This window comes from Bos taurus, chromosome 11 (genome assembly GCF_002263795.3).
Source record: "Bos taurus isolate L1 Dominette 01449 registration number 42190680 breed Hereford chromosome 11, ARS-UCD2.0, whole genome shotgun sequence".
Taxonomy (NCBI): Eukaryota; Metazoa; Chordata; class Mammalia; order Artiodactyla; family Bovidae; genus Bos; species Bos taurus.
Window position 1 is genome coordinate 20,646,889 of NC_037338.1, and position 144,179 is coordinate 20,791,067.

General features: G+C 40.9%; 1 protein-coding gene across 10 annotated transcripts; it reads right to left on the reverse strand.

Moving 5' to 3' along the window:
* Positions 1-25,296: 25,296 nt before the first annotated feature.
* On the reverse strand, positions 25,297-93,214 carry ATL2 (atlastin GTPase 2). Of its 10 annotated transcripts, none has more exons than XM_015473416.3 (14): positions 93,067-93,197; positions 64,405-64,649; positions 42,733-42,867; positions 42,381-42,485; positions 38,106-38,156; positions 37,751-37,807; positions 36,229-36,321; positions 33,456-33,594; positions 32,500-32,627; positions 31,308-31,364; positions 30,319-30,390; positions 29,250-29,681; positions 27,718-27,732; positions 25,297-27,617 (listed from the first exon to the last, which is right to left on the reverse strand). In XM_015473416.3, exons 1-14 carry the CDS (start codon positions 93,182-93,184, stop codon positions 27,510-27,512), a joined length of 1,755 nt encoding a protein of 584 aa, XP_015328902.1. In that variant the 5' UTR covers positions 93,185-93,197; the 3' UTR covers positions 25,297-27,509.
* Positions 93,215-144,179: the final 50,965 nt, after the last annotated feature.

The following is a 144,179-nucleotide window of genomic DNA, read 5'->3' on the forward strand; positions in this document are numbered from 1 at the left end:
GAGTTTGTCAAGGCTGTATATTGTCACCCTGTTTGTTTAACTTATATGCAGAGTACATCATGAGAAACGCTGGACTGGAAGAAACACAAGCTGGAATCAAGATTGCCGGGAGAAATATCAATAACCTCAGATATGCAGATGACACCACCCTTATGGCAGAAAGTGAAGAGGAACTCAAAAGCCTCTTGATGACAGTGAGAGAGGAGAGTGAAAAAGTTGGCTTAAAGCTCAACATTCAGAAAACAAAGATCATGGCATCCAGTCCCACCACTTTATGGGAAATAGATGGGGAAACAGTGGAAACAGTGGAAACAGTGTCAGACTTTATTTTTCTGGGCTCCAAAGTCACTGCAGATGGTGACTGCAGCCATGAAATTAAAAGACGCTTACTCCTTGGAAGGAAAGTTATGACCAACCTAGATAGCATATTCAAAAGCAGAGACATTACTTTGCCAACAAAGGTTCGTCTAGTCAAGGCTATGGTTTTTCCTGTGGTCATGTATGGACGTGAGAGTTGGACTATGAAGAAGGCTGAGCGCCGAAGAATTGATGCTTTTGAACTGTGGTGTTGGAGAAGACTCTTGAGAGTCCCTTGGACTGCAAGGAGATCCAACCAGTCCATTCTGAAGGAGATCAGCCCTGGGATTTCTTTGGAAGGAATGATGCTAAAGCTGAAACTCCAGTCCTTTGGCCACCTCATGAGAAGAGCTGACTCATTGGAAAAGACTCTGATGCTGGGAGGGATTGGGGGCAGGAGGAGAAGGGGACGACAGAGGATGAGATGGCTGGATGGCATCACTGACTCGATGGACGTGAGTCTGGGTGAACTCTGGGAGTTGGTGATGGACAGGGAGGCCTGGCGTGCTGCGATTCATGGGGTCGCAAAGAGTCAGACACGACTGAGTGACTGATCTGATCTGATCTGAATTGCTCTACATACAGTAAAAACTTTTGATAAATAAAATAGATACTTTAAAAGAAGTTCAGGAAATTAATTGTTCAAGGTGCAGTTTAGGGGACAACAGGGAGTTGTCCTGAATCAGGATGCAGTATCCTGAATCTTCCTCCCTTGGACAAATCTGTTCTTTGAAGAAAAAGCAGTAGGGAAAAGAAGAGAGCAGTAGGAGGGCTGAAGTAGGAAAGACCTGACGTCTTTCCCTGTTGTTCTCATAAAATCCTTGCTGGGAAGCTTGATAATGCTGATTCTGAAAATTTTAACAATTTCTTTCAGAGGCAACTGATTGAATAATATATATAACATGAGTCGTTTATCAGATGTCATGTCATCTGATATTCCAGCCAGCACCACACACACACACACACACACATTCTGCTTTCACTTCTACAGGGAATAAAAAAAAAAAATAGACAGTTTTTCTCAAATTACAGTGAGATAATTTTACCCTCCCCTACATCCCTAGAGCCCAAGCCATTCTTGAAACACAGCACCGTTTGAAAGGACACCATGCACCATTTCATTCCTTTGGGTGAAAATGTGATTTTCACCCTCCACCCTCCCTTCACTCCACCTTCATTAAAACTTCAGAAGGACATTTTCTTCAAGTGATGTTTTCTGGGATTTCTTGGTTTTCCCTGAAAAGTATTTATTGAATCAAAACATTTTGGCCTAGGCCATGGCTACGTGCAGGGGCAAAGCAGATTGGGGCTGGGATTGCAGAAAAGGAGGAAGAAGGACCTATCTCCCACCCCACTCCACACCCCCGAGGCCAGGCGCCCAGGGACCACCACACCCTCCCCCAGCTTTCAGGCTGCTCACAGCTTTTTTGCAGAAAAAATGAGATGGATAACGTCTTATCCAGCCACCACCAGCCACAGGGTTTACAAACAAGCCCACAGCCTCTGTGTTGAGCCGGCAGCTTCAGGCTCCACGCACCCCTCACCCCCAGCCCTCCCATCAGCCCCTTCCCTTTGGTCGGGTTCTTTCTGTGCACCAGCTTCTGTGCGCTGGACTTCGGGATTCTCAGGTGATTCCTAGAGCTTCTTTGACAGGACCCAAAGCTCAGTCCTCCTGACCAGTTTCCCTCCTGCTCCAGCGAGAACCGGCTCAAAGGTAACAGCCCCTCCAGGCCTTCCTCATGATACGAGGCCCGTTCTAGCCCATCCGAACAAAACCAGGATCCCAGCATTTTATCTCCCCCTCGTCTTTGCTTCCTCCACTCAGGAACAAGGACATATTTTTCTCCGCCCCGCCCCCTACCCCAGTCCCTAGCGCAGGATGGGTGTATAGGCACACAGTAGGTGTTCAGTGAAGATGAGCTGTACAGATGAACAGTTCTCCACTGCAAGCACAAGGTTCTTTGTTTACTGAGCTCTGTTGCACAGAAACTCGGTTAACATACGCCATAAAACTTCGATTTCAGTTCGATAAATGTGTCTCAGCTGTGTTCTCAGACCCCCGCCCCCATCACGGCAAAGGCCAGAAGAGAGGTGGGACACCCCTGAGATCTGAAAAGTCACGTGGGCTGCTCTGGCCAGCTGTAGGGCAGTCGGGGCTGTTGTTGAGCTTTGAACAAATCCAGGGATTATTTATAATTGAAAATCAGGCTCGGCAAGCCTTCAGAGCCATGAAGGAGTTTATTATTCTCCACCCCACGTGCTCTGCCTCCCCCTCCGCTTCACATCCGGCCTCACTCACAGCAGGCTCTCTGGCTCGCGCGGGCCTCGGAGCACCTGGGCTGGGCGGGCGGCCGCCTTCCCAGGAGTCGGGAATCGCAGACCACCCTGCACACCCACACGTACCCTTTTGACTGGGACGGAGCATCCAAGGATGGGAATGGCCAGCTGAGGCGGAAACTCCATGAGACTGACATACTCCAGGCTTATCTCAGCGGGGGCCTACAGAGGCTGGCAGAAACGGAGGCCCCGCGGGGAAGGCCCAGATGGGAGCTCAGGCCTGTCTCCACCCAGGTGACAACCTCCTGCCCCATCCCCTGGGCTGCCCGGCCTGTGAACACAGCAATCTCTTAGGTCTCTAATCATGCCCAGGCCAGGTGATTAAGAAAGGGAAACCATAAAGAACATTAGCCTTGGAGAGGCCAGTAAAGATCTTCTCAGCTGGTAAACATAAAACAATTCTAGCTACAGAGCCCTTTCTTCAAAAGAAACTTCCAGAAAATCCAGTAAGCAAAAAGGAGAAAACGCCAGGAAGAACAGGCCACACTTGGGCCCTCCACTTTCACAGCTGTCCAGTCAAAATGTTTTTATTCCTGACCAGAAGAGGCCCCTGGTAGTTGGGAGCCCACCTAGGGTGTGCACTCAGGGACTCTAACCCCAACAAAATCAGGCCAGCAAGCAGCCTTTTCTTGTCCATGCAGGATTGGTATTTATGGAAAGCCCTAGAAGTCAGGCACATTGATGAGAGTGTTAGAATATTCTTTCTTGAGAGTGATGGAAGCCAGTATAAACATGCTTAGTTAAAATGGGGCTTCGTTGTAAAGAACCTGGAGCATCCAAACACATGTCTGTGCTCTCAAGGCCTAGAATTGGGTCTCAATGCCATGAAAACTCCTTTTTCCTTACCCCATACTTGGCTTTATTCCCTTCATTCTGTGTGGCTGAAAACATAGCCTCCGGAATCTAGATTCCCATCCATCCCTCCAGCCTCCCCAAGTTAAGATGACTCTCACCACTAGCTCTTCTTAGATCAGTCTGAAGAAAGGCCTCTGATCACCCCAGAATCTGTCATGTGCCCATCCCTCAACCAATCACTGTGGTCTGAGAGAAGGATACCCATCTAAGCCCTGGACAAGGGCATGGAGTTCTGGGCTTGCCAGGCCCTCAGAACCACAGGGAAGGGAGACTGGGAGAAATAATTCCCCAAAGAAACATGGGTCCCTGGTAAGTTAATGGTGATGAACAGCCCCGACTTTTAGCATTTTGACCAAGACACTCGGAAAGAGTGCCCTAACCAAAAGGAATGATCCCCACAAGTTCACTGGGGCAAAGAGGGCCTTGCAGAGCCCCGCAGACCACCCACAGAGGGCACCATCTACTCTTTCTTCCTACACAACCAGAGCTAAACCCAAGCATTAGCTGGGAACATGTGTGTTGCTTTTCCTTTTAAACTTAATTCAACTTGAAAGGACTCTTCATCTTATCTTGTGCAAGTGAGTAAGGGAGAGTGTGTTGGTTCACTGGTGCAATAAATAACCTCTCCTTATGAGAAACATGATGCCTCAGCCCCTAAGCCATTTGGTAACTATAATCTGACATTACAGAAGCTTTTCTGGTGAGACCAGAGATATCTGAGCCACTTCCCTTTTCAAACAACTTCAGCTAATGGCTTTCAATGCTATTAGTGGAATGAGTCCAAGCTATCTTTGATTTGTGGTCGCTTGATTGGATCCTGAAAGGGGAGGCTCAGCTTTGCAAGGAGAAATAATTGCCTGGGAACACTGCAGAGTGATACAATTCCTGTGGAGTCAGAGGAACCACAAATTTGGAGAAGCTTGACTCCTCTGGAGAGATGAAAATACTTGTCAAGGTTTCTAACTCTCCTGCGGGCCCCTTCCTCACTCTGACAGCTCACTTCAGCCCCCTCTGCTTCCCCAGTGTTCCTGATGCTGGTTTTGTTTTCTTTAGAGAGAAGGGGGGTCCTTCTTGGATCCTGCTACACAATGCCAGAAGCCATTTAGAAAATGACCCAGCCACACAACCTGGCTGACAGGTCCAAGTGTCCTTAGGCAAATGTCAATCCTGGGAGTGCATCTGAAACTCTAGTGATGAGTTTCAAACCGACTCCAGTCACTGTAGGGCAGTTGGAGTAGGGACAGGGCTGTGTGTGTGGTCATTAAACAGAGCTTCTCTTTCTAGTAGAAAGAGAGGCACCATTTTGTAACATTGCCTGACCCCCTGTGTGTTTCTGGGCTCGCTTACAGGCACATCTTAGGGGTCCCTGGTCCCATTTGAGCTAAAAGAAAATGACAGTTATTTGACACTGTACTATGCACACATCACTGAGTGGAAGAGAGACCACCAGTGGGTCAGCATTTGTTGTAACATTGGAAACCTGGCTTCATTTTCTGAACCATAACAACCAGAGGTTATCTCAGGCTTAGAAGGGACTTTTTCTTTTTAGTAAACTTTTGATTTTGAAATAAATTTATATTTACAGAAGAGTTATAAATGTAGTTCTGAGGGTTCCCATGTATCCTGTGCCCAGTGTCTGCTAATGGTAACATCTTTTCTGACCATGCCGCTTTTGTCAAAATTATTAATAAGAAATTAACGTTGGGATCATGCCATAAGCTACACTCCAGATATGATTCGGATTTCACCCACTTCTCCATTAACGTTCCAGGATCCTACGTTGAGTTTAGTCATCGTGTCTCCTCTGTCTCCTCCAATCTGTGACCATTTTTCTGTCTTTCCTTGTTTATCACGACTTTGACCATTGTGAAGATTCCTGGTCATACACTGTCCCTCCCTCCGAGTTGTCTGATGTTTTCTTTGAATTGATTAGAAGTATGGGTTTTGAGAAAGAAGATCCAGAAGTGAAGTAACTCAAAGATTACTTCACACAGATGAGCAGAGAAGGCTGAGCCATAAATGTTCTAAAAAAATGTTCCAGAGACCACTTCCCTGGTGGTCCAGTAGATAAGAACCCACCTGCCAATGCAGGGGACATGGTTTCGATCCTTGGTCCAGGAAGATTCCCACAGGCCCCAGAGCATCAAGCCCGTGAGCTGCAGCTACTGAAGCTCACGCGCTCTAGAGCCTGTGGTTCGCAACGAGAGCAGCCCCCACTCACCACAAGTAAAGAGAGCCCACACAGCCACAAAGACTCAGAACAGCCAAAAATAAATAAATAAATCAATCCTATTTTTAAATGTTCCAGAGGAGTAAACCTTCAGCCTGACATGTTATTGCTGGAGCTGAGGCCCAATAGTCTGCGGCCAAAGCAGGAGCCCTCCCAGGCCTCTCCATGAAGAAGGGCTGGCTGGTTCTGCAGGGCTGGGAACCCACCAAGCCAGGAAATGGCCAAGCTCACAGAAGGTGGAAGTGCAGACAAATCACATGAGCAAAGTGGCAAAACCAAGGGAGGGAGGCACAGCCGACTCTGGGCCTGACCAGTGGGATCCTGGTAAGAAAAGATTCCTCCTGCAGGAACTCAGATGGGGTTTGTCATAAGATTATGACATTTCATAAGATTATGAAACATTGTGGAACTTGTGGTTCCTATAATTTGTCTGCCAAGGAGGCACTAATGTTTATTGATTTTCTTCTGGAAGAGGCAGAATCATCAATTTGGGTTGCAAGTATTGAAAGTTCTCAGGTTTCTGGAAGAAGCTTGAACGAAAAAAAAAATTAGGGCATCTCTATATTGGTGTCATTCTTAATCACAGAAATTGTTATAGTGACATTATAGGCTTCACATATAGTGATATATAGGCTTCACAAACATCCAGAATCTTACTGTTTTTCAAATTCTCAGAGGTTGAAAGTGTTGGAAGGAATGAGCAGTTGAACCGAGTGTGTGTCAGGCCACTGAGCTGGGCCCTTTGACAAGAGTGGAGGGAATTTAATATGTGCAGAATCTCCAAAATGATTATTATATCCGTTTCACTGAAAACTGAACTGTAAAAAAATTAAATAGCTTACCCAAAGTTCCACAGATGAAATGGATACAAAGTGAGATTTCGATCCATGTCTGTGCATTTCAAGTTCCGAATCTTTCCGTGGCTCATCCTGACTCTCTGTGACTGGTTTTTCTCTAACATTCTACATATTTTATTGTCCTATTGAATTATTTGAAACTTCCAAAACAACAGTAACAATAAAAGTGGTCAATGCTATTTGTTCCTGATTTTAAAGTGGCTTCTCTATTTCATAATTCAATACAGCCATCAGCATGTTTTAAAAGCCTTATTTTATTTTTAATTTACATGGGATTTCTATTAGTAATTGTTGCTAGATTTTATCAATGCCTTTACTTTCTACTGCTGTAATAATGCAGGTTTTTTTCTCTTTTCATCTGAACACAGAAATTTTTTGCTGAATTTTCAACTTTTAGACTATCTTTACAAATCTGAAATAAATGTGAGCTTAATTTCCTTTCATTCTTTGTATAACTTTCTACTGGATTGTGCTTACTAATTTTTGTTTAGTAGTTTAGCTTCTACATTCATAAGTGAAATTGTCTAGTTTTCTTCTTTTTCTATCCTTCTCAAGTTTTAATATTAATATTACTTGGGAGCTATTTCCACCTGTTTTCTCTGGCCTAGGACAGTTTAAATAGTAATGTGCCACAGTTTCCCAGTCTTAGGCCAGAAACAAAAGGCAGATTGTTACTCGCAGCCATAGCAGTAGTGAGAAATCAGCATTTAGTAGCTCCAGTGCAAGACAAACTCTGTCTTCCAAGATTTTAAGAAATCTGCCCTTTATTCTGAAGGCAACCACTATCTCTACCTTCCACACTTATTGACCATCCAAACGTCCTTGAAAAGATGGCCCAGTAGTTCACTCCTATACGTGCAAAAAGGTGAGCGATCCATGGAGAATTATTCCCCAGTGATGGATGACTGAGGTCAAACAACAAAACATTAGTACTTGTTCATTCTAGGCTTTTTCTATATTTTTTAAACATCCTCCTGCCAAAAAGAAGGAAAGAAAGAAGAAGGAAGGAAAGCTTTGTAGTACTGGAAGAACTGTCTCAAGATTTGGTAAGTGTTTCAGCAGATTATGGTGACTTCCTTTGGAGACACTGTAGAATTCCTGACTTGGATGGGTGGCAGGGTAAGGCCCTTCTAATTCAAAGAGTCTACAATATTGGATAGGGCTTCCCTGATAGTTCAGTTGGTAAAGAATCCGCCTGCAATGCAGGAGACCTGGGTTCGATCCCTGTGTTGGAAAGATCCCCTGGAAAAGGGAAAGGCTACCCACTCCAGTATTCTAGCCTGGAGAATTCCATGGACTGTATAGTCCATAAGAGTCGGACATGGCTGAGCGACTCTCACTTCACTTTCATTTCACAATATTAGATGGTCAACAAAAATTTATTTGGCTGGCGTCGGATCTTAGCTGCGGCTTGCTGGATCTTCATTGCCTCATGTAGGATCTCTCCTTGCAGCTCATGGATTCTCTAGTTGCAGCATGTGGGCTTAGTTGCTCTGTGACATGTGGGATCTTAGTTTCCTGACCAGGGGGTCAAACTTGCATTGCAAGGTGGATTCTTAACTACTAGACCTCCAGGGAAGTCTCGTAGATGGTCAACTTTGAAGACATTTCAGGACTCCTTGTATTGTGTGTGTGTGTTTAGTTACTAAGTCATGTCTGACTCTTTGTGACCCCATAGAGTGTAGCCCACCAGGCCCCTCTGTCCATGGGATTCTCCAGGCAAGAATATGGGACTGGGTTGCCATTTCCTTCTTCAAGGAATCTTCCTGACCCAGGGATTGAACCCAGGTCTCCCTCATCTCCTTCCTTACAGATGGATTCTTTACCATTGAGCCTATTCAGAATTCCTTAGCTATTCCTGCTCATTACCTCTCTATTTCATCATACTCATAGGTGAACCAGTGACAGGTGATTGGAAATCAGTCACATACATGCACACATACAATTCCAAATAACTCATGGCTGGGATTATCCACATTTTTTAATCTCTTTAGGCTTTTCTTAATGAGGTCAGTGGGAGGGCTGTTATTTATGCTCCTAAACACTGGTGTGTGAAAAATGTATAGGCACAGCAAAGTCAGTGGTGAGCAAGACAAACACGACCCTGGTCCACAGAACTTACTATCTATTGGGGAAGAGAAATAATTCAACGGAATAAGAAGATGTGATTGACTCTCAGATTCACTAGAGATTGATTTAGCTCCCTCCCTTTCCACTCACCCACTTGCTGCCTAGGAAGTCATTGCCAAAGAGAGTTGGTGCACTTTGACCCATGGAGAGTAACAGAACAGGAGGGCCAGGGATGCCGTAGATTAAAGAACGAGCCCAGCAAGGTGCTGGTTGATAAAAGGCATCTGCTCAGGTATTTCTCCTCTCTAGCTCAGATTTTCCTTTGCGTAGAAAAGCCCAATGCCTAGCCTCATAGCTCAATTGAATACTTACTGTTTTAGAGTACCCAGCAAACCTAATGTACCATTAAAAAGTCCAAAATTAGAATAGTCTCTCAAGGTCTTTGGCCAAAATGCAACACCCCACATCCCTGGTCCTTTCCTCTCTTCTGCTCCTCTGATGCATTCTCATGGCCATAACACTATGTCACACACACACACACACATACACATACACGCATGTGCAGTTTCTTTCTCTACATTTCTAACGTTTCCTCTCATTCACTCTGAAGGGATGTGGGAGTGGCTACTATTTCTGAAATGGGAATAAGGTTAGCTAATGAAAACAATGGCCTCTTTACTCATCCTCTCATCAAAAATCAAAGCGTGGCTACAACTCAGGTTAAGCAAACATCTAAATTAAAAAATCAGATTTGTAGACAATATTATATGTTAATATTAAATCTACTTAATAGTTGTTATTTTTTAAAGCATTGAGAATAAAATCCCTTATTTAGCAAGCATCCCTCACAACTATTCCCCAAAAATACTTACTCTGAAGTCTGAATTCAGATGTTCATTGAATATGAAGAGAAAATGTTCCTGTAGTTTGACTTTTTCCCAGATTTGATACCAGAGATACCTAAAGTCAGGTAAGCCCTGAGCAAAATGCAAAACTAGATTCCAGCTTCTTTCAAAAACTGAAGTAACAATTCTAATCTGCTGTCATCTAAAATGCTGGGTTGCCCCCTGCTGTTTTCTAGGTAAATGACAGGACATCCTAACCAGCAGGAGATAGAGCTGCTTTTGGTGTGTACTAGCATCCCTTGTTAGAATGGAAAGGCTATGGCAAAAAGACTGTGCCTGAGGCTCAGCAGTGTGTCCCCAGCATGAAATTAGCTGGAATGTAGCAGGCACTCGATTAATGTGCCGAATGCATACACAAACAGAAAAGAAAATAGGCTTACATACTCTGTTTGCAGAGGCATAACACAGAGAGTATACAGGCCCAAGGAAAGAAATGCTTTGCAATTCTCTGTTCGTAACTGTTTGAAATAAATTGGTGGCAATTAGACATGCCTGATGTCCTCTAATAATTCCACTGGGTTAAACAAATTAATAAACTGGAATATTTAGACTTAACAATAAAGATATATTTTCTGAATGTTGCTTACTGCCAAAAAATAAATATTTGAGAGCTTAGGATCTAAAAGCTGCAAGGTTAAAAAAAAAAAAAAATGATGGTTTCCAAGATGGCAGAGCTGGTTAAGATATAAAGTTCTCAGTGTTATCTTTCATCTGTTCTCCGAGATCCCTGCTGCTAGTGCTAAGGTCACAATCAGTCACAATCCGTGTATCTCTCAAGCATCAATGAATGCAAGGATAGAAATAGATCCTTTGAAACAGAAGGGCTTTACCCTGACCCACCCATCCAACTCAAGAATTCTACAGTGTCCTGGGATTCCTAGTGGCCCACTGACTCTTTCATCCCAATGCAGGGGGGCAGGTTCAATCCCTGATCAGGGAACTAGATCCCACATGTTGCAACTGAGACCCAGTACAACCAAAAAATAAATAAAATAATAAATATTTTGTAAAGTTTAAAATAAAAGAATTCTATAATGTCCCCAAAGGGAAGTCACCATATTCTTCTGGAACACTCATCACATCTTGAGACAGCTCTTCCATTAGCTCATCTTTAGTTGGGGGTGGATTTATTGAATATGAAAAGAGTCACGTTAGGAAAAAGATTTTGACATTTGATATACCTCTGTACCCACCTGGAAGCTTAGGTTTCTCTGATGAGTCAATCAGTGTAGGCAGAACAATTCTGAAGGGAATATAAATATGTGCCAGTGCATGTGATACAGAAAATGTCCAGAAGAGAAATGTTTCCACCGGGGGTATCTACCAGTGGAGACTGGCGCTTGGTCGTTTCAGGTTCTGTACACCACATGACTAAATAAGCAAATAAAATGGGGTGGAAGGGGGAGGGTTGACCATTTCAGCTGGGGTCACTGATCCTGGCTGTTAGGGAAATAGCTCTGCTTCCTGAGACAGGCTGGAGGAATGTTCAAAACTAAAGTGCCCTCCTTGTACTTCCCCATCAAATGGTGAAAATTAACACAACTAAAGCAACCCCAGAGAAACAGAAGGTCACCCCAGACTCACATCCTCAGGAATAAAAATCCTCCACCAGGTAAAGGATGCTAGCAAAGTAATGCTCAAAATTCTCCAAGCTAGGCTTCAACAGTATGTGAACCAAGAACTTTCAGATGTTCAAGCTGGATTTAGAAAAGGCAGAGGAACCAGAGATTAAGTTGCCAACACCCATTGTATCATAGAAAAAGCAAAAGAATTCCAGAAAAACATCTACTTCTGCTTCATTGACTACACTAAAGCCTTTTACTGTGTGGATCACAACAAACTGTGGAAAATTCTTAGAGATGGGAATACCAGACCACCTTACCTGCCTCCTGAGAAATATGTATGCAGGTCAAGAAGCAACAGTTAGAATGGGACATGGAACAACAGACTGGTTCCAAATTGGGAAAGGAGTACATCAAGGCTGTATATTGTCACCTTGCCTTTTTAACTTATATGCAGAGTACATCATGCGAAATGCCGAACCGAATGAAGCACAAGCTGGAATCAAGACTGTCTGGAGAAATATCAATAACCTCAGATATGCAGATGACACCACCCTTATGGCAGAAAGTGAAGAGGAACTCAAAAGCCTCTTGATGACAGTGAGAGAGGAGAGTGAAAAAGTCAGCTTAAAACTCAACATTCAAAAAACTAAGATCATGGCATCTGGTCCCATCACTTCATAGCAAATAGATGGAGAAACAATGGAAACAATGAGAGACTTTATTTTGGGGGGCTCCAAAATCACTACAGATGGTGACTGCAGCCATGAAATTAAAAGACGCTTGGTCCTTAGAAGAAAAGTTATGACCAACCTAGACAGCATATTAAAAAGCAGAGACATTACTTTACCAACAAAGGTCCATTTAGTCAAAGTTATGGTTTTTCCAGTAGTCATGTATGGATATGAGAGTTGGCCCATAAAGAAAACTGAGCACCAGAGAATTGATGCTTTTGAACTATGGTGTTGGAGAAGACTCTTGAGAGTCCCTTGGACAGCAACAAGATCAAACCAGTCAGTCCTAAAGGAAATCAGTTCTGAATATTCATTGGAAGGACTGATGCTGAAGCTGAAACTCCAATACTTCGGCCATGTGGTGCAAAGAACTGACTCTTTGGAAAAGACACTGATGCTGGGAAAGATTGAAGGCAAGAGGAAAAGGGGCTGACAGAGGATGAGATGGTTGGATGGCATCAGCGACTCAAAGGACATGAGTCTGAGCAAGCTCTGGGAGTTGGTGATGGACAGGGAAGCCTGGCATGATGCAGTCCATGGGGCTGCAAAAGGTAGGATATAACTAAGTGACTGAACTGAACCAGGTAAAGGCAAACCAAGTTATGGCTGAGGGCAAAGCAACATGGAGTAATAAATATTAACTGTATTCTTATATTTCCCCTTGTTGGTGAGTTATGTTATATAAATGTATTGCTAAATCTTTCTCCTCTCCCTTTCCCAATATATATTGTATATAGTCTCTGTTGATATATTTTATAATTTATCCAGGGTAGGGATTCCCTGATGGCTCAGACGTAAAGAGTCTGCCTGCAATGCGGGAGACCCGGCTTCATTCACTGGGTCAGGAAGATCCCCTGGAGAAGGAAATGGCAACCCACTCCAGTATTCTTACCTGGAAAATCCCATGGATGGAGGAGCCTGGTAGGCTATAGTCATGGGGTTGCAAAGAGTGAGACACGACTGAGAGACTTCACTTTCACTTTCCAAGGCATTAAGAAAAGAATGTGTTTAAATTAGAATGAACAGCAAACCAAAATCCTGACTATAGAGCTGAATGCAATCCACTGAAACTAGGGGCTTCCCCTTTTGAGGAGCGAGGCTGTGTTCTGCAGGCTGGGGGTTTAAGGATGGAGGAAGGGTGTACACTGATGTAGGGCATCCACAGAGTGACTGCGGCGAACATTTATCCTTTCCTGGATCTCTCAAACAGCTTCTTCTCACTTGGATAATTCCCCCCATATAAATCTTACCTCCCTCATCGGAAACAGATTTTTTAAATGCATTGAAATTTTTAATCCATTTCAAAATGCATTTTGAATTCATTTCAAAGATACATTTGAAATTTTGAAATTAATGTAAGTGTATTAAAGTCTACCAATCAGAAATACACATGCAAGACTTTGTTTTGAAAGCAAGTTTTCCGGAAAAAAAAAAAAACAAACAAAGAACGTCCAGGGAAGCAAAGGTAGCTGGTTCTGAAGTCAGTGGTGATGGAACCGTCTCCTCTGTCCACAGCAGAGTCCCTGTGTTTTGCCTGCGGCTCCACTACCGGTCGAATCTGATCTGTGGTTCTGTGATCTGTTGTTCCTAGCAGCTCAGCCTAGCTTCTCCAAAAATTCTGCAAATTTTGAAGAGCCTTTGTGAATCCCTTCCCATGTAAACTAGCTAGAGAGGATTCTATTGTGAGAACTAAGACATCTGATTAGTATAGAAAAATTCAGTAGCCATGTGCCTAAGGCAATTTGTTTTGCCTCTCTCAGACTCAGTTTTATCATCCTTGAAAAATTTCAAGCACTGTTGTAAAGACTAGAAATAATACAAAATGTCTTATATTTTTTTAAAAAAACATTATATTATGGCTTATTATTTCATCAAACTATCAATTCAGTTAGCTGTTCACTCATGTCTAACTCTTTGTGACCCCATGGACTGCAGCATGCCAGGCTTCCCTGTCCATCACCAACTCCCAGAGCTTGCTCCGGGATGAACCCAAGTCCATTGAGTCAGTGATACCATCCAACCATCTTATCCTCTGTCATCCCCTTCTCCTCCCGCCCTCAATCTTTCCCAGCATCAGGGTCTTTTCCAATGGGTCAGTTTTTCACATCACATGGCCAACGTATTGGAATTTCAGCTTCAGCATCAGTCCTTCCAATGAATATTGGGACTGATTTCCTTTAGGATAGACTGGTTGGATCTCCTTGCAGTCCAAGGGACTCTCAAGAGTCTTCTCCAATGCCACAGTTCAAAAGCATCAATTCTTCGGTGCTCAGCTTTCTTTATGATCCACTCTCACATCCACACATGACCACAGGAAAATCCATAGCTTTGACTAGACAGACCTTTGTTTGTCCTTTGACGTTTTTCAAAGTATATCCCTAATCTATTTCTTACCATCTGATCCACAATCATCATCATCTCTCATCTGGACTATTTCCATCACTTCCTAATTGATCTTTCTTTTTCTGCCCCCCCAACCCCCTACAATCTAGTCTCATTCCAACAACCAAAATGACCCAGTCACAATCAGTTCCTATCACTCTTCTGCTCAAAATGCCCTAATAGTTTCCAGTTTGCCTTCTACTAAAAATTTCTTTTAACTGTGTAGAAGCCCTACATGACCTGACCCCTAAGAGCCTGACTGATCCCTTTCACAGGATATGCACCCTCATTCCTCAGGCCCCAGTACTTTCTTTTTTCTGGCATACTCTTCCCTGAAACATCTGCATGGTTCATTGCCTCACCTCCTCCAAGTCTTGGTTCAAATGTCACCTTGACGATGAATCGTACCGCCACCATCCCACTTAAAACAGTAAACCTCTACAACATCATTAAAGTACAGATTTTGTTAAAATTTCACAAAATTTTATGCTTGTGTCCATTATTTGTTTTCATACCTTATTCAAGATCCCCCTTGTATTTAATTGCATTGAGCAACTTCAGCTACATGCAGCAAATTCTGGTAAATACTCTTTTTATTTTTATTCTATTACAAACGTTTTCTCATTTTCCTTGTTATGGCTTCTTAGATGCAACCATCATTTAAAAGTGGACATTTAACTTCCACATACATGGGATTTTGTTTAAAGTATCATTAATATTATCATCTTGATACTAATTTCTCGTTTAAACACTTCTTCTGTGCAGTCACCCAAGGTGTTTTTTTCAGTCTAACTTTGAGGCTTTTGATGCCTAAGTCGAAGATCTCTCTTGGTAAATGTCACACCACACTTGAAACCATGTGGGTTGTTTTCGAATATCTTTAGATATTGATTTCTAGTATAATTCCACAGTGATAAGAGAACAGACTTTATATGATTTTAGTACCTTTAGACCATGACAATTTTGCACTTTTTATATCCCTGGATGTGTTCCAGTGTCTCCTAGTTTACAGTCTATGGGAACTTGAATAGAATTTGTATCCTACTGTTGTGTGAAAATTTTATAAATATTAATTATATTGAATTGGTTCACAGTGCTTTTCAGGTCTACTATATCCTTCTACTTCTCTGTATATTCATTCTATTAATTTTTGAGAGTTTGACATTGAACTCTCCAACTAAAAATCTTTTTGTAATTATTTGTTTATTGGCTGTGCTGGGTCTTTGTTGCTATGTGGGCTTTTTCTCTAGTTGCGGTGCTCAGGCTGCTCATTACAGTGGATTCTCTTGTTGCAGGGCAGGGGCTCTAGAGCACAGGTTCAATAGCTGTGGCACACAGGCTCAGTGAAGAGCCCACGTGCATTGGCAAGCCGATCCCTTACCGCCGAGCCACCAGGAAAGTCCTCCAACGAAAAATCTTAATATACAGTGGAATTATATGTAACCTTGTTCTGTATTTTCCAAGTCTCCTGAAAATGTGTTATTGTACTTTCATAATTTAAGGCAAATCTTTAAAAAAGAGAGAGAGAGAGAAAGAAAGAAAGTACTCTAGGTTATGCCTCAGGCCCCTGGGCAAAGAGGTGAACAGGACCTTCCTTGGTCAACCCTTCAACTAGGCAGTTCCTCTCCTACAACCCACCCAAGAGACATGCACGGGAATGTCACAGCAACCCAAACTGGAATCCGTTCAAATGTCATCCATGGACATATACATACATATCTACCAGTGGGATGCAATAGAGCCTACTAAAGCGTGAATCCTGGCAACTCAGCGCTACAAACGTTCAGTGTTGGCTGAAGCTGAAGGAAAGCAGACCCAAGCATACATATGCATGAATTCATGCAGATAATGTTCAAAATCAGGCAAAACAGAGTAACAGAATATAGGTCAGTTCCCCACCCCCCAATAACAGGAGGGTTGACATGGAACTACCTATGGAAAGGGAGCATATGGGAACTTTCTGGAACAGTGGGAAGCTTCTATATTTTTACCTAGGTGGTAGTTATGTAGGTGTGTACATTTGTGAAAACTGAGCTGTACAAGATGTGTGCATCTTATGTAAATTATGCCATAATTTTTAAATTAATTAATTAAACCTCCCCACCCCTAGCACTCCTCATCCTGATCCTTTTTTTTTTTTTTCTGTAGCACTTACCACATTCTTGTGGCTTCTCAGGTGACTTAAGTGGCAAATGCAGGAGACACAAGAGACACAGGTTTGACCCCTGGGTTAGGAAGATCCCCTGGAGAAGGAAATGGGAACCCACTCCAGAATTCTTGCCTGGAAAATGCCACGGACAGAAGAGCCTGGTGGGCTACAGTCCATGGGGTCACAAAGAGTCAGACACGACTGAGCGACTAACACGCATACACACCACAAAGAGACTAAGAATATACGTACAAGAATAACTGGGACTTCCCTGGAGGTCCAGTGGTTAAGACTCTGCACTTCCAATGCCAGGGCCACGAGTTCCATCCCTGGTGGGGAAACTAAGATCCCACATGGCATGGCCAAATTTTTTACAAAAGAGAAGAATGGTTGTCTTGCTGGACCACTGCATCTAAGCTGAGTAAGAAAGGAAGTGAGATGGGTGTGATATGTATGAATAAGTGGTAAGGCCAGAGAATAAGGTTTTGGTGAGATCAGAGGATTGCTTGAAAGGAAATACAGGAGTAAATGAGTTGAAAGGTTAGGAGTGATAACTGTCAAAAATTTAGATTTGGGAGGCAGTATGGATATAGTAGGACAGTGTGACTGAAGACTAGTCCTACTTAGGACTAGGTGGAAATGGAGTGGAAAAAAAGATATCATGGGAGCTGAAAAAAAGTTCAGGTATGTGATGGGTCATTTCTGTGGTGTTACAGTTGCCAAGAATGACCACAGAAGGAGCAGAGAAGAAGCACTGCAAGCCAAGTGCTGTAGTTATTAGTGAAGGAGAGAGGTGTGGCAAATGCCAGTAGCAAGTTGGGGTGAGGAGTGGAAAAGTCTGACAGCTCTGAAGAAGCTGGTTTGTTTGTGGTCAGTTAATGGAAAAAAAGATTTGAATCAGCAATAGAGCACAATTAATCTAACCCTACTTCAGGACTTGAAGAACACAGGTATGGAGAAAACCAGCCTCGAAGACATATAGGGAGACATTCTACTGAGGGAGTGCAAGAGGAAACCCAGTTTCAGTTAAGGCAAGACATGAAGAGAGAACACAGAGGGACTGAGCTGTAGACAGCACAGAGGAAGGGGCAGGAGGGCAGGGGAGGGTCTTCAGTCCTAAGTGCACAACAGAATCACCTGGGGAACTTTTAGAAAATGAAGCCTGTGCCGCAGACCCCCTGAAACACAATCTTGAGGGTTGGCTGCGTGTGGTGATCCTGTTATACGGACAAGAATGAGAACTACTGGATTCAATGATTAATGAAACAGTAAGAAGATAAATGACTTCATTTTCTGATGGTAGATGGATGTCAGGAACATGATGGGGTTGGTCCTAAAAGCACTGGTGATGGGTCAGTATTCTCAAACACTGCTAAAGGAGGTGTGGACTGGTACAAGACTTCTATAGGTCGGTAATTCTATTTCTAGGATTTGTCCCAGTCTCCACATTATTAGCAGAGATGTCCACAAAGAGATAGGTACAGAGTTATTCACTGCTGTGTTATGAACACACCAAGAATGAAGATGTCAAGCATACATTATGAAACTAAGTAAATAGATTATAACAAAATAAAATAGCTGTTAAAAAACTTAGGACATGATTTACTGTCATGAAAAAGGCTTGTGATATGTTAAATTTTTAAATATATTAAATTTTTTTTAAAAAACATGGTCTCAAATTCAAACATATGCTTACTTTTATACACCTACACTGCCTGCAATGCAGGAGACCCTCATTCGATTCCTGGGTCGGGAAGATCCCCTGGAGAAGGGATAGACTACCTACTCCAGTATTCTTGGGCTCCCCTGGTGGTTCAGCTGGTAAAGAATCCTCCTGCAATGCAGGAGACCTGGGTTTGATCCCTGGATTGGGAAGATCCCCTGAAGAAGGGAAAGGCTACCTACTCCAGTATTATGACCTGGAGAATTCCACCAGGGGGTCGCAAAGAGTCGGACATGGCTGAGCAACTTTCACTTTCATTCTATATACCAACACAGATGACAGACTGAAGGAAATTAAAAAAAGAAGGTATCAGTGTTTACCTCCAGTAAGTTCAAAGTACTAGAGATAATTGTCTTTTATATTTTCTGAATTTTGTGCATTTTACACTGAGAGGGAAAAAAGACATTTTTGCTTGGGGGGATTGTTTAAAGAAATGTGTTTACAATGTAGTCCCAATTCTCACTGTTCACAAATGGAATTTGGTCTGTCTGACCCAATCTGTTTCTGGTGATAGGAGTATAACATAGGCTTTGAAATATAAATAAGAAAAATCATCCAAACCTTGGAAATAAGCAAAAGACAGTACAGCATGTACTTTCAAAGTTCTACTGGGGCATTGTTTAACATGCCTGCCAAGGGTATTTTTTAATAGAGGGTAGTGGTTCTCAAAGTGTAATCTAAGGACCCCTGAGATTTCCCAAGACATTTTGGGACTCTGTAAGGTCCTCCCTTTCCAACTACATAAGTGTGAGGTCAGATTTTCCTCATATACTTCAACCAAAACAACATACTGCAACATGTGAATGAAGAAATTGATATAAGAATTCAGCTGTCTTCTGATAAGCCAGTTTAGTGTTCTTTTTGCCAAAGTGTAAAAATGCCTTTTTTCTGAAAACATATCTCAAGTTATTTTTCATTTAAAAATGTTAATAGGCTTGTTCTTCTTATTTTTAAAATATGGTTGACCTTTGGGACTTCTCTGGTAGTCTAGCAGTTAAGACTTCACCTTCCAATGCAATGGGATCCTTTGTCAGGGAACTGAGATCCTACATGCCTCATAGCGAAAAAAAAAAAAAAAACAGAAAACAAAAAATATTGCAACAAATAAAGACTTTTTAAAAAATAATGGTCCACATAAAAGAAAAAAATCTTTTAAGAAAATACAGCTGACCCTTGAAAAACATAGATTTGGACGTCACAGGTCTGTTATACAAAGATATTTTTCTGTAGGGTCTTCCCTGGTGTCTGAATGGTAAAGAATCCATTCTGCCAAGCAGAAGCAGCGGGTTCAATCCCTGGGTTGGGAAGATCCCCTAGAGAAGGAAATGGCTAACAACAACAAATTTTTCCGTAGATACCAGCTGCTGTGCTACATAATCTGTGGCTGGTTGAATCCAGAGAAGCAGAACCCAGGATGAAGGGTGGACTCTAAAGTGATTCCTGGAGTTTTGACTGTGGGGAGGGTGGGTAACCCTAACCCCCACCTTGTTCAAGAGCCTACTATAATATTTAAACATTTTTGTTTTAGTGTCAAATAAGGTTAATACTGATAGATCACTTGGGATCCTCAGTTTTTAAGAATATAAGGAGTCCTAAGAATAAAAGTCCTTGAGACTCACTAACCTAGAGGTTTGACTTTGCTATTCACTTTAGAAGGCTTAGATCACTCAGCACACTCATTTCAAAACACCCTTTCTGGTAGACTACGTAACTCCTGTTCCTCCAATTCTGCTTCCAACCAGCTTTGCCACCTTATCAGCTTCCTCATTCGGAGAAGGCAATGGCACCCCACTCCAGTACTCTTGCCTGGAAAATCCCATGGACGGAGGAGCCTGGTGGGCTGCAGTCCATGGGGTCGCTAAGAGTCAGACACGACTGAGCGACTTCACTTTCACTTTTCACTTTCATGCATTGGAGAAGCAAATGGCAACCCACTCCAGTGTTCTTGCCTGGAGAATCCCAGGGACGGGGGAGCCTGGTGGGCTGCCGTCTATGGGGTCGCACAGAGTCGGACACGACTGAAGCGACTTAGCAGCAGCAGCAGCAGCAGAGGGATCAGAAGCACAAATTCCTATCCCAGAATGGGCTCTGGTGTCCCCCCATCCTCCCTACTGCCTCAAGCCCTGTGCTCTTTTAGTTGTACATTTTATTTCAAAGGAAAAAATATTTTCAATTGCCAAAGGGGAAAAAAACACCAGAAGTTGATCACCCTACTACGCATTAGGAAACACTTCTCAAAATACTAAAATATTAAGCTCCAGTACACATCAGAATGATCTGAGAGGCCTATCAGAAACAGATTTGAGTTCATTAGTGTGGGGCAGGGCAACAATGTGCATTTAAAACAAGCACTTCCAGGTGACTGATTTAAAAATAAAACCATACTTTGAGAAACCAAGACAATTAAAACCACTGCTAACTGACTGCCTCTGTTTTTCTAAGAATCACCCATGTATCCTTAACATCTACATGCCAAGTCCTTCTACATGGTCTGTAAAAGGACTTCACAATCTGACCAGGGTCTTCACAACTTTCTCTCCCACCACTCCATCCTTCTCCACCCTACAACCACCTCCTACACTGGAACCCACTGCTGCACTCCTCCTTATTGTTGACCTCTTTCCTTCTCCCTTGCCCTGCCTATGCAGGACTGCTTATTCTTTACAACGGTGCAATAGAGAGGGTTCGGTTCAGTTCAGTCGCTCAGTCGTGTCCGACTCTTTGCGACCCCATGAATCTCAGCATACCAGGCCTCCCTGTCCATCAACAACTCCCAGAGTTCACTCAGACTCACGGCCATCGAGTCGGTGATGCCATCCAGCCATCTCATCCTCTGTCATCCCCTTCTCCTCCCGCCCCCAATCCCTCCCAGCATCAGAGTCTTTTCCAATGAGTCAACTCTTCGCATGAGGTGGCCAAAGTACTGGAGTTTCAGCTTTAGCATCATTCCTTCCAAAGAAATCCCAGGGCTGATCTCCTTCAGAATGGACTGGTTGGATCTCCTTGCAGTCCAAGGGACTCTCAAGAGTCTTCTCCAACACCACAGTTCAAAAGCATCAATTCTTCAATGCTCAGCCTTCTTCACAGTCCAACTCTCACATCCATATATGACCACTGGAAAAACCATAGCCTGGACTAGACGGACCTTAGTTGGCTAAGTAATGTCTCTGCTTTTGAATATGCTATCTAGGTTGGTCCTAACTTTTCTTCCAAGGAGTAAGCGTCTTTTCATTTCATGGCTGCAGTCACCATCTGCAGTGATTTTGGAACCCCAAAAAATAAAGTCTGACAGTTTCCACTGTTTCCCCATCTATTTCCCATGAAGTGGTGGGACCAGATGCCATGATCTTCGTTTTCTGAATGTCGAGCTTTAAGCCAACTTTTCCACTCTTCACTTTCACTTTCATCGCTATCTAGACTCTAAAGCCAGTACACCTGGCTTCCAATCCCAGAACTGTTTGGTAAAAGTGGCCAACCTCTGAGTCTCAGATAACTCCTCTATCAAAGACTGTTTAAATAGCCACCCCAAGGTTATTAGTACGTCAGCACCAGCGGTATTTCGTTTAGAGGCTAAATGTATTAATTTGGTTTTCTTACCTCCTGTAAAACCTTCAACACTAATAGAACTAACAGCTCTCCCCTCTGTTTTAAGCAGTGTTAGCATTCCTAGAGACACAATGAATATAAGAACTCTAAACTCCTTACTGTGCAGGTCTATAAATCCAGTTCTGTAAGAACTTAAAAGAGTAGACACTTAATTTGAAATGACTTTTTACAACTGGAGTTTCAGAAATAAAATTCGTGTCAGTTTAAGTAATCACGCACTCATTTTCCATAAATACTTTATAAATTTATACATTCACACACACACACAGAGCAGATACTTAAGAAGCTGCATTAAATCAGTATAAGTTCTAAAGATAATCCAAATCCCTAAGGGTAGCCTACCCTCACTTCCTCAGTTACGATTTTTTTAGTTAATAATCATGTTCCTTATTTTGAGGTCAAGGTGGAATAATACAACTACTGATACTTAGGGTCCATAGCTGCCACATGACCCCCTTGCCCATCTACAGCAGATGGTATAGCTCATCTATAGTGGATGTTTAAGTACAGAAGGTGGGTGAAGGGATGCAGTTGCCCAGTCCAGCCCATGTTCAAATATTCTGAGCATTTACCATGTATAAAAAAATACTAGACAATATGAAAGGCTAAAAGATGCATGAAGTATAGTTTCTTCTTTCCAAGGAACTTAGTCCTATTGAGGAAAGGAACTCCTGATACTGCTTTTCTCCACAATGACTATCACCCTCCAAGAGTCATCATGGTTTTTCTCTTCAGAAAGCAGAGGGTGTAAGATTAAGAGTAGGTATGATTTGTAAGACAGATGCACATTTACAAATATCATCCCCCATAAAAGGGATTCAAAAGAATGTCTATGAGGATTTTATGTTCTCATCCTATTCTCCTAACAACCCTGAGAGGTAGGTATTATCTCTATTTAATAGATGAAAGTGAGGCTCAACTGTTACTAAGTGTTGGCCCAAGTTCACAAAGCTTGGAAGTGGTGGTGCTAGGAGCAAAGCTGTTTTAACCCCAAGGTTCATCTCCTTTTCCCCCCCGAGTTTAAATTCAAGTATTCTTCCAGCTCCAGGTCACCCAAGCATTTACAGAGTCTTCACATTTTTTGATTGGAAAGTCTAAACTATGACATTTTAGATGACCTTTCTTGCTCTGTCAGTAGCTACAGAACCATTTTACTCAATGACCACATTCTTTGACATACAAACTTTCAGAAAGTTTAAAATTGTTATTTAAAATAAGAGCCCAGGTGGTACAGTGTAAAAAATCTGCCTGTCAATGCAGGAAAATTTGGGTTCAATCCCTGGGTTGGGAAGTTCCCCTGGAGAAGTAAATGGCAACCCACTCCAGTATTCTTGCCTGGAAATTCCATGGACAAAGGAGCCTGGTGGCCTACAGTCCATGGGGTTACACAGAGTCAGACACAATTGAGCACACACACAAATCACAGTCCAGATAACCCCCACACCCTATCAAAGTATAGACAAGCTTCAGGAAGTAGTCATTAGTCAACTGGCCAAATAGAGCCAGCAGACAGACAAACAAAACGGAGTACAAATTTCCTACAGTACCTGCTTCCCAAGCACCCTCCACGTATCTGATTCTCTCACCAATCCTGTGGTAGGGGGGAGAACAGCACAAAAAGTAAGATCCAAGGTCTGGGCTCTCCCCACAAAACCCCATCGACCCTCAGAAGGGTCAAAGCCACTGCATGAGCATTGAAGAATTACTTAACAGCCCAAGAAAATGTCAGTGTTGTATGGGGAAAATGTATAATGTACAGGGTAATTCTATTTTTGTGTACAACAAAAACCATGTTTTATACATACATAAAGATGTGTCAATAAGCACAGGGCAAGTTTTCCATAGCACACACACCAAATATATGGTTACCTCTGGCACATACAATCAAAAGGACAAGAAGACTTTCACTACTTAATTAATACCACTTTTTAAACGTGGTATTATGGGTCATTTTCACCTTGCTTCAGTATTAACAAATTCTTCTCCAGCTTTAGTAATTTTAAAATGCAGGTAAGACAGTTTTGAGTTATGAATATCACTGTCTGTCTGAAACTTTCCACGGACTCAAACCCCTGGTGTGGAGTGGCAGAATCCTGGTTCGCAAGCCTGAGACACCCGAGACAGCTTTTTTTAAGTGGTTTCCTACCACACGACGGTTGAACAGAAAGTACTAATGTATGTGCAAGTGCTTGACTGACTACACGAAGGCTGTGATGCCCCCCTTTCTCCTAAGCTTGTTTTACACTCCTCTTCAGGCACTTTTGACCCGGTCAGCTCCTAGCTTTCACTGAAGAATGTTAACAGGAGCTGTATTGCCCTCAAGTATGTCAAGGGTAGATCAATTCCTCATCCTAAATTACAGCAAACTGCAAATCTGGAGAGGAGAAATTCCTAAAATCTGATAAAAGACTTAGGTAGAGAAGGTGGCATTTCTCTGTCCTGCATGAGAAAGCCCTCATGTAGCTTTGTTTGCCCCAAAGCCAAGAATTCCCCAAAGTTAAGTTCCCTTTCTGACAGAGGCTCCAGACTGAATCCAAGAGTCATTTGATGAGTACATTCTGGCCAAGTAGATGGCTGCCAGGAACAGCTGCCAGCTCTCCAAGCCGACGTTCGCCATCACCTCACAACTAGGACACAAATGGAAAAATATTTAGGTGCACAGAGCAATCCTGGTCAAAGTAGGAAAAAAAACCCTAATGCCAAGAATGAAACTGCTGAAACCTAAAAATGTGTGCAACAGACCCAGGCAACCCACAGTGGCAAAGAAACAGCTAATCGGAAAGCCAAAAGACTAAGCAACTGCTTAAAAACTTTCTATAAGCCCATTTTGACCTTAGGGAACCATTAACAGTAACATTATAGTGCTTTCTGCAATTTTATGATATATTTATTCCCAATAGGTTCTTAACCAAGCTAAGTCCACCCAAAAAATGTTTAACCCTGCAATAATCAAACAATGTAACAAACTCCAGCAGTAGTCACACCTACACCAAGAGTAACTGCTCAAGCCGCCCAGTTCTGGAATAAAATGACTAATTAAAGTTCACCAAATAATATAAATTCTCAAAAATCACTGCTACTCCATTTCACAAGCAGAATATACTTAGTCAAGCAAGGATGACTATTTTCATGAGGAATATATAAGGCATACTCAATAGTAGGGTCACAAATTTTATCTCTTCCATAGAAGTAAGTTATTTATATCTCAATGGGGAAGACAGTTTGCTTTAAAAAAAAAAAAAAAAAACAAAAAACCCTTGTAATATAAATTACTAAAAAATTTTACCACAGAAAATATACTAACACCAAAATTATTTCAGGGAACAGTTTGAATTTGTCTTTAATCCCTTTTACTGCTTCTTAACAATATTCAGTCTTCCAGCTGAAACCAAAGTACTTTCTTGGAATCCTTAATAGAATTGTTATCTTTGGGAAAAATACTCTTTCCAACAAGAAATATTAAGAAATCCAATGGTCTAGATTTCACAACTCTTTTGTTAAAAAAACAAAAAACAAAAAAACAAAACAGTTACCTGTGTCTCTTTAATTTCAGAAGAATTGCTATTATACAACAAACTTTTTATTTTTTCCATTCATAAAAACAGTCCACAACATTCATAAAACATAGTAAAATGAGACACTTTTCAGGTGGATTCTCTTAAAGAACAGATGAGTTGGTAGCAGTTTAATAATAGATGGAAACAAACACAATCCATATAAAAACAGGATTTGAAGCGGGAGGGGGGAGATATATACCAAAGTAAATTTTGAGCTTTCGGCCATGCAACTCAACATCTGAGTTCTCCATTTAAAAACCAAACTAGGTGCTTTAAACAGGTGTTCACAGAAAAGGCTACAAAAGTACTGCAAAATGTTAGCCTTACATACACCAGAAAAAAGAGAGAGAAATGAAAATTAATAAATCCCCTAGCTAATCACAAGTTTTCCCTGACAGAGACAGACAGAAAAATAACTGTTTACAAGCTTAGCTTCGAGGTACAATGGCTTACAGCTCTCACATGGGTGTTCCTCACTCATGCTCTTTTTAGTATAAACAAATAGGTTTACGTAATGGAATACATATTTGAAGAATTCCTTAAAAAAAAAAATCACAAGTTCCATTTTATATATGCAACAAATTTTTAATTATGTACTGAAAATAAATTACAGAAAATAACTTTAAAATGCAACAGAGGACAAAGTCACAATAAACATTCCCATTGAATTCCCTCGAGGGTGGGGGGTGGGGTGGGGAGTGAGACTGCAGTGCTCAAGAAGATAAATATCACAAATATATCAAAAACTTCAAATTGTCTATGCATTCATACACTGACATGAGCCACAAACACTCCTTCACAGGGACTGTACTCATTAGCCTACCACAGAACCAGATTTTGCCATAAACTACAAAACTTTTAATACAAAATCGTATTTATATATTTATAATTCATATACATGCCCTATCTGTGATTTTAGAAAATAAAAGCTACACACTGTACAGACACTCTTAACTCATAGCTGTAGGCAACATTTTTGGATGGAATTTCTCCCCCAATAAAATTAATGGCATATTTTATGTACATGAAGGCTAAACTGCATAAAGACAGTTTAGTTTCCCAGATATGCATCTCGTTTTAGGGCAGGTTTATAAATTTAAAAAGGCAAGACAAATGTACACTTCAGAATCACTTTCTTAGCTACAAGAGTTGTCGTGTAATTTCTGTGAAATTTCTGATACATGCATTTATGTAATACTGGTATTGAAGGCAGTAAAGCAATATATACTTTTAATGTCGTGGCTCAATAAAGGCTTCATTGTCATTCCAATCTGAATCTTGCTACAGTGATTCATTAACTTCTCTAAAAATTAAAATTTCAATGGGACACTGTGTTAAAAAGACTCTAAATAGATTTCTTAAAATATTTCCCTGAAATATCCTTTTACATAAGACAAATTTCACTAACATCAAAGAAGGGAAAAAGAAAAAAAAGAATTAAACATGGCACCAGTGTGCATGATAAACTAATGCTCCTCAGCCAATCATCATGTCTCAGGAGCCATGAACAGAATGCTTAAAACCAACAAACAATTTCACACTCTGTGGCAGCCATCTGTGAAGCCAGTTATACTAAACTACTTCTACAGTTGATTGTAAACTTTGGTTTATTTTTATTTGAGTTCTCATTGTACAGCAAGCATGAAAAAAAGGGAGAGTGGAGTCCATGAGGAGATGAAGTGTCAGTCTGTCTTTAATCTGGCATGATGAGACACCTGGTCAGTCAGGCCTGCTTTGATAGAGTTTGTTACAGACTGCCTTATGTTTTCCTCCATCAAATTATCACCCAGGGGCTTCAATACCTGTGGTATGAGAAATGTGCAAAACAAATAAAAACATGAGGTAAAAAAAGAGTTACATATAAAAATAGATATAAAAAATTCAATTCAAAGCAATGAAGAAAATAACCAGGAATGTGGGAAATAAAAAGATGCTTCTCCCAAAAAAAAAGTTATGATGCTACAAATAATGCAGTTAGACATTTTATAATGTAACAAAAATTACTTTCCTCCTATTCAAACCATTACAATTCCTATGAGATGGATGTGCAATTCCATACCCTATATGCAGCATCAAATCTGGTATGTATACAGCATTTATGCAGACCGGCCCAGACGGTCCTGCTTATTGTCCTACATGTATAAGTGTGAACACTTCAGATAGGGAAAAAAGTTAAAAATACTGTCTAATTTTTCTTCTTGTTATTGTTGGATGACAGTCTCTGTCGCTGTGCTGACGAAAGAACACGATGAACCATTCGACGTCTAGTAACTTCGAACAGTTTGGAAAACACCTAAAACATGGAGTGATTCGTTAGAAGAATGATTCAGAGGGCCTTGAACTTAAAGAGTTTAATTAAGACTATAAAAATTTGAGACTTCATAGTTTCTCACCTTCCTGGGACTCCTCTGAAGCAAAAGAAAAGAGAAATGCAAAAAAATTTAGACAAGGTTTGTTGACACTGCACAGACCTTCCGCCTAGTGATCATCTTACCTCAACTGTACTAAAAATACTTGTACACGCTTTAGATTCTTCCACTGACTTGTTTTGTGATAGTGGCACCTCTAAAATCCTAGAATCAGCGCTGTACTGGAGATGACTGATTTTCAGAAGACTCTGTACAATTATCAAAATTCCATGTGGCAGAAAATTAATAATGATTCAACACTTTTAAAGTAGATACTATTTTAAGTGATGCTGTGATAGCTTTTTTTTTTTAGGTTGTGATAGCTTTTAATCCATCTTCTGTCAGAACATATCAGAGGAATATAAAGAATGAACTTTTTAAAGATATAAAAATTTAATAAATATCCAGACATAAGGTTCCAAATCAGATCTGAATAGAGCATTTCTCTAAAGAAATATAAAATGGAAATTAATATAGCAGGTCACTGTATAAAATAGTAACGACATTATTAGTAGAAAAATCAGCATCAATCAACTTCTTCAGTCTTTGACTTTAAAACCAAAACCAGCATGGACCTGCATTATCTTAAATCTTCAAAATAAGCCCAATACTTCATCGGCCCAGAAATGGTATCTGAAAACGCCTTTCATATTGTCCATCAGTAATAACTGTAGCTTTCATTCTTGATATGATGCTCAGGTATTTCACGATGACCATTTTAATGACAATATCCTTAAGTGGAATTTTCTGAACACAGGCAATTCCAGACAACAGTTGGCTGATACACAAGGCTTTCCTTAGTAGATACTTGTCAGGCCCAACTTTGAATTCTGGTTTAAGGTAAAAAATCATGATTTGAATTCTGGTTGCGGCAACAGATTATGATTAAGAAAAGCTGGCTCCCTGTGGTACTTTGCTTTGCTCATTAGCATTTCCATAGTACAGAAGTAAAAGATTATTTGCTGTAAGAATTCCCTATAAGATTGTTCTTTGTAGTAAGTACATCAGTAAACCACTACTATCTTCATGGAAGGCAATGAAGACCTGAATATCACCCATTTTTCCTGGAATATAAGCATGCATTGCTTCTTATCAACCCTAGTAAGAAACTTCAAGGGAACTGCACTTCCGAACTTACTTCCTTACCTTCATTACTCTTGCACTGATATTTTCTTTTCTCAAAAAAACAAAAAAAAAGGGGAAAATCCTTAAAGACTCTGGTCCTGCCCACTTGTCTGGTATAATCAGGCCTATAACTAAGAAACTATCCAGAGTATTACAGATATAAGTTAACCAAAGCACACTAAAACTTTCAAGGAAAAAAAACTTCAGTTTATACTTTATATTTGGATTATGCATCTAAACAAAACAGAAAATATCCTTTTGCCATTCTCCATATAAAGAAAAAGTAGGTGTGGAAATATTGGGGGTGAGGGTGGGGAATGGGGGACTGGAGGAGGGGTGGGGAGCCACAAGGATAAGATTAGTCACTGAAAAACCAAAAGAGAGATACCAACCTGTTCCCATAGTGTTTCAGCAATCTGATCGATCATTGTTCCAATTTCTCTGAACTCCCCAGAGTATTTAACATATGCCCAAGTACAAAGAGACGTCAGTGCTAACCCCATGACAAGGTTACACAAGACGGCTATAGAGTTTAGGCCAACGAAGCCAGTCAGTCCTGAGATTATATACATAGCAAACATGACCGCAAACAGTGTGGCAGGGGTACGAGCAGCATAGAAGATGTTTTTGCCATCATTGTGCTTTATAAAATTTGCATAGGTTTCTTCAATTTCAGCCTCAAGCTGGTCCTGATAACGACGGCAGAATTCATCTCCACCCATTTTTTTCACTGAACGAAACTGTTTAATCGCCACTTCCTTAAGATCCAGGTGTTTTCGCTCCAGATCTGAAGGTGCAATGTAAGGCTTGTCCCCACCACATACCTGTGCAGACAGCAGGACAGATTACATGCTGGAAATAAGTCACACTTGAAAGAAATTCCCCATCAGTAAAGTTAAACCACCTACATGATTTAGTTTTAAATTTGTTTGTAATACTCCACACTTCATCATAATCTATGCATTTCTTATATATTTAACTGACTCAGGCAAAATAAATTTTCCCAATTAACTATATACCAATAAAGACAAAAAGAATTACACTACAATCTGTATTGATGTCAGCTGACCCAGCAATACACCACAAAAGACTGCTGGCAAGAAAGTGTGTTAAGAGCTGTAACACATAAAAAAGGTACTTGAATATTTGAATTAGCAAGCTTAGCAAAGCAATTGCTATTGGTCTTAGGACAATGTTACTAACATCAGAAGCTACTGATAATAGCACTCTGAATCATGTGTCAAAAAATATTTTATTGTGGTCTATGTAAATAACTTACTACTCTCATCCTGCACTCTAACGATGGAAATTATAATCTTAAGTTTATTTTCAGTAGAGATGATAAAAGAAGATTTGGGAATGATGTAACATGACAATGTATAAGGAGTATGAATTGGTTCAATGATTTTAAATATAAAAATCTTCTCACTCTAGTGTCTAATATAAATGTTAGTCACAAACCTGCTCCATACTTTTGCAATAGATCTCTCTTGCTCCTGCTACTGCAGCAAGATTATTAGCTTCAGCTGTTGCCTAAAAAATAAAATAAAATGTGCCAACTTTATGTGAAATAACTGATGACTATAAATGCTTAAGACAATAAATTATGTACAGTGACCAAGTCTGAAAATGAAACAGAAAAATATTATCAACTTCCAGTTTTCCTTTCTAATGGAGGAAACACTAGTAAAAATGATATAACAACTGCTTCTAATAGGACTACCTGATTAATTTTGTTTTGCTTAGATTTGTTAAAGTGGGTTTGTAGAATAGAACACATATGCCCAGGAAATTATAAGAGAATTAAATAAATACAGCCCTAAAATATGTCCCGTCTCCAGGTGCAAAGAATCAAGGGTTACTCATATGGTCCTCTCTCTCATAATCAGTATGACACAGGATACATTTTTAAATCCACAAAACTGTTTACTACATGTATTTTATGAAAAAAGTTTAATCCACTATAAAACTGGGAAATTGCCCAAAGTAGCAAATTTTTAAAAAATGAAACAGGTTAAAATAACATTGTCCCTAAAGAATACCTTTTTTTTTAAAGAAAGAAAAAAAAGAAAACTATAGTCACTAGAAGTAGCTGTCATTCATTAAAGAGAAAATAAGCCTATTTCAAACAACATTCATTGTCAAAGACCCAGAGAACAGAAGCAGCTTGGTTCAGCATGGCCCACACCAAGCTATCTTCTGAAACAGAAATTTTCCTACACTTCTTGAGCAACTGAAGAGAAAGCACCAAGGACCTTCATTTCTATGAACTGTGTGTGTACAAGGTCTGCAATCTGTAGTTACAAAAACTCAAAAACTTCAGGACCCATGCCTTGAGTATCTAAAATGTATTTGCATGCAAAGAAGCACCACCCCATTTCCAGCATTTCTCTCTAAAGCAAATTTTTTTTCTACCTCATAAATAAATGTATGTACAATGCACACACTACCTGAAGCATGGACTTTGGATGTGGAAGTTCCTCTCCTTGATAAATTTTAATGTAAGCCTAAAAATACAGAAGACTCATTATACTGATAGGTTATGCAATTTGGCTCCATATCGCCAAAGAAAAATCATTAGATAGAAAAATGATTCACACTATTAAAAGGAAAGTCTAAGCTTTAAAAATCATATACTCTCATTCCAACGAAGTTAACCCTATTCTCAACATTATTAAAAACGTGTGTTGCTAAGTAATATCCTAGAGAAATATCTCTAAATGTAACTCCAACTTGGCAGAAAAGTTGTTTCATATTTAAAGTTATATATAAAATGCTATCTACCCTATGAAAAGAAATCCACAATTCTCTCCTACTGCCAAACTGCCAATGTTTCAAATAAATATGTAACAAAACATTTTAACTCAGTATTTTACTTTGATCAGATTAAAGTATATTTCAGTTCAAGAGCAAAAAAAATTACCGAATTTGTGGTTTAAGAGTAAGAAAGATGAAAATTTTTAGGTAAGTTCCATATAGGAATCTTTCATCTCAACTTTCATCTGACTCTTAAATTATTTCATAACTAAACAAAGACAGTATGAAAGTGATCAAGTGTCCATTAAATAACACAAAAATACACTCTTTCATTAACTGTGTTTTCCCATCCATCTACAACTACTACAAATAATTACAACCCTCAACAGTGGCCTTCCTCTGGCAAGTAAGCTATAAAGACTAGAGAGCAGAGGGGGGGGAAATAATCTATGAATAATTTACTTGAGCTCAGAACCCAGTTTTGGTAACTTTCAAAGGCTCTCATCAAGTACTCAGACTCTGAGACAAGGTTTTTTATGAGAACTCAAGATGCAGAATTATGCTCCCAATATCTATTATTATTTTCAAATGATAAGAGTGGTATTATAATATTATGAATGGTTCTTCTCTGCATATCAGAGCTGGAGAAAAAGTAAGATAACTGTATAAACAAATAAAATTACTGTGTAGAAGATACGTGTTACAATCTGCTATAATCTTCAATATTCTAAAATATTGATACATCCAATTCAAGGCAAAAAAATACATTATAAATTTTACTTCATTGTTTTAAAATACAGATAAATTTTTATACCATACAGATGAGTTTTAAGTCAACTATATTTCTAACTTACACAAAGTCATTTAATATAAGTATTTTCCTACCTTAAAGTATTCTACAAGATCTCTACAAGTGACTTTAGATCCACTTATCTCTTTTTCTACCAAATTTTCTGGGGCAAGGAGCAATGGAACCAGATTTCGAAGCTCTCGTTTAAACTCTTCATCAATATCTGATGGGCATGAAATTAGTCAACATATTAGTAAAATAAAAAAAAAAGAAGAAGAAGAAGTAAAGTCACCATTGGTAAGAGTTAATGAGATTCTGTTTTATAGAACAAGAGTATGATACTTAAGTATAGATTCATTTCAAAAAACTCATCCAAATCTGTCATACTGACACATCTCCTAGGAAAAAATATAATGCCCCCACCCAACTCTGTACCCCATTTTCTTCATCTTCCAATAATTCTGTCAGCTTAAATAATAAAAAACTGTGAACTATCAAAACAAATTCCACATCAAGTATTTTAAGTCAACTATCCTTTCCAAATGGCAGGCAATTCATGAAACTGTATTAAATATTAAAACTAAATTTTGTTTTTCTAGCCATACTGTTAAAGTTTTGTTAGTCCCCAAGTCTTCTGCTATCATGCTCAAAATAATCCTAAAACATACACAGAAAATTATACCATCACCCCGAAACAGACTTAAATCTAATTATATCAATACAATACATTGGTAATGCTTTTTAGCAGACTGCAATCAGATGAAATACTGAAATGTTCTTAGTCTTCAGTGTTTTTAGGACATCAGTGCTGAGCAACAGACATTAAAAAATATGTTAATCAATATGCTAGGTGTTTGCAACAAACCAATGAAATGGAAAGCTACAAAGACCACACAGAGCACTACAATCACTTCATTAACAATGCACTGAAATATCCTCCAGTATAAGAGAGAAATTTTAAGGAACCATATATATATATATATATTATTTTTTTTTAACTTTCAGTCTCTAAAACTTCAGTTCTGATTTTAGCAAGAATGGGAATTCCCACCTTTCAATCTCCCATCAAAACTAGGATTAGTTGCAACTTTAAGACCAGGATGTGGCAAAAGGAAGCAACCAAGATTTGAGAAACAATTGTGAATGTGCTTCCTTACATTCTGCAGCTCTTCATGTTGATTCTGTTTTACCTGGAGGTAGGAGGAGACAGGGTAAAGGAGCAAACAAGAGAAAAACAAATTTTTTTTAAAAAAGTACACACACATACTCACAAGCATGCACAGTAATTCAAATGCTACTCCACATGGGTGTTTTTTGACAATATAAAATTTTATTAAAGACCCATTTCTAACCATTGGGTAAGACCCACCTCCTCTCCTAAACCAAGAGATTTTTTTTCCCCGTTAGCTACCAGAGAGAAAGTGAAATTCCGAATCTGACTCTTTGCAACCCCATGCATTATACAGTCCATGGAATTCTCTAGACAGAATATTGAAGTGGGTAGCCTTTCCCTTCTCCAGCGGATCTTCCCAACCCAGGAATCACCCATGTCTCCCACACTGCAGGCGGATTCTTCACCAGTTGAGTCACAAGGGAAGCCCATTAGCTACCAAGGATATGAATAAATACAAATAATAATCAATCATAATATCTAACACCAGAACAACAGGTGTGACTGTGATTTATAAACCCGTCTTTAAAGTACTTATAATGGCAAAGAGAAAAACAAAGTACTAATCTGCCTACAAATAAAAAGGTCAGCCCTCGGGCAAAACAACAGATAAGGTGAAAACTACCAGTACAGTCTAAAGAACTGTAAGATTTCAGCACTCATCCCAAGTGATTACTTATGACATATGCTAGTCATCAGTTTTCTGCAGAAGAGAAACTGCTATGTGTTTTCTGGAAGAATATACTATAGTTAGATTTTTAATAACTACTTATCCCAATATAATTCACATATTCCCTCCTAAACTCTTCTCAAAAACCATTCTAAAATACATGTACTGTTAGTAATCAACAAAACCTGGAAACTACCCAAATCTCCATTGAGAGTAGAATGGAAAAATTATTGTTATTCTTACAATGGAATACTGAATATCAATGAGAATAAGGGAACTAAACTACAGGCAACAATCTGAACTAATCTCAGAAACGTAATACTGGGCAAAAGAAACTGGACACAAGAGAATACATATCATGTGTGATTCCTTTCATAAAAAGTCCAAAAACAAAGCCTCATGAAGGTCTGAACAGCAATGAAGGGTTTGGGGACCAGGGGGAGTTAGCAGACAGAGGTGGGTGCTTCTGGGTCATTATATGGCTATGTTCAATTTGCACAAATTCACCAAGGTGCATACTTATGGTCTGTGTACTTTTCTGTATCACTTTAATAATGTATTTAAAAACCCCTTTGTCTTTGAAGTCCATAATTCTGAATTTAGTTAGTATGCCTAATGTACTTCGTGTTAATTTCTTCTGAACAAACCAAAGAAAATGCTGATGAATGAAAATCTTTGACAGTCTAGAAACGCCTTTCATATAATCTAAGAATAAGGATTTGGTTTTAATCTCAGTTTAGGATCAAGAAAAATTATATTATACCCTCAGTCTTTGAATATGGTTGCAAAACTAAATTCATCCTTCCACAGGGAAAAAACAAAAGTTTATTACCCCAAAGAAAGAAATCTCCTATTTATGAATAAAGGGATTTTTATACATCTTTTATTGATGTCAGTAGGCGGGTAGTATTTGACCTGAGGGTTTCCACAGGAGGATACCTCTAGGAATAAAGGATCATGGTGGTGAGTTTATTTTCCAGGACTGCCTTGGTATGGCATTTTGCATGGGTCAGAACAAGAGTCTGGATATTTGAGTCCTATTATAGTTACTGATAATGTGTTAAATAAACAAAGGCAAGTCACTTTTCTGGATTCCAGTTTTGAGGTGTGTGTGGAACTGTGGTTTTGGAGAAGACTCTTGAGAGTCTCTTGGACTGCAAGGAGATCAAACCAATCCCTCCTAGAGATCAGTCCTGGGTGTTCACTGGAAGGACTGATGTTGAAGCTGAAACTCCAATACTTTGGCCACCTCATGCGAAGAGCTGACTCATTTGAAAAGACCCAGATGCTGGGAAAGATTGAGGGCAGGAGGAGAAGGGGACGATGGAGGATGAGATGCTTGGATGGCATCATTGACTTAATGGACATGGGTTTGGGTGGACTCCGGGAGTTGGTCATAGACAGGGAGGCCTGGCGTGCTGCAGTTCATGGGGTCGCAAAGAGTTAGACACGACTGAGCGACTGAACTGAACTGTGTATAAATGCTAAGCTAGATAAAATGTTTAAGATCCCTTTTCTAGCTCTCTATATGCTGCCACTCTATGAGGCAATATTCCTTGGAAAGAAAGTCTCACATCATTTGCGTTCAATGCATGCACACTAGATTATCCATCCTGTCTCAAATGTTCAGAAGCTCAGCTGGGCCAGAAAGAGACATGCATGCAATCTGAACAGATCAAAAGGTTAGTCTACCTCAAACTCTTATCCTGTGAATATTGATTTATTGAAATGTCCCTTCAATATGTCTCTGGAGAAATATCTGTTCCTTAATTTCTATTCAAGGGCATTTCTACTGTTCTCTTTCTCAGGAGTGCTACCAATTTATACCTCATCAATTATGTATGGGGTTACCTAGGTTAACCAGGGATACTCTATTTGTCCCGATCATACTTAGACATTGGTGGTCTAAGCAGCAGTCCAGGCAGCCCACTCCTTTGCCTGACTCGGTGCTTATGCTCTCCTCTCTCAGAAATAGGGACTTACCTGCAATCTCTTTTCAAGGAATTGTTTGCCACCTTCCAAACCATATGAATGTTCATAAGGATAACTCCAGTCTCGAATCAAAAACATTAATGTCTACAGAAAAAAGGAAAAACATAGAATCATTTCTTATAAAATTTTACCAAAAATTACTACCTTAACAACTGAAGCATCCCTTACTCCCCAGAAACAATCCTTATCAAAAGTTACAGCAACCAAATGGTTTACTACTAATCATAGTTATATCAAGAGCCTACTACATAAACCAGTAACACTCCCAACTCCTATCCAAGAATCTACATCCACTTGAGAAACTTACTCTATATATTGTCACCACAAGTAATAACACAGGGATTTTTAAGAAGAAACAAAAGACGTATCAGGGTATACAGATCATAATTTTAAGCCAAGATTGTATAATTAAAAGACCAAATAATTCACAGAATTTTGTATTCTTACATGCTTAGGTTTCTCAATTCAGCATTATTGATGCTTTGGGTCAGATAATTCTTAGCTGTACACACTTGTCCTATGTATTACAGGATGTTGAACAGCATGTCTGGTCTCTAAAAACTAAATACCAATGGTATTAACTTCCTCCCCAAAACTGTGATAACCTAAAATGTCTCCAAATATCAGCAAATGCCATTTGGGTGGCAAAATTACCCCAGTTCAGAAAAACAGATATAGGCAAAATAGAGTACATTTTATCATATACAAAAAATGACACCATAACCTGTCTAAATATTTCATGAAAGTAATCACTTGAGCCAGGCAAGACTGAGGCTGAATCAGTGTAAACCCACTGACAGTAAGAAGCACCAGTGATGCTTTCATGTAAGGGAAGACTTCACACACGGATGAGCAAACAGGGTGGAGTCATTCTTACCTACTGTAACACAACTAACCAAGTAACACTATGTCAACTTATAAACCACTTATTTCAAAAAAGAAACTATCTAAAATTAGCTTTTTTCTTTTAAATCTCTGTAATGTTAAGACTCCAAAGAAGCAATATCAAATTATGCTTCTCAAATAACTCCACCCAGATTAATTTCTGACTTAATATTCTGCATCTAGCATTTAAAGGTAATGAAAAAACATGAGGGAGAGACATAATAAATTCTGAAACTTTTCTATGAATCAAAAATGAACAATAACAGGTCTAACTTCAACTTGTAATATACTCCCCCCACACACAAAACCAACAACATGGCAGTAGTTTATGATGTATACAAGAAGTTCACATGACTATCTCAACTCTGGGAATTAACACCTAATTAAGAGAAATGTTATTAACTTCTTTAAGTAAAAATTCTAAGAATCAATCTATAATCATTTGTTCTATTTCCTATCTTGTAAATTGCTACTGTTAAGTTGGTAACGACTCTACCATAAATTAGTTTCAATTCCACTGGATCTGTTGCTAAAAATGAGTTTGGCATAATGTCCTTATGTCTTCAGAAATACAAGATGACAGCTTTTCACAGATAAATTTCTTTTAATGATAAAATACTTAATTTACCTGAAATGGTTTCTGGTAGATTTCTTCCATTGCAAGTCTGCCGTATTCTGTAAATAACTATTAAATCAAATTATTTAAAATAATGCCCCCAAAGACGTTGAAAGAAGACATCTGTAAAGCTGTTCTATATCAGAGCACTAGATGTCAGGGCCTTTAAAATCATTTGAAAGCCAAGCATTTAATTTTTAAGACCAAGTATACATCAAAATTTCTTTTAGTTAAGAAATCATGTATCTGTTTAAAATCATATAATAGTCAATCTTCTTACAATATTATAGATTCTTGGTGTAAAGTAACAATAATGTAGGAATTAAATTTTCAATACTTTGGCATACATTCTTTGAGACATACATACTTGTAAGTGTTGAAGATCATCTTCCTGAATATTTTGAGACAAATTATATACCTGTTAAAACAGAATATGGTTTTCATTAGTGCTTTACTTTGAATACCCATCTGTGTGTAACTTTACTTGTGGTAATGAAGGCTATTTTATACCTGAACACATATGAATGACTCGATCATTATCTTAACTGGTGATGAAAAGGATTTCTTTTTCCCTAACTATAAAACATTAAGGGGGGAGCAGTGGTGGTAAACTATGTAAAAATCATGAATACATGCATATGGGGCCAAGAGAGCAGCAGACCTTTTTTTAAAGTATATGTAGTATATTTATATTGTACGTTTACATACTTACACTTAGGTAGTAAGTTTCTTTAATGTTACACCATGTTTTTTTTTTTTCTTAAGTATAGGATTTCCCCAATTATTTTTCTAAGTGAATGTATGTGAAGGGCATAGTTCTACAAAGATCAAATTCCTCCTTGGAGCATTCACAATATATATGGGTGAATATATATATCACCCATATATCATGGGTGCCTCAACTACCATTGACTCTATCTTTTTACTTAAGCAAACTCAGTCTAAATAACACGAAAATTTTACCAGACTGTAGTAGCTGTTTTAAAAAAAAAACACACAACAGTAGGTGGCACTCTTGCCCTTTCCACAAATTTTTAGGAGGCTTTCCAAGCCACACAGACCAGAGCTGATAATGGTAAGTTCAGTAAGTATAAATATCAAATAGGCTAAGTTTTCAAACTGAGTACAATGACATATAATCTTGTATGCTAAGTCACTTCAGTCATGTCCGATTCTGTGTGATCCTATGGACTATAGCCCGCCCGGCTCTTCTGTCCATGGGACTCTCCAGGCAAGAATACTGGAGTGGACATCCCTCTCCATGGGATCTTCCTAACCCAGGGATTGAATCCGGTCTCCTGCATTGCAGGCAGATTCTTTACCATATGAGCCACCAGGGAAGGTCTTATAATTTATTAAGTGATTTCTTAAGTGCCTTTGGTTGGGTTTTTTTTGCCTGTTGGAAAGAACCCCCATTATACCGAAAAAAAAAAAACTTAAAAATTGCTAATTTAAATACTGATTATATTTGAAAAGTAGCTTTTCAAAGAATTATGATATATTATACATTTTATAGCTTCTTTATTTGAAAATTACTGTTTTTGCACATATTTTTGAAGGAATGTGAAAAATGCACAGTTATCAAAAACAGAATTTTAGAACTAGAAGGAGCATTGAAGGAGCATCTGACCCTAACTTTGTATTGTCCATGGGTAAAACTGAGACCCTTTGGGTCCAGTTTGGGTCCAGAATCCTGTTTGCTGAAAAACATGGAGAACTCATGGCTCCTGACCCCTTTTCTCTCTTCAGTCCCCAAGTCTGGGGAAGGAGTGTTCAGTTCATTGGGAGATGGACCAATGTGACCTGGCATTCTGGAAATGGAATGGTTTGGGTGGGGGCAGGGGAAAGGTAAGAAGAACTGGGTTTGAGACCTAATATCTGTGGAGCATCAGGGTACCTTCTGAAACCATTATACCCTAGAATGGAACCGCAAATACCTCATCCATGCAGAATTTTAGAGGCTTTGCGAAAAATCTGGAAAGTGCCACTGGCCAGTGGGAATTAAAGGGATGTGTCTTGGGACTGGAGCTGTGCTTAGGGAGGATAATGAACAGTCAGACTTGACTACCTATCTACCCACCATGCAGGTTTCTGAGTGGATGCAGGCAGCACCCCAGTGCCCCAAAATTCCACCATGAGGGATTGCTCCTTTTTGTGAGAGGGGCATGAAGGTCATTTGGAAAAGGAAATGGCAACCCTTTCCAGTATTCTTGCCTGGAGAATTCCATGGACAGAGGAGCCTGGCAGGCTACAGTCCATGGGGTCGCAAAGAGTTGAACACAACTGAGTGACTATCACTCACTCAAGTACTCGCAAGAAAGAGAAACTGGAGAGAACATTCACTAGGTACAGTCCTTCTGAATCAAATCTTTTAAGAGGTCAACTAGGCCACCAAAGGAGAAAAGTAGTAGGTGTCCATAGTTGCAGCCTCTGCTAAGAAATAACGTATCTAAGAAAACTGGGTTACTCCAAATATAGAACAAGCTATTCTAACCACAAAAAAATGCCGATCAAACTTAATCACTTGGAGGTCAAGAAAATAAACAGCCACTATAAGCCAGCAAACTTAAAATTATTTTCTCAGCTAATTTCAAACAGGTACTTACAAAGAAATTAATGATTGAGGTGGTTAAACTCTATTTAAACTTAAAATCTGAGAGCATGACCAACCTATTCTCACTGATATGGGCCTTAGCGTTTAGAAAATAGGCCCAGATCCTTTCATTGTCAGGGCCAGGTTATAAACAGCAAAGAGAAAAGATTTGTTTACTGTAGACCATTAGTACTTAGTATACCACACTGTATTTAACAAGATGCTCAACAATTATTTTTTGAAAAAATAAATGACAAAGGGATCAATCTGTCATTAGCCTATCAATCATATAACTTATATAATAAGGAAGGACAGAAATCTGGCCTCAAGAATCAGGAAAGACGCAATAATAAAAAATAATTTCAGGGACTTCCCTACAAGTTCAGTGATTAAGACTCTGTGCTCCCAAGACAGGGGGAATGGGTTCGATCCCTGGTTAGGGAACTAAGATCCCAAATGCCAGTCAGTTCAGCCTTAAAAAAAAAAAAAAAAAAAAATCAATCTTTTTGATTATTTAGTTTACAAAGCACTTTTTTATGCATTATCGCATTTGGATTTCATTTCTGACTGCACATAAAACCACATTATGAGACAGTCAAGCAAAGCAAGAATTTTCATTTTACAGTAAGAAAGTGGCTTTAAGTTTCCAAAATTAGGCCTCTCACTATCATAAAGTTAAACAAACAACAGAACACCACGGTATATAAGTTTTAGGACAGAGAGCTTATAATTTAAAGCAAGTCAGAGAGTCAGCTAATCTGAAGGGCTATAATGTGATAATACAAACACAAAGATGCATTTTCTGGTTGCCTCAGGAAAATGGCAGTTGTGCCACCCTGTAAGATTGGAGGAAAAAAAGTAGAACATATTGGAAAAGAGAGATTCTGAGGGTCCCCAATAATATCATTTAGTTTATAGAGACAGATATTTCCATCCCTATAATAAAAAGAAGCCCCTTCTCTTTTATCTCATAATAATATCCAAAAGTTGTTTCCACTGACAGCTAAATACTTCGAATTGAGGAAGGAGATGGGAACTTTAATCGAGACAAGTCATACATTCCAGATACTAATAGAAAGCACAAAAACCAAGACACTGTGACGGTATCATCTATAATCTCTCATCAGTAAGAAATATTTCTTACCTCAGAAGAGGCACATACTTTTTAAAATATTTGCAAATACGTATCTCGAAACATCACCACCAGCTGGACCTAACCACCATACTTCAATAATTCTTTTTTCAGCCAGAGAAGTATCAACCACAAATGAGCTCATAAAAGGGAAAGTAAAAAAATACAAAATGACCTGTGGTGGTTTAATTCAGTCCAATCAGTCTAAATTATACAGAAAAAAGATGGCCTAGCTCAAAGAGACTAGAACTTGACAAAACACCAAACACACCTAGGGTACAGCATAAGTGAAAGAGAAAAGAATTTTACTTCTTTCTAAGTGAAACAGGTGCTATCCTAGATTATATAAACATCACTCAGGTTTCCTAAGTTACATAGGACCCTAGTTTATTATATAAACATACCTCCATTCATTCAAATAATCAAGTACTAGTTGCCACGCACATCAAGTAGAAAACTAAATTTAATTACTTGATTTTGCTGTTTGGTTGATTTAGCCAAAAAATAAAAATATACTCTACATTTTACTGTATCTGGCAGCCACAGTATCAACTGAATATCCTAGAATTCAATTAAGGATAATATACAATATATACTCCTTAAAGAAAAAGAGCATTGATGCTACAACAAAATACCAAAGGCATTGGCTGTTGGTTCACTGCTTCCCTGGTAAGCACTTAAAAGTACGAAATTTCACACTGTAAGCCAGGACAGCAGGCACAGAAATGTAAGTGAGCGTTAAGAAATGTAAATAGTTTCTCTAATTTTAATCCGTCTTTTCTTCAATCAAATGGCATTCTGAGGAAGAGCAAAGGTACTAGAGTTCTGTGAACTGATCATGCTGGAGCATCCCTGCGTCTCACCTGAACAGAGCTAGTCATGAGAACTGATCATGCTAGAGCATCCCTGCGTCTCACCTGAACAGAGCTAGTCATGGTGCTCAGAGCAAACACTGTAGCACAATCCTTGATCGTCGACTGGCTGTCAAAGGCACCCTGGGTATCCATTAGCAGCACAGCCACCTAGGAATTTAAAAGTTAGAAATACTACGTAAAAACTCACCGACAGTGATTTATAAAAGTCAAATATAAAATGGTTACTATAAAAACCACTAATTAAGTCAAGAAAAGTACATATCTCACACATTTTGACTTAATAGTCCACATGTTTAAGTTATTGGATAATAAGATAAGAGTTCTGCATTGTTTTGCTCAAGAAATAAGGAAGAAAAAATAGTTAAAAAAAAAAAAACTCTAAAAAGAATTTTACTTTTGTTCCATTAGGTCTCTCGATCACAAACACTTCATTCCAGACTTGTATGCCTGTTGTTTCTCTTTCGCAACCACCTCGCCATGTAAAGCCAGTCAATGGTTCATTGTTTCCACCAATCCAACTCTGAGAATCCTGTTGAAATCAAGCATAAATATAAAATAAAACACACAAAAATAAGAACTCAAAAGGAATGTAGGAAATCACCCACTCTTTACAACATTGTAAATCAACTACACTTCAATAAAAATTTTAGGAAAAAAAGAAAGAAATCATCCACTCCTTATTTTATATATAAGGACGGTATATCCAGGGAGATAAAATATACTGTAACATTACACAAGTAGTTACAAAAACAAATCCCACATCCTTCACAGAGGGACCTGAACCTTCTCACATCTGCTCCCATTTTCACACCCTAGGCTTCTAGATAAGTGGGGTCACACCCACTTTTCCCACTTTGGAAAGACTTCCTATGTTCAAAATCATAAAAATAAGATACCAGCTATTTTGACACCTCCTTCTACAAAACCAAGTTCCAGACAGAATGACTGTCAAAACAGCACTGCTCTCTTAGAATAGCTTATATACTAAAATGTTTTCACACTGCCTTAATCTTCTCTTTAAAAAACATCAACTTTAAAAATAACCACAAGATTTGTATAAAATCCGATTCAAACAATCCAACTGTAAGTCTTTTTCAAAACCAAAAGGGAAATCTGAATCCAGACTGGGTATGGTATTATATGGTGCTAAGTTGGGGTAAAGATGATTGTGTGAGGTAATAATGGCTTTGAAGTTGTACTACTAATAATAAAGTCTTATCTAGTTAAAATAAATAAGTAAAAGGGCAGAGAGGAAAACAGATGAAATAAGACCAGGAAAATGTTGGCGGGTACACTGGAGTTCATTATATTCTACTATTTTGGGGTATATTTAAATTTTTCTATAATAAAATGTTTTAGCACATACATTATGGGACTAAACTGTTGTAATATTATAAAATTATATGAAATTTAATATACCATAGGCTAATTTATCTAGAAAATTAAATCTAGAATATGATAAATGAGTTAACTGTGACATATATTAAGAGCCCTCTACTTTAAGTATATTTAAAGCCCATATATCCTTTTCTCAAAGTACCTTCCCTCACAGGAAAAATTCCTTTGTTTCAGAAATACTTCTAATAAGCTTTACTACATAGTCCAAAATAGATAACAAAGGTCCAATTAGGGGTGGAGAAAGATGTATAAGGTAGACTTAATGAGGAAAAGGCGGGAGACAAAAGTGTTGCCCAAATTATCACTACTTTATATAAAGATCAGTCTTAAACATCAGTGGGCTTCCCTGGTGGCTCAGATGGTAAAACACAAACCATCTATAATTATTATTCCACAGAACTCCATCCCCAGTTGTTACCAATCCTATCACTTACAAAATTCTCTTGGACTCTCTTCACTTTCAGTACCTTCAACTTAAGACCCTCATCCTCTGCTGGTCACAAGGCTGACACATGGTACAGCTCTATTTATACTATATACTACAGACTTGTGCTTCAAGAAGCACCCTTCACAGGGATCAGGGGATTAACAGTACACCCTAGATAAGCCCAGTTACGGTCTTGCACTGACTATACTTTTTAGATGCTCCAAATCACCTTGAACCTCCCTGTTGTACCCTCCAACCCATCCTTCCCAACTGTCACTTAATGTTCTCAACAAGAAATCTAAAATCATGCCATGGTCCCACTAAAAAGCCATCTGTGGCTCCCCATTTCTTTACAGGACCATCTGGAGACGTGCTGTATACAATCCACCTTTAATTTACATTTCCTATCTCTGCTCCTTATGTCCCCCCAACACACACACCTCTTCCAGTTTGTCCCACAACAAAAAAGGTCAATATTCCCAAATACATAGGTTGCTTAGCATCTCTATACCTTTGCTCAATCTGCTCTCAGCCTGGACTGAGTGGGTGGTCAGGAAAAGAAACTCCAACTTTTCTGAACTCTTAAAGCCTATTATTGACAGTTCAGGTGGCTCCCTTTAAATGGCTTTGCACTGCAGTTCTTGTGTAAGTATTGTGAGCACTGGCTATAAACCCATCTGATTTACAAAACTGTTTCTACCAAAATGCCTTCCATATTCTAGGTCCTCACACATAGCACCTCATTCCCCAAAAGTGTCAAAGTGATATTTAATGAACTGATTCAACCTACACAAGTAACTTAAAAGAATTTATCCTATTAGAGAAATCTACTTTTATTCTACATATTACTTTTTACTTAATTACTTAATTTTACTTATTTTTTTCCCTATCTCTTCTATGAGAATTTAAGTTCCATGAAGAAAAAAAGTCTTGTCATTTTTTCCCTCTCAAAACACAGGATAGTATCCCCAGAACATAGAATAGTGCCTGGCTTGCAGTAGGTACTCAAAATATTTGCTCAATAAATACGTCAAATTTTTTAAATTAGTAAGCTTCAACATGTTCCTTTTTGCACATGGGTAAGAGAGATGGAAGAAATAAAATCCTTTCAATCACTGCTAGAAATAATACAATAAGAGTAAAACTGAATTTTAAAAAGTACAGATGACTGAAATCATAAGCTAAGTAAGATGCTTGTTAACCTTACTATCTCCAAAAGAACTTTAAAAAGAATTGGTGTCTCATTAAAAAAGATGTACTAACTATATATTATCTCTTCTTGGTTTACCCTGTAATGGAAATGTTTACTAAATTGCTATTGTTCAGTCACTAAGTCGCCCAACTCTTTGTGACTCCATCCACTACAGCACATCAGGTTTTCTTGTCCTTCACTATCTCCTGGACGTTGCTCAAACTCATGTCATTGGGCTGGTGATGCCATTCAACCATCTCATCCTCTGTTGCCCGCTTCTCCTCTTGCCCTCAGTCTTTCCCAGCATCAGTCTTTTCCAATGAGTCGCCTCTTCACATCAGATGGCCAAAGTACTGAAGCTCCAGCTTCACCATGAGTCCTTCAGTGAACGTTCAGGGTTGATTTCCTTTAGGATTGACTGGTTTGACTCCTTGATCTTCAAGGGACTCTCAAGAGTCTTCTCCATCACCACAGTTCGAAAGCATCAATTCTTCAGCAATCAACTGTAGCCTGCCAGGCTCCTCTGTCCATGTAATTCTCCAGGCAAGAATACTGTAGTGGGTTACCATTTCCCCTCTAGGGTATCTTCCCAACCCAGGGATCAAACCTGGGTCTCCTGCACTGCCGGCAGGTCCTTTACCACTTGAGCCACCACAGCTTTCACTATACAGACCTTGGTTGACAAAGTGATGTCTCTGTTTTTTAATGCGCTGTCTAGGTTTGTCACAGCTTTCCTTCCAAAGAGCAAGCATCTTTTAATTTCATGGCTGCAATTACCATCTGCAGTGATTTTGGAGCCTGAGAAAATAAAGTCTGTCAATATTTCCACTTTTTTTCCATTTATTTGCCATGAAGTGATGGGACTGGATGCCATGATTTACTTTTTTGAATGTTGAGTTTTAAGCCAGCTTTTTAACTCTTCTCTTTCACCCTCATCAAGACACTCTTTAGTTCCTCTTAGCTTTCTGCCATTAGAGTGATATCATCTGCATATCTGAAGTTGTTGATATTTCTCCTGGCAATCTTGATTCCAGCTTGTGTGCTTCCTTCAGCCAGGCGTTTCGCATGATGCACTCTGAATAGAAGTTAAATAAGCAGGGTGACAATATACAGCCTTGACATATTTCTTCCCTAATTTTGAACTGGTCCATAACTCCACATCCAGTTCTAACTGTTGTTTCTTGACCGGTACACAGGTTTCTCAGGAGGCAGGTAAAGTGGTCTGGTATTCCCATCCTGTTAAGAATTTTCCAGAGTTTGTTGTGATCCATACAGTCAAAGGCTTTAGCGTAGTCAATGAAGCAGAAGTACTAAATTGATCAGTCAATAAAAGAATGAGAGAAAAGGTAAATCAGAGAACCTAATTAAAACCAGTTAAGTTTTGACATTTCAAAACATGAAATTAAGAAGTCTTGTTATTTCTCTAACATACTGAACACTGGTAAATTTAATAGTCATTCAACAAATATTTATTGAACCCCTACTGTGTGCCAGCCACTGTTCTAGATTCAAGGGACAGAGCAGTGAAAAAGAACAAACATCTCTGCCCTCAGGAGGATGCTAATGAATTCGAGAAGGAGCCTCGCTCATAACAGATACCGTCTGCTGTCATGAGTAGAAGCAAACTTAAGAACTTGAAAAACAGTACCTGATACCATTTATTAATACAGGGACAAAAACTAAAAATTTAAAAAATTATCTTAATCCTCCAGTTCAAAAAAAAAAAAAGCTTACTGAGTAAGTCCCAGTTGCAAAAGGCATCTCAGCTGAAAAGACTTGAACTTTGAATGTAGTCAAATATTACAGTGAATAAACAGAAATCCTTGCCAAAAAGACTCAGCAATATAATTATCAACAATAAAGAACCCCTACCTGCTCTAAACAATAAGAAACAAATTCTTATTTCACCATAGGAAAGATAACATTCTCTAGCAATGGAGATCGGAGAAGGCAATGGCACCCCACTCCAGTACTCCTGCCTGGAAAATCCCATGGATGGAGGAGCCTGGTGGGCTGCAGTCCATGGGGTCGCTAAGAGTCAGGCACGACTGAGCAACTTCACTTTCACTTTGCACTTTCATGCATTGAAGGAGGAAATGGCAACCCACTCCAGTGTTCTTGCCTGGAGAATCCCAGGGGCCAGGGAGCCTAGTGGGCTGCCATCTCTGGGGTCGCACAGAGTTGGACACGACTGAAGCAACTTAGCAGCAGCAATGGAAAGGGCAATGGCACCCCACTCCAGTACTCTTGCCTGGAAAACCCCATGAATGGAGAAGCCTGGTAGGCTGCAGTCCATGGGGTCACTAAGAGTCAGGCACGACTGAGCGATTTCACTTTCACTTTTCACTTTCTTGCACTGGAGAAGGAAATGGCAACCCACTCCAGTGTCCTTGCCTGGAGAATCCCAGGGACTGTGGAGCCTGGTGGGCTGCCGTCTATGGAATCACACAGAGTCAGACACGACTGAATCGACTCAGCAGCAGCAGCAACAAAGTGAAACAAAAGCTAGGTAAATTTGCACACTGAGTTGGTAGTCCAGCCAGGTCTCCTAACTTCAACAATGGGCATGCCAGAAGATAAAGGTGCATTGAGAAGCCGTAACAACTCAACACAGCTATAAGGAAAATGAACAGAAGGATGAAATTAAAGATCCAAGTAACTGTACAACAAAACAGCAGATCCTTCGAGCTATGAAGCATTCCCCATAAAAACATAACAGATAAAAATCTTAATCTGTATAAACTAGTACCTAACTTAGGAGGTAGATTATTAACACCAAACACCAAACGACAGAATAAGCTAATACTAACATTCTGACCACCAAGCATAACTTAAAGAGTTTTCATTTGAATATGTAAGAATACTCTGCAAGTCCGAGAGCAAATTAAGAAACATTAGACTTTTAAAACAATTTTAAAACTGTCTAACATCTTACCCATCTCCTCATCCAACTCTTCCCTTTTGGGGCTGGACAGACAGATAACATAATGACTGACCTAACTCACAAGCTCAGACAAAGGACAACTGTATCAACTTAGCTACACGTGAAAGAAGAATAAGTTTAAATAATCTTTTTTTCTTATGATTCTGGTTAAAAGGTGACCTTGACCTGGAAGACACACTTAGTAAAATAAGCCAGATACAAAATAACAAAATTGTACGATTATACTTACATGAAATATCTAGAGCAGTTAAACTCATTGAGACAGAAAGTGGGAAAGCAGTTATCAGGGGCTGGAAGAAAGAGTTTATTGTGTACAGATCTTTAGTCTGGGAAAATGAAAAAGTTCTGGAAATGTATTGGTGGTGATGACTGCACAATAATATGAACAATCTTAATGCCATTTAAATTGTACACTTAAAAGTGACTAAAAAGGTAAATTGTTATGCATTTTTTAACCACAATTTTTCAAGTGTACTTAAGTGCTACTAGAACAGGAAAGGGAAAACACTTCTAGTTATTGATGTTTGGTGTTGAGATCTGACTTTATAGCCTTCCACTGGACTTCCAGTCTCAGTGCTCCCATGTATAAAGCTAATATAAAAAAGCATATCAGCCTCGCAAGAAAAAGCTCAACATGAAAATCAATGACCTTTCTTTCTTTTTGATCAGAGAATCAAGGTCACAGGGCAAATTGCACACTGAACTCTGGAGACAGGCAAATACAAAGAATTGCAAGCTGAAAGTCAGTTTACCAGAAGCAGAAACTGCTAGAGCAAACTGAAGAAACACTTAAATAAATATGGACAAACTGCTAAAAGCTAAAAGAAACTAGCTTGAGACCTAAGAGCTCTTCATTTTTACCACAAGAAGTTCCCTGAGGTTCTCTCTTTCTGTTTGTTTTGACCCTGCACATGGTTTGCGGAATCTTAGTTCTTCAACCAGGGGTTGAACCCAAGCCGTGGCAGTGAAAGCATTGAGCCCTAACAACTGGACCACCAGGGAATTCCCTGCAACCATTTCCAAACACACAGAGGGGCAAGCAAGCCCTGAGAGCAGTCCCCACTAACGAAGGCCAGCCCTTCAAGGCAAACTACCTGATCAGAGCTTTATCTAACCCTGGGAAAGTCCAATTCATCAACTCCAGTTCCCTCTAGCCTTCCTGTTTCAAGTAAAGGGAGAAAAAAAATTTCTGAAGGTCATAGCCCAGGGACTCAGGTCCACTTACAAAACTGAGATTTAATCATAAAATGATAAAGCTCTCCTCATGCACACATTACCACCACATCAATCAGTGGATTACAACTGACACAGCGGCAAGACACAGATTCTATTTAAGGAGTTCTTAGGGAAACCCAAGGACAATGGAAGTGGGACAGAATACTGAAGTCTCTGGGATCTAAAGCAGCAAACACTAACCACATCTTTGAGCTAGAACTAGATTAACAAAACTTCACAGTAAAAGCTTAACTCTCAGTTCCTATTTTCTGATAGTTCACGTCTGATAAGTACAAGCCATGTACTTTCCTCAAAAGTTGAGGAAAAACAGACTGATGAGACAAAGCAACCTTAAGAATCAAACTCAGGTATGTTGCAGATTTTGAAATACTAGACAGCAAATTTAAAGTAACTAAGGTAAATATCATAAAAGCTCTAATTTTAAAAAGTGGAAACCGTGCAAAAACAAGTAATGTAAGCAGAGAGATGGAAACTCTAAGCTAGAATCAAAAGAAAATGCTAGATAGAAAAATACTATTATAGAAATAAAGAATACCTTTAATATACCTGGGCTTTCCTTGCGGCTCAGCTGGTGAAGAATCCGCTTGCACTGCGGAGACCTGGGTTCAGTCCCTGGGTTGGGAAGACCCGCTGGAGAAGGGAAAGGCTACCCACTCCAGTATTCTGGCCTGGAGAATTCCATGGACTGTATAGTCTCTGGGGTCACAAAGAGTTGGACACGACTGAGCGACTTTCACTTTTAATATACTTATCCACAGACTGGACACATCAACAAAAGAATCAGTGAACACTAAAATGTATCAACAGAAACTTCCCAAACTGAAATGCATAGACAAAAAAGGATAAGAATAACAGAAGAGACTATTCAAGAACTGTGGGACAATTACAAAAAGGTATAAATAGGTATGGCTTCCCTGGTGGCTCAGTGGTAAAGAATCTGCTTGCAAGCAGGAGACGTGGGTTCGATCCCTGGGTCGGGAAGGTATACTGGAGGAGGAGATGGCAACCCACTCCAGTATTCTTGCCTGGAAAAGCCTATGGACAGAGGAGCCTAGTGGGCTATAGTCATAGTCCATGGGGTCATAAAGAGTCGGACATGACTGAGTGACTAAACCAGTAAGTAGGTATAATGGGAATACCAGAAGGAGAAGGGGAAAAGGCATAAAAGAAACATCAGAAGTCATCAATTCAGTTCAGTTGCTCAGTCGTGTCTGACTCTGCCACCCCATGGACTGCAGCACACCAGGCTTCCCTGCCTATCACCAACTCCTGGAGCTTGTTCAAACTCATGTCCATCAAGTCTGTGATGCCATCCAATCATTTCACCCTGTGTCAGCCCCTTCTCCTGCTGCCTTCAATCTTTCCCAGCATCAGGGTCTTTTCAAATGAGTCAGTTCTTCACATCAGATGGCCAAAGTACTGAAGTTTCAGCTTCAGCATCAGTCCTTCCAATGAATATTCAGGACTGCTTTCCTTTAGGATGGACTGGTTGAATCTCCTTGCAGTCCAAGGGACTCTCAAGAATCTTCTCCAACACCACGGTTCAAAAGCATCAATTCTTCGGTGCTCAGCTTTCTTTATAGTCCAACTCTCACATCCACACATGACTACTGGAAAAACCATAGCTTGACTAGATAGACCTTTGTCAGCAAAGTAGTATCTCTGCTTTTTAATATGCTGTCTAGGTTGGTCATAACTTTTCTTCCAAGGAGCAAGTGTCTTTAATTTCATGGTAATAATGGCTGAGAATTTTCTAAAATTAATGACGAATACTAAAGAACAGATCTAAGACAATCAGATAACACCAAACAAGATAAATATCAAAAGACCTATACCAGGCGTATCACAGCCTAACTGCAAAATGACAAAGACTAAAAGGAAACCCCAAAAGAAAACAAAGCCAAAAACACATATCTATAGATGATCAAGGAACGGTAAGAATCACTTTGGACTTCTAGTCTGAAACCATACAAACAGGAAGAAAATGGAATGAAATATGTAAAGTGTTAAAAGAAAAAAGCCACCAACCTAAAATTCTGTATCCAGTAAAAGTTATCCTACGAAACTGAAGGAGAACTAAATTCTTCCTTAGATAAAAAATGAAGGATGTTGTCACCAGTACACCTGCCTTGCAAGAAATGTTAAAAGTTCTTCACACAGAAAGAAAATAACACACACTGGAAACTCAAACATATATATATATAAAAGAGTATCAGAGAAAGACAAGAAAATCTTTTATTCTTCTCTTAATTCATTTAATAGACAACAGCACATCCAAAGTTCTAATTGCGACAATGTATTAGGCGATTATGGTACATACAGAGGACTGGGAATAAGATACCTGTACTACCCATAAAGCAGTATACTAATATTCTAAAAGCAAACTTAGATCAGTTGTAAATGTATATTGCAAACTCCAGGCAATTAGATTTTTTTAATGTTTAAATAAATATAATAGATACACTAAGAAAGAACAGAATGTGGAATCATATAAAATAGTCAATTAAAGCTAAAGAAGGCAGAAAAAGAGAATAAAAAAGAACCAAGTATAACAAGTATCAATAATCACTTCAGACATGCATGACTGAAATAAACCAATTAAATGAAAGAAACTGTCACTGGATTAAAAATAAATCCAACTATCTGCTGTCCACAAAAAAACCCAGTTTAAACATAAAGAAAAGGAATGGAGAAAGACATACAATGCTAACACTAATCAAATAAAAGCTAGAGTAGCTATACTAATTTCAGACAGAGCTGACTTTAAGACAAGGAAATTATCATTATAAAGAGTGGTAATACATAATGATAAAAGGAGTCATTCATTTCTCCAGAAAAACTTGACACTCTTCAATGTGTATGTGCTTAATAAGAAAGCATCAAAATATATGAATTCCAAGGAGAAACAAGAAAATCCGCTATTACACTTGGAGACTTCAACACCCCTCAATCAGTAATTGACGGATCCAGAAGACAAACTATCAGTTCCCTGATAGTACAGTTGGAAAGAATCCCCCTGCAATGCAGCAGACCCTGGTTCAATTCCTGGGTAGGGAAGACCCACTGGAGAAGGAATAGGCTACCCAGTCCAGTATTCTTGGGCTTCCTTTGTGGCTCAGCTGATGAAGAATCCACCTGCCATGTGGGAGACCTGGGTTCGATGATTGGATTGGGAAGATCCTCTGGAGAAGGGAAAGGCTACCCACTCCAGTATTCTGGCCTGGAGAATTCCATGGACTATACAGTCCATGGTTGCAAAAAGTCGGGACATGACTGAGCGACTTTCACTTTCAAAGATACAGCTGAACTAAACAGCACCAACATTAAAGCAGATCTAACTGACCTTATAGAATCCTTCATCCAACAACGGAATACACATTCCTCTCAGTCTCATACACAACATTCCCCAATAGAATAGAACCCTGGGCTTTAAAACACACCTTAAAATAAACTTTAAAGAACAGATCATACAAAGCATGTTCTCAGACCACAAATGAATTAAACTAGTGACCAATAATGTAAACATAGTTGGAAAACCCCAAAACAGTAGAAGTTTACACAACACACTTCTAAATAACACATGGGTCAAAAAAATCCCAACAGAAATTTTTAAGTATTTTGAACTAAATGAAAATGAGAAAAACAACTTATGAAAACATGTGAAATGCAGTGACAGCAATGATTAGCAAAGAATTTATAGAAATGGGTGCACATATTAGGAAAGAGATCTAAAACCAAAACTAGAAGAATAATTTAATCTAAAGAAGCAGAATAAAATTACAGCAGAAACCTTAATAACACTGAACATAAGAAAACAGGATATCAAGGCAACAGGAAAAAAAAAAATCAAACCAAAGCTGGTCCTTTAAAAGATCAATAAAATTGTTTTCAACGAGAAAAGATAAATTAAAAATATGAGAAATCAGAGGAGTCAAAACTACTAATTTCATGGACTTTAGAAAGATAATAAAAGAATATTAAGAACAATTCTATGCCCACAATTTTGATAACTGACTTGAAGTGGATTGATTATCTGTAAGACATAACCTAGCAAACTCACATGAGAAAAAAATACATCATCTGAATAGGTCTGTATCTACTAATGAAATTTAATCAACAATTAATAACCTTCAAAAAAAGAATGAACTAAGTTCAGACAGTTTCACTGCTAAGTTCTTCCAAACATTTAAGGAAGAAATGATACTAGTTCTCCCTCAACTTTCCCAGGACATAGAAGCAGAGGGAATACTTCCTAATTCCTTCTATGAGGCCAGTGCTATCTTAATATTAAAACCAAATGAAGACATTACAAAAAAGAAAACTAAAGACCAATATATTTCAGGAATATAGATGTAATAATACTCAACAAAATATTAGAAAATTGAATCCAACAATGTATAAAAAGAATTATATACCACAACTAAGTGGACTGTTCTAGGGATGCAAGGCTAACTGAACATTCAAAAAATATGATCCATTTCATTGAAAAAGTGAGAGGATTCCAGAAAAATATCTATTTCTGCTGTACTGACTATGCCAAAGCCTCTGACTGTGTGGATTACTACAAACTGTGGAAAATTCTTAAAGAGATGGGAATACCAGACCACCTGACCTGCCACCTAAGAAATCTGTATGCAGGTCAAGAAGCAACAGTTAGAACTGGACATGGAACAACAGACTGGTTCCAAATTGGGAAAGAATTACATCAAGGTTATATATTGTCACCTTGCTTATTTAACTTATATGCAGAGTACATCATGAGAAATGCCGGACTGGATGAAGCACAAGCTGGAATCAAGACTGCCAGAAGAAATATCAGTAACCTCAGATACGCAGATGACACCATCTTTATGGCAGAAAGCGAAAAAGAACTAAAGAGCCTCTTGATGAAAGTGAAAGAGGAGAGTGAAAAAGTTGGCTTAAAACTCAACATTCAAAAAACTAAGATCATGGCATCTGGTCTCAATCACTTCATGGCAAACAGATGGGGAAACAATGGAAACAGTGACAGACTTTAATTTTGGGGGGCTCCAAAATCACCGCAGATGGTGACTGCAGCCATGAAATTAAAAGACGTTTGCTCCTTGGAAGAAAAGTCATGACCAACCTAGACAACATATTAAAAAGCAGAGTCATTACTTTGACAACAAAGGTCTGTATAGTCAAAGCTATTGTTTTTCCAGTAGTCACGTATGGATGTGAGAGTTGCACTATAAAGAAAGCTGAGTGCCGAAGAATTGATGCTTTTGAACTGTGGTGTTCGAGAAGATTCTTCAGAGTCCCTCGGACTGCAAGGAGATCCAACCAGTCAATCCTAAAGGAAATTAGTCCTGAATATTCATTGGAAGGACTGATGTTGAAGCTGAAGCTCCAATACTTTGGGCACCTGATGCAAATAACTAACTCATTTGCAAAGACCCTAATGTTGGGAAGGATTGAAGGCAGGAGAAGGGCCTGACAGAAGATGAGATGGTTAATGACATCACCGACTCAATGGACATGAGTTTGAGGAGGCTCCAGGAGTTGGTAACGGATAGGGAAGCCCTGCGTGCTGCAGTCCATGGGGTCACAAACAGTCAGACACAACTGAGAGACTGAACTGATCAAATCAACAGACTAAAGAAAAACCATATGATCATATGAATAGATGCAGAAAAGGCATCTGACAAAATCCAATGTCCATTCATGATTTTAAAAGCAAACAAAAACTGTCTTAGCACACTAGAAAGAGAGAACTTCCTGAACCTAACAATATCTCCAAAAAAATTCTACAGCTAACATCATACACAGTGGTGAAAACCTAGGTGTTTCTCCCTAAAGGTTAGGAAAGCAGTAAGAAGACATGTTCTTATCACCTGTATTGTACTGGAGATTCTAGCCAGCACAATCAGCCAAGAAAAACAGATAAGAGGTACTCAGATTGGAAGGGAAAAAGGAAAACTATATTTACAGATGACATGGTCTTATATATATATATATTTCTGCTTTATTGACTATGCCAAAGCCTTTGACTGTGTGGATCACAATAAACTGTGGAAAAATCTTTAAGAGATGGGAATACCAGACCACCTGATCTGCCTCTTGAGAAATCTGTATGCAGGTCAGGAAGCAACAGTTAGAACTGGACATGGAACAGCAGACTGGTTCCAAATAGGAAAAAGAGTTCGTCAAGGTTGTATATTGTCACCCTGTTTATTTAACTTATATGCAGAGTACATCATGAGAAACACTGGACTGGAAGAAACACAAGCTGGAATCAAGATTGCCGGGAGAAATATCAATAACCTCAGATATGCAGATGATACCACCCTTACAGCAGAAAGTGAAGAGGAACTAAAAAGCCTCTTGATGAAAGTGAAAGTGGAGAGTGAAAAAGTTGGCTTAAAGCTCAACATTCAGAAAATGAAGATCATGGCATCCGGTCCCACCACTTCATGGGAAATAGATGGGGAAACAGTGGAAACAGTGTCAGACTTTATTTTTCTGGGCTCCAAAGTCACTGCAGATGGTGACTGCAGCCATGAAATTAAAAGATGCTTACTCCTTGGAAGGAAAGTTATGACCAACCTAGAGAGCATATTCAAAAGCAGAGACATTACTTTGCCAACAAAGGTTCGTCTAGTCAAGGCTATGGTTTTTCCTGTGGTCATGTGTGGATGTGAGAGTTGGACTGTGAAGAAGACTGAGCATTGAAGAATTGATGCTTTTGAACTGTGGTGTTGGAGAAGACTCTTCAGAGTCCCCTGGACTGCAAGGAGATCCAACCAGTCCATTCTGAAGGAGATCAGCCCTGGGATTTCTTTGGAAGGAATGATGCTAAAGCTGAAACTCCAGTCCTTTGGCCACCTCATGCGAAGAGCTGACTCATTGGAAAAGACTCTGATGCTGGGAGGAATTGGGGGCAGGAGGAGAAGGGGACGACAGAGGATGAGATGGCTGGATGGCATCACTGACTCGATGGACGTGAGTCTGAGTGAACCCCGGGAGTTGGTGATGGACAGGGAGGCCTGGCGTGCTGCAATTCATGGGGTCGCAAAGAGTCGGACACGACTGAGCGACTGATCTGATCTGATCTGATAGAGAGAAAACATTTAAAAAGTCCACTACAAAGCTACTGGAATGAATAAATGAGTTAAACAAGATTTCAGGATAAAAAATCAATATAAAAATATCAATTGTATACTTACAACGAACAACCTGAAAATGAAATTAAGAAAACAATTATATTTATATCATCATCAAATCAGGAGTAAATTTAACAAAAGTATAAAAAATACAAACTACAAAACATTCTCCCCCCACAATCTGGATTTATTTATTTAAAGACGACCCACATAAATGGAAAAACATGCCATGTTCAAAGATCAAAGTGCTTAATATTCAGACAACATTACCCAAACTGATCTTTTAGATTCAATACAATCACCAACAGAATCCCAACTAACCTCCCATAGAATCAGGGAGACAGTAAATAAGATTATAGTTCCTTAGGGAGAGAGGCTGGGAGAAGAGGTTATAGGGGATAGGTGGGTTAACAGCTTAAAAGGTACAGGGCTTCATATTTTTCATTCTGAGATGGTAAAAATGTTCTAAAATTTATTGTGATGATGATTATATAACTGTGAATATACTAAAATCATGGGACTGTATACTACAGGTTTCAAGTAGATGAAATTATATATTATATATGAATCATACCTCAATAAAGCTGTTAAAAGAAAAACAAAGTATCACATACACTTAGTACATGAACTTAACAAGAGACTCCCAGCCATACAAAACCCACCCTGTAACACTACAGAAGTCTAAGAGGAAAGAGAATGGTCCACTGGCAGTTCTGTTAAATGTCCATATACTACTGCAATGTGGCATAAATTGTTATTTTAACTTGCTTCTTGACAAAAGGATTACAGTGAACATTCTCTAAAGCATCTATAGAAAATACATCCTATTAACTATAAAAAGAAACGTTGCAAGAAAAAAAAATGTCTTAAGAGAAAAAAGAAATCTTGAACTAGAACTCATGAGTCAAACATCAAAATTGTCCCAGGGGGAATAGGGGAATGAAGCAAGGAGTTATTAATTACTTAAAAATTTCTTTCTCCTCCAAAAAAAGTTAGTATTAAGGAACTTGAAATCTATAAAACTGTTTTAACTCCCCAACTGTTTTAAAGCTGGTGTTTGAGTAATTAGTGCTCATGTATAACAGTATTATTACTTGAGATATTCTTCAAAAAATGACCTCATAAAGTCAATTATTTTAGAGAAAGTAAACTTTCACTTGCAAGAACAAATACTTTGGAGTAGGAAAAGGTCTACTGGAAAAAATAATTAATGCTCTCTCAAGTACAAAACTGAAATAAGTGATAACATAGGTATAATACTTTTGATATCACAAAACAGGCAGTACATACATTTGGGGCTTAAAGCTAGAAAGGTATTTCAAAGGCTACAGATGACAAAACATTTTCAGGGAACAAGTACAGAAACGCAACCAAGAAAGGCCCTCCTAAAACATGGCAATAAGGACTTTGAACAACGTATTGTAGCCTCCTCCACGTCATCTGTTTCTGATTCCTCTGGCTTTGGCAACATTTGGTGAAGCCTTCTAAGTGAAATTACACTAATTTTAAATCTGCATATGAAAGAACAGAAATATATAATTCAGAAATCAAGGGGGGAAAATCTAATATGCTAACAGAAAGAAAGTAGTCAATAGTCCACATAACCTCTATACCCAACTCTTTAGCATATTTTCAGCAGACAAAATTAGACCACCGATTTTTATTTTTCCTTACCGAATCTTAAAACTCTGACCAAGTTCTGCCTGCTTCTTACAGAAGCAAAACTAGTAACAATATCAAATTTTCAATTTCACCAGTTTGTTACATAAGTTATATTCAGTGTATCACTTGGAATAGGTGAAATATTCAAAAGCAAATTCAGTTAAAGCAATAATTAAATGAATAAGCTAAACTTCTACATCAAATCTGGCAATTTTATGAGCATATGAACCCGAACAAAGTGATGCCTTAAAATTTTTTAAATGCACATCTATTAGAATGGCTAAATGACAGTATTGTTTTATAAAATGTAAAGGAACTGTAAGTCTTTACACATAGCTGATGGGAGTACAAAATTGGTAAACCCACTATTGAAAAAATTTTGATCCTAACATTCCTACTCCTGGGTATAAACTCAACAGAAATAAGTGCTTACTTCACCAAGACTTTTATAAGAACATTCATCATAGCTTGATCCATAACAAACAAAAATTACAAACAACCCATAAGACCGTTAATTCAAATTCAGATCAGTTCAGTCACTCAGTCATGTCTGACTCTTTGCGACCCCATGGACTGCAGCACGCCAGGCCTCTCTGTCCATCATCAACTCCCGGAGTTTACCCAAACTCATGTCCATCGACTTGGTGATGCCATCCAACCATTTCAAACTCTGTCATCCCCTTTCCTCCCGCCACAAATCCTTCCCAATATCAGGGTCTTTTCAAATGAGTCAGCTGTTTGCATCAGGTGGCCAAAATATTGGAGCTTCAGCTTCAACATCAGTCCTTCCAATGAACACTCAGGACTGATCTCCTTTAGGATGGACTGGTTGGATCTCCTTACAGTCCAAGGCACTCTCAAGAATCTTCTCCAACACCACAGTTCAAAAGCATCAATTCTTCGGCACTCAGCTTTATAGTCCAACTCTCACATCCATACGTGATTACTGGGAAAACCTTAGCCTTGACTAGATGGACCTTTGTTAGCAAAGTAATGTCTCTGCTTTTTAATATATTGTCTAGATTGGTCATAACTTTCCTTCCAAGGAGTAAGCGTCTTTTAACTTCATGGCTGCAGTCACCATCTGCAGTGATTTTGGAGCCCCCCAAAATTAAAGTCTGACACTGTTTCCATTGTTTCCCCATCTATTTGCCATGAAGTGATGGAACCAGATGCCATGATCTTAGTTTTCTGAATGTTGAGTTTCAAGCCAACTTTTTCACTCTCCTCTTTCACTTTCATCAAGAGGCTCTTTAGTTCTTCAATTTCTGCCATGAGAGGTGTCATCTGCATATCTGAGGTTTACTGACACTTCTCCCAGTAATCTTGATTCCCAGCTTGTGCTTCATCCAGCCCAGCATTTCTCATGATGTACTCTGCATGTAAGTTAAATAAGCAGGGTGACAACATACAGCCTTGACGTACTCCTTTCCTGATTCGGAATCAGTCTGTTGTTTCATATCCAGTTCTAACTCTTGCTTCCTGATCTGCATATAGATTACTCCAGAGGCAGGTCAGGTGGTCTGGTATTCCCACCTCTTTCAGAATTTTCCACAGTTTATTGTGATTCACATAGGCAAAGCCTTTGGCATAGTCAATAAAGCAGAAACAGATGTTTTTCTGGAACTCTCTTGCTTTTTCCAAAATCCAGTGGATGGCAATTTGATCTCTGGTTCCTCTGCCTTTTTTAAAACCAGCTTGAACATCTGGAAGTTCACGGTTCACGTACTGCTGAAGCCTGGCTTGGAGAATTTTGATCATTACTTTACTAGGGTGTGAGATGAGTGCAATTGTGCAGCGGTTTGAGCATTCTTCAGCATTGCCTTTCTTTGGGATTGGAATGAAAACTGACCTTTTCTAGGCCTATGGTATCTTCATCCAATGAAATACTATTCAGCAATTAAAAAAACAATTACTGATACATGCAACAACATGAATCTCTTAGACTTAATATAAAGTGAAAGAAACCAGACATGAGCGCACACTTTATAATTACATTTATATGAAATTCAAAAGTAGACAAAACTGATCGATGGCAATTTAAGTCAGAACAGCAGTGGCTCCTGAGAGCTAGAGATAGTAGTAACTAGGAGAAAGAACAAGAGAGCCTTCTGGAGTGCTGAAAATGCTGTTTTTCTTTATCTGAGAGGCAGTGGTCACAAAAGTATAACTCAATGAAAATTCACTGGCTGTACTAAGGCTTACATACTTTGCTATATTTTACACCACAAAATAATAATAATAATAAAAGTGACCCTAGGAAGAAACTTATAAAAGCATTATTCTTCCTCTACATACATTTCTTTCTTAGAAAGCACAAGAAACCAAGTTTTTTTTCATAGATTAACATTTCCAAGTCTTAATCTCAGATATTACTAGCCTTAGAGAAAAAAGTGAAACCAAGTTCAACATCCCATATACTGATCCTGATATAGTTGTGCTTTTGGCAAATTATATGTAGCAGCACATATAATCCTTAAAGACAGTTCCTACTCTTGATCTCTGGAAGAAGTTCTGGGAGCAGCTCTTAAAATGGAAAAGAATAAAAACTATAGATAACTCCCCTTAAAGTGCCACTAGCAATTATGATACAAACAGTCAAAACTCATACTTATTAAGCAAAGATACCAGTGGGCAGCAAGAAAAGTTATCAGGTATGTACTCCTGTCAGTCTCTTTCACTTTCTCAAGTAAACAATGAAAAGTAAACACTTACAAAAGAACAATTGAGGATAAGTATATAAATGGACCAAACATCATTTTACATAATAGTTTTTAGAATAAAGGCTTTGGCGTCAAATTGGCTGGCTTGGAATCCCAGCTGTGCCACTTACTCTGAGTTTCATTCTTCAACTCCAAGCTGAAATACTAATACAACTCCATAGTGTTACTGTGAATACTGCTACTGCTGCTGCTAAGTCGCTTCAGTCGTGTCCGACTCTCTGCGACCCCATAGACGGCAGCCCACCAGGCTCCTCTGGAGAATCCCAGGGACAGAGGAGCCTGGTGGGCTGCCATCTATGGGCTCACACAGAGTCGGACATGACTGAGCGACTTCACTTTCACTTTTCACTTTCATGCATTGGAGAAGGAAATGGCAACCCACTCCAGTGTTCTTGCCTGGAGAATCCCAGGGACAGAAGAGCCTGGTGGGCTGCCATCTATGGGGTCGCACAGAGTCGGACACGACTGAAGCGACTTAGCAGCAGCAGTAGCAGTATTCACAGTAACACTATGGAGTTGTATTAGTATTTCAGCTTGGAGTTGAAGAATGAAACTCAGAGTAAGTGGCACAGCTGGGATTCCAAGCCAGCCAATTTGATGCCAAAGCCTTTATTTTAAAAACTATTATGTATAATATCTATTAAATGCTTAGTAATCAGAATACCCAGAAATCAATAAAGATTCAAAAACTGTTACGTGAAAAGATAACATGTGCCTCCTCATAGAAGAAAATATCATCTACGAAATGCTCTTGCCAAAAAGTCAAATCTGAGTCTGATCTAGGTTCAACCAACAATTTACAGGAAATTCATAAAACAAAAGAACAAGAAAACTGCACCAATGGGGTAAAATCAGCAAACCCAGACTGGGAAACTCTGTAAGACCAACAATCACATTTTTCAACAAATAAATTTACCAAGAAAAAGAAATGGAGGAAAATCTTAAAAGAATTAAAACCACTTTTTGCTAAAAATTATTAAGTACATGGGCATTCACTGTCTACTTTCATACATTAAAAATTGTTCACAAAAGTTTTTTAAAAAATAAGGAATGATTAAAAATAAATTAAAAAAATAAGAAACACTTAAAAAGGGAAGCAACTCTATAAAAGATCAAGAATCCTTACCTAGAACAGCTCCCATTACTTAGTGTTCAATATATCCCCAAAATTAAGTTTTACTAATTTAATTCTACTACATTAAGTTTCTACCTTCCTAAACTGATTCTTGAAATTGGAATCACTTTTATATGACCACTTGATCAACATTTTTCTAGCAATTCCTACTGACTGTTAACAGAGTAACCTACTTTTCTTTGGAAACATGTGATTCAAAAATCAGCTTACTAAAACTTATTAAGATTATCCATTGACAAATGGATAAAAAAAATGTGGTATAATCATATAATGGAATACCAAAGTAACAAAAACAATGGACTATCACAGATGCAAAAACATAGGTAGTTCACAGATATGTTAATGAATAAACCAAACATAAACCCATATGGTATGATTTCATTCATGTGAAGTTCAAAAACAGACAAAATTAGCCTGTGGTGAGAGTTCAGAACAGTGGTTACCTTTGAAGATATTAACTGAGAAGGCTACACTGTGTATTAGTTCAGAAATAACAAATATGACACATGTGTGGGCTGCTACTCCCCCTCTGAACAGCCACTACTAACTGATCAGAGATCAAATAAGAAACTGCACCTAAGGTGAAACTTGCTAGACAAGTGATCTAAGTTTCCTTCCCCTTCTAACGTTCTATCTGTCACCTACGTGGAATCAAACACACTTGCAGTGAACAGCCAGACACAGATAGATACAATATACACAAGCTAACTTAAGAAGTTAGAGCCTCAAAATACAGAAATTCATCATCTTTAAATGTAGTTTTTCTTTCTTTTTTTTTTTTTTTTTTTAAGAATAAGTCATTATACATTTCTCTATTTCAGATGTAAAATTCTGGAAAATAATCAAGTGGAAAAACTTTACTGTATCTTTCTCAACTCCCAATTTCTGCAAAATAGTGTTCTTTAACATGAACTATATCCTTGATACTCAGGTGTATTTAAGTATGCCTGAAAAGATTCCTAGAAAAAGAATTCTGAAAAGCTTCCTGGAAAATCAACTAGGAATGTTTGCCTTATTACTTAATCTCAAGGCACATACACAGCCAGTTACAGATTTTACACAGAATTCGTACAGATGAACACCATGACAGATGTTCAGACAATTACATAATTCTAAGTGTTACTTCCAGCACCTTCACGTGGCCTTCTGAACATCTAGCCTCTTCCTATAAAGCCGTTCCCCACTAAGTGTTCCACTCCAAAATTTCAATTCCTCCTTCTTAGTTCCTACCAAACTCTCATTCCCTCAGCCCAACTTTCAACTATTAGAAAAATATTCTGACTCAAGTCGGGGAGAAATTCTTTTTTTTTTTTTTTTTTTGCTTTTTTTCCAGGGAAGAAAGTTGAAGTCAGGGAAAGGGAAGGAAATAACAATTGTCTGGAAAATAACAACTGTCAAAAAGTGAAAATAGAAAGGGTGATTCATTAGTCAAAATAGAAAATAAGTGCTTACTATGGGCCAATTACTGTGCCAGGCACGAGAGACATGGTAATCAAGATAAGGCCACTCCTGACAGAGGTTACACTAGCCAGGAAAAATAAGTAACTAAAGTAGTATCAATGCAACACATGACCTGAGCCATAGAGTCATAACATAGTCTTAGAATCATGGAAGGCTTCCAGTGAAAAAATAAGCCAACAATACAGCAACATTTGAGAGATAATATGGCATAGTCAAGGAACTGCAAAAACTACAGAGGTAAGGAATGAGGCTTAGAGATCATGGAAGGCCATGGGAGTCACTTTAAGGAACTGAATCTTACCTCAAAAAGAAGAATTCTCTAAAGGAGACTTATTTGAGGAGCATAAGTATACCTTTTCAGAAGTCTCTATCAGCCTACTTCACCCATTACTGCAAAGGTGATCAAGAAGGGGAAGGTGTGAGGAAATACAAAACAGGCGAGACTGAACAATACTCAGGAAATTTAAAGTACACTCAGACATTCTGAGTTAGAGTTACAATGCTCGGAACACATTGTACACAGGTGCTCAATCATATGCCTCAATATGTACTACCTGCAAAGAGGAATTATGGAGATGGGAGATGAAGAAGAATCAAGAGCTCAAACAAACTTACATTACTGTCTTAACTGAGAAGTCTTATCAAGAACTATATTTTTTAAAACTAAAGATACAGTTCTTACTGCTTTTTATCTATTATTTTTAAACAAGACTGGTTGGTAATTTTTGTGTTTAACTTGGTTCAATTTAAAAGACACTATTCACCTTGTTATACATATATCTAAGCATGAAGTCCAGCAGAAATGATTTCCCTTTACGGAAAGCTCCTGCCACAGACACCACTACTATGTTTAGGTCTCGTATGTGTTCCTGTAGTAATATCTGCTCCAAAGCTTCTTCATCAAGCTCAAAGTTATGGTCATCTTCATGTGCAAGGACAATCTGTACTGGACATGGTTTCTTCATAACCTCATCAGAGTTTACTAGGTCATCATCTTCATAATTCTCACCTAGAGTTAAAAAAGAGAGAAACAGGTTACTTTAATTCCTGCATTCTGAACTTTTTCCTAAAGGACCACAACTAAAGCAATATTTCAAATAACTTCTTCCCCATTATAGGTCATTTGGAAATAGTTACAAAAGTGATGCTCAAATGCATACTGAACGTCTCACTCCCTCTGTAATATTAGGACCAAGAATACCAGTCACTTTCCTACTATATATACAGATAAGCAGCAATACTAAATATGGCCTCAATTAAGTCTTAACAGCTAAATGTGAGCAGCACTGTTCGTGAACACTGTATTCAGCCATAAACAACTCCTGCTACTGGATGCACACAGAAACTATCAATTTCACCTAATAATTCAGATTCCATTCTTCCCCCTAGACTCACCTGGAAAAATTCCAAGTTACAAAGACTAAAATATATATATTTATTTATGTGTGTGAATATATATAAATATATACATGTGTGTGTATATATATATATATATAATTGTTAAGATCCTAAAAAGTTTTCCAAAATGGCATATGATAAAGCTAATGGGTCCTAATTTAATAAAAGTTACCTAAAAGAATAGCCTTCCTTATTAAAACAGAGCACATGATTAATGTTTCAGTGGAAGACACAAGAAGGACAATTAGTGAGGGACAGAATTTCGTTTGCCTCTAGGACCCTTTCTCACCAAACACCATAAATACCCTTTCAAAATTACAAAACTCCTAAGAAACAGCTAGCTCAGTTGGTAAAGAATCTGCCTGCAATGCAGGAGACCCCAGTTCAATTCCTGGGTTGGGAAGATCCCCTGGAGAAGGGAAAGGCTACCCACCCCAGTATTCTGGCCTGGAGAATTCCATGTCCTATATAGCCCATGGGGTCGTAAAGAGCAGGACACAACTGAGCGACTTTCACTAAGAAACAGCTACATAAACTCTTTTGTTCACCCAGCACACAACAAGAAGTTAACCTTTGCAGAAGAACTTTACTGAATAGTGGTGGAAAAGTAACAATCCTAAAGTTTAGGTTTCTATTTTGTTCCGTTCTGTTTTTTTAAACCCACCGAATAGCTAGTGGTGGCCCAGTGGTAAAGAACCTGCCTGCCAGTGCAGGAGATGCAGGTTAAATCTCTGCACAGGGAAGATCATCTATCTGGTAAAGGAAATGGCAACCCACTCCAGTATTCTTGCCTGGGAAATTCCATGGACCATGGAGCCTGGCAGGCTACAGTTCATGGGGTCACAAAAGAGTTGGACACAACTTAGCGACTAAACAGCAAATGGCTAGTTTCAGAGGCTATGTACCATAATACCTTGTCTGCCTTTCTTCCCTATCAACTGCTTGATCCCACTAGTACACTCCTGGGGGATCTTATCCTTTTCCCACATGAGTGTCTTTAAGAGACTCTCCCCCTCAAGCTTGTCTAAGTGCCAGTTTCCAATCTAAGGAAATATATAGCATCTACTACGTTCAACCCAATGACAGCCTCTCCTCTCAGAGGAGGAGACAGCCAGTCCACTGCGGAGTGGCTCATTATTAGTGTGCCAATATCAGTCCACAGAGACACTATTCTCAGAGCAAAGATCACACACCCACTTTAATGAATTTTTAGTCTCTTTACAAAAAGAAACATCTAGCTTATGTGATTTCCAAAGATTATTAGAGACTTCAGGCTTCCCAGGTGGCAAAGTGATAAAGAATCCACCTGCCAATGCAAGTTCAATCACTGGGTGGGAAGACCCCCTGGAGGGGGAAATGGCAACCCACTCCAGTATTCTTGCCTGAAATATTCCACGGACAGGACAGCCTGGCGGGCTACAGTCCATGGGGTCACAAGAAGTTGGACACAAGAAGTGGAGCGACTGAGTATGCACGCACATTAGAGCCTTTACCTTCACTTTATGAGCCACATTTAATGTACAAAGTAAAATCAACACTATTTCAAAAGGTGCTGCAAACAGTAACAATACAAAGACCAAGCAATTTCAAAGACTTAGGGTGGCACTAGTGGTAAAGAATTTGCCTGCCAATACAGGTGACATAAGAGATGCAGGTTCGATCCCTAGGTCAGGAAGATCCCCTGGAGGAGGGCATGGCAACCCACTCCAGTATTCTTGCCTGGAGAATCACATAGACAGAGGAGCCTGGCGGGCTACAGTCCATAGGGTCGCAAAAAATCAAACACGACTGAAGTGACTTAGCGCACACACACACATACACACATACATAAAGACTAAGCAATTTCAAAGAATTTTAGAAAATAAAAGAAAGCAATATTTAATTAAAGAGGATATTACCACTGCTTGTTCCAATGCTATAAAGATATAGCCAGGTATGCTATCTGAATGCACAAAAAAAGTAAACTTCCCAGGAAAAGTCTAACACAGTTAAGTGCCAATTTAATGTATCATTAGGTGAGTCTACATAATTACCACACAGTATGCAAACTGTGTGATTAAAACCGTCTAAGCCTAATTAGTAGTTAAGAATGAAGCAGGAAGCAAAACTGTCTAGATATATGTCTTTTAACTTCTCTGTGCCTGTCTTCTCATCTGTAACATGGGGATAGTCACAGCACCGACCCCATTAAGTCATCAGGATTCAATGAGTTGAAATATGCTTAATACATAGTAAGCATTATATGTGCTTGTCATAAGGTGACAGTAAATGGCTCAGGGGTAAAGAATCCGCCTGCCAGTGAAGGAGACACAAGAGATGAAAGTTGGATCCTTTAGTCCGGAAGATCCCCTGGAGAAAGGAAATGCCAACTCACTCCAGTATTCTTGCCTGGAAAACTCCCATGGACAGAGGAGCCTGATAGGCTACAGTCCACAGGGACGCAGAGTCAGACGTGACTGAGCACACACTGCACTGTAATTTTAAAATAATCAATCCCATAGGAGAAGCTTTTATTTGCAACCTTAGAATGCTAAATCTCTGCAGTGACCTTTAATTGACCAGTGTCGCTATGTAACATCACCATCTACCCATTTGCAGGTACACACCTGAGGCCTGTCCATGATACATTTCTCCTTTTCCATACCCCTAAATCTAACCAAGGTCCTAAATCTGTCTTCACTCAAAATCTCTACTGATACCATCCGTATTCTCATCACCACCATCTGTCAGGGAAATTAAATAAATAGTCTTGTTTAGGCTTCAGAGACAAAGCAAAGTAGGCCTCTGACCTGGCTTCCAAACTGCCGGGACACTGCTTGGTCTGTGAGTGACCTAGAGTGACTGCCTGCTGTGAGTGCAAGAGTTGCAGACAAAAGGGGGGAAAAATTTTGAGATGGCTGAGCCCCTGAAGTGGGCCTGGCCAACCAAGCCTCAGGCTTAACAACATTCCAAGTTTTACAAGACAAAACAAACAGCATTAACAGGAAACTAGGCTTGCAATTGGAAAAGACTCTGATGCTGGGAGGGATTGAGGGCAGGAGGAAAAGGGGATGACAGAGGATGAGATGGCTGGATGGCATCACCGACTCGATGGACTGAGTGAACTCCGGGAGCTGGTGATGGACAGGGAGGTCTGGCGTGCTGCGATTCATGGGGTCGCAAAGAGTCGGACACAACTGAGCGACTGAACTGAACTGAGGCTTGCAATTTGGTCACAGATTGATTATGATATCAGTGTGCATCCTGGGATTATAAATGGGAACCCCAAACTGCAATCTTTGACATCTCACCCACAGAGTGGACCCCTGGGACCTTTTCCCAATTGGGACTCCAGATGTGCTGCATCACGAGACTTTCTAGAGTTGTTTAAGTCTGGATGTTGGTTAAAACCAATTAGGTAATGTATCTTCTGCTCTATTTCTCTTTTCTTTTAATGTTAGTATATTCTTTTAATGTTAGTATATTCTTTTAATGTTAGCAACCTAGATAGCATATTGAAAAGCAGAGATATTACTTTGCCAACAAAGGTCCATCTAGTCAAGGCTATGGTTTTTCCAGTGGTCACGTATGGATGTGAGAGTTGGACTGTGAAGAAAGCTGAGCGCCGAAGAATTGATGCTTTTGAACTGTGGTGTTGGAGAAGACTTTTGAGAGTCCCTTGGACTGCAAGGAGATCCAACCAGTCCATCCTAAAGGAGATCAGTCCTGGGTGTTCATTGGAAGGACTGATGCTAAAGCTGAAACTCCAGTACTTTGGCCACCTCATGCGAAGAGCTGACTCATTGGAAAAGACTCTGATGCTAGGAGGGATTGGGGGCAGGAGGAGGAGATGACAGAGGATGAGATGGCTGGATGGCATCACCGACTCGATGGACGTGAGTTTGAGTGAACTCCGGGTGTTGGTGATGGACAGGGAGGCCTGGAGTGCTGTGATTCATGGGGTTGCAAAGAGTTGGACACGACTGAGCAACTGAACTGAACTGAATGTTAGCTAGATGATTCTCTAATAAATATTTGTATTATTTATTTATATATAATGAGTGGCTTATTTTGTTTAATAAATCCTTTAAACTTGAGACAAAAGTGAAAGCAAAAACACCATCCTAGCTCACTTAAAGTGGAACCAAACTGGTCTCCATTCTCGCCCCCTTCTCCAATCTAATCCTCACAGAGTAGCAACTACTAATAATATTAAATGCACTAGTGATTAAGTTACTCTCATTAAAATCACTGTTACAGAGGATTAACAGCTAAAATCGTACACGTGCCTCATAAAATCCTGTTCAATTCAATTCAGTCGCTCAGTCATGAACGACTCTTTGCTACCCCAAAGAATGCAGCATGCCAGGCTTCCCTATCCACCAACTCCTGGAGCTTGCTCAAACTCATGTCCAACAAGTCGGTGATGCCATCTAACCATCTCATCCTCTGTCTGCCCCTTCTCCTACCTTCAGTGTTTCCCAGCATCACGATCTTTTCCATTGAGTCAGTTCTTTGCATCAGGTGGCCAAAGTATTGGAGCTTCAGCTTCAGCATCAGTCCTTCCAATGAATATTCAGGACTGATTTCCTTTAGGATGGACTGGTTGGATCTCCTTGCAGTCCAAGGGACTCTAAGTGTTTTTTCCAACACCACAGTTCAAAAGCATCAATTCTTTGGCGCTAAGCTTTCTTTATGGTCCAATTCTCACATCCATACATGATTACTGGAAAAACCATAGCTTTTGACTAGACGGACCTTTGTCAAAGAACCCTGTACTCACTGCCAAATCTCTCCTGCCCCATTTGGTGCTATTTTCCCCTCCGTAAACTACAAATAGACAAGCTAGCCTTTTTCAGAGCCTTATGCCACTAAGCTCTTTCTAGACTCATATTTCACCTTGCTATTCCTCTGTGTGGAATGCTCTTTCCCATGCTGTTCCCCTAATTAATTCCTTACGCCTCAGTTTAAACGTCACTGCCTCATGAATGTCTTCTCCCAAGGTTTCCAGTCCCCCCACAAGCCCCCACATTCTATGCACCCGTCATTTGCATATGTATGTCAGTGCTCATTTATTATATGCCCCCTAGATTAGCAACCCTTGCGGAACACCCTCAGCTAGTTTCCCACTGTAACCAGAAAATAGAGGGGGAAAAAATCTAAGTTCCTGATCACAGCCTCCACAGTTCTGGGCAATCCAGCCCTCCTGCTGTTCCTTGAATAGGCCAAACCTGTTCCCTACCTTAAAATCTTTGTCTTGTATTCTTCCCCATCTGGAAAGCTCTGTCCCTGGAAATTCAAGTGGCTTGCTTCTCCATCATTTAGGTGTCACTGCAAATGTTATCTCCTCCATGTGGCTTTCCTTAATCACTCTGTCTAAATTACAGATCCTACCCATCACTTTAACAGAACAGGGTTTTTCTCCCCCAGAGCCTTTTTCAGTATTTAAAAATGACCTTTTTTCATTCATTTACATGTGTACATCATCGCTCCCCCTCCTGCATAGAAGGTGCAGGCCACCAAAAGAAGGATCCTAATCACCCTGTTGACTACTCTTGCTCTTAGCATTTAGAAAACCGCTTGGCACCTAGCAAGTGTTTAATAAATATTTCTTGAAGGAATGAAATGTACATATTTTACTCAGGAGTTTTACACATGCCCCTTCCCACCCATTTTATAAGGAAATTTAACAATCATATAATTAGTTTGGGGAAATACTTCTAGCAACTCAAGAGTAGTATATTTATCACAAAAATCACAAATAAAAGTACAAAGATCTAACAACACATTTTAATTAAAAAGACCCTGGAGTAAGAAATGGCAACCCACTCCAGTACTCTTGCCTGGAAAATTCCATGGACAGAGGAGCCTGGTGGGCTACATACATACATGGGACCACAAAGAGCCAAACACAACTGACCACGTACTCACGTGCACAATTAAAAGAACTCAAAACCAGTAAGTGCTAAAATATCACAATGACCAAATATGGAGATTGCTGATTTTGTTAAAACCAACAAGTAGTCTTATCTTTAATGTAAAGAAAGTCTTAGTTGGTTTCTTAAAAATAAAAACAAAAAATAACCATCTGGCAGGAAATCTTTGTTATCTTGAAATTTCACCTAAATTAGTTGGCTACAGTAGCCTGTTTTCCTTTAATATCATGGATAAAGATAGATACTACAGATACACAGGCAGCGTATTTGTCACTATTTCTAGTCAACAGATAATAAAAGGAGGTGTCACCAATGCTGCAAAGATATTCTGGAGCACAGTCCCATGGCTCAGCTAACTTCACTCCCACCATACTTGCTAGACCAAGTCTGGACTACATATAGGCAAAGTATTTCATTCACAAATACTGATTTAGGCCACTGGAAAAAAAATTAAGAATTATATGCAAATTTATTTAGACTACCTGTAAATATGAATAGTGATCACCTACAAGCGGAAGTCTTTTTAAATTTAGCATTACTTAAGATTTTACGTAACGTAACGTGTAACATGAAGTTGCTCAGTCGTGTCTGACTCTTTGCGACCCCATGGACTGTAGCCTACCAGGCTCCTCTGTCCGTGGGATTTTCCAGGCAATAGTACGGGAGTGGATTGCCATTTCCTTCTCCAAGGGATCTTCCCAACCCAGGGATCGAACCCTGGTCTCCCGCATTGTAGACAGACGCTTTACCATCTGAGCCACCAGGGAAGTTTTTAAACTGAAGTTAAATTCTATGTGGAGAATACTGATTTCAATTTCCACTTTTCAGTACTAAGAGATTGCTGGGAAAGTAGGTTTCAGCCCGCCAATATAGCTTTCCTAATATACTTAACCTATTTGCTACAAATACTTAACCTATTTGCTACAAGGCCTACAAAAAAAAAAAAAAAGACACTACCTTTGTTTAAAAACAAAAGTCAGTATTTACCAAGGGTTGGGGAAAACAGAGATGAGTAGGTGGAGCACAGAGGAATTTTAGGGCTATGAAACTAATGTTACAGATATGTCATTATACATTTGCCAAAACCCACAGAATATACAACTCCCAAAAAAGTTGAAACCTACCGTAAACTCTGGACTTTGGATGATAATAATGTGTCAATGAAAGTTTGCTGACTATAACAAATATACCACTCTGGTGTGGGATATTGATAGGGCTGCAGGTGTGTGAGGAAGTGGGGGGCCCAGCATTCTTTGTGCTCTATTTTGCTGTGAACCGTTTTAAACTGCTCTAAAACGTAAAAGTCAATTATTAAAAAAAAAAGACACCTATCATTTTGCTTTTTTTTTTGGCCGTTGAATCATACTTTATCTTATATTTGCCAAACTCATACATTCAGTACATATTCCAACAGGAAAAGTGACACTTCAGGACTGACCTAAGTACATTTGAAAACTTCAAGCTTAATTAGAAGCTATACAATAAAAGGTGCTGTAAATCTACATTACAATAAAATGCTACTAGCATTAGGTTACATCAACCCAAAACTAAACTTGTAGAAAGAGAACCAAGTAAAAAGTATTTCACTTTTCAGAAGCAATGAAAGTATATTTTATTACTCACATTCCAAATAAAAACTTAAAACAAATTTTTGTGGAAAGTGGCCTGGACTCAGTGCATTTAGTCTATTTACAAAAATTAGCTATTCAACAAAAGCAAAGTGATATTTTGGTGTCTGGTATTTATTGTCCAACATCCACACTCTGTAACAAAATAAAAATAGTATATAAGTGCTCAAAAGTTTATTTCAGCACATATTTTAAAAGCTTTAAAGAGGTTATATCATGGTAAATCTATTTCTAGATATTTATTACAAGAAAATAAACAAAGATACTAACAAAGATATACAAGTTGGTTTATCAGTGTTATTTATGGTAGGGAAAATTAATGCTGAATGTCTCAAAACTGGAAACTGGCCTAATATTTTAACTACATATTGACATATTATGCAGTTTTAAAACACATATACACATTTAAGAAATTAAAGATATCTTTAAGACTGGTATAAAATCACCAGGAAAAAGGCAGATCACAAAGTAGTACAAATCTTCCCCAATTCTGTTTTGCTTTGTTTTTAAAAACACAGGCTCACTTGGGAGTTGCAGTGGGAGACAGAAACATTTGAGGCTTCTTCTTTCAGTCATTAGAATAACTGCTACCAGACTGGCCCTCTGCCACAAACTATAAAACTAAACTAAATATACAAGGCATCTTTTTTCAAGCACTGTACAACAGAGAGAAGAATCCTTGGGAAAAGATCACACCCCCCGCCCCCCCATCCACAGCCACTCTGCGCACGCACACATACATCCATCCACGGCCACTCTCTGCCTAGGAACAATTTCCTAAACTAGAGTGGGGAACCAAAGCACAAGCAAAGATCTGAGTTCAGGACTACTAAAGGCAGTGGGATGGGAAGCTGTGAGGCAGGACAGAGAAAAAGGAACTATGCAGAAGTATTCATTGGAAGGACGGATGCTGAAGCTGAAGCTCCGATACTTTGGCCACCTGATGTGAAGAGCCATTAGGAAAGACCCTGATGCAGGGAAAGGCAGAAGGCAGGAGGAGAAGGAGCTGACAGAGAACAAGATGGTTGGATGGCATCACCAACTCAATGGACATGAGTCAGAGCAAACCAGGAGATGGCGAAGGACAGAGAAGCCCACCATGCTGCAGTCCATGGGGTCGCAAAGAGCCAGACACGACTGAGACTAAACACCACCAACGCAGAGGCAGAGCCCAGAAGTCCCTGGCCAAGGGTGATAAGCTTCCCAGGCACAGGAGAACACACTACACAAGGCTCAGCAAAAAGCAGCAACCACAGGGTTGCAAGAGCAACAGAGATACCAGAAGTCAAACTGTACTGGGACGCTGTGACATTTTGGCCCAGCCACTGTGGGCAGAACACCTCAGGCAGAAAGCTAAAACACCAGGAATGCCATACCTTAGATTCAAAGCCCATGCTTATCTATTTTAAGATCTACTGAAGATTCACCCAAACAAAGCCTAACACTAAGACCTGAAAAGAGAGGAGACACTTCAGAGATTTAGTATCCCCAAGTTAGGAGGATTTCCTCTAAGCTTTCTACAGAGTCATACTAAAAAGATAACAAAGTCAAGCCTATAAAAGGTCAAGAGCAATTCGTAACTGAACTTTGAGCCACAACACAAATCAGACAACAGAATCCAGAATCTCCAGAATGCTAATGTACAATTAAAGAACATGATCAGAAATCATCAGAAATGCAGAGAAGAAAATGTGGCCCACAGTAAAGAAAAAAAAAAAGCAGCTGCAGAAAAACAATCCTGCAGTGGCCCAGATGTTCAACAAAAGCGTTAAAGAAGACATTACAAATATGTTCAATAAGCTCTTAACAAGTGAACAGTTAGGGAGTTTCAGCCAATAAATAGATGAATAGAAAACAAATGAATATTCTAGAGCTGAAAAGTACAGTATTAAAATGAAATATTCACTGGACAGACTCTGGCCACTGATGAGAAAGAACTGACTCATTAGAAAAGATCCTGATGCTAGGAAAGATTGAAGGCAGGAGGAGAATGGGACGACAAAGGATGAGATGTTCAGATGGCATCACCGACTGGATGGACATGAGTTTGAGCAAGCTTGGGGAGTTGGTGGACAGGGAAGACTGGCATGCTGCAGTCCATGGGGTCGCAAAGAGTCATACATGATTGAGTGACTGAACTGAACTGAGTCAAATGTTACTAAATTTGGTGTCAGAGACTTAAAGATCCAAAAAGCAAACCTCAAATAGGGTAAACACAAAAAGAAAACCACATCAGTCAGACTGCTAAAAACCAAAGATAAAGGGAAAATTTTTAAAGAAATGATGTGGTGAAGAAAGTGAAAGTCACTGAGCTGTGTCCAACTCTTCGAGACCCAATGGCCTATACAATCCATGGAAATCTCCAGGCCAGAATACTGGAGTGGGCAGTCATTCCCTTCTCCGGGGGATCTTTCCAACCCAGGGATGGAACCCAGGTCTTCTGCAGGATTCTTTAGCATCTAAGCCACCAGACAGTAAAGGGAATAATTCAAATGACTACTTTTCATCAGAAGCAATGGAAGCCAGAAGACAAAAAAATAATATCTTTAAATTAAAAAAAGAATGCCAATTGAGACTTCTATATTCAGAAACTATTATTGAAAAATGAAACCAGTATATAGACAATGAGCAAAAAAGCTACACAAATTTGTCACCAGAAGATATGCTTTACATGAGATGCTAAATGATGTTCTTCATTCTTCAAGCTGAAAAGAAATGATACCAGATGGAAAGCCTCCTCACTCCTTCCTATAGTATCCAAAGTAGCAAATAAATGGATACAAAAATAAAAAACTGGTTGTTTCCCCCAAGTAATGTCCTTAAAAGGTAATTGATCATATAGAACAAAAATATAGACTGCAATGTGGGGTTTATAAAGTATGTAGAAGATTTTTAAAAATTATGACAAATAGTCAATATTCTCATTTTGACTCAAAATCAATGTTTTAAAATTAAGGCATATACATTTCTCTTTCACACTGTCTTTGAAATTCACTGTGTATTTTACACTTATAGCACCTTTCAACTCAGACATTAAATGCTTATTAAAAATACATGATCACTCAGATTTCATAAAATTTACAACTCAATAAGATTCACATACACAAAGTGTTCCCAACATAAGTTTTCCAATAACTGAATCAAATACCAAAAAATCACTTTCCATTCATATGTAAACCTATACTGACAAAATTGTTTTTAAAACATAAACTAAAATGAAAATTTAAAACTCATTTCTTTAGTCACAGTATCCATTTTGCTTTAATACGCATATCCTTGACTGAGACTGATCATTTTTCTATGCATATTTGTTTCCTCTTGTATGAACTGTCTATTCATAATCTAGGCAGCTTTAAGAAAACACATAGTCATAAACTGTAACCCAGAAGTTACTTTAACTCTATGTTTAGTCGCTAAGTTGTGTCTGACTTTTGCGACCCCGCAAACTGTAGCCCACCAGGCTCCTCTGTCCATAAGATTTCCCAGGCAAGAATACAGACTGGATTGTCATTTCCTTCTCCAAGGGATCTTCAAGACCCAGGGCTTGAACCCACGTCTCCTGCTTGGCAGGCGGATTCTTTACCACTGAGCTACCAGGGAAGCCCCTTAATTCAACAGTAGCAAATTATTAAATGCTTAAACAGTATATTTTGCAGACAGTTTTTTAAATTCAAAAACAATCATGTGCTGCTTGCATATTTTAGAGCACAGAGGGGTACCTTGTATACAACACATAATTTAACGCTGAAAACTACAAGATTTAGTTGATGTACAGTTGCTTGCATAATATATCAGTGATTTACTTCTTACAGAATGCTCAGTCAAGAATGTTTCGTTTCAATTTAACATTATAAAGCAAACTGTGTTTTTCCCATTAGAATAATTGTGGTTCTCTCAACTGAATGGGGTTAAAAAGCTGGAACTGGCTGTAAACACACAACAGAACTAGTTAAAGTCCCATTGCTGCCTCTCTTACAGACATACAGACAAAGCCTCAGAAAGAAATGGTTCTATTTTCAATAACCCTACTCTGCTTCCATGACCTTTATTACAATTAATATTACCACAATCAGGGTCAAAATTCAAATCTATAACTATAAACACTGTGAACAACTCAAAATTAAGGATCATCGGCTAATGAGCTGAGGTTAATAACCCAGCAAAAAAAATCGGGAGTCAGTGCTCAACATAAATACATACTCTGCTCTCTGCTTTTTGTATATTTTCTTCAAACTCTGGAACTTTTTTGCTTTAACTATGATCTCAAAAAAAAATAAAAATAGTAGATCACCCAAAAAAAGTCTTAAATAAAAAAATTGTCACTCTAGAAATAAAGGATGGCATTTAAATCTACAGAAGTGAGATATGAAAGAGTATGAGTTATCTTTCAGGTTCAAACTATCATGTTCAACAAAATACAGTTGTGAAAGACAAGAAAATATAACTGAAGGCTGCAGAGATCTGTAGGTCAATGTAGTCACCACTCAAAATAGTTCAGCTACAAAGCACTTTCAAAGTGGAAAAAGCAAGTAATCACTGAAGACATCTGCTATTCAAAGTTTTAAAGAATCACCAAGAAAAATATGAAACAATTTTAACATTAATTTTGGAAATAATTATAAGATCTTTGGAATAATGCAGACTTAACTTGCTAAAGCAAATTCTACCAAGGAATGAAGGACTCCTGACTTGCACTTTATCTTGCTCTTAAGAAGAGGCTGGTTATAGGGAATTCCCTGGCAGTCTGGTGGTTAGGACTCCATGCTTCCACTGCAGAAGACACGGGTTCGACCCCTGGTCCATCTAATAATTCAGCAACCCTAGTTTAAGAAAAAATATTCCTTAAAAGGTTGTAGTAGCAATAAATATATAATCATTATTATTGTTTAGTTGCTAAGTCCTGTCTGACTCTTTTGCGACTCCATGGACTGCAGCCCACCAGGCTCCTCTGTCCATGGGATTTTCCAGGCAAGAATACTGGACTTAGGTTGTTATTTCCTTCTCCAGGGGATCTTCCCAACCCAGGAATGGGACGTTAAGTCTCCAGTACTGGCAGGTGGATTCTTTACCACTGAGCCATCAGGGAAGCCATATGATCATTACTAAGTAATAATACATTCATTTATTTATTTATATGTTACGTGTCTAGTTTATATTCTTAATCAATGCCTGAAAAATTTTTGTCCAATTTTCTTTTCATTTATTTTCAAGATCAAGCACGATATAGAAAGATTCTCTAAAACAAAACTCAACTGAAAATAAAACACACTTACAGGAACTAATGATCTGACTTAAGACTGTTTATCCAGGAAACAATTAAGTAGTAAGGTCTTGAAGAAAATCCAGGTAGTCTTCATTCCCTAGAAATGAGGACTTCAAAAGGCAACAATGCACGAAGACTACTAAGACTACTGAGTCAAGACTACTAAGATAACTGAGTGAAAAGCAAAGGGGATAGATTACAACGGATAGATTAACCCACCCTTAACATCCAAAGCGGAGAAGACAATGGCACCCCACTCGAGTACTCTTGTCTGGAAAATCCCATGGACGGAGGAGCCTGGTGGGCTACAGACCATGGGGTCGTGAAGAGTCGGACACAATTGAGCGGCTTCACTTTCACTTTTCTCTTTCATGCATTGGAGGAGGAAATGGCAACCCACTCCAGTGTTTTTGCCTGGAGAATCCCAGGGACTGTGGAGCCTGGTGGGCTGCCATCTACAGGGTGGCACAGAGTCGAAACACTAAAGCGACTTAGCAGCAGCAGCAACATTACAAAGAGACAATCAAAAGTTTCATGGACATCATGCGAAACACCGGGTTGGATGAAGCACAAGCTAGATTCAAGACTGCCAGGATATGCAGATGACATCACCCTTATGGCAGAAAGCAGAGAAGAACTAAAGAGCCTCTTGATGAAAGTGAAAGAGGAGAGTGAGAAAGTTGGCTTAAAACTCAACATTCAGAAAACTAAGATCATGGCATCCGGTCCCATCACTTCATGGCAAACAGATGGGGAAACAATGGAAACAGTAATAGGCTTTATTTTGGGGGGACTCCAAAATCACTGCAGATGGTGACTGCAGCCATGAAATTAAAAGACGCTTACTCCTTGGAAGTAAAGTTATGACCAACCTAGACAGCATATTAAAAAGCAAAGACATTACTTTGCCAACAAAAGTCTAGTCAGTCAAAGTTATAAAGTCAGTCTAGTCAAAATTATAGTTTTTTCAGTAGTCATGTATGGATGTGAGAGTTGGACTATGAAGCAAGCTGAGCGCTAAAGAATTGATGCTTTTGAACTGTGGTGTTGGAGAAGACTCTTGAGAGAGTCCCTTGGACTGCAAGGAGATCCAACCAATCAATCCTAAAGAAAATCAGTCCTAAATACTCATTGGAAGGACTGATGCTGAAGCTGAAGCTTCAGTACTTTGGCCACCTGCTGTGAAGAACCGACTCACTGGAAAAGACCCTGATGCTGGGAAAGATTGAAGGTGGGAGGAGAAGGGGACGACAGAGGATGAGATGGTTGGATGGCATCACTGACTCAATGGACATGAGTTTGAGTAAACTCCAGGAATTGGTGATGGACAGGGAGGCCTGGCATGCTGCAATCCTTGAGGTTGCAAAGAGTTGGACGCAAAGAGTTGGACACAAAGTGACTGAACTGAACTGAACTGTGATGTATCAGAAACCAAAAGATACCACCAAAGACATATGTTTGAGGAAAATTTTTTAAAACATCAAACTGATCAAGCCTCTAGATCTAACTATGGGAAAGAAAAGAGACACATTCACTACCACCACAGAGATGGAGTCAGAAAACAAGAATATAGGAAATTTCACTGGACAAGCAAACCTGGACAAACAATTGAAAAAATAAAGGCGGGAAAAAAGAGAAGGAGACTTAAGAGCCGTATCAACCAAAGGCAGCGAGGGGGCCTTGTTCAAGCAAATCAACTACTACAAACCTGAAGCAATCAGGGAAATATGAACTCTGGATATGTGGTATTAAAGAATTATTTTTCTAGCATGGTAATAGTACCAAGGCTGTTTCTTTAAAAAGCTTTACTCTTTTAAAGACACAGAACATTCATATAATCTGTTATTTGCTTCAGAGTAATCTGGTAGGGAGGCTGGGTATGGAAAATAGATAAAAGAAAGTGGCCATTATATTGATCATCGTTTAATCTTGGAGATGTTTATACACAGGTTTCTAACGTTGTTCTCTTCTGTACATATCTGAAATTTCCCATAATAGTAAGCTTTTTATGTGGTGAGGCTAATAGTCTTTATTAGGAAATGAAGTAGATCTAAGTACAAAAGATAGAAATATAGACCAGAGCTATTAGAAGTGAGAAAAGGTCTCTCAAACTGTACTTCTCAATGTTTCTGCTACTTTCACAGCACTTTAGTGACCAGGAGGGGCAGGATGGTGCCATGAAAGATTAAAACAAAAAAGGTAATTCTGAGTATCTCCAATAGTGACAAATTCACTCCTTTGTGAATCAATTCCTGTGAGTCCTCATCACACCAAGATCTTATGGTTAAACAATGAATATTTTTTTAAAAGAACTCAAGAAACAGCTTTCTTAATTGGAGAGGGGGACATTTTTAAACTCCTTACAAGTGTTTACGCATAAAGAGAATATATGAATACACTCCCCAGAATGTCAAGAAATTTTAGGGCATTCAAGTTCTAGTACAGATGCTGAAAAATTAGCCTCCATATTTAAAATTAAATCTAATATATCACTCACAGGGGCTTTAGAGATTATGCAGCCAAACTCACTCATTTTTAAGACAAGGAAAACACATGATTGGACCACCGTGTGGAGAGAGACCTGACTGTGGTTTTATTTAGTGTTATTTTCTCTACATTAGTGTTTCTCAAACTTTTTAAATGCATATGAATCACCTGGCTCTTCTTGAACATTCTGATTCAGGCAACCTGGGATGGGAGGCTAAAACTGCATTTCTAACTCCCAACTTGATAATGTTGTGATGCCAACATTGACGGTCCTCTGAACAGAACAGAGTACTGATGATCACGGTATTGTACAGGTATTTAGAAGGTAAAGACCATTCATTTTATTTCATGTAGCATTCAGTGATGCTAACGTTTTCAGTAAAGGAAAACAGGTTTTCAAGCTATGCTATAATCCTCCATTTTCCTGAGAGACTGCTAACCACTCTAGCTGAGCTACTCTGGATGCTGTATAAAGTGAAAAGAGGTAGTGTACATAGACACCCCTACTTTCAAAATATAAATATAGAATTTTTTCTAATGTGTTAATATGATATATAGCGAGGGTTGAAAAGTATTGGCCTGGAGCCATCATCAATCACCTGGTGAGCGTCTAATAGCAGGCTTCCCTTTCCCTGCCCAAACAGATGCAGCCCAGAATAAGCATACTGACAAAGACACAAACTTGGACTTCAAACATTTTTAAGAAGAGAAGTAGCTATTAGCCAAACAGGTACCACAAAAAAGAGTTTAACAATTTGCTCCTATAAAATACTGTTATTAATAACTTAAATTTCTCTCCTATAAAACTGGAACTATGATGCAAATGGTAAAAATGAAAACTTTAAAGACTCCAGGAGACCTTCCACTAATGTCATACATCAGATACTTTCCCCCATCAGCTTTGCCCATCTGACCAACAAGACCATCCTAAATCACCAAGCTTTAAAAATACTTTTAAAGAGCATATACAGTAGTTCATATTTCCTTCCTTCATTACTCTCAAATCATGAGATAAACAAAAAAATGTTTTCCTGTAAGACTCAAACATTATTTCCCACTTGTAATCTACTGTTTCCACAGTAACCGGCAGTGATGACATAGAATTTTTGCTGTTTCCATTTAAAGAATACTGAACAACCCACTTCAGTATTCTCGCCTGAGAAATGCCATGGGCAGAGGAGCCTGTCCATTGGGTCGCAAAAGAGATGGACACAACTTAGCAACTAACAACAAGACTATGCTAAAAATATTTTCAAGAATGAAGGATATTTTCTTATTGCCACTGCTGCTTTAAAAATAGGATTTAAAAAAGATAAAATTAGTATGCCCAAACATTGTTAATAAAAGACAAGGTAACTAAAAGTTATTGTATATACAGGGTTTCTCTGGGAGACAAAAATGTTGTTCAGTCATGTTTGACTCTGCAACCCCATGGACTGCAGCATGCTAGGCTTCCCTGTCCATCACCAACTCCCAGAGCTTGCTCAAACTCATGTCCATCGAGTTGGTGATGCCATCCAACCACTGCATCCGCTGTCATCCCCTTCTCCTCCTGCCTTCAGTCTTTCCCAGCATCAGGGTCTTTTCCAATGAGTCGGCTCTTCACATCAGATGGCCAAAGTACTGGCTTCTGATTTAAAACTGTTCATTATATACTCACTTCTAATTTAAAACTGTTCATTTTATCAAACATGATTTGACTCTGGTTGGCTTTTAAGTTTATATAAAACAAAGTTGACTTTCCTCAATATGGAGGACTTAGATTATTCCCCACATTGAGCAAACAATAAAATCTGAATCTATTAAAAAAAATGAATAAAAATGTTTTTATGCATTTATCTAAATAGAGGAAAAATGTAAAATAGATCACAAAATATATCTCTCAAAGTTTATCATCAAATATTAACCAGCTCTTAAAGCATACATTTAAATATACATGCATATACTTTAAGATTACAAATTTTCAACTGAAATTAAATTAGATTATTTTTTAAAAGGTGGCAGTTTATGAAGTGAATTTTGTTGACTAGCTAAGAAATGCTAGAATAAATAATGGCTTGGGAGGCTCTAAGCAACAAGACAGAAATTCAGAAAAATTCTATTTAGGTTCTGCAACTTAAGAGTCCTCAGTAGGAAAGGACGTTCCTAAAGGAAAGTCTTACAGAAAATCTCACCCAAGTCACCCCAAGGGGCCTGCATCTTTTGTACCTTTAAAAAAAAAAAAAAAAAAGGATGGGAGACACATTTTTTGTTGTGTGGTACACTATTTTAGAGAATTTGAGTAAACAGTATTGAAACTTTTTAAATTTAATTTTAGATAAGTTATTTACATGCCAGAGGAATTCTTACCCAAATGCACAGAAGAGACATGGTTCCTTTTCAATGGAGGACTGTCTCTAACTGCAAAAAAAATTTGGAACCTGAATATCTACTGATAAATAAAGTATGAAAGAGAATTAAAATTAGTGCATAAGATCCAAATGTGAGAGGTGAAAAATGTTAATCACTCAGTTGTGTCTGACTCTTGGAGACCCCAAGGACTGTAGCCCACCAGGCTCCTCTGTCCATGGAATCCCCCAGGCAAGAATACTGGAGTGGGTTGCCATTCCCTTATCCAGGGGATCTTCCTGACCCAGGGATAGAACCCAGGTCTCCCACATTGCAGGCAGATTCTTGACCATGTGAGCCACCAGGGAAGCCAATGCTATAGAGAAAAATAAAACCAGTCAAGGGAAATGAAAACAGGGGTTGCCATTTTACAGAACAGTCAGGCAAGGCTCCTCAATAAGGAGGCATTTGAACAGAGAACTGAAAGAATTGGGTACTGGGAGAAGGGATATTATTAAGAATTTTCTCATTCCTTGAAATAATTTACTTTACGAAATAATTTTAGATGTTACTTTAGAAGAGAGAAAAGCACTTAGAATGCCTACTCTATGCTAATAACTATATAAGCCTCAAAAGCAGCTAAGAGTTTTCGTATCTGTATGAAGGAGGACACTGAGGTTTGCTTAATGTAAACAAAATCTAACATTTTGAAGTGGTCAGATCACAATGTACACCCAGTCTTTGTAACTGTCAGATCCATCATTCTCCAACTATGCCAAATGAGCATGTTTGTTGAACAAACTCACAAGTCAATTCTTATGTGCTCAAGATCTTTATAAAGTTAAAAAAAAGTTACCAAAAATACAGTTTGTTTAAAAGCAAAGAAGTTTATTTCTCATTTTTATAACAAATCTTAGCATACAGCTATCTTTCTCTTTATTTTTTCAAAAAATTTCCTTGTGAAAACTTAATCATTTATAGTTAGCAAATCATTTATACAGTCCTCCATTAGGGAAAAAATTTTTTCTTCATAACTTCTAGAAGGGCAGGTTTTAATTGAAGACTTTAAAAACATAAGATGCAATAAAATTATACTTTCCCATCTTTGGTAAGATATGCATATATATGTATATGTAAACAAATATGCAACTTACTGTTTCATATTCACTGATTCCAACGATGCTCAGCGATGTGTCATGAAGATTCTCTCAACCTAACTACTTCAGACTAATCATCAGAGAGCAAGGCACTATTGCTAGACACTAGAGAAGTACGGATGTGAGAGTTGGACTGTGAAGAAGGCCGAGCGCCAAAGAATTGATGCTTTTGAACTGTGGTGTTGGAGAAGTCTCTTGAGAGTCCCTTGGACTGCAAGGAGATCCAACCAGTCCATTCTGAAGGAGATCAGCCCTGGGATTTCTTTGGAAGGAATGATGCTAAAGCTGAAACTCCAGTACTTCGGGCACCTCATGCGAAGAGTTGACTCACTGGAAAAGACTCTAATGCTGGGAGGTATTGGGGGCAGGAGGAGAAGGGGACGACAGAGGATGGCTGGATGGCATCACTGACTCGATGGACGTGAGTCTGAGTGAACTCCAGGAGTTGGTGATGGACAGAGAGGCCTGGCGTGCTGCGATTCATGGCGTCGCAAGGAGTCGGACACGACTGAGCGACTGATCTGATCTGATCTGAGAGGAAGTACAATTTGCTACTAACAGTCCTTACTCAAAGTTCTGACACAAATGAGTATAAAGTGACAGTATAACGAGAAAGAGATAATATGGGATTATTTAAACCAGGGTTATCAATGAAGATACCCTGGAGAAGGCTGCATTTCTCTAAGTCATGAGAATCAGATTAAGCTAAACAATTTAAGCTAGGACTTCTCTGGTAGTCCTGTGGCTAAGATGCACTCCAGTGTAGAGGGTCTGGATTCAATCACTGGTCAGAACTAGGTCTCACATGCAGCAACTGAAGATCCTGCATGCTGTAACAAAAATGGAAGATCCCATGTGCCACAACTAAGACCCAGTGCCACAAAATAAAATTTTTAAAACAAAAGAATAAAAAAGTTTAAAAATGCTAAGCATCATCCTGAGGAGAGCCATGGAAAATTCTGAAGCAGAGTGATAGGATCAAAGCTGTGCTGCACAGATAAACTTAAAGTGATGAGTGAGTAAGAAGTATAATAATGAGTCTAAAAACAGGGAAATCAGATATAAGGCAAACGAAGGAGCCTGAGTATAAGGTGAAAAGCTCAAAGTCAAGAGGTGACAGTAAAAATAGAAAAGTGATGCATGCAAGAGCTAGCTAGTTTCAACATCGTTCTTAAGAGTAGGCAACAAATAATACCAAATTATTCCATATTTTTTATAAGGGACATTCTCTTCTCTATAAGCCTTTATAAAGCGACAAAGCACTAAATTCCCATTTCCAAATGTACTGTTGCTACAGTGACTCCCAAGACTTTAACAAAGCAATCAGGAATCCAACAAAACCAGAGTGCGTTGCCTCAATTTAGGCAAATCGTTTAATCATTTACTCTGAAGGCCTCCCAACTAACTCTGCAGTAAGATAAAAGATATTAAACTCATAGAAGAGCTATTGAAATTTGGGGTAACAGGCTAGCAAAGAAGTTATTAAAAAAAAAATACACTCAAGCTTAAATTTCGAATAGGCTTTTCATGACAAATCTCAAACAGGTATGTGTCAAGTCTCTGTAAACAAGACACTACGTTCCACTTTGCTTCAACTCTCAACCTCAGATGACTTATTACAGCAACAGTTTAAAGAAAGGAAAGCAAAGAGTATACTCAAATCCCAACCCTGGCTCAGTGCAGGCAAAATCCTACTAAAAGCAGGGGTAAAAAGGAAGTAGAGCCAAAAGGGACAAATAACCATCTTTCCAGCTAGATAAAATGTGATTAATTTGAAAAAAAAAAAAAAAAAACAACAGGATAAGAGTGTCAAAGGTTCTCACTATCCTCTCCTTTGTTCTTTCACTAAGTTTGGCAATTTTAGAGTAAGTGTCAGGATTTCCTGCGGCAGAGAAATACACACATAATCAAAAATAGCGGCATGGAGCACACATCTTTACAGTTTTTAGGTACAGCTAGGGGGGCTATTCAAAGTTTTTCTAGTAGTTATTCAGTTATTTAAATCAATTCTTTGCTGTACTTGGCTACAGAAAAACTCATATCCTTTCTTATTAAACATGCTCTAACAAATTTGATCTTTCAGTTGCTTCTAATTGCTTTTAAATATTTCAAGCATCCTTTTTAGAAAAATTCTTAGAAAGCAGGAACAAGTACTTTAAAGCTTCCCAACATAAGCCTATCTTTCTATCTTCAAACAAGTGGTATATCCTACAACTCTGCTAAGGACTTCAAGGACTGATAAGCCCAACTTCCCCCAAGTCTTCCTTAACAATATTAACACACTAATTTCTACTTCTGAAATTAGAAACTTCATGATAAACTTTACTCACAAACATGCATAAGGTCTATCTGATCTCCCAACTACATGAAAGCTTTAGAAAAGAGTGATCTCTTTTGCACTTTTCTACATAGGTATTCACTACAAGAAACAGAAAGCCTTTTTATAAGGTGTCAATATAGCAACATAACATCAAGGGGAGAAAAAAGCTAGTTCTTTGTCCAAGGATGGCCCTCTACCTGACTGTCCTACTCCACCTCTTTACCCCCAAAAGAAAAAACTAGCCGCAGCCCCTTCAGGCTCTCCTTTACCCTGAGGAGTAACCCTGTACACTCAATAGACGTCAGGAGCTTTGAAAAATATTATCTTTGAACCTTAAATTTCTAAAGTAGGGTTTGTTTGTTTTGTTAAGGAAGCCAAAGCTTAAAAACGATGGTGATCTGAATCCAGCTCCTAAGTTTGGATGCTTCTACCACCCTACTAAGCACTGAAGCAGATGCCTATGTGAGTGAAAGTCGCTCAGTTGTGTCCAACTCTTTGCAACCCCATGGACTATTATATTATAGTTCAGGGAATTCTCCAGGCCAGAATACTTGAGTGGGTAGCCTTTTCCTTCTCCAGGGGATCTTCCCAACCCAGAGACTGAACCCAGGTCTCCCACATTGCAGGCGGATTCTTAACCAGCTGAGCCACAAGGGAAGCCCAAGAATACTGGAATGGGTAGCCCATCCTTTCGCCACAGGATCTTCCCAAGCCAGGAATCAAACCAGGGTCTCCTGCATTGCAGGCTGATTCTTTACCAACTGAGCTATCAGGGAAGCAGATGCCCATACTTTGGTATTAAAAAGAGATGGGAACAATATCTCACAAAGAATTCAAAACAAAAAAGAAGGAAAAAACCTCCAGGTGTGCATACCTAAATATTCAAGAGACTAGCACTAAGTTACTAAGTTCAGACATGCCATCAGAGATGCCAATTTAAGGAAAGAACTCATATCGAACCATTTTAAGTATTTTTTTTAAATATAGTATTTCGCAAAAACAACCCACAAAGTCAAAAAGCAAACAGGAAAAAGAATTTCTTGTATATAAAAGAACTTTTACAAAGATAAGATAAACACTGACAGCAGGTCAATTACCAAAAATTCACATTCAATTACCATGTTAAAATTTCAATATCAACTGTAATCAAAGAAATGCAAATGAAACAAACAGTGGGATCCCCATTTTTCCCATTTGTTGGTATTTATTTTTAATTAACAACACTCATTTGTGAACAAATGGAGACAGAATAAATGGGTATAACCTTTCTGAATGGATATGCTGATGTGGTCTTCAATCTTGAAACTGTACAGGCCATTTGAACCCTGAAAACTACTTTTAAGACCTTACCCTGTAAGTCAAGATTTATCTAGAAAGATGTTTGGCCAGCATTATTCAGTAAGAAATAACTCCATAATCAAAAGGAAGACTGAACAGATGTGGAAACAGTGACAGACTTTATTTTCTTGGGCTCCAAAATCACTGAGGACAGTGACTGCAGCCAGGAAATTAAAAGGCACTCGCTCCTTGGAAGAAGAGCTATGACAAACCTAGACAGTGATCACTTAGCATCACTTAGTGAACCTAGCATCACTTTGCCAACACAGGTCCATCCAGTCAAAGCTATGGGTTTTCCAGTAGTGAAGTACAGATGAGAGAGTTGGGCCATTAAAGAAGGCTGAGTGCCGAGAACTGATGCTTTCAAACTGTGGTGCTGGAGAAGACTCTTGAGAGAGTCCCTTGGACTACAAGGAGATCAAACCAGTCAATCCTAAAGGAAATCAGTCCTGAATATTCATTGGAAGGACAGATGCTGAAGCTGAAACTCCAATACTTTGGGCACCTGATGGGAAGAGCCAACTCATTGGAAAAGATTCATGCTGGGAAAGACAGAGGGCAGGAGAAGGGAGTGACAGAGGATGAGATGGTTGGATGGCATCACCCACTGACATCAAAAAAACTAAGAACAATGGTGAATTTCGTTCAAATTTCGTCAAAATTTCTCTCCAACTTATTCAAAATTCAAACCCCCTCCCACCATTCTGATAAAAGTGAACTTAATCCAGCTTTTAATCCAGCTCATAAACGCAGTCATTCAAATAGGAAAAGAGCAACTCAATGGGTGCCAATTTCAGCCCTTTACAGAGTTTCGTTATAGGAGGCTTTAAAGTTTCTAAAGTACCTCCACAGATTAACTACTTAGTAATCCAAAAGAAAAAAAGACACCAGCTTGCTAGGGTAGATAGTTCCTTCAGGAAGGAAAAAATGTTATTCCATTCCAAAGGCCATGGAAGTCTACACTACTCAAAATTCAAAATTAAGTCTTGAGTTAAAATACGTACTTTCTTATCACTACCCAAGACTCTTCTATGAATGACGACTACAGAAAGGGGGAAAAAAAGCTTTTTATGGGATTCATGATTAGTGTGGTTTCAAATCAATCACTGTTTCAGGCATTCTTGTGCATACAGACATTAATTAGATTTCGCACCTTTACTGTTTGAAAAGCCAATGTTTTCTACTTGAAAACTGCCATGATTCATATTGAATCCTGAAACTGAAATAAACTTCAGAAGATTATCTGCCACATGATTAAATGATTCTCTAAAATGCAAGTTTATTAAAATAAAGGTAGCTGAGAAATATGTTTATTTTTATCTGATAAAAACTAAACAAAGACTTTTCAAATCACCTATTTTAAAAATTAAATGTTTAGTTCAAAGTCTCATCTTAAATAACCACACATTATAGTAAGTACCACCAAATAGAATGTTTGATACTGAGTTAAGCACTTTAATCACATTTAATAACCCTAATCATGAACACATTATCAGCATTTTATAGATAAAGTTAAAAATTCACCCACCACTCTTGACCACACTAAACTTTCACATTACAGGGGGAAAAAAAGAAACTTTCTGACTGCAAATATACACATATATTAATATAACAGCACAAGTAGTCCAACTGGCATATTCTTACCTATACATTACTGTATCTTACACACAGCTTTATAATTTATGAAACACTGGTACCCTCACCTCATTTGTTTCCCACAACAGCCCTTATGGGATGATTATCACTACTGCGTGTGAGGGGTTTCAAGCTCAGAGTTTAAATGAAGTCACTCAGCTTTTGAGTCCTCATTTTTTTTCCACTGGACTTCCCTGGTGGCTCAGATGGTAAAGCATCTGCCTACAGTGCGGGAGACCTGGGTTCAATCCCTGGGTTGGGAAGATTTCCTGGAAAAGGAAATGGCAACCCACTCCAGTATTCTTGCCTGGAAAATCCCAAGGACGGAGGAGCCTGGTAGGCTACAGTCCATGGGGTCGCAGAGAGTCGGACACGACTGAGCGACATGGTAAAGAAACATTGCCCCCACAATCAGTATTATATAATAAAAAGGCAAAACCATTAGAGAGCCTAAATTAATCTTTCATCAGTTACACATTTCACCAAGTTATTAGTCACCATTTATTTTGATGCCAATCATAGAAATACAAGTTGTACAAATAACTTTACTAAACTGGTAAAGGGAATCCCCTAGATTCTACTTATACTGGCCAGAAGACTAACCCCAACATCTACATTATTAATTCTTCTTTCTACAATATCCACCTTTTCCCTTCCTACTTTAAAATTTCCCACTCCACTTAAGTGATTTGCCCTACCTTTACTTTTTAACTGCTCCATCATCTCATTAGTATGATTTCAGACTTCATTCAACAAAATTTTACCCGGTCATGACTATGATACATGACAATCTGAATGAAAAGAGGCCCCTACCCTCCTCCAAGTCTGGTGAGGAGCACCTCTGAGTCACTTCTGTGACTGTAGACCAGTCTCAATCACTCCCTTCAGCGGCAATAACTTAATTCCTCCAGAGGAAGGTTTTAAGAATAAAATCAAAGCACGATGTTTGAAGTGCTTTATAAAGTATCAAGTATTATCCTGCTGACACTATATCCTCAGGTTGGTCTTTTTTTCTGGATATCCACTTTTAAAGCTATGGAGAAAGCCCTCAATAGGTCTTCTGTATTATGGGTGATAAAGAAGAGTAAAGGATAGCAAGAAACTTACATCAGTAATGAATTGGAGGATCAAGTTTGGTTATTCTATATTCACATCTATCTTCCTAAAGTTAAATAATGCCCCAAAGAGTAAACAATACAACCCCAAAATGGCTAGACAATACCATCACACTTCTTTAAAAAAAATTTTAAAAAGCTGTTTCCCTGCACCCACTCTAGAGAAAAACTCCTTCTGTAAAGCTATAAGTCACTGTTATAAAAAGTCTAACTTCTATTCCCACCCCGTACATTTCTGGCCCTTTGACAGACTGCCAAACAGCTTTACTTACAACTGTGTGTCAAAAAGGTCTCCCAATTAAGCATAAACAACATAAACAATGTGCATAAGATGCATTTTTTAAATGCATCTTACTACTAGGTCTCACAATTTTAAATATGTCTTGAACTCCAGCATCAAACTAGGCGACAGTCCTCCAAGTATACTCTTCAGTTCAGTTCAGTTGCTCAGTCGTGTCCGACTCTTCACGACCCTATACTCTTAGTAGCTGCTTAATAGCGGATAAATGGAAAAGGCACAATTTTGGAAACGGGTCTAAAAATTTCAAGAAACTTACTTTCACTTGTGAGTATTCCAAAACCCTACCCTAAAGTTAAAACAGAGAGGCAACCTAAAAGTGAATTTGAAAACAGGTGCATTCCATTTAAGGACTGAATCTCATTTTAAGTCGTGGTTTATTTGCCCTATAATAAGTGCCTCTTTAATATAAGGCCCCTCCATCTTCCCCAAACGAAAAATCTGAAGGATTTCAAAACACTTTACTAAATATATTTAATCACATCCACAGATTCTTATCATCCTACAAAGTCAACGGAAGAGTTCCTAGGTCTTTTATAAAGGTCTTACAATCCTAAAAAGAATAAACACTGAAGAGACACAGCATCTTCCTAAGACTGAACTACAAGAGCAGCACCTGACTCACCCCAACTCTTCAACTTTATCCAGGAAGCAGAGGGAGACAGAGTTTCTACAGCCGAAATCTAACCTGCTCATTCAGAGCCTGTTTGCACACATCTCAGCCAATTTACTTAGTTTTTAATGTAGTAAAGGGTGATTCAGAGAAAATCAGCAGGAAGAGGGACTATTTTGGGCAGTCATTTGATAGAAATGGCTTTCAAGTGAAGGACTAACTTCACAAACACACACAAAAGACAAAAACCTGTGAGTAGCAGACAGAGCATTTAATAAATGATGACCCCGATATATCAAGTCTTAAGAATAGCATCTCTTTTCAATATGCCATAGCCTAAAAACGAGGTTCATAACTGTGAGTCATAAAGCAACGTTTCTCCTAATAAGGCAAGCACATAAAACGCTCTGAAACTACATCTAAAACGGTATAAGTAAACAAACACGTGCACACACATTCCCAGGTCCAAAAGAGCTAAACTAACCAATCCATCGGCATTCCAGAACAACTAATGACTTGAGAATTCCAACCAGAATAGACTTAAGGCATACCTCTCTTCTCTGGTGGCATTTTTTTCCTGCATAAACAGCTCTGTCAAGTGCTTTGGTTGGCAAGCAATAATAACATCAACTTTATTTCCTGTTCCCTGTACCTTAACAAAACTTCCAGTTTGTCCTTACCTCTGACATACGTTCAACACGTCCAAGGGCTAACGTAAATGATAAAATATATTTCACATAAACTTTTCTATTAAAGGGAGTTTTTCATCAAAATGTTTTACATTTTACCTCACAAAACCTTTATCAGACTGTGGAGAGAAACTTGAAAAACACAGTTCATACTTAATATACTTAATAAACTCTTATCTATGTCACGGCCACACTTGCCTAAGCTCAAGCTTTTACTGATTATAAGCCTTGGGAAAACTTTATGCCTTTAAGTACCATCAAAATTCTCAATCAAGATTTCAGGCGTTCAATTCACACCACAGTGAAAGATCAAATGCTAAACTCCTAAAAATAGGGTGTAATGAGTAAGAGAGACACACAACACTCTGCTGCCAAAGCAAGTGCGTCTTCCAAGGGGCAGGGGCGCTCCTTTACCCGTACAGTAGGAGCTCACATTCAGCAAAACCGGCGAGCGAAGGATCAGGTGACTTCACACCACCGACACTTTCAGCCCGACTGGGCCTCACTATGGTCTCAGAACTAGTAAACAGCTCAAAAGCCCAGTTTTGACAATTAAATCTGAACTTGCATCCTAGCCACGCACTACCCGCAGGAATAGGTTCGGGAACTGCGGGGCCCCGGAACCCAAGCCCCGGGACGCAGCCCTGGCCTGCGGGCTGCGGTTCCCTCCTGGAAGGGTGTCTGGAGAGCCTCCCGACCTGGCAGCGAGGTGTCTGCTCCTCCCGCGCGCTGCGCGTCCTCCTCCACCGCCGGGCCCATCACGACCTGGTTAACCCTTCCTCCCTCTCCGCGCGCGAGACACAGGGCAGCGAGTGGCGGCGGGTGACAGGTCGCCCGGGCGAGTCCGGAGCTCCCGAGGACAGAGCCGCGCCGCCGCCGACCTCCCCTCGCCCTGGGTCTGCAGCCCCTGCTCAAGGCCGCCCCCTCAGGTCGGGGCGGACACCGCGACAGCCACGCGGCGGCGGGCGGGCAGGGGGGCCGGGTCGGACGCAGACGCGCGCGCCGCCCGTTCACCCGACAGCTGCGGGAGCCGCGGCCCCAGGGCCGCCTTTTTCAGGCCGCGCGCCGCGGGAGCTCGGGGCGCGGAGGGGGCTAGGCCTGGCGGCCAGACGCGGCGGCGGGAGGAGAGCCGAGCCAGCCGCGGACGACGACCCCGCCGCCTGCGGCCGGTGCCCGCGAGCCCGAGCGGCCCGCGCCCTCTCCTTGCGCGGGCCTTGCGGCCTCCACCCTGCAGGCCCGTACCTAGGAGGGTCGTGGACGAGACGTGGTTAACCCCGGTGTTTGAGTCGCTGGTCCGCCGCCGGCGCCGCAGCCCTTGGTGCGGTTCTTGGCTTCGCGTTACCTCGTCCCCCTCCGCCATCTTGTACCGATTTAAAATTAACTCCCCACTGACGTCAAACGCCGCCGCCGCTTTATCAACCTCCCGGGAGCCGGCGGGGAGCCGGCAGGTCCTAGCGCCGCCCGCAATCTGTGCCTCCTCCTCCTTCTGCCCACGCCCTCCCTCGTCCCGCCCCTCGGCGCCCTCGCTCCGCCTCCTCCCTGCTAGCCTGCTTGCCTGCCCCTCGGTTTTCCCAGGCTTCCACTTCGGGGAGAAATTGGGCGGCGCCCTCACCGCAACCTTCTCGCACTCCCACCGCCCTAAACTCAGGACCACACCCCCCGAGCGCTGTGTAATCGCAGGACTCTCCGGAGAACCAAGTTCCCCCTTCCCAATTCAGTAACCCAATTCTCTTTACGTTTCTTCTCCATAATCGTTGACTCGTGCAACGCAAATGTTTCATACTCCTTTCCTTCTCTCCTTTTTTATCCCCCACCTTCTCCCCCAGTGCTAGTCTCTCCCTCCTTCCCTCGCTTTCCCTCCATTCCCGAGCTATTGCTGGTGGCCTGCTTTTCCTTTTGATCTTTTCTTCGCACAAGTCTCTCATACCGTTTCCCATCTAGAGACCATCCTCTGCTTTGTTTATCATAGCTTCCTTTTACTTGAGACCCTCCTCCTATCTTCTTTACTGCGCATACCCTTGCCCTTCTGCTCCTAGCCCCTTATAGGGTCAACCAGAAAGCGCTGTAATCAGAAAATGAATTGTAACAGGTCCTTTCCTAACTGATGCACCTTCTTGTGGGGATCCAGTGACATCCTAGAGAAAGTTCGGGTCACTTTTAAAAATAAATATCTGCCTGTGCAGGCTTCTGTGAAACATGGTTTCTATTCTTTTGGATCTTTGCCCTATCACCAGCTTCATCAGAAATTCCTTCTCTCTGGTAAAGGCATGTGTCCAGTGTCCAATTGCAGTCTTGTCCTGGTCTTTTCACAGCCTTTCATCTAGCATGACCTCTAGAAAAGCACTGGTGTCATCAAAGCTTGCAGAGTGCCATTCTAGAGGGGGTTTTGTTGAACTCTTTATTCATCTGTTTTCTGTATCAATGGAAAGGGATTTGGAGTTCCTCCTGCACGTGATAACTCTCCATCTTGGCTCAGTGACCCTGGGGCAACCCCCCAAGCCATGAGCCCTGCTTGATGATGGATTTCCTAATTTCCTATGATGGATTCCCTACATTTCCTAATCTCCTATGAGACATCTATTTAATATTGCCCGCAGTCTGCATTATGCATCCTCTAAGGTGTGAGAGAAGATGCAAAGATGAGTTATTTTTGTCATCAAAGAATAAACTTCCAGTTACAATTAGCAATAAACTTAGCACCAGCACGCCCCATCAGGGACCCCTGGGGGGTTAAGGCTGCACTACTAGTCAAGAGACCTCCCAAGCAATGTTGTTGTTGTTCAGTTGCTCAGTCGTGTCCAATTCATTGCGACCCCATGGACTGCAGCATGCCGGGCTTCCCTGTCCATCACCATCTCTTGGAGCTTGCTCAAATTCATGTGCATCGAGTTGGTGATGCCATCCAACCATCTCTCCTCTGTCCCCTTCTCCTCCTGCCTTCAATCTTCCCCAGCATCAGGGTCTTTTCTAATGAATCCACTCTTTGCATCAGGTGGCCAAAGTATTAGAACTTCAGCTTCATCATCAGTCCTTCCAATGAATATTCAGGATTGATTTCCTTTAAGATTGCCTGGTTTGATCTCCTTGCAGTCCAAGGGACTCTGCTGCTGCTGCTAAGTCGCTTCAGTTGTGTCCGAGTCTGTGCGACCCCATGGACAGCAGCCCACCAGGCTCCTCTGTCCACGGGATTATCTAGGCAAGAATACTGGAGTGGGTTGCCATTTCCTTCTCCACCAAGGGACTCTACGACACCACATTTCAAAAGCATCAATTCTTCAGTGCTCAGCCTTCTTTATGGTCCAGTTCTCACATCCATACATGACTACTGGAAAAACCATAGCTTTGACTATATGTACCTTTGTTGGCAAAGTAATGCCCCTAACCAGTGTACTTTCCAGTATTAGACCGTTTACCTCATGGGCCACTACAGTGTGCTGGACAGGGCCCAGTCTCCTGACTCCAAGGAGTGTAAAGAAGCCAAAAGCAAGTACAGTCAGGAGATTGAGCACTGTCCCGTGGTCACCTCAAATCCATAAGTTTAAAAGGCCATCCTTGGGCCTCCCTGGTGGTCCAATGGTTGGGAATTCACCTTGCAATGCAGAGGACACAGGTTCAATCCCTGGTCTGGGAAGATCCAACATGCAGTGGGGCAACTAAGCCCATTAGCCACAACCACTGAAGCCCCTGCACCAAGAGCCCATGCTCCACAAAAAGAAAAGCCACCACGGTGAGAAGCCCATTGCACCACAACTACAGAGTCGCCCCTGCTCACCACAGCTAAGAAAAGCCGGAGGGCAACAATGAAGACCCAGTGCAGCTAAAAATAAGTAAATAAAAATTTTTTTTTAAAGCCTTTCTCCATTTTCCCCATCAGTCATGCCTTTTCAATTTCTTTCTCTTTTTTTGGCTGTTCCAAGAAGCATATAGAATCTTAATTTCCCAACCAGGGATCAAACATATGCCCTCTGCCCTGGGAACACATAGTGTTAACCACTGGACCGCCAGGGAAGTTCCTGTCTTTAGTTTCTCATCGCAGTGAAATCTCAGTGATGCTGCAGCTTTCTTCCTCCCTCTACACCCAGCAAGTCCGGGTGATGTCAACTCTGACTTCTAAACCTCCCTTCAGCTCATCTCCTCTCCATCCCCTCAGCTTCCCGCTTGATTTGGACCTCATCATCTTGCGCTGGACTTATTATAACAACCTCCCTGTCGTTCTCCCCCTTGTAGATCCTCCACACAGACCGACTTGAGTTTCTTAGATGCAAATCTGTTTCACATGATTTCTCTGCTCAGGATGAAGTCCAAACTCTTCAAAAGAGTTGACAAGGCTTTTCATGATCTGGGCCCTACCTATGCATCAAGCCTCATTTTTCACTACTCTGTCATTTCTTCCTTCATTCTTTCATTTACACAAACGAATTTTGACACTGTTGTGTGTGCTGAACAGACTACTGATGAACAAGACAGACAAAATTGGTTTCCTTGGGGACTTCCCTAGAAGTCCCGTGGTTAAGACTCCATGTTTCCAATAAAGGGGCTTCGGGTTTGATCCCTGGTTGGGGAACTAAGATTCCACATGCCGCATGGTGTGGCCAAAAAACAAAATTGGTTTCCTTCGGTTTTCTTTCTTTCCACACCTTACACAGGCCTCTTCCACCACAAAAAAGTGAGCATTCAGGAGCCCAAAGATCTGTCTTGTTCAGACTATATCTCCAGTACCTAAGCCAGTGCCTAGTAGGGCCTCAAAAAATAGCTGAGAATAAATGAATAAATTAATTAATTAATGGGTTACAATTCCGATTCTATCTACTGATTCACCTAATGTTTCTACACTTCCAGGTCTTCATTTTTTATAAATAACTATATAACAAGATTCTTATGGGATTAAATCAACATACTGAGAGGATTTTCTTGACACTTAAGATAGCCAACATTATGGAATGTTTCCTGCTCAAAGTACTTTACATATGCTAAGTCATTTAATCCTAACAATAATCTTAAGAGATAAATGCTAATGTTACTTTCATCTTACAAATGGAGAAACTGAGGCACTAAGAGATTAAAAACTTGCCTAAGTGGCAGGACTGGCATTTGAAGGCAGGCAGTCTGGGTCCACAGCTTATGCTGATACCCACTGTAATGGTGTTCACCTTACAGACTGCAAATTCCTGGAGGGCAGAATCCATAGTTTATCCACAGCCAGGTACTTTGGGATTCTTCTCTCAGGTAGCATAAATTATTTTAAAAGCTATTTCTGCCAAATAAACAACTTTTAAATGTTTAAAATCCTGTTACTAAATGGGCAAAAACATCCACAGACTACTCACCAAAAAGAATGATCAAATTATGGACCTTAAACATATAAAAAAACATTTAGCTTTACTCATAATAAGAGAAATGCAAATTAAAACAACACTGAGACACCATTTTTCACCCATCAGGTTGGCAAAAAATCAAAAGCTGACGATTACACTCAGTTGGCAAGTATGTTGGGGAACTCAGGCACTCTCCTACATTGCATCCTCACTGGGAATGCAAAATGGTATAACCCCTATGGAGAAGAAGTTGGCAATATCCAACAAATTTCATTCACATTTGCACTTCGACATGCCAATCTCGCTTCTGGGCATTAACCCTGAAGATACAACTCCAATAATCCAAAAAAAAATTTTTGTGCACAAGGTTATTCACTGTAGTGTTATTTGCAGTTGCGAAATACTGGAAGCTAAATATCTGAGCATAAATGATTGGTTAAATAAGCTATGATAATTCTTCATGATGAGCACTTCTTAACTGTAAAGAAGGAACAGGAGGATATCTATGAACTGATACAGAGTGATTTCCAAGAGACATTCGTAAGAAAAAGCCAAACTGCAAAAGAGCCTCTGTAGAGCCTACCTATTGTGCCAAAGGAAAAAAATAAGAAAACATACATATACCTATCAACCTATCCAAAAAGAAACTTGGAGAGGTGAAAAAATAAAGTTAGTTGCCTCCAAGGAGCTGGGAGTAAGGGGGATAAGGTAGAAGTAATACAGAATAGAGAATACCTTTTTATCTAGTGTTGACTTCTGTTACATGATCAAAAAGTAAAATCAACAAGGGAACAGGGTGCTAAAACTGAAAGCAAACCAAAAAAATGATTGTTGTTGTTATTCAGTCGCTAAGTCACGTCCAACTTTTTGCAACCCCATGGACTGCAGCGACCCAGGCTTCCCTATCCTTCGCTATCTCTAGGAGTTTGCTCAAATTCATGTCCACTGAGTCGATGATGCTATCTAGCCATTTCATCCTCTGCTGCCTTCTCTTTTTGCCTTCAGTCTGTCCCAACATCAGGGTCTTTTCCAATTAGCCAGTTCTTCGCATCAGGTGGCCAAAGTTTTGAGCTTCAACTTCAGCAGACGTGTATGTACATGAATATATTTCCTAGTTTTGTCCACAGAACAGGCCTATAAGCACAGACACCCAAGTAGCAATGATCATGACCTAGTGCCCACTCTTGCTCTTAATTCTATTCCCTACTAAAAAGAAGTAGAGTCCTTGGAGAAATGACTGGTTCCAGAGCTGGGGTAGGATGCATACAAGGTGAGCCATGAGCATCACCTTTGTGGCAGAAATGAAGGAAGTAGTCAAAAATATGATGGCGCATGTCTCAGGGAGACTTTCCTTCTGAGTCTTTTAGGGAAGGAAAGCACAGGTTACTGTGTATGAGATCTAACGGGAACCAATTGTAAGATCTTTTTAACCTTAATGGAAATGTATAAGACAGACAGAAACTTCCCTTCCTGTAAGAGTCAGAGATTTGGGTAACCATTAATGAAAACTGTTACCTTGATTCAGGGAGGGACAGCAAATGGATGGGGCAGGGCTAGAGGAGGGGAACAAGAAAACAAATGTAAAACAAAGGCCACAATAGAAAAGTTGGATATTGCTGTGGCTAAAATGAGATAAATTGCTCTCTGAGAATGACGAAGGTTGTGATAGAGGAAAATTGCATCTCTGTAGACCTTATCCTTTCAGTGATGTGTTTGCTAGAAATTTAATTTAAGGTACATACCACGTTTGCAAATTGTTGCTCCTTTATGTGAAGATATGTGTTTTTTGTCCAACAGTGGTTGGCAGAAGATGAATGAGTCATTTCCCTGAGGCTACGGGAGACTAAATCTGGACACAGGCAGGACTGCTCCAGGGCCTAGTTGACAAAATGAAGAACAAGGCTGGAAAATTGGTCCAGCAGCCTGGGGGCACCAGGGAGCTTGACCCCATCAACTGGCACCTCTCGGTGGATTCTGCAGGCTCCTCTCACTGACCTCGGGAGCAGTGGCCACTGATTGATCTCAGAAGTTGCACAGCCACTGTGGCTAACCAACCAATTTGCCACATCGGCTTTGGTTTTCTTTGGGATTAACATTTTGAGGGAGGGGCCTAAGAGGAAATTTTTGCAGGGAAGGAGGGAAATCAAGGTTCTTGCTGGAACAGCTGTGAACAGTAATATAGACTCTGAGTTATTGATTGACAGGGAAATGTTATTTCTATCCAAACCTAAGCCAGAGTCATTGAATTATATCTTATAAAGGAAATCAAATGAAGAACATCAAGGGTTCCATGAGGCTACTTCTAGTAGGACCCTGGACATGCGTACATGCCTCTCTGATACAGCCAGGCTGGTCTCATGCTGAGAATTGTGGGCATCATGAAAGGCACTTGCTCTGCATGGAAAACTGTGGGCAGATGGATTTCCACCCAGCTTGCTGCATAATATTAGGTGTCCATTGTTCTCTGAAGCATGGGACAGCTGTCCCTCATGAACGTGACAGGAAATAGTGACCCTTCCAATCCATATTCATCCTTAGAGGTAATGATTTGAATCAGGATATGTGAGCATCAGAGTCACTTAGTGAAAAGAACACCAATTCTGGAGTTCAAACTCCAGCTATACCGCTTGGTTTTATGACCTTCAGAAAGTTAATTAACTTCTTTGATCCTCGGTTTCCTCTGCTATAAAGGTCTCTTCTTGCCATTTTTTCATGATGATTACAGACAATATAGATAAAGTATTTAGCCCAGTGGCTGGCACATGACAATAAATGATAGCCATCATGATTATTACTCCAATCAAGTCTAAGAAGAATTGAAGAGCAGGAGCATATTAAAAATGATAACACCTATAATTTTATTTAGTCTATAAAATCTCTATGAGGTAAGGACTATTGACACCATCAGCCTTTTACAAAAGAAGAAACTAGGGCTTTAAAAGTTGGCATAGGGACTTCTCTGGTGGTACAGTGGATAAGAATGTGTGTGTGTGTGTGTGTGTGTGTGTGTGTGTTAGTCACTCAGTCATCACGTGCCTTGGAGCAACTCAGGCTGTGCACCACAACTAGTGAGCGGGCATGCTGCGACTACTGGAGCCTGTGCACCCCAGAGCCTGTGCTCCCCAACAAGACAGGCTGCTGCAGAGAGAAACCTGCAAATCGCATTGAAGAGTAGCCCCAGTTCGCTGTAACTAGAGAAAAGCCCACGGAAAGCAACAAAGGTTCAGTGCAGCCAAAAATAAATAAATAGAATTCTAAAGAAAAAAATAAATTTAAAAGGTGGCATAAATTGTTCAAGGCCACATGCTTAGTAAACTGAAAAGCTGAGATCTAAATGCAGCTCTGTCTTCCTCCAGAGTCTATGTTCTTAACCATCAATCTCTGGATAACACACTGGCCTCAGGGTTAGACGCTGGAAACACTATAATCATAAGAACCATTTATGTTGATCACTAAACAGCTTCTGGATATCCAGGAAACTTTCAAGTGGCTGGAATGGAGGTAAACAGAACTCCAAGTCCAGAAAAAAGGCACCCAGGAACACCGTGACAACAGAAACATTACCTGAATGTTCAATGTCTATGGAATTCACAGATGCTATGGAGTCTTGTGGTCACTAAAATTGTTTAGTGATAGGAGAAACAAAAATCCAAATTCATGAACTGGACTTGATGGCGTACATTTTGAAAAGTAGGTAGTGACTTGGTTTTTTAATTAAGATAAGCATACAAAAGAACACTGGTGGGAACTCTTTAGGAACTACACTGTAGTCAATAACATCTTTTCAAAAATAACGATGAAGGAATGAATGTAGCCCCCAGGGTACACAAAACATGCCAGTATCTTAAAGCAAACAATGCCACGTGCTTTCAGTTCCTCTGAGAACAGGGCCCTGAATGATACCCACCCTAGAGAGCTCATCCAGACACAGTTTACAGCACCCCTCCCCCATCACTCCCATCCTTAGGAATGCCTTCAAAGTCAGTGGGAAATCCATGCTTCACGGAAGGAGCTGCACATCCTAGCCTCTTCTAAGATTAAGACAATATCCACTTGGGCATATCACAATCAACGTGTTCAATATTTTCTTTGTAACCAGAGAGCAGTCAGATCTTTCTCACACCCAAGCTTAATTCCAGACTCCCCAAAACTGGTTGCCAAGTTGGCAGGCAAAACACTCCACCTTGATGATTAATTAATAGAATTAATTGTCCCTGTTGTAACCTACATAATCCTTGGATTCACCACCACCAGTGTAATTCCATCATTATATTCTAACTGTTAAAGCTGCACTTCACTTCCAACACTGCCCACCCTTCCACCCCCACCTCCCCAGCCCAATGCCATTTCTCCTGACCCCTAATATTCTTGAGGTTGGTCTTCTGGTATAAACACCAAGAAAGTGAGTTCCTTATTTCTTTTCCCATGAGAGTTCTATGCTCAAGCTGAGATATCTGCACGTAATGCCGTTGCCACTTGATCTGATGGCAAAGCTGTGATTCATGGGGTCGCAAAGAGTCGGACACGACCGAGGGACTGAACTGAACTGAAATGAAGCTTGTCCTGATTGCCCTCCCAGAAGGTGAGCTAACATAAATCATAATGAAATGATTGTTATTTTGACATTCAGTTTTAGGGTAATTTGTTATACAGTAATAGACAACCAGACCACATGGACACAGCATACTACCAGTGTGTGAACATATATAGGTAGTAAAAGTATAAACTAGTACATAGTAACAGTAAAGATTGAATTCAGGATATCACTCTGGTATAGTTGTTTGCTTTTGCTGTGTAGAGCAGTGGTACTTAATTTGTTGTTGTTTTGTTGTGTTTTATTTGACAAATAAACAGACGATACAGATGATATACAGCATTTGCTTACAGGTCAGTTCCCTTACGACGCATGCACAAATACCCACTGGAGGCCACTGTCAATGACCGTGGCCATGCAACTCCCATCAGGAGCAGATCCAGGATTTGTGGGGTCTAAAGCATCTGTAAATTTGAAGAATTTTTTTAAGACAACAAATTATGAGTTAAAATTAGATTTGAAAGTAAATTTTTTTTTAGTGAAAGTGAAGTCTCTCAGTCATGTCCGACTCTTTGCAACCCCATGGACTGTAGCCTACCAGGCTCCTCTGTCCATGGGATTTTCCAGGCAATAGTACTGGAGTGGATTGCCATTTCCTTCTCCAGCCGATCTTCCCAATCCAGGTATCAAACCCAGGTCTCCTGCATTGTTAAGTGGGCCATTTTTAGTCTTTATTGAGTTTGTTACAATATCGTTTCTGTTTTAGGTTTCAGGTTTTTTGGCCGCAAGGCATGTGGGATCTTTGTTCCCAGCCAGGGACTGAACCATACCCTCTGCATTGGAAGGTGAAGTCTTAGCCACTGGATCACCAGGGAAATCTCAGAAAGAAAATATTTATTTAGAATGAGAAAAGGAATCCCAAGAAATCACAAATTTTGTAATGTTAACACTTCACAAATATACAGGAAAATTATATATTGATTAACCTCATGTCATACATCCCATGGGCTTCCCAGGTGTCACTAGTGGTAAAGAACTTGCCTGCCAATGCAGGCGACTTAAGAGACGCAGTTTCGATCCCTGGGTTGGGAAGATCCCCTGCAGGAGGAAATGGCAACCCACTCTAGTCTTCTTGCCTGGAGAATCCCATGGACAGAGGAGCCTGATGGGCTATGTACTACAGGGTTGCAAAGAGTTGGACACGACTGAAGTGACTTAGCATGTACATATACATCTCATACTTTCTTTCTGACATTTTTGGCTGCACAGTCTTTGATTGGCTTTTCATATTATATGACTTGGAGTATCATTTTACAAAAAGAAAATAATAAGACAGTTAATTTCTCCTCTAGCAGAGTTAATAAAAATTTCACTTATTGATAGCTTAGGAAAGTCTCTTTCAGCTTCATAACATTTTATTCCTGGCATGTAAATTTTTAGGATTACTGTCAAATTTGGGAAAATCTGTCAGGTCTCTTTCATGTAGGAGCTTCAGGTTTCAGGGCATATCAAGTTTGGTTTTTAGCAACGAATCTCAAATACTCTTCGAATTGAAAATGCATCAGGGGTTTATAACTGTATGTGCTGCTTTTCTCAATAGTCTTAACAGGAGAGAAATTCCATTTTTCATCATCATTGATGAGGACAAAATCCTGTTTTTATAATTTTACCCATCTAGTGGTTGGAAGAATTTTCCAGAGATTAGTTTTTGGCTCAAGACTTTTCCACATCGTTTTTCCTCTGCTCCCCACATACATACTGCTGATGCTGGGCCCGTGGGACACTTTAACTCCTAACCTTGCATGTGGTTCTGTCACCTTTGAGCCTGAGAACAGGAACAGAGAGACAAAGGGTACATGTGATCTGCTCTGCCCCTTTCAGACTTATGTCAAGAAGTCAATGTTAAACAGAAACCAGAGGGATTTTGTGTCCTCCCCCTTATTCAGTACTCAGGGAGTGAACTCGTCCACTGAGTGGCCTTGCTCCTTCAAGAAATGGTCATAGCAGATTAAAACTGATGGTGCAGAACTTCCCAGGCAGTCTAGTTGTTAAAACTCCAAGTTTCTCCTGCAGGGTACTAGAGTTCAATCCCAGGTCAGGGAAGTAAGGTCCCTCATACTGCATGGTGCAGCCAAAGAAATAAATTAAGATAAAAACGATGGACATGGGGATAGGTGGAAACAGGGCTTGGTTATTCCTTCTCAGTATCCATTGGCTGGAGTCTAGCCATCTCCACGTACACCAGGGAGGACTAGGAAGGCAGCTGAGTTGGGAACCAGACATCATCGTTTGTGAGTACAGCACGTTCAGCCTAAGCTAGGAATCAGATGGAGGCTGCAGGCAAGATTCAGACAGGTATGCCACACCGAGGTGACCTGATCAGCAAAAAAAGAGCACTGGGTCCTGAACACCCCAGAGAACAGAGCACAAGCAGATCAACTCCAGCTCCACAGATGAGTGCAAGGGGCTTAGGGAAGAGGAGCCAAGCCACCTCACAGCACAGTCCAGTGAGGCCCCTCACAAGAGCAATGGGACCCAGATGTATATCTGGGAACCTCCCCTCAACAACTGGTAAACCTGAGTAAGCTCTCTACTCTGCAACCCTGTTCCTTTAGCTAAGTGCTCTGGGAGCAAGTAGAAACATGGAACCTAACATACGAGAATTAGATCTTCAAGTCACAGGAGAGGATCCCTGGAAGCCTCTACTAAGACTTATAACAGCACAAGGCAAAAAATTGTTTTCTATTTCTTTAATTTTGTATCTATATGAGATGATGGATGTTCACTAAACTTATTTGACAATCATTTCATGATGCCTGTTAAGTCAAATCATTATGCTGTACACCCTAAACTTATACAGTGCTGTATGTCAATTATATCTCAATAAAACTGGAAGAAAAAAATAAAGTGCGTTTCTTGTACACAGCAAAAGAAAAAAGTAACATTTATCAGGTACTTACACATGTCTGGTAATTCACGTTACCATAATAAGGTAATATAGTTATATTACTTGTTTTTCAGTTAAGCTTCACAACTCCAAAGCAAAGGTATTCTGTTTTACACCAGGAAGCCTGAGGCCTAGACAAATTAAATAATTTGCCCACGGTTTGTTGTTGTTGTTGTTCAGTGGCTAAGTCTTGTCCAACTCTTTTGTGACCCCATGGACTATGGCCTGCCAGGCTCCTCTGTCCATGGGATTCTCCGGGCAAGAATACTGGAGTGGGTTGCCATTCCCTTCTCCAGGGGATCTTCCCAACCCAGGGATCAAACCCGTATCTCCTACATTGGCAGGCGGATTCTTTACTGCTGAGCCGCCAGGGAAGCCCTGCCAAAGGTTACACGCTTATAAAATAATGGAGGGTCTTCCCAGGTAGAGCAGCAGTAAAGCGGAGCTAAGGCTTTAAACCCACTGGTAGAACTTGGGAGTTCACACTTGAAACTATCAATTTTGTTTTCCTATAGCAACTTGAGGAACTCCAGGTGTGTGATACCAATAGCTCCTTGGGGGTGGCCTGACTATCCCCCACTACAAGTCCCTTCCTTGTCACCACATGCCATCAGTGGCAGATCTCAGAATGTAAGACTGCTGTTCCAGTGTATCAGGTGTAGTCTGCTTCTCAAATCCAGAGCCCAGACTGCCTCAGAGGAGAGTCACCTGTTGCTGGAGAAGAACTTCACATCAGCCGCCACCACCCTGTGGATAGCACACTGAGCCATGCTGGCAGTGGCTGACCTCACCCTCCATCACGTACACCTTCTCCACTCCATTCCAGAAGCTATGGTGCATTGTAAAGGCATGCTCAACTCCCCGCACAGCCATGTTTTAATCCATGGAAATTCATCCTTAAACATAACCACACTTGCTAAGGGTAACCCAGAAACTGGAGCAGCCAGGGCTTCAGACTGCAATTCTGACTCTGTGATAAGAATCCTTGAAAATGTATTTAGCCTTTATGGACTTTAATTTCCACCAAACTGAAGGGGGTGCGACATACTGTTATCATTTATAGGCAGGTGAATTTGTTTTTTCTTGAGCAAGTATTCATGTTGGTGTTCAGGGTTCTTCTCCTCCTAGCCTTGCCACCTCCTCCAACACTCCCTCCTGTCAGCATCTACTTTCTTCAGAGCTCTTAAGGCAAAGCCATCCCCTTGCTGGCAGTGCCAATGGAGAGAACTAGGATCTGGGCCAAGCCTACAGACTGCTGATGCTCCTAAAGCCTCTGGTCCACTGGGTACCACAGCTGAGAAAATTCTGTACAGAGATAGAGAGGTCAGGCTGCAACCAGCCCTGCCATGCTTTGTTCGAAGCAGTCCTGCCTGTGCTTAAAGGCTCCCAAGGTCTCTCCTGAATGGAGAGATTTCAGTTTTTTCCTCCCACTTCTCACTGCCTCAAAGTCTCATGAAGTCATTTCTTCTCTTTCTGGTCTCACCTATGGAACATCATCACTTGGCCTAGCCTACCTTAAATGTACTCAGAACCCTTATATCAGCCTACAGTTGGGCAGAATCACCGAACACAAAGCCTATTTTATAAGAAAGTGTTGAATAGTCATATAATGTATTGAAGACTGGAAGGAAAAACGGAATGGTTGTATGGGGACAGAACAGTTTTAAGTGTATCAGTCGTTCACCCTCATGATGGTGTGGCTGCTTGGGAGCTGCAGCTCACCGCCAGTGCCCAGCCTCAGGAGAGAGGACCATATTGCACATCAGTAGCCCAGAAAAGATCAAAATTCAAACTTCAAAGTCCAGTTTCTTCTGAATGCTTATCACTTTCACACCATTGTAAAGTTGAAAAATCGTCAAGTCAAACTATCACCAGTCAGGGACCGTTTATATAGTCCTCAATAACTTGAAGTGACTTGAATAAGTTGGGCTTTTCCCACCAGAAAATCAATCTAACCTGGAGGTTCAGGCTTGGGAACTGAATGAGACCTGCAGATTTGTTTTGTTTGTTACATAGTTGGACTGCAAAATAATTTCTTTTAATTAATTACAAACATTGGAAAAATCAGCAAATTACACACTCTTGTTTCTAAAAAAAAAAATCTGGATTTCTGGCTTTTCTTGAAAAAATCAGAAAATCTGGCCGCCTGGGCCAGCCTACCTATATAGTAACCATTGTCTGATGCTGACTAGTATATTCTCTTTGGAAAAGAAAGAAATAGATTCCCCAGCTTGCGACCAATCTCACTTCATATTCATGTTGCCTGCTTGTCTACCACAGCATTTGAACTTATGGCACCTGGCTACATAACAAATATACCCATGGAGTAACCTAATGGACTTGATAAATCCTAGAGTCATAGCCAGTTCAATCTGAGATTGGAAAGCAAATTCACACATGAAGGGAGAAACATATACGTATGTGACATGTGATCTCCTAGCAGGAGATCTGAGACGTGAGGCCCATCCCCAAAGGAAAAACATTCTGAAATTCATAGCCCTCCTCCCTCTCCACACCAGTCTTGGGAAGCTGCCCAGCCAGGAGAGGAGAGAGTCAAACAGCCCATTGTTTTTTGATCTACTCTACAACAGTCACCATGCTGCAGAGGCCCCAGAGCACTAGATCTGATTACTTGCTGATCACGATTTCCGATTGCAGAACAAGCCTGTTCCCATTAGTGACTCTATACAGTTACAATCTGTTATGCTCTAGGGATCTTATCACAATATTCTTTTCAGGGATTTCTCATTTCTTCCACCAGTCACCACACACAAGCACACATACTCTCTAACTTGATGTGCCTGACAGCACGGGGCCCAAATGGAGTCTGAAAACTGGCTTAGTTTGATCAGCAATACACGTTTCTCAAGGTCTGTATTTTCTGCCTTGTTTAATCCTTCCTTTATGACCACTCCCTCTAGATCCACCTTCCCAAAGAAAGATTTCAAAACTGAAAGAAGGCAGGTAGAGGGTGGATATTTCCACCAATTGTTTTCAATAAGTGCTAATTCCAAACTTAGAACAGTTAAAATGTACTAACTTAACATCTCAGAATCTCAGTCCAGAAATAGCCAATATTTGGACTTCCCTGGTGGTGGTCCAGTGATTAGGAATCTGCGTGCCAACGCAGGGGGCATGAGTTCAATCCCTGGTCTCGGAAGATGATGCCACATGCCGCGGAACAACTTAGCCCGTGCACTCTGAGCTCACTGAGCCGGCTTCCTAGAGCCCAGGAATCACAACTACTGAGCCCACGTGCTGCAACTACAGAAGCCCACACACTCTGGAGTCCATGCTCTGCAACAGGAAAAGCCACCACAATAAGAGCCCATGCAGGGAAAGGAAGAGTGGCCCCTGCTCGCCGCAACTAAAGAAAGCACACCCAGCATCGAAGGCCAAGTGCAGCCATAGACAAATAGCCAATATTCAGTATGAACAAAAATGTGCATAACATGACACAACGCGGTGTGTTGAAATGGGCAATTGTGTACAGGTCCTTTAGCTGATGAGATGACAGAAATAGTTCTTAAAAATTAGGACAGATTAAAAAAAAAAAAAGAAGAACTAAGTATCCTAGAGACACTGTGGCCTTTGGAGAAATTCCTATCAAACTGGATGCAGCCATAAGGAAATCAGGTTAGTGTAATAAGACCAGACATTTTGAGTCCAGAGCACCCCTTCCAGCATGGAAGGGCACAACCCATGCTCTATTCTGACAACCCCGGGTAAGACAGTCTGCTGTGTGTTCCACTTTCTAGTGGACTTAGGTATGTGCTTCAGGAAAATCCTTTTGAAAACAGAGGGGCTCATTTTACCTAAGAAGTTTCAGCGCTTAGAATGTGGGCTCTAGAGAAACATGAAGGAATTGGACATTTTCTAGAATTACTCTCTCCTGTTCCCCTTACTACCTTAGGGATTACCTGAAAGTGGACCGATTAGGCAGGGAACTATGAATAGAAAGACATTCCATAGACCTAGGTGGGTTGCCTCCATTGTGACCCCATGGACTGCAGCCCACCAGGCTCCTTTATCCATGGAACTCTCCAGGCAAGAATACTGGAGTGGTTTACCATTTCCTTCTCCAGGGGATCTTCCCAACTCAGGGATCGAACCTGGGTCTCCTGCATTGCAGGCAGATTCTTTACCGTCTGAGCCATAACTGCCTCATTTCATTTAGTTCAGTTCAATTCAATCAAAATTTACTGGATGCCTACTCTGTACCCAGCACTGTTCGAAGGGCTATAACAACTATGAAAGGAACACAAAGTCCTTGACCACTTGAAGCTGTCCATCTTTCTCTGTGTGCTGAACCTATATTATATAAAGGAATTATAGAACAACACAAGACTATAACTGAGCATTAAAATTGACTTAAAGTAGCAAATTGACTATAGTACAATTAAAAAAAAATTGTCTGATGTAATGTCTACCTAATGTCAGATTCCTTATGTACCACTTCACAAATGTATTTATAAAATCATAAAAATTAAATTAATTATTGTTTACATGTATTAAAATCTATCATAGGACACATTCTAGCAGAGTTAAAACAAGAAAATAGATAACACCAACTGCTAAGAAGAATATGAATCATTTGGACCTCTCATATATCAGTGATGGGACAATAAATTGGTTTAAACCATTTTGGAAAACTCTTTAATTATCTCTATGAATGTAAATCTATTCTATGATCTATTCTACTTCTGGATTTATGTGCTACTGAAATCCATATATATTTTCACCAAAAGACATGGATAAAAGTGGTTACAGCAGCATTGCTCATAACAGCCCCAAACTGGAAACAACCCAAATGACCACCAGTAGTCGAATAGACATGTACCTTACTCACATGCTATTATAGAGCAGTGAGCAAAAATGAACTCCAACTATATGCAACAATATGAATAAGTCTTATGAACATAATGTGAGCAAAATAAGCCAGACAGAAAAAGATGACTACATTATATATGATTCCATTTGTTTAAAGCTCAGGTAAAACTCATCTATTGTGGTGAAACACAGGATGGCAGTTACCCTTATTTAGGGAGAGTAGTTACTGCGATGAGTGCTGAGAGGAGGATTATAGGGTGCTGGTAATGATCTGTTTCTTTATCAGAGAGCTGATTACATGAGTATGTTCACTTCGTATGAATTCCTTGAGCTCTATATGATTTACACAGTTTTCTATTAACGATTTCTATTAGTAGAAAATCAAAGCCCCAAAGAGTTGTAGAAATTAACTTTCAATAGTCTCTGATGAGGGTCAGGAATTCCAGAGTTCTAAACTCTCTATTTTGTCATTGATTCTCCAGAAAATTTTAGGAAAACATTACTTTCGATACCTCTGGGGTTGTTTTTGTTTGTTTTTTGGGATTTTTTGAAAAAATGTATTGTGGTGAACCTCACATAATACAAAACCTACTATTTTCACCATATTTAACTGTACAGTTCAGTGGCACTAAGCTCATTCACACTGTTGTGCAACTTTCAACATCAACTATCTCCTGAATTTTTCACTTTCTTAAACTGAAACTGTCTTCATTAAACACTAAGTCCCCATTCTCCCTCCCCAACCCCCCTACCACCTCCTACCGTGGCCCTTGACATCTAACAAAATATACTTTCTGATTATGAATTTGACTATTCTAAGTACTTCATGTAGGTGGAATCAAACAGATTTGTCTGTATCTATTGTATATTGGAATGTCTAATGCCTCTGTTTTTTTAAAAAAAAAAAAAACAGTAAAATTGACTTTTCATTCTTCACTCACCATCTCATAGATTTACCTTTATGGGTGAAATATGTGACATTGCCTAGCAGTCAGTGCTTTTGACATTAAATCAAAATGAAAATTCAAGTCCCTCATCATTTTCATGACAGGTAATAAAACTCTACTGCCCCTGAGGGATGTGTTGTTATTGTCCAAACTTAATCATTAGCACTATATAATCATTGTCCTGATTCTCTGCTGAACCCAGAGGTGAAGTCTGGGCTGTCTGCCATAAACCTTTATGTAGAAGCCAAATACTATTACGTGACAACACAAATAAGTAATAAGATCATTTCAGAAAGTAGGAAGTGTTGTGTGTTCTCAGTCACTTCAGTCGTGTCTGACTCTTTACCACCCCATGGACTATAGCCTGACAGGCTCCTCTGTCCATGGGATTCTCCAGGCAAGAATACTGGAATGGGTTGCCATGCCCTCCTCCAGGGGGTCTTGCTGACCCAGGGATCAAACGTGGGTCTCCTGCACTGCAGGCAGATTCTTTACCCCTGAGCCACTGGGGAAGCCCCAGGAAGTGTTATGAAGACCATTTTAAAAGGACTACAGCTGGGAGGTAGGGTGAGGGGAAGGAGGTAGTTTAGACAGGGCATCAGGGGCAACCTCTCTGAGAAGTAAAGGATAAATGAATCTTGTCCCCAGGGTTTGCTCAACAAACAAGAAGGAAATTGCTTCCCTAAGGGGGTTTGGCTTAGTGAGGGCTTGTCCCCTAGGAAGCCTTTGCCATGTCTTGCAAGGGGAACAAAGCTTTCTTTCCCAGAGCCATCACTGGCCATTTGTCAGGCCGCTGGATCGCAGAGCTGGCCTTCAGTGTTTACTAAACAAACCAATGTGATTATCCTGTCAAGTTCTGAAAGAGAAAGACAAAAAAACTTAGCACAAATACAAGGCCACCTATTCAGTTAAAGCTGCAAACCAGGGCAGGGAAAAGGCTGAATATAAAACAGTCAGGGAGAGTTTTAATAAGAGTGAGTTACATAACTTGAGACTTGCTTGAGACTTGAACAAAGGCGTTCTTATCTCAAGGTTAAAGAGAGGAATTAAGGCTAGGTGCAGTTTCCAAGCACTTTCCCAATAAACTTTCTGCCAACAGCGAGGCTGGGCATTGGGATGACACAGGCTACCCAGCTAGCCTTTCCCTGGGGTTAATTAGGGCGTCTTCTGGGCCAGGTGTGGATCCTCGGTGCTGGTGGAATTAGAGAGTTTCAAAATCATTACCATTTCACAACACTGTTCCAGTTGGAAGCAACCTTTGAAACCATTGGGCCAACCCATTTCTGTTCTGGATAAAAAGCCCAAGAGGTCATCCAGGCAGTTAGTACAGGCCTAGACCCTCTGACACGCAGGCAGGGGCCACTCCCCCTCCACCACACTACTATGCCTTCTGACACCCCCAGTGGCCCATGACTGCGGTTGGGAGCCAATGGCTGGGTAACGCTGAGCACACTGCCCTCAGCCTCCAAAACTCGGTGATAGGTGCTGACCCCTATCCTGCCCATTTGAAGCCTTCTCTTTTCCTTCTTCCTTCTTTTCTCCTCCTTTCTCCTTTTCTCCTCAAGCCAGCTATGTCCTCAACCCACAGTAGCAAAGAGGGACCTCAGGTGTTGTTTCTCTTGCTGGTGGCACTGGAAGGCAGAGCAGTCCAGAAACAAAATATTTTGTCCTTCAGCCTTCTCTTCCACCTCTCTTCCAGTCTAAGCCTCCCCATGCCTGGTGGCCCTTCAACCTGTACCCCCAGCCTTTTCCTCCCTGTTCACTACAATCAGTACTAGAACACCAGTCAGGTTTAAGGCAGGACCCTCCTCAAGATTATGGCATTTTAATAAGGCACTCTTTAATTCCCAACAGCTTTCAACAAGAAACAAGAGTGCTGACAGCAGACACATTTAACAAATAAATACTTGGTGACAGGGCTGTCCTACCCTCCCTTCAGTTCAGTTCAGTTCAGTCCCTCAGTCGTGTCCGACTCTTTGCGACCCCATGAATCGCAGCACGCCAGGCCTCCCTGTCCATCACCAACTCCCAGAGTTCACTCAGACTCATGTCCATCGAGTCGGTGATGCCATCCAGCCATCTCATCCTCAGTCATCCCCTTCTTCTCCTGCCCCCAATCCCTCCCAGCATCAGAGTCTTTTCCAATGAGTCAACTCTTCGCATGAGGTGGCCAAAGTACTGGAGTTTCAGCTTTAGCATCATTCCTTCCAAAGAAATCCCAGGGCTGATCTCCTTCAGAATGGACTGGTTGAATCTCCTTGCAGTCCAAGGGACTCTCAAGAGTCTTCTCCAACACCACAGTTCAAAAGCATGAATTCTTTGTTGCTGAGCCTTCTTCACAGTCCAACTCTCACATCCATACATGACCACAGGAAAAACCGTAGCCTTGACTAGACGGACCTTTGTTGGCAAAGTAATGTCTCTGCTTTTCAATATGCTCTCTAGGTTGGTCATAACTTTCCTTCCAAGGAGTAAGCGTCTTTTAATTTCATGGCTGCAGTCACCATCTGCAGTGATTTTGGAGCCCCCAGAAATAAAGTCTGACACTGTTTCCACTGTTTCCCCATCTATTTCCCATGAAGTGATGGGACCAGATGCCATGATCATTGTTTTCTGAATGTTGAGCTTTAAGCCAACTTTTTCACTCTCCACTTTCACTTTCATCAAGAGGCTTTTGAGTTCCCCTTCACTTTTTGCCAAAACGGTAGTACCATCTGCATATCTGAGGTTATTGATATTTTTCCTGGCAATCTTGATTCCAGCTTGTGCTTCTTCCAGCTCAGCGTTTCTCATGATGTACTCTGCATAGAAGTTAAATAAACAGGGTGACAATATACAGCCTTGATGTACTCCTTTTCCTATTTGGAACCAGTCTGTTGTCCCATGTCCAGTTCTAACTGTTGCTTCCTGACCTGCATATAGATTTCTCAAGAGGCAGGTCAGGTGGTCTGGTATTCCCATCTCTTTCAGAATTTCCCACAGTTTATTGTGATCCACACAGTCAAAGGCTTTGGCATAGTCAATAAAGCAGAAATAGAGGTTTCTGGAACTCTCTTGCTTTTTCCATGATCCAGCGGATGTTGGCAATTTGATCTTTGGTTCCTCTGCCTTTTCTAAAACCAGCTTGAACATCTGTAAGTTCATGGTTCACGTATTGCTGAAGCCTGGCTTGGAGAATTTTGAGCATTACTTTACTAGCATGTGAGATGAGTGCAATTGTGCATAGTTTGAGCATTTTTGGCATTGCCTTTCTTTGGGATTGGAATGAAAACTGACCTTTTCCAGTTCCTGTGGCCACTGCTGAGTTTTCCAGATTTGCTGGCATATTGAGTGCAGCACTTTCACAGCATCATCTTTCAGGATTTGAAACAGCTCAACTGGAATTCCATCACCTCCACTAGCTTTGTTTGTAGTGATGCTTTCTAAGGCCCACTTGACTTCACATTCCAGGATGTCTGGCTCTAGGTGAGTGATCATACCTTCGTGGTTATCTGGGTCATGAAGATCTTTTTTGTATAGTTCTGTGTATTCCTGCCACCTCTTCTTAATATCTTCTGCTTCTGTTAGGTCCATACCATTTCTGTCCTTTATCGAGCCCATCTTCGCATGAAATGTTCCCTTGGTATCTCAAATTTTCTTGAAGAGATCTCTAGTCTGGATGATAGCTTAGAGGCAGTGGACTCCACATCCTGCTGCTCAAAGGGCAATCAGAGCTGCCCAACACCCTGCACTGCCTCCTTCAGAGACTAATCAATAATCTCATCCTGGTGTCCATCACCAGCCCTGGCCAGGACTCTGCCTTTAGTGGAACCTATATTTGCCATGCTGTAATCAGAGGTCATGCCCTCTCATGTTATCCTCCCTGGAGACATACAACACTGGTCAGCTCAGAAATCCTGACTTACACAAAGAGAAAAGGGCTACTCCCTAGCCACTCCTGCCAGTGGGTACAGTAGTTGGGTGCCAGCCAACAGTAGGTGGGTGGCTTAGAGCTTTAAACCCAGCAGAGTGGTCCAAGCTGGTTCTATGGACGCTGAAGTGACTCTTTGTCTCAGGGACCTGCTGGACCAGGTTAAAGTAGGAGGCAGGCTCTGGCAGGATCGGTGGTTTCGCAGGGTTATTAGGAATTACACAATCTCTCACTGGACGGACAGGCAGAACTGGCAGGCTCCCTGGAACAGAACAAGGCCTTGGGAAAGAGCTTTTTACCCTGCACCTCTGCCAGCGTCCCTCATCATTCTGGCTCTAAATGGTCTTGGGGCTTTAAATGACAAAATGATAGGTCTGAAATTTACTTTGCCACTCCAAAGAAAATTGCAAGACTCCCCGGGGGCTTCAGAATTTTAGAAGTGCTAGTTTGGATTAACTGGCTTTTCCGAATCCCTGCCACATCAGCCAAGCACACCAGAGAGAATGACAACTTACATTTTGGTGGGGGCGAGGTCCTGAGCTGCCCCTTTTCTCTTCACTGAGCAGTGGCTGTCTTCAATTTGCATCAGAACAAAGGACATCAGCTTCAAACTGGGTGGCTGTGGCTGTGTTGTTTTGCATTTTTCCATCATCTTATTTAGAAAGCAATGAGATTTTTTTCTTTCTTATTGGCTCCCTCCAAGTGGAATGGTCTTTTAGGTCCAGCATATTTCAGGATAAGTTATGGGTCAGAGAGAGCATGTGTTTAAATTTCTAGCACTGCTTTTAGAACAATCAAAGAATGATATCTCCCCAGGGTGCCCAACAGTCCCAGAGGCCAAACCTTCTGAGTCAGCCAGGGAGAAGGGATGGTTAAAATAAGAGGAGGATTGCCTTTTCAGGGGCTTCCAAGGGCTGGGCCTGATGGCTTCTGATTGAGCTTCTGGAATCTGCCATCCACCTCTACTGAGTGTAGCCATGGGAAAGTGCCACAGAATTTCTCCATGGTGTCTCTGGCATGAATGTCATTCATTGAAGACATAGTGTATTCATCACACAAGACTCTCTTTTTCAGGATCCTCAGAACATATTTTGTTCTGGTCCTAATACCGAGGATAGACATACATCTCTTGAACCATAATGCTATAATACCTTACAGGACTTCGTTTTCTTGGAAAAAGTCTTAAGAACCCAGTTATATATATCCTTCATGGATCCTGCATCTGTGGTTCTATCAGGGCTGCTCTGAGAAGAAATTGCCTGTCCAGACTCTCAAATCCCAGAGGGCATCTCCCATGGACAGCCAACCCAGACCCCGGGCTTCAAGAAACCTGCATTCATGCGTGCTAAGTTGCTTCAGTCATGTCCAACTCTTTGTGACCCGCATTGATCATAGCCCACCAGGTTCCTCTGTCCATGAGATTCTCCAGATAAGAAAAGTGGAGTGGGTTGCTGTGCCCTCCTCCAGGGGATCTTCCCCTCCAGGGGATCTTCCCAACCCAGAGAATGAACCCATGTCTGTTGTGTCTCCTGCATTGCAGGAGGGTTCTTTACCAACAGTGCTACCTTGGAAGCCCCAAGAAGCCTGTCTTGGTCCAGACATTCCCTGGATCTAATTTCTGTAGATATATCATTCATCCAATAACAAATAGTTATTTGACAAATAACTGCAGGGCACCTACTATGAGTCAGAAGATATGGCCCAGAACATGACAGGCAAAATTCCTTATTCTTACAAAGTTTGCAATTTGATAGATTCATCCAGCTGAATCCACTTGAGTTTATAACTATTCCAATGAAATTAACAGGCAGCTAAGGTGAAAACCTCAAAAAAAGACCAGAGGACCAAAATAACAACAGCAAAAAGCTGATCTGAGACAAAGTGAATAAGGACACTGGGAGGAAGTGAAAGAATTATATTTCTATTTGCTGTGAAACCTCAGGCAAGTGACAACCTCCAAGTCTCAGCTTCTGCATCTAAAAAGTGATGACACCACAAAGGTTTATCGTGAGAAATGTGAGAGAATATTGATTAAGCTCTTAACACACATTGATAAAGCTCATAAATGTGCTCGATAAACACTGGCTCCCACCACCTCCAATATCATCCAAGGAAAGGGGCTCTTGGCATGGCATTTTGGCCTCATGACCAGTTTCAGTGCAATCAGTGGAAATGTAGGGAGGAGGGAGGTTGCCATTCTATAGGAACCACGCCTATGGGTCACCTGAAGTCTTATTATTCCCAGTACACTCACACTTCAATTATTATTATTATTATATGGCTATCATCATTATTAGTGTTGTTTTGTTGTTGGCTATGCTGGGTCTTCACTGAGGCATATAGGCTTCCCTAGGTGTGGTGCACAGGCTTAGTCGCCTCTCAACATGTGGGATCTTAGTTCCCCAACCAGCAATCGAACCCACATCCCCTGCATTGAAAGACAGTTCTTTACCATCGGACCACTAGGCAAGTCCCAATACACTTCAATTATTTCTAATCACAGTAGGCAGGAAGGTGACGTCCATTGTCCATTCCATTTTACTAATGAGAACAGTTTCCATCTTACTGATCTTAGTCAATGTTAGAGAATTTTAGCACAGATAGAAAGTCCAGACTTTCTAACTTGCCTCTCCTGTTTGCATGGTATTTCTTTTGAAGAAAAGAAAAAATCAATCTGTGTTACCTTTGTTCTTTTTTTGGCAATAGCAAGCATGTCACTTGCCATGGACAAAAGTCTGAACCATGTACATTCTAATTTCGGAGTTCTTTGCAACTGGCTGTGGTTATTATTTACTTAAAGTTCGTAGTCAAAATGCCTCATTCAATGTAACATCAAAAGGACTGTTGGTTGCAGCCCTGGGATGCACAAAAAGGAGAGTTAGGAAGATTCCAAAAAGATGTGTTTCCCTCTTTGGCTCCCATCTCAGCCTCAGTGAATGGCTCGCTTCTATTTCAAGGGGTTGATCTTCAATATACAGTCTAGGCAGTGAACATCACATTTGAATCAACAAGATACTAAAATCCCAGGATCTTGAAAACCCAGTCTCCTCAGCTTCTGTGCATCACCATACCCATTAACCCCAACCCACACTCATCCCTCTACCCCTCCCACACCTTCATGGTTCTGAAGAACCTCTCCAAGGCCAAGCAGAGAGGAGCTCTGCAAACAGAGTGATGAGTGAGAGGAAATACCCACATGCCCCCACCCTATCCTCATCCCCTAGGAGCTGAGAGAGACGTGAAAGAAATGGCCTCACAGCATGAAAACTAGAAAAGGCTAGAAGACAATGAAGAAATAGCATGCCACCAGTCATTTCTACTCATGCAAGATGAGTAGGCTAGTGACATAAATAGGCAAGGGACACGTCTCAAACTCTCAGGCCTTTATTCGCCGTAGACCTTACAAGTTGATCATGGCGTGTCCTCTGTTAGCAGATCGGCCATCCAAGAGCTGGCCTTTCTCAGCTGGCTGAGTTTGGGTACCTTGGAGCAGGGGACCCCAAGGAGCTAAAAACATCCACTGTCCCATCAAAAGAAATGGAGGGAGGAGGGAGGTTGGGGCCTGAAGCTCGGAGCACTTCCTTCCAGTCAATGTGCTGGAAGGCAAAGGTCAGAGATTCAGCTTTAAGTACCCTTGGCGACCACTTGTCAGAGCTTTCAAGCACAGATCTGAGCCTAGTGGTCAAGTATACAGGAAGAAGAGAAAACCAGTCCCAGGAAATAGGCCTCTAAGTTCTCCAATTCTATACCATTTCTGCTCATCCGGCAGCTCTAAAGTTGGTGTAAGCTTTATCCTGTGTCCTGTACTTGAAGTCTAGAAAGTATATGAGACAGTTCCGTGGCCTAATATGTAGCCCACGGGAGCAGCAAAATCTCCCGCGTATGTCAGCTTATATATCCCTGTGGATGTACCCAGGCCTGTCTGACCTAGAAAGATTATACTGTAGATTACATGATAAAAATTTCTGGGACATCTCAGAGTATTATCATGTTGCTTTTATAATTACTCTATACATTTCTCTTTGAGTGCAAAATATATATTGAATATTTTTTCACACCCAAGGCTCTGAAAGTTAGTCTATTTACTGCTGCTGCTGCTAAGTCACTTCAGTCGTGTCCGACTCTGTGCGACCCCATAGACGGCAGCCCACCAGGCTCCCCCGTCCCTGGGATTCTCCAGGCAGGAACACTGGAGTGGGTTGCCATTTCCTTCTCCAATGCATGAAAGTGAAAAGTGAAAGGGAAGTCATGCTTTAAAGATCATGTATTCTAATTGCGTGAATCTGACCTGAATCTAACTGATTCTCTTGATATTCCCCTAATCAAAGATCATGAAAAATATTCTAGCCCCCATGAACTGAGTGCCTACTAGGTACAGGTCAGTAAATGTCCCAGGTACTTCACATATATAATTTCATTTCATCTTTACAACAGACTTGTAGCATTTATTATCTCCAGTTTTTAGATACCAAATCTAAAGGCAGAAAGAACAAGTAACTTATTCAAGAGCACGGCAGCACATGATAGAACACAAATGCAAACTCAGATATGCCTGATTCCCAGGGCAGTGATGGGACATACTGCAGCCTGAGTAGGAATAGCCATGACATGAAGCCCTTTCTACTTCACTTTCTCCGTCTAATACTGAAAAGAACTCACAGAGCCTTCTTTCTGAAAAAGGTTCATGGTGTCTACAAGATGATCGTATTCTACTCACACTAGTGAGGAGGTCTCATCTGTGGTGTTGTGAACACTGGTAAAAACCACAAGTTAATAAGGATGCCAGTGAGGGAGGTTGATAAGATTAGGTGGGTCTGAAAAATGCAAGGGGCTGTGGAAGGGTAATCAGCCTGTTAGAAAAAAGGCAAGAAGGGGAATAGGAGAGAAAGTCTAACAACTCTGTTGTAATATTTGAAAAGCTGTCATGCAGAAAAAGAAATGAATTTTGTTCATTCATTCATTCATTCATCCAAGAAACTTCTCACATTAATCACGTGCTCGGCACTGAGCTAGGTGGTGGGCAACAGTGAGAAACAAGCCAAATATACCTTTGCAGTGTGACCAGGAAGACCAATTTTAAAGGAATCACTAAGGGACTTTCCTAGTGGTCTGCTGGTTGAGAATCCACCTTCCAATACAGGGAACACAGGTTCGATCCCTGGTTGGGGAACATGCCACAGAACAATTAAACCCACGTGTTGCAACTAGAGAGGCCCTCAGGCTACTACTACTAAGCCCACACACTCTAGAACCACCACCACAAGAGAAGCATGCAACTAGAGACACTCCACATGCCACAACAAAGAGCCTTGTGCCATGATGAAGACAGGGCAGCCAAATTTTTTTTTTAATTAAAAAAGAAATCATTGCAAGTATAACAGTTTGCAAGGCAGTGAAAGGAGATGACAAGGAGTCTGGGTTTTAAAATGAGTCTTCATGGGTAGAAATATCAGTGGGTAGAAGTGAAAGGGAGGCAGATTCCAGGGCAGAATAAGAAGAGCTGTCCTGAGCTCCCAATGAAGAAGCAGCATCAAGAAGTGAGCCCTGTCACTGGGAGGGTTCAACTGGAGATTGGATGACCACCTGCCAGAAACCACCATCCACAGGAAATGCCCACATAGGGTAGGAGGTTGGCTTAAGCACTCGCTACCAACTCAGATTCTCCAGTCCTGCCATCCTTAGACCTCACTTCCAACAAAGTGAATAAAAGCTCTCTGAAAGAAAGGCTTTTTTTCATATTTTCACGGGGTTGGTGGGCCCCTCTGATCCACTGCTGATGAAAACCTGGATGAAGGAAAACTCACTGGGCACAAACTGTGGCATCCAGGACTTAGAGAGTTTTTGGACACAGGCCACGTTTTTAGGAACCTACCCCATCACTGCTAAGCACCAAAATTCAAGAGCTCCTCCCTGCTTACTTCTATTATCTCCTCAGCCTTGCCTCTTAAGAACTGTTGAGTATTCATCAACTGTTCCTGGAGTGACAAGGAAGAATGCTCTTGTTTTCTATGATAAAGTCTATTTTTTGTTTCCCTGCTTAGGTGAGTAGACACAAGCCTGGGATATTTATCTGTTTATTACTCATGCCAATTTTTGAAGCTTGCAACTTAGAATCAAGTCAGGAATATCTGCTATAATATTATACAAACCTAGTTAATCAGAGTGGAAAACTCGGGAGAGAATGTATACATGTATGTCTTTGTCCATTGCTCACAGGTGTGTGTTAGTTGCTCAGTCGTGTCCAGCTCTTTGCAACTTCATGGACTGTAGCCCACCAGGCCCCTTGTCCATGGAATTCTCCAGGCCAGAATACTGGACTAGGTAGCCATTCCCTTCTCCAGGGGATCTTTCCAACCCAGGGATCGAATCTGGGTATCCCTTATTGTAGGCAAATTCTTTACCATCTGAGCCACCAGGGAAGCCCATATATATATATGGGGATATATATATATATCCCCTTTGACCAAATTATTCAAGTTGGCATGATCCCATCTCACAGATCAATTTCCCATTTGATCATAATGCTTTCTAGTCACATGGCATTGGAGAGACAGCTTACACAGCATGTTCTCATTTGATATCTCTTCACCCTCTATGTAGTCCTCTTCAGTGGGCTTGGCTGGTGTTATCACAGCAGGCTCTGGACTATGAGCCAGAAGGATGGGCTCTGGCTCCAACCACTTCCTTGACTGATCTTGGGCAATTCCACTTAACTCTAAACTTTAGTTTTCCTTTCTGCATAAAGGAGCTTAAACACCCAGAGATGGATGAAGCTAATAGAGCTTTAGCTTTAGGATCTGCCACTTGCACAGACTGTGAACCTAATTTTGAATTCAGTTCTGTGTCCTTTTCTTAAAAGGATCCCCAAATTGTAATAAGCTTTAGGACCCACAAAACCTAGATGGGTCTTCTAATAATAGCTTCTCAGTCTATTACCAGAAAGCAAGAATAGGACAAGCATCGCTATGACTTCACCTCTGCCAAATGGCTCTTACTGATCACCATTCATCCTTGTGTAGTCGGTGGGCTCTGCTGATGCCCTGCTGGATGGTTGCAGGGCACCCAGCTTCCTTTCTCTAGAGAATATGCCCTCTGCTGCATGGGATCCCCTCATCCTGCAGGCTCTACCACCACCCTCATCCGAGGCAGCTAACCAATGTCTGAGTGATGGGGAGCGGCCCCTTCTTGTAACAAAAGGCAGCAGTCCTTCTGAAGGTAGGACCAGCTGTGGTGTAATCATGCTTCCTTTTTTTTTTTTTCTTTTTTGTTTTTATATTGAGGTATAATTGATTTACAATACCATAAAAGTTTCAGGTATATGACATAGTGATTCATAATTTTTAAATTCCTGCTTCTTTGGGATTAGACTGAAGCTTGACTCCAGCCCAGATGACATCTTTGCTTAGCTTCTTCCTCTGTCTCATTCAGCTTCTCTCACTCCCTTTCTCCTAGAGCACTGTGCCATCAAGACATGCACACTGAAACCCAGCCTGGGGCGTGGCTTCCACGGTACCTGACCTGAGACAGAGAGTGATAAGAAAAATGTCCTTTCTTTCCTATCTCAAAACCTGTCTGGTCTACTTTCAGATACAGTCAAAAAGCCATGAGCCTCCAAGATCCACTGCAGTTGATACTCAGCTGCCTGCAGAAATGTGACCTATGATCAGCAACCTGAGGTCCATCCGGGGCCCTGAGCATAATCCGCAGATTAAGAGTTCTATGTACCTTTGGAATTAGGCAGTGGGAGAGTGAAGGTGAGCACTTGGTAAAGCCCTACTCTGTGACCATCCCACCCTTAATATCTTCTCGAAAACATTTGCTTTTGACATTAGAAAACAAACCAAAAGATGAGAAAAGAATGACTGGTGGCATCGTGTCTCCTTTGATCATTTTTAGGGCACTTTACTGCAGGAGATTTATAACTAGTTCTTTGATCCCAGTTGAATAGAACAGGGGTCCAGACTCTCCAGTGTTGCCTGTCCTTTGAGAGAGAGACTGAGTTTAGGAGTAAAGAGATTTAGAGCCTGTTTCTGTCTCACTTCTGACTTTTTGTGACTTGAATGGAATTTATCCTCACTTATCATTCCCACATGTGGCACAGAGACATACACACTCCACAGAGTCTCTGAAAAGCATCATCCACCATTACCATATATGGCCTATCTGACTAACTGTCCTCTGCCATCATTTTCAGCTTCAATTCCTTCTCCACCTTCCTGTTGGAATCAGAGCCTATCCCTGAATCCTGGTCCCAGGGGCTGTGGCCATGTTCATTCTAGTCTCCTCCCCAGGACAAATGGACCCTTGGATAAACATCTTGGATATACATGGGACACCCAAACTCTCCTTAAAAATACCACCCTGTGCCTTGCTTGCTCAACCCAGATAGAATCCCCACCTCCACCCTGGCCAAGTAGCCCAGCCTGGATCAGACACAGCCTCACTCCCCAGGCTTAGTGGTTTGACGATGGACTCTGCTCCTGGTGGAGATGGGTCTGCAGCCATCCTCCCCACCCATCAGCTTAGCTCCTCTCTACCCTCAACTCATCATTAGTTGTAACTGTCTCCCTCCTCTTCTTTGGGGGCTCACAGAAAAGAAAATGACAGTTTTTAATATATTTCTCTAAAAATATTAGCAAAGACAAGAAAGGCACAAGATAAAAGACTCAAAAGAAATATGAGCACGTACTTTTAAATTTTTATTCCTTCAAAGGAAGAATCAAAGATAATTAAAATATTAGTGAAGGGAGCATAGGTAGATTTATATTTGCAGGAAGAATTATATTTGCATATTCTTTAAATTATAGATTAGTGTGTTGTGCCTGAGCAGGGGGAGAGAAAACCTTTCCACTTCAACAGCTTAGCTGATTGAAATGATAAAGTTTGCAGAAGCCGTAAAGCCTATGAAATAACTGCACCTGGTATGCACTACACATATCATTGATGGTTTTATATAAACGCCAGAGTGATGTGCTGAGTGATTCTCAAATAAGCACAAGAAGATAAGAGGCTATCAGGCCAGACAGAATGAGATGGCTTTTGTTATTCACCTGTGTGTGTCACTCAGTCGTGTCCAACTCTTTGCAACCCCATGGACTGCAGTCTGCCAGGCTCCTCCATCCATGGGATTCTCTAGGCAAGGATATTGGAGCGGGTTGCCATTTCCTTCTCCAGGGGACCTTCCCAACCCAAGGATCAAACCCGCATCTTAACCAGGAGATGTTAACCAAGGTGCCTAACAGTTTGCAAATATGTCATGCCATGCTTATTTCTTTGCAAATATGGCAGGCAATGCTTGTTTCTCTGCTAGGTCAGGAAGGTGGGCTGTGAGTGACTGAATAAGGGTGAACTGTTCCCTTGAAGTGTCCTGGGAGCAGAGAAGAGTGATCCGAGAGGCTTCATCTTGAGACCTGTACCCCACCCAATGCCAAACCAGGCTGGTTGGAAACCAAGTAGCAGTTGGAGACAGGTGGCTTCAGGGTGTTGGACTGGACACTCCGGGAGCAAACTAGGAAGACAGAGGTGAGTGCAGAGGCTGGAAATTGTCTACTTGAGAAAGAGGCTGAGGCACCTTTCAACAAAGCCACTAGGGCCCCAGCATGGCCAAGGAGGGAGCCACTTAGGCATCAAGTGGGTCTGGACTATATCTCTTCCTCCTGGAATCACAACTCAACCTACTCATCTCTATAGTTCACCAGTCTGCCACACCGAGAAGGGGCACAACCCCGAACTCAGAATATCTAAGCATCTGGAACAGAGAGTCACACTTTGTTTTCTTTCATGGAAAGTCTCTATTTCTTTTATCTTGACTATGAAGTAATGTAATTGACCACTTAGGTCAAGTAAATAAAGCAGGTAAATATGATTTGGGACACAAAACCGTGCAGTCTCTCCGGTGGGAGCTTGCACTGATTAATGTGACAGAGCTGGAACCGCCATGAAAGAGAACAGGAGACCTGGATCTGGGATCCTGGCTTTTTCATGAACTATATCCTGTGGAATTAGGAAAGTCACTTTGTCTCATATTCCTCCAGCTTTAGACTGTAAATGCCAAAGTATTCTTGTTTAAAATAGTAAATAGGATTTCCCTGGAGGTCCAGTGGTTAGAACTCTGTGCTTCCACTGCAGGGGGTGCAGGTTCAATCCAGGGATGGGGAACTAGGATTCCACATGTGGTAGAGCAAAAAATAAAAATAGTAACAATAAAATGAAATAGTAAATAAACTGGAAATTGATCTGCCGATACAAGGTACTATTAGGCATATGATAATTAATTTTCTAAGAATGAGCCTCAAATATACTTAACATCAAAATATTAAGCAAAAATTGCATCTGTCTTTGATGATTCAGAAGGTATTTCAGCAAGTACTTCAGGCTCATTATAAACATTCTTTACCATTACATCATAAATCTGTGAAAATACCAATTAACAGAGAGTTCTATTTGATAGAATGGAACATAAGTCAATTTCTTAATAATATTGTATTGTTTTCAAATTGACATACTATAGAATGATCTACTGAGGTTATTGCCAAAACAGCCTTAAGGTTTTTTGAGATAAATGCATACTTAGGCCTAGAAATGGAGAAGGAAATGGCACCCCACTCTAGTACTCTTGCCTGGAAAATCCCATGGACGGAGGAGTATGGTGGGCTGCAGTCCATGGGGTCGCACAGAGTCGACCCCACTTTCACTTTTCACTTTCATGCATTGGAGAAGGAAATGGCAACCCACTCCAGTGTTCTTGCCTGGAGAATCCCAGGGACAGGGGAGCCTGGTGGGCTGCCGTCTCTGGGGTCGCACAGAGTCGGACATGACTGAAGCGAGTTAGCAGCAGCAGGCCTAGAAAGGCTTGTTCCAGCACTGTCAGTTTAATCACCACTCACTGGTCTCCAATGGGTTTAAAGGGATGATGTTAAGCATTACCATGTGGTCAGTGATTCACATGCAAATCATTGTTTTCAGGCAGGAAAATCAAACATTTGGGCAACAAACCTTGTAAGATTCTAAGTTATAGGGACGTTAGGCAGCCTTGGTGATTAGTCTCGTCCAAAGAGAATTTTAAAGGCTTTCATTAACTGCAAGTCTGAAAATTCCTGTTTACCACAGTGACACAGAAACTGCATTCCAGGGAAAACACCTGTTTTCCTCCAGACTTCTTGGAAACCAAACACTGTGGTGACCATTCCTCTGTGAATAAGTGGTCTGGGAGCTGAACTAAAGCTGTCCCATCGAAGCTGTAAGTTGCCTTGTCTAAATTCATCCAACATTAGGAGATTCCATTTGTAATTTTGCTCTGAGGCAGAACCAGAAAGAAAAAGTAGAAGCTTGTTCTTCATGCAAGGACCATATGTTAAAATCTCCAGAGAAATAAAACCAGGTATAGCAGAGGCAGAAGGACAGAAGAATTGATGAATGAGTGACTCAAGCCAGGGAAGGACTGGGAATGAGATTGAGAAATAAAAATCATGCTGAAGGAGGTGATCACACTCCTGGGCATATATGTGGACAAAACTGTAATTCAAAACAATGTACGTACCCCTGTGTTCATAGCAGCACTGTGTACAATAGCCAGGACATGGAAACAACCTGAATGTCCATCAACAGATGAATGACCAAAGAAGAAGTGGTGCATATACACAATGAAACACTACTCTACCATAAAAAAAGAACAAAATAGGGGATCCCTGTTGGTCCAATGGTTAGGACTCCCCTCTGTCACTGCTGAAGGTGCAGGTTTAATCCCTGTTCCGGGAATTAAGGTCCCCGAAAGTCACAAAGCATGGCCCAAAATGAAATAAAACAAAACAGAAGACAAATAAAAAGAATGAAATAATGCCATTTGCAGCAAAATGGATGCAACTAGAGATTATCATACTAAGTGAAGTCAGTCAGAAAGAGAAAAAAAATACCATATGATATCACTTATATGTGGAATTTAAATACGATATAAATGAACCTATCTACAAAACAAGAGGCTCACAGACTTGTGAGTTGCCAAGTGAGAGCAGACTTGAGGTTGCCAAAGGGGAGTGGGGAGGGAGAGGGATGGACTGGGAGTTTGGGGTTAGTAGATGCAAACTGTTACATTTCGAATGGATAAACAACAAGGTCCTACTGTATAGCACAGAGGACTATATCCAATCTCCTAGGATAAACCATAATGGAAAAGAATATTTTAAAAAGAGTGTACACTCTGCTGTATAGCAGAAATTGGCACAACATTGTAAATCAACTATACTTCAATTTAAAAAAAAAAACCCAAAATTTTAAAAAATCATGCTCGAGAGGAAGGAGAAGCTACTGAAGGAATTTGGGGCATGAAAGTGACTCCCATGTCACACTGAGAGAAATTTTGTGAAAACTTCCTCATTTTTGACACAAAGACAAAAAAGCATCATTAGTGATAAAGGAGGTAACTAACAGGTGAAACAGCACAAGAATAGTCACAGTGAGAGAGCATGCCTTTGCATGAGTTCTAAAAAGGTTCAACCCAAGCTAGAGCCTTGCTTCTCAAAGGAGGTCCATGGGACTTCAGCATCAGTCTCACCTGGGGCGTGTTGGAAAATGCAGACTCTCTAGCCCCACCCCAGACCTACTGCATCAGAATCCACATATTGACAGGATTAGCAGGGCACTTGATGCACAGCCCTAGTTCAGCCCTAGAATTTTTAGAGCAGTTGCAACCTTATCTCCTCCTTTAATTCGTTCTCCTTCTTTTCATTCTCCTCCCCTTCACCTTTCATCATCTTCTTTCTTAAATTCCCAAAACAAGTTATGCATGAAAATTGGTATCTACTTGTCTCCACTTGGTCCCAATTCAAATATGCAAATGCATCTCTTCTTGGTCCTCATTCAAAACACAAACCAGCTTCAATCCATAAACGTGTGAACAAAACAGTCACACTGGGCCTCAAGAGAAACAGCAGGGCAAGACTCTTCCCCCACTCGATCTATATTTATGTCATTTATTTAAACAGAGCCTTAAGTATACACAGTACTTTGTGGGAGAACATGCCAAGGAAAGACTACAATCCCCGCCTGTTAAAAAATATTTTTCTTTTTCTCTTGCCACCGTAGGGAATAGCCAGGGTGGAGACAGAATTATGAAATCTGTGTACCAAAATATGTAAACTGAATAGAAGGAAGTCACAGGTATTTGGTAGGGCCTCCAGTCATTTCTAAGAAAACAAGCAAGACTTTCTCAAACAATGTGCATGAGTAGATTTTTGCTGTGTGTGGTAACAAGCTCTCCATTATTTGAAAGGAGGCTCAACCACACACACACACACACACACACACACACACAGAAAGGTATTTTTAAAGGCATTTTGGACAAAAATGTCCATTTAGAGAGGAAATTTATAAAAGGGAATTTTTTTAAGCAGATTTTATGATACTTGCTAAAAAACAGTTGAATAAAATATGGAACAACCGTTTGTTAAAAATATCATGTAGCCATTCAAATCAGGATTTCAACGATATCTAATGAGCAAAACATAGATATTTTAAGTGGCAAAGCAGGATATGAAACTTTATATTCGCCATCATTCCACTTTTATGTAAATTTTAAATGGGAATTAGGTATACCGAAATGTTGGTAGTCCGTATTGAGTCCTGCCCCAAGGCCACAGGTGCGAGGCCTTGCCCCGAGGCCACAGAAGCGGAGCCCAGAATCAAGGACGTCTCCGAAGCTGACTGAGCCCTTTTGTAACCGTTGCCAAAAGCCCCCTGATATTCACTAATGAGCTTCCTGACTCCCATTAGGCAAAGATGCCCACTTCAGTAAGCACCCTATAGACCCCTAACCAATCACCTAACGCCAACCGTCCAGCAGGAATTTTCTTCGTCTTGAGGCTACAAAAATTGGCTATTACCCACAAAAACTGTTGACTTTCTGGTCTGTCAGAAGGTCAGCCCACTGGGCTCACAGTACCCACATTATATCTGCTCTTCGTTCTTAATAAAAACTCACTCCCTTCTGAAATGTCCTGGGTCCGGAAATTCTTTTCCAACCCTCGCATCTCTAAAATTGATATTGAGAGTGATTTAAACATTATTCTTTGTGCTGATCTGTATTTTCCACCTAGTACATAAACATATACAAATAGTGCATGCACTTTTCTAAACTGTCACATTTGCTTTGGTAAACATTCTTTCTTAACCTTCCTAGTTCTCTCTATTACCTTACCCAAGTCCATTTAATAATTCCTCCTCATCCAGAAGATTTGGTTCAGAAGCATGGTGACTGTCTCTATTTGAAAATTCATGCTGGCTCTACACACTGAGACAAGAATAAAGCAGGATTGAAAGGAGTCAGAATGAGGAAAGGTAACAACTTCCCAAATCTTCCTAAATCAGCCCCTAGATGTGAGACTTAAAGACTTCGTTTCAGAGTGTTTTGACTTCCCAAACACACCTATTATTCGTTGATATAGAAACACATTCTACAGTCCAAAAACATGGTTACTGCACTTTCCAGAAGCTCGAGAATGGAAAGGATTTTAAAGACCGTCTAGTTCACTGAGTCTCAATTATGGTGGGACTTCTCTGATGGTCCAGTGGCCAGGACTCCCTGCTCTCAGTGCAGGGGGCCCAAATTCGACTCCTGGTCAGGGAACTAAATCCCACACACCACAGCTAAAGATCCCACTTGCCTCAATGAAGATCAAAGATCCCATGTGCCACAACTAAGACTGGTGCAGCAAAATATATATATATATAAAATTTCTTTTTTTTAATTTGGTGCACACTGGAATCTCCTGGAGGGCTTGGGGGGAACAAAAATGCCAGGATCCTACCCTCAGATTTTGTTGGTCTAGGGTGTGCCTAGCCATCTGGGTTTCCTTAAAGCTCTCCAGGTGGTTTCATGTGGATCACCATAGTCACTGACACTCTAATTTAAATCCACCAAAACCCCACTAGTGTGAACTCCCTCCAGTCTAGCCTCCAGTATTACCCAACTTCATCACAGGCTTCTAGAGCGTCATCAGGTCCCTGGCCATTGACACAATAGTCACCTAACCGCAGTGGCTACAGTGGGCAGCCGTGTTCTATTACTGTGGAAGAAGGAAAGGATCAGTGTTGGTGGACAAGTTCCAGTCCTGACTATACAGGTATTCTCTCCCTTTCATAGCCAAACAGACTCAAGTTAATTTCTTTGCCCAAGAACTCCAAACTAGCAAGTGGCTGGGTCAAGATTCTTACCCTAAAACCTCAGTCTCTCAACTTCACTATAGGACAAAGCATCTAACGAATTTAAAAATGTATATATATTTTCCAATAATTTTAGACTTATAGAAAATTTGCAGAGATAGCCCAAAGAGCTCTTATATGAATGTCACACAGTTTCCCCTAATATTAACATCTTATTCAACCAGGGTACATTTGTCAAAACTAACACATCAACACTGGTATGTTATTATTAACTAAACTACAACTTTATTTGGATTTCACCAGTTTTTCCATTAATGTCTTTTTGTCTGTTCTAGGATCCCACATCGATCATTAATATAGTTAATGTAACAACACAGGAAATGTCAAATGCATCCAGTAAAGAGCATCCTCCCTTGGTGAGAGATACCTAGACATGAAACTCAAAGAGGAGGGACCTGACTTGAGCCTGGTGGAATGGGGAGTTGGTTTTATGGCAGACAGGTCAGGGCAAGCATCCCAGCTCTCAGTAATACCAGATCTGCCTCAGTGTGTACTAACCACCCAGGGAATTTGCAGTTTGTACTGGATGAAAGATCAAGAGCTCTAATCATGGACTCTGGGACTAAACAAGACCAAGAGGCTGAGCATTTCCAAGCCAAGAGACGGGAGACTTTCTCAAGGCCTGAAGCCACACTCCCTGCCCTAGACAAGGGAACAGTGCAAAGCCTCAGGACACAGGCTGACTTCTGAAGCTAGTTCTCAAGTTAAAGGAACAAAAGCAACAAATTAAATATTTAGATCTGCAGCTCCTGAGGAGTCTGCTCTTTGCCTCTCCAGGGACCCACTTTGCCCAGAGGTGCTGTGTGGCTGGTGGTAGCACTGAGCCAGCCCCAGGCTGGAGGGAGAAAAGTGGAACTTCACTCAGAGCTGCCTGGTACCCTCAGGGGCCTCCCTGTTCGTGGCTTCTCTGCTTTCGAGGTCACTGCTCTGTGAGCTGGACGCAGCGCCTAAGGCAGGCATGTTAGCATTCCAACTTTATTTAACTTGAAATAAATTCTAGATTTAGCTCTTCAGCGAGGATGGAATTTTCCCTCTTCTTCTCTCCCTCTTCTTGCCTCAGGGTCAAGTCTAGGGTGAAGCAAGCGAGGGGCCCAGAGTATAAAATATAAGGAGGCTTTGCACGACCTTGAGAATGAGCAGCAGCTTCAGTTCTGCACACCGGGGCCTTTTTCGTGCCTCACCCCTGTTCCATGTCGGTTACCTCCTTCCCCATCCACCATTCACCCCTCCACCTCTGAGGTATCATCATGAGGCTTTAGCATCTGCAAAATAAAAAGGGGTCAACAATTCCCCAGTTTCTAGTTCCCCCAAGTTACAACCTAGTTTTAAATCTCTCTCTTTTTGGGTGGGGAGGGGCCACACCGTGCGACTACTGGGATCTTAGTTTCCTAACCAGGTATCGAACCCACACCCCCAGAAGTGGAAGCGTAGAGTCCTATCCACTGGACCAGGGAAGTCCCTACTAATACAGATTTAAGTGGAATTGAAGAGGTTGGGGACTGAGAAAGACAACAGGCTTGACAGCCTCTGAGATTTCTGACATGGGGAAAAAGTGAGAGAGCGGGCAAGTGGGCCGGAGGGATCTGCTTGGCAGAAAAGAGCGGAACTGCACTGGCGGCTGCTCACCACTCTTCTGGACATCCAAGCAGGGCTAACGCTGCAGAATTGCCCTAAATACCTCAGTCCTAATTTTCTCACATGAAGATGAAAGGAATTTTAATCACTGAACAGTTCTAAGCTTGACTACACATTAGTATCACGAGGGGGCTTTAAAAACACAGGTGCCTGAGCCCCACCTCTGGAATTGCTATTTAATTAGTCAGGCTCAGCCAGCAGCACTTTTTAAAACCCCTCAGCTGGTTCTAATGTGTTGCCACAGTTGAGAACCCCATGGTAGGTGAGCTCTAAGACACCACCTCTGACATTCTCTGATCCTCTGAGAAAAATACAGGGAACCATTTCCTGACTTAGCTTCTCTGGACAGAGCACTGTTTAAACGCTGTCATTAAAATGACTGAGTTTTTAAAAAGGTTAAAGGTTTTTAATTAAGTTCCTGGTTCCCTGGTAGAAGGAGGCTGAGGAAGAGACAACAGAGATAACAAGGTTAGTGAGTGAATTTTCAAACAGAAACTGCTACGGGAGCTCATGGCCGCAGGGGCAGCTAAAGTCAAAATTAGGTTGCTTCAGAAGCCAGTGGGCTTGACCCTGGGCCATGGCCGGGCCGCCTTAATGGTTATGCAATTATTCTGCTACCCCCTCAGAGTTGGATGCAAGGCCATGGGTAATAAGCCAGCAAGCTCAGCTCAACCTCCTGGGAGGACACCCATGCCAATTAAATGAGAGGTCATCCGGGTCTGACGAGGGTGCTGGCCAGCTTGGCTCTGCTCTCGGAGAAGGCAATGACACCCCACTTCAGTACTCTTGCCTGGAAAATCCCATGGATGGAGGAGCCTGGTGGGCTGCAGTCCATGGGGTCACTAAGAGTCGGACACGACTGAGCCACTTCACTTTCAATTTTCACTTTCATACACTGGAGAAGGAAATGGCAACCCATTCCAGTGTTCTTGCCTGGAGAATCCCAGGGACAGGGGAGTCTGGTAGGCTGCTGTCTATGGGGTCGCACAGAGTCGGACACGACTGAAGCGACTTAGCAGCAGTAGCAGTGGGCTCTGCTCTGCAGTGGCTGTTGAGGCCTCAGTAAATTGGTCACAGGCCAGCACACAGTGTCTGAGAGGCCCATGGTCCCTGGAAGATTAGCCAACAGTAGATTGCAGGAGCAAAGTCTCAGGGCAGAGGTACAGACATACCTCACAGGAGACAGTCCTGGTATGGGTGCCTAGTGTATTACCACCAGACCAGAAACATTTTTTGCATTCCCTTCCTCCTTTTTATTACTCCTCTCTGGACTTCTCCTCTGTACCATGGACACCGAGCGCAGTGAATACCAACTGATGCTTTTAAAGAGAACTGCTTCCTCTGAGAATGCCATGAGGCAATTTCTGGGGGCCTAGGGGGGCAGTTCTCAAACCCAGAGGGCTTCAGTTGGTCTGAAATGGGGTCTGTGCATCAGTATATTTTTCGAGCTCCCCAGGTGATTCTAACGTGCAGTCAAAGGAATTCCCTGGCAGTCTAGCACTTGGACTCTGAGCTTTCACTGTTGAGGGCCCAGGTTAGATTCCTGTTTGGGGAACTAAGATTCCACATGCAGTGCAACCAAAAAAAAAAGAAAAAAGAAAAACCCCCAAAACAAAAAGAAATCACCTACTGATGCCTTTTAAACTTAATACTTTTCAGTAATCCATTCGCTCACCAATATTGACAGTGGTTGGTTCCAGGGATATAAATGAGTGAGGCCCAGGCCCTGCCCTCGGGGAGCACACAGCATTTAGGGGAGACGGACACTTAAGTGTTACTGTGTAACAGAAGTTGGCCGTGGACTTTTTATCACTAGGCACCCCAATCTGGGTAAAGGGCAAGCTCAGCCACAGTCACGCTGCTGGGAAGAGGCAGAGGCTACCACGATAAGTGGGGCTTGGAAGCAGGACCTGGGCCAGGGAAAGGCGAGGCCTTTCTGGGCTTACTCTCTAGATTTGAATCCCGAGGAGCCTGAGATTTAGGTACACTCAGAGCTACTCTATTGGACAACTCCAGGGGGTGTGTTCGTGTTGCATTTTATGAAAACACTGCCTGCTAGAGTTGTGCACTGAGCTGGCCTTACCAGTGGTGGTGAGGGAAGCTGGCTCTGACAGGGAGGCCCATGAGGGGTTCGCCTGAGAGGTGCCTGTGCCATCTGACAAAGAAGCCCCTGTAAGCAAATATGGGAACAGATCTGGGCCTATGAGCTCTGAGAGCCGCCATGTTTAGGAGCCAGGAAGAGGGCTCTCTATTTTCCTTCCCATTCTGCCAGAGCTTTCAGTGAAGTAGAAGCAAGGATAGGTCTGTGGCCGTCCTGTGCGCTGGCATGGTACCCAGCCCCAGCATCCCCTGGGGCCAGGGCCACTGTGGCTTCCTGAGAACTGCAGGGGGACTCACTGCAGCAGAGGCAGTGAGCAGGGTGACCCACTGAAAGGGACTGGGTGGAAGGGGACACAGAAAGGTCACTTGAGGTCCTGCCACCATTCTGCAGCCAGTGGGCTTTGGATTTAAATATTAATGTGATCTCACTTGTTCCCATAACCTAGTGAGGCCTGGGGAAGTATGGAAGTGGGTTGAGGACATTTCAGTGACAGTTAAGTATTGCATGAGATATTTAAGGGCTGTGTGTGGGCAAGGAGAAACGCCAAGGAGAATGGTATCCCTGAGCAAAGAGTTGGGAGAGTCAGGGAAATCCTCTCTGCAACACCCTCTGAGCTGGGTCTTAAAGGATAAATGGGGCACTTCCCTGGTGGTCCAATGGTTAAGACTCCTCACTTCCAGAGCTTCTACAGCAGGGGAAGGCACAGGTTCAATCCCGGGTCAGAGAACTAAGATTCCCACATGCCATGTGGTGAGGCCAAAAAATAAAGTAAAGGATGAATGGATCTCAGCCAAATGGACTGAGAGAGGCAATCCAGACCAGAGACAGCATGCACACGGGCACATGACAAGAGCCCTCTGTGGCCAGGACCTAAAAGGCAGCTGGGACCTCACTGGGACGCAAGCTAAGCGAACAACAGTGGAGCAGTGTGGACCAGTCCACGGTGGGTGAAGACCCCCCCCGAGAATTCTAATCAGGATCCTGAGGTAATCTGAGACATGGAAAATCTGTCCAACAGCTGTGGGACCCTGTGCCAGGTTAGGGGGAAGATGCTGAGAAACGTTTCTTGCCACCTGTGTGACATCCTGCTTTGTGGGGGGAAAGAAGAAGAGAAGCGGGTATCTGTTGACTCGCCAACCAGCCACTGTTTCACCTCAGCTTGGCCATGGAGGACTGCCGTAGCCTCCAGTGCCCTCTCCACTGCTCACTACCATCAAACAAAGGGTGGCTTTCAGCTTCCAGACAGTGCAGGAACCTCGCCTTCTTTCCCTCTGTTCCATCTTATAAAGTATCTATCTCTGCAGTCAAGGGTAAAACAAAAGGACCTCAGCTTTGGACTTCAGGGGTCTGCTCCGCACATGGGGCGTGGGGGCTGGCAGAGTGAGTTTCTTATCCACCTACCACCAGCTCACTGCGACTTCCCTTTCATGGACAAACACATTTCTCCAGACCTTCAGAGTGATTCTCATCGTTGTTTGGGTCAACTTGCTACGTCTTCCCCACAAGAAGGAAGCACGGAGACCCTGGGTTTGTTGATTCAATAACCACTCCTATACTTGATTTTCTCAGACCTGGAAAAGATTAAAAAAAAAACAAAACTAAACTAAACTCTCTGACTGTGAGAAGACACTGCAGACACCATGCTGGATAAAGTGAGAGAAACATTATTTATTCAACTGTCTTGATTAGTGGGTGCCAGACAGCTATTAGAACAAAAATCATGCTGTTGGGCAACTGTGTCTATTTATGTCATGGTGAGCCTCTGCAGAGATCCCAAATAGTGCTTGTTATCTTCACTCACATGAGCCAAATGTTTGGATAAATAAAGATGTTGTATGAAATTCCCTGTCTCTTTTACACAAATTGACATATAATGGAACACTACTCGATTGTGTTCCATTTCATGGCTGCATGGCTTCCATGGTCAAGCAAAGGGGAAGGAGGGGGCTTCCTGGGACTTGCGATCCATGTAAAAATCTATCTGCTTAGCCTGCTACCCTCCTCTTCTCCTCTATGTTTACCCATCTGGTCCTCCCCCAAGTCCAGGGTTCACTGTATATTAGGTGAGCTAATCCTGACTGGTTGCTAGAATTGTCCACCTGTAACCTGTGTTTTCGGAGAAGGCAATGGCACCCCACTCCAGTACTCTTGCCTGGAAAATCCCATGGACAGAGGAGCCTGGTAGGCTGCAGTCCATGGGGTCTCTAAAAGTCGGACACGACTGAGTGACTTCACTTTCACTTTTCACTTTCATGCATTGGAGAAGGAAACGGCAACCCACTCCAGTGTTCTTGCCTGGAGAATCCCAGGGATGGGGGAGCCTGGTGGGCTGCCATCTATGGGGTCCCACAGAGTCGGACACGACTGAAGCGACTTAGCAGCAGCAACCTGTGTTTTAATCTAAACAGATCTATGGGGAATTCCTTGGCAGTCCAACGGTTAGGAATTCACGCTTTTGCTGCCAAGGGTGCAGGTTTAATCCCTGGTCAGGGAACTAAGATCCCACAAGCCGCACAGCCAAAACAAAAACAAAAACAGACGTATAGACACAGGTCAGCATACATCAGTCAGAGTGCCACCGGCACCGCCCGTGCCACTGGCAGCCACTTTATTAGGTTGTCGACCTGTGTTCCATGTTTGTGACCCTTTGGACTTTGTGTCTTGTTCCTGGATCCCTGGAGACTGTAATCTAATTCGGTTCCCTTGCTTTGACTGCCAGCGCTGAACTTGCACTAACGCGAAGCTCTCCTGGGAACACACCCCAGCCTACAGGTATCACTGAGTCCCTTGCTGGGCAAGTTTTAATTTCTCACATGGAGAGTTGGACATAAATGGAAAGTAAGTCAATTTTTACTAGACGGGGAAGTTACTGAGTCCTCCCAACGATCCCACCTCATTCAGATACCCAGCTACAACACAGAGACCAAAAGTAGCCAACCCATTTCACCCGTCAAGCTACATAGACTAATGCACCCGATTAAGGCAGACCTTCATTTAGAAAAGCAGCTGCAAACATGGCATAAACATCGCTCTTGCTGAAAGGTTCTTCACTCACCTGTTGAGCCTTTATGTGTTGGTGGCCACACTGAGGTATACTTCACACCTAGTGGTCACCTTTTATCGCCCCTAAATCATTCTTCTGAAACCAGGAGCCAATTACTATTAAGCGAATTTGGGATGAAGTTGATGAATTAGTTAGGACCAACTCAAACTAGCTTAAACAAAGAACAGATTGCATTAGAAGGATGCTGGGCGCATTTATAAGCTCCAAGGAACGAATCAAAGAATCCAGTCTTAAGAAAGGCTGGAATACAGGTGAGTCTCAGAAACAACTAGAATCAAGGACCCCATCTCTGCCAGTCTCTGCTTCTTTGTACAGGAAATCAAGTTTCTATTCCTCTAAGTCCAGCTTTCTCCTCATGGTAGAAAACCCGACCACCAACAACTCCTAACTATTTCATCTCCTGGCTTCATCCACTGGAGACAGGACCTCCAGCCCACTCCCTTCGAGTCCGCCATCTAAATCTTCAGAAGGAGATCACTGGTCCATTTTGTAACGTGGCTGCTTCTACTGCAGGCCCTTGATGGGAATGGCGACACGGCAGGTACAGCATGACATGATCGCCCTCCCAAAAGGGAACTGTCACAGTTGATCAGAAAAAGTTAGGGTTATCACCTCAACTTGTTCCTGAGCTCTACCAATCCCAGCCTTATTCAGCAAAACAAGAATTTCTCTGTTGTGCCCCAGCTACATCAAAGATAGAGACTGCAGTGTGTTTTAGGTAAGCCACTGTGGAATCCTTACCACTTATTGGCTTGTAATACAGAGGACCCCTTTTCTACCACTGTGCAGTGGAGGAAAAAAAATCTGAGCTGCCCAGTCTGAACAGTCCCTGTGTTTTAAACAAAGAGCCTGCTCTGTATTCTGGATGAGGCTAATCCTCAACAAAAGGCAGTGGATGGAGAGATGAAGCTCATTGGTTCTGGAGTTGATTAAGGGCTGAGTTCAAATGTCTGCTCCAACATGTGTAGCTGTGAAGCCACGGTCTCAAATCTACCATCTGTAAAAGAGAATGGTTGATACCCATGACCTAGCACCCATGGGGTTGGTGTGACGATTTGAGAAAGTGTATGAACACCTGGCACAGAGGCTTGTTATGATGCTAGATCAACCTGGTCTTCCGAGGATGTTCTCTGGCCCTTTCTTTAACATTTATTTATTTGGCTGTGTTGGGTCTTAGTTGCAGCTCAAGGGATCATCGTTGTAGTGTGTGGGCTTAGTTGCCCCACAGCATATGTGATCTTAGCTCCTCAACCAGGGATCAAACCCACACCCCCTGCATTGGAAAGTGGACACTCAGCCACTGGACCACCAGGAAGTCCCCCTGTCCCTTTCTGATATCTTCAGTCCCCTTCTGGCCACTCCCCAGGATATTCTGGGCTCTGCCTCCAAGCTTTGTCGTTGTTATTGCTCAGTCCCTCAGCAGTTGGGTCCAACTCTTTGTGACCCCGTGGCCTGCAGCAGGCCAGGCTTCCCTGTCTTTAACCATCTCATGGAGTTTGCTCAGATATACCTATTCTTCCTATATATGATTTCCTGAGGGATCTTTATGACATATACATCCCCACCCTAATTTTAAATCCTGCATGACTCATAAAAACTGTTAAGACAAGTCTCTCAGCATGGACTCTAAGGCCATTGTAAGTTTGGACCCTCCTAACTCTTGCACCTCACATCGTCTACTCTAAGCTCTCACCAAGCCAGACCACTCACTATTGCCCGAATCTACCATGCTTTTTTCACAATAATGCATGTTCACACATGCTGTCCCCTCTTCCTACAATGGCTTTCCCGGAGCTATCTCCTACTAGCCTGGCTACTTAGCTTTCAAGATCTGTGTGATCAGGAGAGTCCTAGAAACTTTTGCTGACCTCAATGCTCCTTCTGAAGTATATATGCTTCGCCTGGCTCTATTTATGCCAGAGTATACCTCTGTCAAATTCCTTATCACATTGTATTTCCTTGTTTATCTTTGCTACTAAATTCTGAGTTTATTGAGGGTGAGACTGCATTTCCTGCACCAAGCACAGAGCCTGGCATAAAACAGATGTTCAATAAATTGTAAGTGCTAAAACACGAATGACATATTTGTGAAACCATGTATACTGGAAGAAATGAAGAAACATTCCCAGGTGGCTAAGTGAGCCAGCTGGACATAAACCCATGACCTAGGCCATCACAATCCAACTGACACACCTAGCTGCTCCACAGGAAACAGAATCCACTTCATGCATAAAGCTGGAAACCTACCTACAAAGTTCCTATTTCTTGTGATCCTGGTCAAAATGATTACTTTTGTTTTCCTTGCATACAAGCAGAGTTTATAACTCCGCAGAGAATAAATGAGACAATGCCTGTAAAATTAAAAAGTATCACCAAAAATCTTTCTGATATTATCTTGATTAATTTCAGAAGATGGTGAATATCCCCATCTCTAAGCCAAAGTTAGTCCTTGTTCCTAAATATCAAATCATTGTCTAAGATAATGCTGGGCATTACCTGTGTTTGTCTCATGTTTGGGTGTTGCGTCTCAAGTGGAGATCTAGGGACTTCCTTGGTGGTTCAGTGGTTACAACTGTGGGCGTCCACTATGAGGAGCATGGGTTCGGTCCCTGGTCAGGGAACTAAGATCCTGCATGCCACGCGGCCAAAAAGAAAAGGAAAAAAATTCGAGTGAAGACCTGGGTATACATTTTACACCCCTCATGAATTTTCAACTTTACAGTATTCACTGGAGCCTGACTGCAGCCCAGCACTGTCCTTAGGGGGCATGCTGTGGGATCAAGTCACAAGTAAAACTTCTATAATGAGCTCTTCCTGGTAGAGCCAACAAAAACAACCCTCAGATGAGATTTAACCTGTCCTGACACAGACTTCTAGGCTTTTATGGGTGAGATGAGTAACAAAGTGAGCTGAGTAATAAAAGAAAAAGTTGAAATTAACCATGAGAATAAGGTTTGCTGTGTTCATCTGTGAGGATTATGTATTGGGTTTTAACAACACCTATATTAAACATTGCTAAGCTTCTTCCTGCTTATAATTATTAATAAGTTGCAGAGGGAATCATAATAACTCTCATCTGGGAATAGCACTGAGAGAGTGCACAACTCTTAAGAAGGTGAACTAATTCCTAAGGTCAGGTGATGTTGAGCAGCAATGTCAAAGTATGCAGTATAGAAAATAATTAATAAGGTAACCGTGAAGAACAAGGCCATAAACTCATCTAAGAGATCTGAATGAGCCCAGGAAGAAAGAACCACAGCTGCGTTAGGATTTGCACATTTCTAAACTTTGTTCTGTTACTGATGGTGCAATTTGTGGTTGGTGTCCCCTAGGTAACCAGCATATGAACCCAGGGTGTCAACCTGGGGCAGAGTGGAAGTCAACAAGCCTCCGTTCTTTGCACAAACATTTAGGAAGCATGCACTGAACACCTGGCACAGTAGCAGGTCTATTAAGATAAGTTCCTGGCCCCAAGGAGGAGGCAATTGTGCACATCAATATGATAAGGGCAGTTCCAAGTCTGCACAGAGTACCAGGAGAGCCAGAGAAAGGAGTGGCTAGTTCTTCCTGGGAACATCAGAAAGGCTATCTTTGAGAAATGACTTTTTTTTGGCGACATCATGTGGCACGTGGGATCTTAGTTCCTGATTAGGGAATCAAACCCATGCTTCTGCAATGGAAGCATGGATTCTTAACCACTGGATGGCCAAGGAAGTCCCAAAGACATGGCTTTTGAGCTAAGTCATGGAAAGCGCCTCTGGCTGTGAGGAAAGGGTTTTTCAGGTGAAAGAGAAAAGCAAGAGCTATTGAATCTCTGCTTGCCTGGAACCAGAATGAACCCCTCCAGGGCCTGGGCCATGAACCTCAGAGTTGAACTCAACAAGGAGTGGGGAGAGCCGGGGAGGGGTGCCAGGCTAGACCTTTAAAGAGCTGGGAGATCATCACCAACAAAGTCCAGATTGGTTGGCAACAGAGGTAAAGGGTCAGAGCTGGCAGAACAGGAAGAGAGAGGAGACCTAGAGAAGAAGGAGGTGCCTGTTTATTAGAGGCTGCCACTTGACTGGTCTGGTTTACAAGTGTGGACCAGATGAGACAAGTTTCCAGGCACAGGGGTGGGGAACCCAGGGATGAGTTTTTGGGGAACAGCAAGCGTCCAGGAGAACAGGAGCGTGTGTTCTTGGGGAAGTGAAGAGGCAGGAGGACAACCCAAACAGTGGGGCAGAAGCTGATCAGCATGGGTCTTCCCTGCTGCCTTAAGAATTTGGGCTTCACTTTGTTCAGTTCAGTCGTTCAGTTGTGTCTGACTCTTTGCCACCCATGGACTGCAGCACACCAGGCTCCCCTGTCCATCACCAACTCCCAGAGCCTGCTCAAACTCATGTCCATCGAGTCAGTGATGCCATCCAACCATCTCATCCTCTGTCAGCCTCTTCTCCTCCCACCTTCAATCTTTCCCAGCATTAGGGTCTTTTCCAAGGAGTCAGTTCTTTGCATCAGGTGCCCAAAGTATTGGAACTTCAGCTTCAGCATCAGTCCTTCCAATGACTACTCAGGACTGATTTCCTTTAGGATGGACTGGTTGGATCTCCTTGCAGTCCAAGGGACTCTCAAGAGTCTTTTCCAACATCACAGTTCAAAAGCATCAATTCTTCGGCGCTCAGCTTTCTTTATGGTCTAACTCTCACATCCATATATGATTACTGGAAAAGCCATAGCCTTGACTAGACTGACCTTTGTTGGCAAAGTAATGTCTCTGTTTTTTAATATGCTGTCTAGGTTGGTCATGTTGGTCATATGCTGTCTAGCTTTTCTTCCAAGGAGCAGAAGTGAAGTCACTCAATCATGTCCGACTCTTTGCGACCCCGAGGACTGTAGCCCATGAGGCTCTTCCATCCATGGGATTCTCCAGGCAAGAATACTGGAGTGGGTTGCCGTTTCCTTCTCCAGGGGATCTTCCTGACCCAAGGATTGAACCCAGGTAACCTGCATTGCAGGCAGACGCTTTGACCTCTGAGCCACCAGGGAATCCCATTCCAAGGAGCAAGTGTCTTAATTTCATGGCTGCAGTCACCATCTGCAGTGATTTTGGAGCCCCCCCAAAATAAAGTCTCACTGTTTCCATTGCTTCCCCATCTATTTGCCATAAAGTGATGGGACCGGATGCCATGATCTTTGTTTTTTGAATGTTGAGTTTTAAGCCAGCTTTTTCACCCTCCTCTTTCACTTTTATCAAGAGGCTCTTTAATTCCTCTTTACTTTCTGCCATAAGGGTGGTGTCATCTGCATATCTGAGGTTACTGATATTTTTCCCGGCAACCTTGATTCCAGCTTCTGCTTCATCCAGCCCGGCATTTTGCATGATGTACTCTACATATAAGTTAAATAAGCAAGGTGACAATATACGGCCTTGACGTACTGCTTTCCCAATTTCAAATCAGTCTGTTGTTCCATGTCTGGTTCTGCTGCTGCTTCTTGACCTGCATACAGATTTCTCAGGAGGCAGGTAAGGTGGTCTGGTATTCCCATCTCTTAAAGAATTTTCCACAGTTTGTTGTGCTCCACACAGTCAAAGGCTTTGGCGTAGTCAACTGTGGCTCAGCCAGTAAAGAATCTGCCTGAAATGCGGGAGACCTGGGTTTGATCCCTGGGTTGAGAAGATCCCCTGGAGAAGGAAAAGGCTACTCTAGTATTCTGGTCTAGAGAATTCCATGGACTGTATATTCCATGGGGTTGCAAAGAGTCGGACACAATGGAGTGACTTTTACTTTCATATGTTTTTTTAGATCTCTCTTACTTTTTCTATGATCCAACGGATGATGGCAATTTGATCTCTGGTTCCTCTGCCTTTTCTAAATCCAGCTTGAACATCTGGAAGTTCTTGGTTCACGTACTGTTGAAGCCTGACTTGGAGAATTTTGAGCATTACTTTGCTAGGATGTGAGATGAGTGCAATCGTGCAGTAGTTTGAACATTCTTTGGCATTTACTTTCTTTGGGATTGAAATAAAAACTGACCTTTTCCAGTCCTGTGGCCACTGCTGAGTTTTCCAAATGTTCTGGCATATTGAGTGCAACTCTTTCACAGCATCATCTTTTAGGATTTGAAATAGCTCAGTTGGAATTCCATTACCTCTACTAGCTTTGTTCGTAGTGATGCTTCCTAAGGCCCACTTGACTTCTCATTCCAGGATGTCTGGCTCTAGGTGAGTGATCACACCATTGTGGTTATCTGGGTCATTAAGATCTTTTTTTGTATAGTTCCTCTGTGTATTCTTGCCACCTCTTCTTAATCTCTTTTGCTTCTGTTAGGTCCATACTGTTTCTGTCCTTTATTGTGATTATTATTGCATGAAATGTTCCCCTGGTATCTCTAATTTTCTTGAAGAGATCCCTAGTCTTTCCCATTCTATTGTTTTCCTCTATTTCTTTGCACTGATCACTGATGAAGGCTTTCTTATCTCCCCTTGCTATTCTGCGGAACTCTGCATTCAAATGGGTATGTCTTTCCTTTTCTCCTTTGCCTTTAGCTTCTCTTCTTTTCTCAGCTATTTGTAAAGCCTCCTCAGACAACCATTTTGCCTTTTTGAATTCTTTTTCTTGGGGATGATCTTGATCACTGCCTCCTGTACAATGTCATGAACCTCAGTCCATAGTTCTTCAGGCACTCTATCAGATCTAATCCCTTGAATCTATTTGTCACTTGCACTGTATAATCGCAAGGGATTTGATTTAGGTCATACCTGAATGGTCTAGTGGTTTCCCCTACTTTCTTCAATTCATCTTGTACTCAGTTGGAAAACCAATAGTATTTTAAGCTGGGGAGGGACAAAGAATATCATTTTAGAAAGAAAGAACACTCAGGCAGCACCATGGAAGAAAATAGCCTTTCTTGAAGGGTACAACCACGCACCCATCTCAGAACACCCTGGATGCTGATTTAAAATGAAGAAGCATCATTTTAACTGTGCCCTAGATCTACTGCGTTTGAATTCAATGGAGAGACCTAAGAATCTGCATTCCTGGTTATTTGGGGACACATTAGAGTCTGCAAGCAGTGGCCTGGGCAAGAGAAGACAGGGCCTTGTACTAAAGAGGAGACTAGTAAAGAAACATGTAAGCAAACACCGTGTCACACAGGTAGCCACACAGTAAGTATTTATTGGGTGGTTAAGTGAGTGAATGGACTAGAAACAGGTTTTTGAGACTGATGGGATGGAGAGGGGTCAACTCCAAAATATAAGATACTTATACTTAACATACATTATATGCTATAAGGTACATATAACATAGCTTTTTTAAAAAAATAATTGGCGTATAATTTTTAAATATTTATTTATTTATTTGGCTGCACCAAGTCTTAGGTGAAGCATGTAGGATCTAGTTCCCTGACCAGGGATTGAATCCAGGCCCCCTGTATCGGGAGTGTGGAGTCTTCACTTCTAGACCACCAGGGAAGTCCCAACATAGCTATTTTTAAAGGTCACAACTGGATGAATATTGGCAATTTATACAGTTCAACTGAATGATGAAACTTACCATGTAAGTTTGTTTCTATCAGTGCAGTAGTATGTCACTTGCTCTTTGAAACCAGTGGAGACTCCAAGGGATGACCAGAGAGGGTTTTAGTTCCCTTCTGTAATCTCTAGGCCAATGTGGAAAGGGTTCAAGAGATTTGGGGCTGATCAAGGAAAGCTAAGGGCTTCTCAGGTGGTAAAGAACCTACCGGCCAGTGCCAGAGACACAGGAGACTTGGGTTCAAGCCCTGGGTCAGGAAAATCCCCTGGAGGAGGGCATGGCAACCCACTCCAGTATTCTTACCTGGAGAATCCCATGGAGAGAAGAGCCTGGTGGGCTACA

Coding starts and splice junctions, on each gene's coding strand:
- ATL2 (XM_015473416.3), bottom strand. CDS start 93,184: ATGGCGGAGGGGGACGAGGTAACGCGAAGCCAAGAACCGCACCAAGGG. Junction 64,650..93,066: donor CTCGTCCACGACCCTCCTAG/GTACGGGCCTGC, acceptor TTTTAACTCTAG/GTGAGAATTATGAAGATGAT. Junction 37,808..38,105: donor ATGATCTTCAACACTTACAA/GTATGTATGTCT, acceptor TTGATTTAATAG/TTATTTACAGAATACGGCAG.